The sequence below is a fragment of the Scaptodrosophila lebanonensis genome, unplaced genomic scaffold (assembly GCF_003285725.1).
Source record: "Scaptodrosophila lebanonensis strain 11010-0011.00,11010-0021.00 unplaced genomic scaffold, SlebRS2 tig00000001-arrow-pilon, whole genome shotgun sequence".
Taxonomy (NCBI): domain Eukaryota; kingdom Metazoa; phylum Arthropoda; class Insecta; order Diptera; family Drosophilidae; genus Scaptodrosophila; species Scaptodrosophila lebanonensis.
In genome coordinates this window covers 19796010-19936139 of record NW_022060529.1, presented here as the reverse complement: position 1 = coordinate 19936139, position 140130 = coordinate 19796010, and the positions used below count along the sequence as shown (strand labels likewise).

Genomic DNA, 140130 nt, shown 5'->3' with positions numbered 1-140130 from the left:
AACATGGTTGATTATTAATTATTAGGCAATGTTTTGTTGATGTGACCTGTTTTAAATTTGTTCATAAGTTAAATATATATACATACTATATATCCATATAATAATTTATTCCCTCTTATTTCTAGATTCGAAAATTAATTTTAGAGATGATTCACCGCTTACCAATAACAGAAAATCTGAGACAGCATGTAAAATCAATAATAACAATGATGCTAAAAATATTAAAAACCGATAATGAAGAAAATGTTCTTGTCAGCCTTCGCATTATTATTGAGCTGCATAAACATTTTCGACCATCTTTTAACCCAGAGGTCTGTAAATGAACTTTCCTTCTTCCTATTATTTATTTATTTGTTTTTCTTCCAAAATTTAGATTCAACATTTTCTGGGGTTCGTTAAGGAAATTTATACAAACTTACCAAATCATATCACTTCGATTTTTGAAACATCGAATGATATTTGGATTACAGACTTAAAAGACTTGAATCTAGAAATGCTTTTGTCCGAAGCATATTCTGTTAAAACAATTCACGTGGACAAGCCCATTGAATCGAATCAACAAATTATTGTAAGTATATTCAATGTTAAAGCTTAATATTTTATGTTTAAATCCGAATTTCGATGATTCATGTTCTGTCTTTTTAGTACAACCTTTTACCGAGAGGAATCCTGTCCCTAAAAGTTCTGCAAGAGTTACCTATCATCGTAGTTTTAATGTACCAAATTTACAAAAATGCCGTGCATCAAGAGGTCTCTGAATTTATACCACTAATAATGACAACTATTAATTTACAACCAACGGTTCTACAAAGGTCAGTTTTGCTTGTCAGAGATTTGCTCTGAGAATTCATCTGTAATTAATTTATTGCGACGCAAAAACTCGCAATAGGTGTACTGCAAATATTGTTGTATATACTTTTCCATATTTTAGGAACTCAACACAAAAGGAAGTATTTGTGGACTTTATTGGAGCACAAATAAAAACACTCTCCTTTTTAGCATATATTGTTAAAATATTTCAGGTATGGTATTTTTCTCAGCACAATATATTTTGTTGGCTTCCAAAAATTAATTTTTAATACAGGATGTTGTCATCGCAAATTCCTTATCTGTTACAAATGGAATGTTAAACCTCATGAGTAATTGTCCTAAAGAAGCGGCACATCTACGCAAGGAACTTTTAATAGCTGCCCGTCATATCTTTGCAACAGATCTACGTCAAAGTGTGTAATAAGAATATGCACATAAATAGACACATGTTTTGAACTAATAAACCTGTTTTCTTACAGAATTCATACCATCTATAGAAAAACTATTTGATGAAGATTTGCTTATTGGTAAAGGTGTGACTTTGGACTCAATTCGTCCTCTGGCGTATTCCACGTTGGCGGATCTCGCACACCATGTGCGTCAAAGTTTAAATTTGGATGTCCTGATAAAAGCCGTTAATTTGTTTTCAAAAAATGTTCACGATGAAACCCTTGCAGTTGGAATACAAACAATGTCATGTAAACTTTTATTAAATCTGGTCGATTGCCTGCGACATCACAGTGAATTGGAGCCACAGAGATCCAGAAACCTACTCGCTACATTACTTAAAGTGTTTGTCAAAAAATTTGAGACCATAGCAAAAATTCATTTGCCTTCAATCATCCAAAGATGGTAAGAAAACACGTCATTACATCTTCCACATCTAAAATTGAGAACCCTTTTCTTCACCCTACCATTACAAGTTTATGTAGTGTAAATGCTCCATCACATATGTAGCTACAGAAGAAAAAACAAAACAGTCCATATAAATGAAATATAAACTTTTTGAAGCACTTATAACTTGAATATAATTTGTACTCCATACAGCAAAGGCAACTCACAAACGTCCGGATCAAATAATTTGCCAAACACATGTTCTTTGCCACCCATTGGTGTTGCTGATTTGAAAGAAGTAAGTATTTTAGTGTTTTATATGGATAATGTTTTTTATCTCTCTTTTCTTTTGTGTATTCAAGGATCAGTTCGGCGCCGAACAAACCAAATCATCATCAACTGGCACTCCATGGGTTTGCTCTGTAAACGTAGCTGAGTTTCGAAGCTTAGTTAAAACGCTGGTCGGAGGTGTAAAAACAATTACTTGGGGTTTCTTCAACTCAAAGGTATTATTTAATCAATTCCTTTTTGCAGCTATATTTATTTACCATTTCCTTTTTTTAGATTACGGACTCGCAAACACAGGATAAATTATTTAGTCCGGAAATTTTGTGTACATATATAGACTTGGTCTATTTCGCTATGGAGGCCCTAGATATATATACTATTAATGTAAATCCAAATCAGCAGCGCACATCCGGATTGATATCGAGAAATAAAGAAGAAAAGGAAGTTTTGGAACATTTTAGCGGAATTGTAAGTAAAAATATTACCCCATCAAAGAACAAATTTATTTATAAATAGCTTAGTAGTATCATTTTTTAATGATATTTTTAATTTTTTATTCGTTTCACTATAAACGGCAGCCTCTTTTAAATCTTTTAATTGATGCTGATAATATTGCAATGACTTCGGCAGTGCTCTAAATTGGCGGTACAGCCACCAGAGCGATTTCAATTTTCTGGTTGATATTCAAATTGTCATTAGGCTCGAAAAACGTCATGAACTCCAATAAATAAATAAATTTGAGGAGCCACATCAACTAATTATTTTCTGTAAATAATTCAACTTAATTACGCTTCATTACCGTTTATTATTTAAGCTATAATAATATATGTTTATATTAAATGTACTTTTTAAGGAAATGCTGGCAACCTACAATATTAATTAACATAATGTAATTTTTTGTTTTCAGTTCCTTATGATGCATTCGCAAAACTTTCAGGAAATATTTGCAACCACAATTGATTTTTTGGTTGAAAGAATTCATAAGAATCAATCCTTGCAAGTGGTAGCAAACTCATTTTTGGCTAACCCAACTACTTCGCCACTCTTTGCAACAGTTCTGGTGGAATACTTGCTTGGAAAAATGGAAGAAATGGGTTGCAATGTTGAAAGATCTAATCTGTACCTAAGACTTTTTAAACTTGTCTTCGGAAGTGTCAGTCTCTTTCCGGTGGAGAACGAGCAAATGTTGCGCCCACATCTTCACAAAATAGTGATTCGATCAATGGAGCTGGCATTAATTTCAGACGAGCCATACAACTATTTCTTACTCTTAAGGGCTTTATTCCGATCAATTGGCGGTGGAAGTCACGACCTATTATACCAAGAGTTTTTACCCCTGCTTCCCAATTTGTTGGAAGGATTGAACCGCCTACAAAGTGGTTTTCACAAACAACATATGCGGGACCTGTTTGTGGAGTTATGTCTAACAGTTCCGGTTCGTCTATCGTCGTTGCTGCCCTATTTACCAATGCTAATGGATCCTCTCGTTTCGGCATTAAATGGCTCTCCAACGCTTATAAGCCAGGTAATCAATTAGCCTCTGAAAACAACATTATCGTGATATAAAATACAATTTTCGCGTTTACAGGGACTAAGAACTCTAGAACTTTGCGTTGATAACCTACAACCGGACTTTCTGTACGACCATATTCAGCCAGTTAGAGCGGCTCTAATGCAAGCGCTGTGGAAGACTTTAAGAAACCAAGACAACGCAGCACTCGTAGCTTTTCGCGTTCTTGGAAAATTTGGTGGTGGTAACCGAAAGATGATGGTTGAGCCGCAGATTCTGCATTACGATCAAAACGAGAAACCACAAATTTCTATTGTAACATATTTTCAAGAGTACGATAAACCCATTGAGTTCCCCGTCGGAGAAGCGATCGAGTCTGCATTCAAGGCCCTAAGTTCAAACACAACAGATCAGTTTTATAGACGACAAAGCTGGGAAGTTATTCGTTGTTTTCTGGCTGCATTCATTAGTTTAGATGACGAGAAGCATACTCTACTAAAACTATTTACTCATCCTGACTTCGTCGAGAGCAACGTCGTTAGCTGGCAGATTTTTCAACATAAATTCGAAGAAGCCAGTGTGCGTGGAACTCACCAGACCGCTCTTATTGGAATGCTAGTTGCCTCAGCAACTAAAGATTTACGAGACTCTGTCTGTCCCGTTATGGCTGCTGTCGTTCGACATTACACAATGGTCGCCATAGCCCAACAGGCAGGACCCTTCCCACAAATGAGTTATCATGCATCAAATGGAATAGATCCAATGGTGTTAATTGACGCTTTGGCGGCCTGCATGGGACATGAGGAAAAAGAATTATGTAAGCCCGGAATAGCGTGTATGGGAATCATTCTTGACACTGCCACAAATATTATGGGAAACAAGGAAAGAGCATGCAAACTACCGCTTATGCAGTATCTTGCAGAGAAAATGACAGCATTATGCTATGACCGGCCGTGGTACTCTAAGGTTGGCGGCTGCCAGGCCATACAGTTTCTATGCAAACACATGTCTCTTCGAGCTCTGTATCAGCACCTGTTTAATTTCCTAAAAGCATTTATGTTTGTCTTGATGGACTTGGAGGGAGATGTTTCGAATGGAGCCATCGATATAACCAAAATGTATATGAAAAACATGCTAGAAATTTGCATGAGCCCCATAAACGTAAATTGTAGAAGCGATGAACTTGCCGATTTACAAACTAAGGCCACATATGAAGTTATCCACGAGCTGGTCAGGCATATAACTAGCCCCAACTGTATAGTTCGAGAGGAATCGATGGTTTTATTGAAGCACATTGCGCAAATTCAAAACAGGACTGTTTCGGAGGTTATGGACCCGCACAAGGAAGTTCTGGCAGATATAATACCGCCAAAGAAACATTTACTTAGACACCAGCCTGCGAACGCACAAATTGGATTGATGGATGGAAATACATTCTGTACCACGCTGGAGCCACGACTTTTTACAATAGGTACGTCGCAACATTAAACTTATTTATTTGCCTTACTATAATCAAAATATCTTCTTACAGATTTAACGAATACGTACCATAAACTATTCTTCCATGAACTGCTAACTCTAAGTGAAGCCGAAGACTCAACATTGGCGAAACTGGATTGTTATAAAAATGTTCCAAATTTAGTTCCACTTCGGAAGAGTGCCCTGCGTGCACTGGCCGCCTGCCACTACATAAATGATATTCAATACAAGGAAAAAATTATAAACATAATTTTCAAAGTTATGGAGAATGATAAGTCTGAGCTACAAGAAACCGCTTACCATTGTATGAAGCAGTTCATAACTGGAATAACTATTGATAAAGAGAAGGTAAGATTATAATTAAGAATCGAATATCACATAAAATTTAAATGAAATTATGTACTAACCTATTGGCATAACATGTAATATATTAATTTTGTAGGTTCAAGCTGCTATGCGACCGTTGCTTTTGAAACTTGGAGACCATAGAAATTTGTCAATTCCGGCAATAAAACGGCTGTCATATTTTACGCAACTGTTTCCACAAATGTTTAGCGAGAAGTTAAGTGAACAAATACTGCAGCATTGTGCTAATATAATTGAAATTTTCGTTGGCAACTATAAGTGCACGAATCAGAACATTAATTTCTTTTCAACCTCCAAAGGTGGAGAATATGAACAGAAAATTGTTACGTTGATTGAAATGTTTTACCACATAACAGCAGCGTCACCGAAATATATAGAGAAATTGTGCCAACTAGTCCTACAAACCGAAAGCAACTTGATGATCGAAGCTTCCAGTCCATACCGGGAGGCATTACTGAAGTTTCTTCAACGTTTTCCATCGGAAACAGTTGATCAGTTTATGGCTGATTCGGTTATAATTGATGCCCAATGGAATAGATTCTTCATATTTATTCTAAAACACGAAAATGGCCAATCTTTCAGGGCTGTGATTAAAAATCATAAATACACCAAATTATTAATGTACATTAAATGGAACACCGAGATAAGCAGTCTGCACAAATACGAAGTCCAGCATCAAGCAGTTTTAATAATTTTCACACTTATGGAATTGGATGATCAGTGGATCCCGACACGGCAGGACATTGTGGATGCGTTAAAGGAGCTGTGGCAGAATAGTTTATACTCGACCTGTGTCGAAAATGTTTCCTGCGACTTATGGCATTTAGTTGGAAAAATACTGTTGCTCTATTTCTCAAATAACACCAACGATATTGATCTATTGTTTCAACTTTTAAGAGCACTCTGCTTACACTTCATTCCGGATGTACATTTCCTTCGCGACTTTCTACAAAACACCGTGGCGCAAAGTTTTACGGTCAGCTGGAAGAGAAACGCATTTTTCCATTTTGTTGAAAATTTTAACAATACAGCGCTTACGGAGGAACTAAAGGCTAAAATAATTACAGCCGTATTGATTCCCTGCTTTACAGTAAGCTTTGATAAGGGCGAAGGAAATAAATTGATTGGGGCACCACCCACCCCATATCAAGAGGATGAGAAGAATATTGTTTCCGTGTTCATAAACAAAGTTTTTGATCCCGATAAGCAATATGATGATGCAGTAAGGATCGCTCTTTTGCAGCTCGCATGCCTCCTCGTCGAACGTGCATCCCAACACATACATGACGGTGATGCCAATAATAAAAGGCAAGGCAACAAGCTCCGCCGTTTAATGACTTTTGCTTGGCCCTGTCTTTTAAGCAAAAACTCCGTAGATCCCACGGCCCGTTACCATGGCCATTTGTTACTGGCGCATATAATAGCCAGGCTGGCAATTCACAAGAAAATAGTTCTACAAGTATTCCACTCGCTTCTTAAAGGGCATGCTTTGGAAGCCAGACCCATTGTTAAGCAGGCGTTGGATGTTCTAACACCAGCCATGCCGCTACGCATGGAAGACGGCAATACAATGCTAACCCATTGGACAAAGAAAATTATTGTAGAAGAGGGTCATGCAATGCAACAACTATTCCACATCCTGCAACTAATAATTCGTCATTACAAGGTAAAGAGCATTGAATAATTAATAAATGCTGTTAACACAAACTATCAAACGTTTTAACGATTATAAAAATTGTTAAAGCAAATACCCCTAAGGTAGTCAGGCACGTGCTTAGCACCTTACTCCAACAATTTAACAGTCTAATTCTAAAAAAAAATTAATATAATCTCGAACCCAAACTATTACTTAATCAGGACGACAATTCAGGATATTAATGTTTTTTCTACTGAAAATCAAATGAAGTCATTTAAAAAAGGTAATCATAGAAACATTAATACACAATGAAAGACTTATTTGGTTTTCTTCTAATCAAATGTTCCCGAATACAAGTTCATGATCGTTAAAGCGAGTTGATGAATCTATGTATATAAGTATTTAGTCTAAATACTGAATGTGTATTTTTAAACCGGCCAATTTTTCCTTCATAGGTGTATTTCCCGGTTAGGCATCAACTGGTCCAGCATCTGATCAACTACATGCAACGTCTGGGTTTCCCTCCAAATGCATCTATTGAGCATAAGAAATTGGCTGTTGACTTGGCAGAAGTAATTATCAAATGGGAATTGCATCGCATCAAGGAAGATGAAAGGGAAACAAGAATTGATGGACCAGAGGAAGAGTTAACGAGAGAAACACATCAAAGTACAAGTAAGAAGATCTTAAGTTTCAAATAATATGCATCTTATTTAAAGATTGTTTTTTGAAATGCTTTGCAGGTGGTGGAACCGCGACCAAAACAGATGACCTGCTTCGGTCTATTGAGAAATCACATTGTGATACCGTTCTGAACTTTCTGGTTCGCTTAGCATGTCAAGTGAATGATCCCCAGCCAGGAGTAATATCGCCCGGTGAAGGCTTGTCCCGCAGGTAATACTAATTAAATTACTGAGTGCATTCTTAAAATTTTTGTATATATATTAACCCATTTTTTGAATCCTATTCAGGTGTGTTATGCTTTTGAAAATGGCAATGCGACCAGAAATCTGGCCTCAACCGTTTGACTTAAAACTTAATTGGTTGGACAAAATCCTTACAACTGTTGAAACGCCTCAGCATAATTTAAACAACATATGTACTGGAATAGACTTTCTAACCTTCCTCACTACAATTCTGAGTCCGGAACAATTAGTCGGCATAGTCCGGCCCGTGCAACGTGGACTTTCTTTATGTATAATACATCAAAACACGCGGATCGTTCGATTGATGCACATATTTCTAACTCGACTTATGGCCATATTTCCACCGGACGCCCAACACAAGCATGAAGACCTAGATGTTCTTTATAGTGCCATAAGTAAAATGATAACAGATAACCTCACGTTTTATGAGAAAAGCCCTCAACCAAATGCATCATCACTCTTCGGTACTCTGATGATCTTGAAAGCTTGTACTACAAATAGTCCTTTCTATATTGATCGCATACTGGTGCAATTCATTCGAGTTCTGAATCGGCTTACAAAAGATCATATAAACACAAATACAAATGGTGCCGTAAATTCCCAACAGGCGGATTCAAATTCACTAGCCCTGGAGCTTTTGGTATTATCGCTGGAGTTAATAAAAAACAGAATTGTCGTTATGAGTGTGGAAATCAGAAAACTTTTCATTGGCACTATTCTGATAAGCCTGATTGAGAAAAGCTCAGACGTCAAAATTATAAAATGCATAATAAAAATGCTCGATGATTGGGTAAAAACTAAAGAATCTAACATCATGACCCAAGTACCGTCCATTCGGGAGAAATCTTCGCTGTTGGTGAAATTAATGCAACATGTTGAGAAAAAATTCGCCGATGACTCAGAAATAAACATTCAGTTTTTGGAGATCATAAACTACATATATCGGGATGAAGTACTAAAGCAGACGGAGCTAACTAGCAAGCTGGAGGGTGCTTTCCTCAATGGGCTTCGTTTCCAAAACCCACACATTCGAGCAAAATTCTTCGAGATTTTAGATGCATCGATGCGGCGTAGACTACATGACAGAATTCTGTATATAATTTGCTCGCAAGCGTGGGACACAATTGGCTCCCATTATTGGATAAAACAATGCATTGAGCTTCTTATTTTAACCGCCAATACAATGACTCAAATTCAATGTTCAAATCCAGCCTTCGAAATTCCTAGTATTACTTCAGTAATCCCAACCAACTCCACCGATGCTCAAGAGAATACATTTGTATCATTTTTATCATCACAATCCGAATCGTTCGAGAATGTTCAAAATGTTAACGATAAGGACGATGTTTTTGATATTGACTTAAAGCTTGAGTTTACAGCTGCCCGCAAGGAAGATTGCCAACAAATCTTACCAACTAGACGAGATACCCTAGTAGAACTTATTTACAAACAAGCAGAGTTCCTAGAGGCAAACAGAAATATACGCACTGATCAGATGCTTGTTGCCACGTCCCAACTTTGTCACATGGATACACAATTAGCAGAAAGTGTTTGGTTGGCCATTTTCCCCCGAATATGGAAGATATTCACAGATGACCAGCGATACAATATTACTAAAGAATTGATACCATTTTTATCGTCCGGCACAAATGTCAATCAGAAGGATTGCTACCCCAGTACAATAAATACACTTGTGGAGAGCTTAACTCAATGTTCTCCATCGATTTATATTCCACCCAACCTATTAACCTATTTGGGCAAATCGCACAATCTTTGGCATCGAACAATTTTAGTTTTAGAGGACTTGGAACAAACATATTCTAAGGGAAATGATGTCAATGTTGAAACTTCAGATGCAAACCAGCCTGAGTTTGATTCGCAACACCTAAACAATATTTACGACTCTCTGGCAAAAATGTATTCGGCTATGCATGAGGAAGATCTCTGGGCTGGATTGTGGCTAAAATGTGCTCATTATTCAGAAACGAATATAGCTATTTCTTATGAGCAAATGGGTTTCTTTGAGGAGGCTCAAGGAGCTTACGATCTCGCAATGACGAAATTTAAACAGGACTTAAACAGCGGATTGGTGAGCTCGGATATTAATAATGAGCTTCTACTGTGGGAAAACCATTGGATGCGGTGTGCCAAAGAGCTCAATCAGTGGGATATTCTACTGGACTATGCCCAAACAAATAAAGAAAAGAACATGTTTCTAATACTTGAAAGCTCCTGGCGAGTACCAGACTGGAACCTTATGAAAAACGCATTAGCAAAAACAGAGCAGTCCTATTCGAAACACTATGGTTTCAAACTGAATCTTTATAAGGGATATTTATCTATTCTTCATCAAGAGGAGAAACAAGCCGCAACGGTGGAGCGTTATGTTGAGATATCATCAAGTCTATGTATAAGAGAGTGGAGACGTCTTCCCAATATCGTATCTCACATTCATTTGCCATACCTTCAAGCGGCCCAACAAATAATGGAGCTACACGAAGCCAGTCAGATCCATCAAGGGCTGACACAATCGAGAAATTCATCTCTACACGACATGAAAGCTATTGTTAAAACATGGCGTAATCGATTGCCAGTAATTTCCGACGACCTCTCCCATTGGAGTGATATATTTACATGGAGGCAACATCATTACCAGATTATTACCCAACATCTGGAACAGCAGTCAGATCAAGGAAGTACCATGCTTGGGGTGCATGCTTCGGCGCAAGCTATAATATCCTTCGGAAAAATTGCGCGCAAACACAATTTAACTGGAGTTTGTCAGGAGACATTGTCCAGAATATATACCATACCATCTGTTCCCATTGTAGATTGCTTTCAGGTATTTATATCCTTCAATTTTAACTATTAATCGCTTACCTTATATAACATCAGTTTTCTATTTATTAATGACAAAATCTTCGAAAAATCCGCAGAAAATTCGTCAACAAGTTAAATGCTACCTGCAAATGCCTTCAACATCTGGTAGAAACGAAATTAATGAAGCTCTTGAGGTGATCGAGTCCACTAATTTGAAATACTTCACTGGTGAAATGAATGCTGAGTTTTATGCTTTAAAAGGCCTACTTTTGGGCCAAATTGGTCGCACGGAAGAAGCTGGAAAATCCTTTAGTGCAGCAGTTCAACTTCACGATGGACTGACAAAAGCCTGGGCTATGTGGGGAGATTATATGGAGCAAATCTACCTGAAGGATAAACAAATAGCCATTGGTGCTAATGCATTGATCTGTTTCTTGCATGCTTGTCGAAACCAGAATGAGAGCAAGACAAGAAAGTATATCGCAAAGGTGTTATGGTTCTTGTCGTACGATAACTCCACCAATACACTTATAAACACTCTCGAGAAATATGTGGCCGGTATTCCACCATCTTATTGGTTGCCGTGGATCCCTCAACTCTTATGTTGCCTGGAGCAGTTCGAGGGAGATGTAATACTTAATCTTTTAAGTCAAGTGAGTAAAAACATTCAATAATATATTTTATTTTTGTTGAATTTAATTAAATATTCTTTTTAGATTGGACGGCTTTATCCGCAGGCCGTATACTTTCCTATTAGAACTCTATATTTAACATTAAAAATAGAACAGAGAGAAAAACATAAATCTGCCGAACAAGCCGTGATTGCCGGCAAATTTTCATCTGTAAGTTTGGAAATATTTAACTACAAAAATATGTGGTACCTAAAGGTGTTTCTATTTTCACAGAATTTGGAAAATATGGGCTCAAATTCCGGCAGAACCCAACCCATCCCTGTTCCATCTGTAAATCCAATTAAAGCCACTCCACCAATGTGGCGGTGCTCAAAAGTTATGCAGCTTCAACGAGAAGTACATCCCACGATTCTTAGTTCATTAGAAGGTATTGTCGATCAGATGGTTTGGTTTAGAGAAAGTTGGACCGAAGAAGTACTTCGTCAGCTGCGTCAAGGCCTGATTAAATGTTATGCCATAGCATTTGAGAATCGGGGCACTGTTGTAAACGCCACGATAACTCCCCATACCCTGCACTTTGTTAAAAAGTTGGGTTCAACCTTTGGCATTGGAATAGAAAATGTGCCAGGCTCTGTTACATCATCTGTAACGAATTCGGCCGCATCAGAATCAATAGCCCGTCGAGCACAAGTAACATTCCAAGATCCTGTTTTCCAAAAAATGAAGGAACAATTTACCAGCGACTTCGACTTTTCTAAGCCTGGCGCTATGAAATTACACAACTTGATATCAAAGTTGAAAACATGGATAAAAGTTCTCGAGACGAAAGTGAAAAAGCTTCCAACATCATTTTTAATCGAAGAGAAATGTAGGTTCTTGTCTAACTTTAGCCAAAAAACAGCTGATGTGGAACTTCCCGGAGAGTTATTAATTCCGTCCTCATCGCACTATTATGTGCGCATCGCCCGTTTCATGCCACGTGTTGAAATAGTTCAAAAAAATAACACTGCACCTCGTCGGCTATATATCAGGGGGACTAATGGAAAAATATACCCCTATCTGGTGGTCTTGGATTCAGGCCTTGGCGATGCTCGACGTGAGGAGCGTGTCTTACAACTCAAGCGTATGCTTAATTATTATTTGGAAAAACAAAAAGAGACAAGTCGACGCTTTCTAAATATTACGGTGCCACGAGTGGTGCCGATTTCACCTCAAATGCGATTAGCTGAAGATAATCCTGACAGTATATCGTTGCTAGAAATATTTAAGAAATGTTGCCTGAAAGCAAAGATGGAGTACGATATGCCAATTGTAAAGTATTACGAACGACTTTCTGAAGTTCAGGCACAAGGAACACAAACTTCTCATACCATTTTGAGAGAAATTTTCTCTGAAGTTCAGTGGACTATGGTTCCGAAAACGCTTCTTAAGCAATGGGCCTTAAAAACATTTGCTGCTGCAACCGATTTTTGGCAGTTTAGAAAAATGGTGAGTACATAACCAATCCCGAACGAAAAAACTAATTAATTAAATACTTTTTTCTTCAGTTAACATTGCAATTGGCATTAGCTTACCTGTGTGAACACGCATTTAATTTAACCCGTCTTAACGCTGATATGATGTATCTTCATCAGGACTCTGGTCTTATGAATATTTCATATTTCAAATTCGACATTAATGAAGATAAGGATCAACTTGAACAACACAGACCCGTACCTTTTCGGTTAACCCCAAATATAGCAGAGTTTATAACAAGCATTGGAACTTCCGGACCATTATCTGCAGCAATAGTCGCTACGGCTCGCTGCTTTATCCAACCAAATTATAAACTCAGTTCGATATTACAAACCATTATCAGAGATGAGATAATCACGTTGAAGAAGAAAGGAATCAGAGAGAGCAAATTTATGGAGTCAGCTGAAGAGCACAACAGCGATACTAACTCCATGGAGCACACGGTTAGTGTTGTTAACACAGCTGTGGATGTGATAATGATGCGACTTAATAAGATTTCTTATTTCGATAATATTGAGACAAAAAAGGTATCTATGCTCATACAGTCGGCTACGAATGTTGACAACCTTTGTCGCATGGACCCAGCTTGGCATCCTTGGTTGTAAGAGATTAGTTTAGTTTTATAACATATTTATCAAATTGATATATAAATGTGAATAAACTTAATATATAACTAAAACTCGTTGAGCTTACCTGAAACAGATTTTTCCATAAATATATTTTCCTCAGCCACGCCCTACTTAAGCTTCGGTCAATTTCCACACAAATTCGTCCATTTTTTTTTTTTAAATAAGCCGCTTACGAAACCTATTTATTCATTCGATATCAAAAATTAGGCCAGTAATCAATTTGGGTACACCAAAATTTAATCGTATTTGGAAACAGGAAGCGGCTTGATTAACGATTCCATACAAGAAGAACTACTTCTAGCACTATATCTGTTTTAGATTTACTTTTCATAGCCTACTAAAAAATATTGGCGAATATAAATAAGTAATATAAAATTACTTAGCTCATGTTGCTCAAAATAATTTTCAAATTTGGGGTGAAATTTAGTTTGGATCAGCAGTCTATTAATCTTTATCCAAAATACAATTCCAATCTGTATGTAGTACTTATTGTGGTCTGATGTTTGTAACGTCTAGAAGGACAGTCAGTCGATCTTGTCATCTTTCTGTTTCTAGGTAAACTAATTTTTTAGTTTTGAAAACTGAAATTATTTTTATATACAAGTAATATGGCAGTCATTTGAACTTTCGGCCAATATTTCATCAAATCGGATTGCCATATAGGTGCAATAGAAATAATTCGGTTTAAAACCGTATAATGTTGCGAAGTTAAAAGTCGGATTGCATCATATTTGTTGCAGCTGGAACGCTGTTTTTGTTATTTAACAACGATGAAGATCTTCTTCTTTGGCACTGGATTATAATTTAATACTAATTTTGTGTTATTGTATTTACTAAACAATTTCGGGGATCTCAACATTCCCATAATATAACAAACGGCAGAGTTATCATTGGTAGCGGTCATTCGAATGTTTTCTTTTATTTCTCATTTGTATCCAATTAAGAGAGTCAATAAATTTTGTCTAATGGTATTATCCGAAATAACACAACAAATTAATGTCATATTTTTCTTAATTTATTATGTAATATACTCGTAGTCGCATAAAAGCGACACTACGTTGGAAATGAATAGTTTGATGCTTACACAAACCATTTAATCGATCTGATTTCAAGTTACTTCTAATCAATGCTGTAAAAATCTTAGCTTTTTGAAAATAATAATAAACGCTGAATTGTAAGTGTCTATAGAACTTGCTGAGTAATACATATATGATAATTAAATACTTTATGTGTACCTACTCCTAATAAAATTATTAACAAACCAAAAAATGTATGAAATTTACACCTTATAATTGTTTCCGCACCATTTCTGACAGAATTGCAGACTCGTTGTTAGACATTACGGCTCCAGTTGAATCCTTATTCCTATATGAGGCATTTGGAACGCGCTGAATTGTTCTATCTTCATATCGAGTCCGACCTTGAGACGCCATTGGTCTATTAAGGGTATTGTTTGCATTATTTGGAGAGCTTGGTGGGGTGTTGTGCGCTGTAAAGTTTTTATTTACGAAGTCTTGCTCCTTCCATCCATTTTTCTTGTACACATCACGGAGCTCGTGATGCTGCCACATTGTGTACAAAACCTGACTGGCAAATTTAATTACACAAGTGGTATATTTTTCCTTTCGCTTAGTAATATTCATAAGACGGTCTACACCTCCAGCATCCAAAAGCGACCGAGAGAACTCGGGGTTTTTCTTAATGACTTCGTTTATGGTTGCCAATACGGCCGTGATGGTGTCGTCAGATGTATTTTGATCATGTTGTACGTTGCCCGAAGGTAGTTTTTGGACTAAATCCCGCATGGCATATTTGCCAATCAGCTCCTTATTTCGCTGGTCAATAGCGAGATTACGCAATGCTGTAGCAACAGCGCATACGACGCGATCCACTTCCATCCGCAAAAGCTCTACTAGAATAGGTAGGCCTTTCTCTTTACGTACTGTTGCGCGAATATCAATGCTGGGCTGCCAATAGCAAGCCGACAAATTTTGAATTGCTCCTGCAGCGGCTTCTAGGGTTTCGGGATTGGAGCAACTCTGCAATAAAGACAAATAATACTGAACCACTTCAGGCTGCCATAATTGCTCATATCCCTTGTTTGACTGATGATTTGTTCTTAAACTTTTAGAATACTCAGTAGAAAAAATGTAGTCCTGTTGAACCTCATTTTGAGCTAATTCCTTCTTCTTTTTACTTGTGCCAAAACAACCCAAATTTTCACCTGAAATTAAAAAGCGTAATTACAATTTCTGAAATCAAAATGTAATGCGCAAAATATTCTTCACCTTTTGAAGATGACGGTATAACTCTTTCTTGAGCTATGAAAGGCTGCTTATCGTAATTTGGATCTTCAACTTCTTGGCATCTGTACGATAAATTTCGAAGTACGCAAACGCAGTTCTCTACCGTCTTGTTACCGATATTGTTTTTCTCAATAGCGGTTCTTACTACGTAAAGCAAGCATTCAACTAAATGTTCGCAGTTGCGTAAACATCCTCGCGCGTGTTCTCCAGCTGAGCTGACGTTACGCAATACGCCGGAAGCGTTTCGGAAAACGGTCGAGAAACATGTCTCCCCACAGCAGGCAGGATCCCAACCGGAATGTGGCTTTATAATGTTACAAACTATTGCAGATAGAGCTTCATCGATAATTGAACGTTTTATGTCTTCACAAGAGGACATATTCCACAAAACTCCAGTAACTAACTCCTTCACTTCTGATTCCTGAGACCGACAAAGCAGATTAACTAATGCTGTTATCCCACCTGCATTTTTAATTGCCCGTTTATTTTCGTCATTCTGCCTGCCGTAGGATAAATTACGCAAAGCTCCACACGCATTTCTATGAAAACAAAAAGTTGCTTTAATATAAGTTTATATTAAAGATTGATATAAAAAAAATGTTCATGACGAAATATTTCCAATTTTGTAAAAAACAAATTGGAGGTATTTCCGCATATTCAACTGAAGGTTTAGGTATGTTGATATAATAAATAGAGGTTGCAATTCATTAAGTATATTACGGAAAATCAGACCACAGTATCTGTAACAAATTATTCAATAATTTAAGCAGTAATTCTTGGACTGAAATATTTCATCATCATGTCATGAAGTTTTCAAAACGTACATATTTTTGAAATCACTTACTTATGAATTTCTGGAGCATCATATGATAGCAAACGGATAAGGGGTGGAATTCCTCCTAATGTTCTAGTACGTTGTTTATTTGGATCATCCATATAACACAAATGCTGTAGATATGCCGCAGCATTTGCTTTTATAGCATTGTTTGGATTGCTAAGAAAGCTTATAACTTCCGACAGATTTGGATCTCGCCACCTCATTGTTGAACAAATATCACTGTCAGATCCTCCAATAAATTCGTCTTTTTCACCGATTCTTGAAGGCACAGCGCTTAATGAGTTAATGGGAAATTGGGGCAATTTAAAATCGCCTTGCCCATCGAACGGCATGCAATGAGCATCACCGGCAACCTCCGACCCGTTTAGGTTGTCGTCGAACGGCCTCGCAGCATATGGCTTCATATTTCCACTCACACTTGGCAATCCATAACTAGCTTCTGTTGTATACCCGTACGGAACAATTGATTCATCCGTATAATGAGGCTCTACAGCGCATGACGGCAATCCAGATATACCATAATCTGGTACTTCATCAAATTGGGCAGCTTGTATATATCTCACTGCTGGAGCCATCGTGTGATTTTCAATACCGGGTAAACTTATATCCTGGGAAGTGGTTTCAATTTGAGTTTGAGATCCAATAACCGAACAATGAGGGCCAACACGTTGTATGGCTCCAATGCCTTGTGGCTTTGTGATGTAAATAGGCGCATTCGGATACCCGGTGGTATATTGCTCATAGTTTTGAAATGCAGTATATTGAGTTTGAAGTTGCCCAGCATCCGGCACCAGCGCTGGCTCCATATTTACATTTTGAGAGGGATTCATATTACAATTTGTTTGCGATCTTAAAATATAAGACAATTAACACGACATAATTTTAATGAAGAGGAATTATACATCAATTTTACAACCAACAAAAATCGATGATATAGTGAATTAAGTAAAATATTATTTTGTTATTTAAAATTTAAAAACATAGAATACGAACATTTTTCGCACACACATATTTTTTATGTTCATACGTGAATCAGAATCTTGTTCTTTGAAAAGCAATATTGATTAAGTAAAATAGCTGTTTAAAAAGTTTTTTTTTTATACTACATTTATCTATTAGTTATTATTTTTCAGCTACCACACTTTTTTTTTTTAAATAAGTAACATTGCCAAATAGTTTCTGACGATCAAAAATAAATAGTACAAATTAAATTGTTCTTTTAAACAATACTTGTACAACAACTTCGTCTCGATGAGGGAAATTGCTTTCACATTCGGCCCAGTTCACAGCCTTATGAAGATTTGAATCTTCATGGATATGAGGCAATTTTAAATGAATGTGAGATTGTATTGTCTAAATGTAGTAATTTTTGTCAACATTGGAACGATTAGATTCCATTAGAAATAGTTATAATTGGTTGATTTCAAAACATAGCCTAATATACGGCGAAGTAAACCACCTTCTTCCAATATTTTCCCTTAAAAAAAATATACGTATGTATGTATGTATTTCTAAGGCGGAATAAGACTGTTTCGAATTTCCTACCTTTCGTCCTTTCATAAAAAGTAGTAATAAAAATTCAACAACAAACTGTAACAATCTTTTAGGAAGTTAGCCAAATTTTTAAAAAATCAAATTAATGTGCGTGTACGTACATACATATGTACATTCATACGTAGATACATACACACATTCATACGATGTGTTTAACTCATTGTCAACGCAAATTTTTTAGCATTGATGCATACACGACCATATCTAAATAAGTACATACATACATACCATGTACATACAAATAAAACTGGGCGTCGTAATCCAAATAAAAGAGATTTTGCGCAGTCCAAAAACAACAAAACAAATATCGATTTTTCACACAATGTACATACATACATACATGTAGTACGCTCACAGATGTAATATGTATTACATACAAATTTATAAAGTATACTTAAAACATTTTATATTAATTTAGGCACATAATCGCGATCATTTGATTACTTTTTTATTTTCCTTACTATTTATCGAAATATACAGGCGGATACATTTTTACATACATATGCAATTACGAAGTTGGGTACGGTGCTTTTACAACTTTACGTACCTTTAAATGTAAAATAAAACACACGCATATAATCATTTGGTTTTAGAGATGGGTATAATAAATAAATTACAGCACAGAGACACCGTAAATTCTTTTATATATATAAGAAATTAAAGAGAACAGGTTTTGCATTGTTTTCTTTTTTATACTAATTAGAGTCGTGGTTGTGTCGGTCCAATATGAACTAGTTCGGTACGTTCATGATCTAAGTCATAAATGTGTTTCTGGTCGCCCCCACCCTGTTGTATTAAAGCGATAACAGTGTCTTGCAATTGAAGGGTTATCAACCGAGCCCGACCTTTTATGTGTGTTCTCATAAGTGCATTCTTATGCAGCATAAAGGCAACATTTACTCTAGTCTCCTATATGATTTTTATGTATAAAATATTACAAGGAATGAATAGTTCCTTAAAAATGGCGATAATAATAATATCAAACAAATATCAAAAAAATAAATAAATATCCTATTTATTAGATTTTTAGGCATCTGAACAATCTGTTATAATAACAATACAAACATATTTGTTAAGGAATATGTTTGTCAACTCTTAACTATAATGTTAATTCTTGTCTATGTAGGAATTGTGTGCCACATCAATTCGATAACTTTCCTAACATTTTGTTCACATCGTAACGTGTAGCACCTCCTTGATAATATGAATCGTTCAGGGCTCTGATATACACACATAATGCCGACTGACCGTAGGAACAACTTTTAAATATTAAAGTATGCAAAAGAATTGTACATACATACATATTTTGTGTTTGTGAGAAATAATAAAATAACTGAATATGACTTAAAACAAATAGAACCGAAAAAATTTAAGTTTGTTAAATCATGCCTAGCTCGGTTGAGTGCAATCGAATTGTATTTTAACAGCGATTTCCATGTTGCTCAAGTCAGTCAGAACTTTATGAGTTTCTCTGCAGTTTTACAAAGTATTGCTACAGATGTGGATGGGAATATGATTTGCCGGCTGTGTATAAGTTGAAAATAGTCGTTAAATAACATATCTCTCTATCGAACTGATGGAATTGTGCTTGAAGTCGTGATAAATCAAAGAGGTAATAAATTGTGTATTAGTGTGTATCTTGCGTGTAAATATAGTAAGTGTTTGGTACATAATACATATGTATGTATGTATATACGTACTTATGTATGTACATAAGTAATTTTGTTTGTGGGCTTATGTACCCAAAACACGTATGTATGTACATACATATGTTGGAGGAATATAAAATTGCCTCATTAAAAAGCAACGCTGTTACATATCATCTTATATTGTGTGTACACTAGATATGCATAGACATACATATGTACATAAGAATAATGTAATGCTGGCATTATCAAAAATATATATAAAATAGAACACATGTATGTGCAACATAATTTGTTTATATATGTACATACATAAGCCATGTAAAAAGCCTTCACATAGGTGTTAAGATGCAAATGCATTTACATTTGTATGTATGTACATATGTACGTATATACTTATGTACTTCATTTGTGTGGACTTGTAATATATGAATCTATATACATAAGTACTTAGATACATACATCAGAGTAACTATTTTAATTAATGGCAAATCACAAATAATAATTTGACTACAGGTTTAAAAAAATGATATTTTAATAGCGAGGTGAATGAAGGACAATGCACTTGCTTGTTCATTAATTTCTATCTGAACCAAGTACACAAAAAACCAAAAATAATCGACTCACCCTTCCACTTTAAGCCAAAATATCATTGGCTACTATTCGAATTCTTACGTCCAAATTACATCTCAAATGAATTTGGCATAAAAAGCTAAAATGTACGAATATGTATATCGACTGAAATACAAACATTTTAAACAAATATTTAAAAAACTTAACGAAAAACTGCTCTGATCATGGCGCAGATTTGACGATCACATATACAATGTACATCTTTATTTGACATAAAATGCTGAAGTTTATTTCGGCTAAGGTACGAAATCGGCAACAACAAACAATAACTTAACAAAGAAATAAATCTAACACTACAATTATTTTTGCAGACTAAAAATGGATGATCAAACGCAGTCATTCCTTCGCATGTCAACTTTAAGTGAGTGTCAAAAGTTGTACAAGTCAGATGCATGCCCGAATGAATTTCTTCAATACAATCCACAAGGCAATGTCTTAGATAGAGTACCCGGAAAAAGCTCTAATGACATACTTTCTAATGAAACTTCAAGCTCTACATTGGAAACGAGCACTAATCCAACATTTAATTTGGAGAATTCATCTGAAACCTTAATTGGATTAAATGGACCACCTCCCCAGCACAATAATGATTTGGCAACAAATCCGACACCGCCAACGTATGGGAAGAAGCGCAAAAATTCCTTAATGGACGAAAATCCAACATTAAAAAAAGGTGTTGTACCAAACAATGAGGATAAGAAAAATCTTCATTTGCGTAAAAATATCCGCGATGTAATGAACGAAAAAAATTTGGATACCACAACTATTGCTGCTCAAAGGGAAGAATCTGAACGTTTAGCTCGGGTAGCGGGGCAACAAAAATCATTGCGTGAAATTCAAAAACAAGTCGTTAACAAACAGTTTTTCCGAATCTTGCAATTAGATGATACGGAACCATTGGAAAGTGATTCTTTGCCAAATCATCTAAATGATACGCCGATTGGCATACCAGAGGAAGACTCAACATCAGTAACATGTGATGAAACAAACAGTAGTTTTAGTTGTGGCATTGACAGTGAATTAAACAAAGAAGCTATTAGCGGCGGACCAGCAAGTGAAGTTGTAACTATTGAAGACAGCTCCGATGACGATTGTATATTGTTGTCAGAAGAAGAGGAGGAGGAAGACAACAATGAACCTGAAGATGCTACGAATAGTGGTATGCATGTGAAAGATGCTTATAATATACCAGACGAGTATGGTCGCGTAGTAGTTAATATTGCACACCCCGAAGGTGAAGAAACTTTATATTTGGCTCCACAGATAGCTAAAGTAATAAAACCGCATCAAATCGGTGGCGTAAGATTCTTATATGATAACATAATTGAGTCTTTGAGAAGATTCAAAAAATCAAGCGGCTTTGGATGCATACTTGCCCACTCCATGGGTCTAGGAAAAACGCTACAAGTTGTTTCTTTCTGTGATATATTTTTAAGACACACACCTGCAAAAACAGTACTATGTGTAATGCCCATTAATACGTTGCAAAATTGGTTGAGTGAATTCAACATGTGGATTCCCCGTCAATCCGATGATAAAAACGTTCGTACACGTAACTTCGACATTTATGTTCTAAATGATCAACAGAAAACTCTTACTGCCCGATCTAAAGTCATTCTGAGTTGGGCACAAAATGGAGGAGTACTTCTGATCGGCTACGAGTTGTTTCGTTTATTAGCTTTAAAGTTAGTTACTACCCGTAAAAGAAAGGGAAAATCCATTTATGGCTCCGACGGAATGGACTCCCACAGAGATCTTATGAATGTGGTTTGTGATGCCCTTGTAAAGCCTGGGCCAGATCTGGTTATCTGTGATGAAGGGCATCGTATTAAGAACTCTCATGCGGGCATATCTTTGGCCCTGAAGCAGATACGTACGCGCCGCCGAATTGTGTTAACTGGATATCCTTTACAAAACAACTTACTGGAGTATTGGTGTATGGTAGACTTTGTTCGGCCAAATTATCTGGGCACACGAACGGAATTTTGCAATATGTTTGAAAGACCGATACAAAATGGTCAGTGTGTTGATTCCACTCCCGATGATATAAAATTAATGCGATATAGAGCTCACGTGCTGCATTCTTTGTTGCTCGGATTTGTACAGCGGCGTTCCCATATCGTTTTGCAAAGCACTTTGCCAGAGAAATTGGAGTATGTTATACTTGTACGAATGACGCCATTCCAACGAAAGCTTTATGACACGTTTATGACTGACGTTGTCAGAAAAAAGGCATTTCCAAATCCCTTAAAAGCATTTGCAGTTTGTTGCAAAATTTGGAATCATCCAGATGTATTATACAACTTTCTAAAAAAGTGTGAGACTGATTTAGATTTAGAAATTGATGAAGATCCTCCAAAGACCAGTTCAATCTCAGCAGTGGATACTAATCTGCCCCTAAACAATCCAACTATTTCACCGAAGATAGAAACTAATAATGCAGCTTGTGCCGCTCCTATAAATCCTCCTAAGTTGGATAACCCACCAACAACAGAAGAGAATGGAGAACTGTTGAATGTATGTCCATCTTCAGATTTATCTGAAACCTCCAATAAAAGGTTGGTATAACTTATTATACTTATTATTTTTATAACATTTAATATATGTACAATTGTTTTAACACCTTCTAATTAGGACATCTGCTAATCTCTATGTGGAAAAGGAAGATCAGCTGAATCATTTAAATACTTTCAATTCCTATGCAAAGGGAAACTATTGGCTGGATGCAACTATACCTTCTAAGCCCAGTTGTGTTGAAGTCTTGATAAAGCAGACCGATTCTAATATAGCAAAAGATTTTGAGAACCTTACCGGCTCTTCCGAAATAGTAGACTTGGACACAAACGAAATCAAAACTGTTGAAACAACCATACAGTCGAACCCTACACTCCAACAGAAATATGTTGACGTTAGCAAAAACCAATTTCTAGACGGTAATTCGCCAACTACTAAGGGTTCCAGCGGTATAGGCTCCGAAATTAATAGGCAGGTGCTGAAGACAAGGAGAAATGATGAATTCTCATGTTCCTGGGCCGTGGATTTAATGAAAGATTACATTCCCGGACAAATATCAAATTCTCCGAAAATGGAAATTTGTTTTTGCATTTTGAAAGAAAGCATATATATGGGCGATCGTATACTGTTGTTCAGTCAAAGTCTTTTAACTTTGAATTTGATAGAAGGATTTCTAAAAACAAGCTATGTTCCAGGAACCAACAGCTTTTGGACACGAAACATTTCATATTTCCGTAAGTAAAAACCAGATTTATTCTAAGTGATTATTTTTCATTTGGTAAAAAGTAGTATTATTTTGTACCTTAGATTATATTTTCATAAACTTAAGTTTTGCTTATATTTTAAGGTTTGGATGGTTCCACTTCATCCCAAGAAAGAGAAAGGCTGGTCAACGAATTCAATGCAAATACAAATATTAAATTATTTTTAATATCTACCAGAGCGGGCTCTTTGGGTATTAATTTGACAGGAGCGAATCGAGTAATAATTTTTGATGCAAGCTGGAATCCTTGTCATGATACACAAGCTGTATATAGAATATATAGGTATGTGATAGATATAATTTATTATTATAAATAAATATTAAAATGATATATATTCGCGATTTTTATAATTAAACCTTTACATTTGACAATTTTAGATATGGGCAAAGAAAACAATGTTATGTATACAGAATTGTAATGGATAAGTGCTTAGAGAAGAAAATATATGACAGACAAATTAAAAAACAAGGAATGTCAGACAGAATTGTAGACGAATGTAATCCCGAAGCCCATCTGTCGATTAAAGATATTACAAATTTATGTCACGACTATGACTCGGACGATGAAACGGTGGTCGAGAAAAGCAAAGAAACTGCCATAATTCCAGAGAAACAAAACATCACCTTAAATACCTCATCTCCCATGAATGCAGATGAAGTGGAAGAGGATTCGAAACCGTCAGCAAAAAATCATTCGGATGTTATAATAAATACAATAATTGCTCGACACAAAGAATTCATTACGAAAGATCCATTTTTCCATGAAAGTTTATTGGTCGATCGAAAAGATAGAAAATTATCGCAAGCTGAAAAAAGACAAGCTCATCGGAGCTATGAAATGGAAAAGAAGGCCAGCGTAAATCAAAAATTGGCATACACGCCTGGAAAAATGCATTATAAAGTTGTAAACAATGACGGAACTGTTATAACTCGTCCAGTAGCATCAGTAAGTATTCAAATAAGATACAAAAACTAGTGAATTTATCCAATTTAATCACTGCGCAAGTATTGAATTCATAATTATAAGTTATTTCAAAAGCTGACCTATACTCAAATTTAGCTACAAAATTAAAATAATTTTGATAATCCCTGTGAAATTGCATGATGATTTCATCACTCTGAATTACGTTTTCTATTGAATATTATATTAACCTTATTTTTTATATTTTGCAGATAAGACCAATGCCTACAAAGAAAACAAACAATGCTGCTTCCGGAGGCCGCTCGACCCGATGGATTCCCGCTGAAGTGTGGCAACGACAGGGAATGACCGCTCAAGAGATGACGTTACCCCTTGGTAAGTGCAGCTTTTAGAATCTAATAAATAGATACATGTCGATCTCAGATGAAAAACGCATTTTATCTTTCCTTTGTAGATGTCGTTATACCAACAAATTCATCCGAAAAGGCGAATATAATCCTTAAGGCTGGACAACGAGTGATGGTGCTTAAGTCATCAAAAGGCATATATATGCAATTAGATAGCGGAAAGATTATTGCTATAAGGACTACAACAAAACCTACCGACTGCGACAAAAACAGCAAAGGGGATGTTATAGATATTACATCTGACTGCGATAATGACACACCCAAACAGAAGTCGTCAGAACTAGGTACTATCTTAATTGTAATTGATATTAATACGCATATCATTTAATTACATATTTATGAACATGCCTAACCTTTTTTCACATTTTTCCAGACAATTCAAAAGATAAATGTAACGGGGAAAAAAGGGACAGTAAAACAAATGAAGAAGTTAATCAGGTTATCGCACCGACTCCTGCCTTTACAGAAACTAGGACTCAGGAGCACCATAATGAGATGGAACACCAGCAAAGTCTTAATCAACCACAGACCTCCGAGTGCCGGCCTCAACCGCAACACCAGATGCAACGAGAATTAGACTACTCACAATCACAGCAACCATATAAGCACCAATCACAAATGTCTTCAGCTAGTGAAGGTTTTAATAATTCTATTAATGTACAATCTAGTGTACCAATTACTCAGCCAGGCGTTTCTGAACAAAAAGTTAGTGAGAATACCTACTTTCATAGGGATATTCAACACACATTTCCCCCTCAATATTACGACTATTACGACAATAAGAATAAGCCCACAACAACGAACTATCATCTTAATGAGTATGCTCCATATAGTCCTTTTAATTATGCTCCGTACCATTCAAACATTCATTCATCGGCCGCATACGGCAGTGGGTCTTCAGCGTATGTAAATTCACATCCTTTTCCAAGACCGCATTGGACTCCAGTTGTAAATTCACCCCCAACAAATGAATCTTTTCGACAGCACTCATATCTAGGGAATAGTTACCAAATAAATGAGTGGTCTCCTCCGTAACAAAAGTAAAATTAGTTGGCAATTATTTATTTTAGATCAATATATGCATGGTATTCTTTTTATTATGAACAATAACATTCAAAAACATTATATCTAAGAGTGTCCTACATACAATAAATTAAGTTAAGACTTAGCCTATTTCTATAAAGAATGAGAATGGTATTTAATAAAGAAGATGTCTAAAATTACAATTATTTATATACTGTTTTACATTATGAAGGGTGCCAACATAATGAAATTTATACTAATCCGTGAATAGATGAAAGCTCTCAATAATTCACATACACACAAACGTGCTTTCTACTGAGGAGCGCTGATCTGATTTTATCTGATTAATAAACCTACGAAGTATGAGACAAAATCTAAAATCGAATCCAAAAATATATCAGTTGTAGCTAAAAACTTAATACGGATCTCAAACTGCTTATTCTGGTTTTTTAAATAGCTTTGTTTGATCAAGGCTCAAATTCTTCGATGCATCGCCTGCGTTAATATGCATGTATAACGAAGAAAGGGATTCCAAAAAGAAACACCTAACACTTTAAAAGAAAATCTTGAGATATCTGTTGAAGATTCATTTCTCAATGATAATATCAAAGCTTAATAGACTGGAGGTATAAATTAAATCTCTAATCACGATTCAATCAAATGATACACAGGTAATGGTAGGTAATTGATATGCCGAAAATAGCTCTGCAATTTTTGTTTACAAATTTACTTCACAAATAAATGTAAGCATTAGAAATTAGCTTTATAAGTGGGCGGCCAAATAATCCCACAATACCTAAGGGTATCGTGGTAACTTAACAAAAAAAAAATGTTTCTTTCCATTTTGTTTATTCAGGTCTTGTTAGATGCTAATGCGGTAAGTTAAAAACATTTTCGATGTTTTGCGCTTATCGTATGTTTGCAAATTCATAGTTATGTAAAAGTAATCGATAGATTATTATCGTATAAGTTTCATCTTTAGTAATACATATGTATATCGAAATATTAGTTTTCGGCTTTTACACTAAAAAATGTGAATAATCAAAACAAACACAATTAAAATGGATTATGAAACTTCATTATCTGAGCTCGGTGGTAATTTATAATTTAATGTTGGCATATTCTTAACTGCGCTATAAAATGAGCACAAGTTCACTTATTCATATAATATTTATATGTACACAAAGGGATTTGTATACATATGTACATATAAACGTACATATCTATTGACACTTATGTACAAATAAAAATATTAAATTGCTTAGCTACATGTGTGTTTGTAACTTAAATGTGTGCATTAACAGATATGAGCTTCTTAAAGCAAGTAAATCACTCAATAATATAATAATCACTTACATACATATGTATGTTTGCGTACGCACCTAAATATGTACATACATATAAATGTAGACTATGTAGTATGCACACACATTCATATGTACGTAGTACATTGGTGCATTTCTTTTTTGAACCGACAGCTTTTTAAGCTTATTCTATAATGTTAAAGTTAATGTTTCCTTATTCAAAAAATACTATCCAATGAGTAGCACGGCTTTTTAAAAATTGCAAACTTATTTTAATATAACTACGAAGCTTCAAATATAAAGGAGAAATTAAATTGAAGGGTATAATATATTTAAGTAGAGTAATAAATCTGAAATTAAGATGGGTGTAGCTTTTGTTCTTAAATAGTGGTCCGATTAACCGTATTGATCTCCCAATACTTTAGACCTCGATGTTTTTAACATGATTTAACATGTCAAGACTTGCAATATGTGAGTTTATTTAAATAATAGGTATCCTGTAAGAAAGGAATACTTTTAGCGTAATATTAATATTCCTGACTATTAAAAGTAATAAAAATAATTATATTATAATAAAAAGTAATTACTAAATAATTAATAATACAAAAAATGAGGCGTTATTTAAAACTATCCTAGTCCCTAGGCAACACGAGCTTTTATTTTTTCGAATTCACTACTCTTTGTCAATAGTGGCCATAATTCCAAATATACATAAACCACATATTGCACACGTAAATAATATGTACAATCTAATTTTATTTCCAATTTTATTAACATTGATAAATTTTAAGAAAAGTTATTTTACTCCAGTACTACACCCACAAACCGAACTCTACTTCTGCTATGGGTGCTGTAACTCAACGGCAGGAGTTCATTTGGGGACAGGGTATTTCACTGTCGGGCTTGCAAAGTAGTAGCATGCTCTCTTGTTAAATATGACTTAGCCAGAACTAGAGAATTTCCTGCAGTTAAATGAACATAAGTTACTGTACATTAAATACATTTTTTACTAATCAATTAATCATTTTTTATAAAATATTGCAGATAGTGTCACTGAGAACTGTAATAAGAGGCTGAAACTTCTCGAATGTATTCTAAGCGAATGCTCGTCTTCCTCAGGAAGCGACAAAAAAATAAATACGAAATACAATCTAGGGAACCATACCAAAAGTAGCCTATTTTCCTTAGATGCTTTATTGGATACTTTGATTGTACTATATGATGAATGTAGTAACTCATCTCTACGTCGGGAAAAGAGCGTGTCGGATTTTCTTAAACTATGTAAGTACGAATTATTTACAAAATACAAACCCATTTATGTCTTTATGGTAATCGTGCGCCGTCTTAAACCTATATATAAACAAAAATTATGTTGCATCAGCTTCTTAAAATGGTATCTAGTAGTTCGGGGATGACAAAAAATTGTTATTGCGCTTTTTAGTTAAAGTACATTCATTTGTATGTGAAATGTGAATGTGATGTGAAGTTTTGTTCAAGAGATGCGTCTCTTTTTAGATTTAAAAATATATATATGTACATATATGTAAAAAGGTGAATGGATTTTCAATATTGTATATTAGTGTTATTAATATATTTTATTTTCTTACAATAATACCCTGGCCTGGGGAAGTGTTTGGGAGTTGATCAAGTGATGTTTTCCCCCGGAACTCGACGAATCCTTACACTGATTGTTTAATAAACACACTCTGCCCGGACTGCTTGCGTACAAGCAAATATGCGATTATTATTTTTTCTTGTGCCTTTTTATTTTGTACGAAAACCACAATCTAACTGTAAATATAAAAACTTTAAGAAATTATAAATGTATATATGTATTTATAAAGTAGCCTGTAACTGAAAAATCATTGCGTTTTCTTTTAATTGCTGTCCATACTGTCATATTATGTTGCGTAATATAGCTCTTAGGAAATACTTATGTATGTATATATACATATTTGCAAGGGCCCATGTTACAATTTAGTGTACAATTCGTCCTGAGGCGATACTATATGGTATATGAGCTTTTTTATTATGCATGTTTTTTGTTTTTAAGACACTATCAACCATCTTTCCACATTGCGGTAATATATTGTGCATTTAATACCTATCGCCGCTATTTCTTTATTATTTCAACGAGGTATTTCAAAATGTAAGCATCACATGACTTCTTATGGCCATCTTAAAGACCTTTTTCATTTGGCGAGGAGCATATCATCAATGATAATATTAATATTTTTCCAGTATTTCCACAGTAGCCTTATTGTAATTAATGATGATATATCCGCATTAAGGAAATAAACAGTAACAAACAATCCAATCCTCTTTTTAAAGTGTTATGTTTTTTAAAAATTAATAACAATAATTTCAAAAATATTTCATAGCAGATGTAATTATAGGAAAGATTTTGTATTTTTACGATACAAATTTTTATCTTGAACAAATCACCATAAATAAATTTGATATAAACCGTAAGGTGAACACAAACATCTAAACAAATTTGTTCTTAAACATTGCAGCCAAGCCTGTCGTACACCTTGTGCGAAAGCTACGCCTGACACGCGATGATTTCGACATCTTAAAAATTATTGGACGTGGTGCCTTTGGTGAGGTTTGTGTTGTTCAAATGATATCTTCGGAGAAAATTTATGCCATGAAAATATTGAACAAATGGGAGATGCTAAAACGTGCAGAGACGGCATGTTTCCGGGAAGAAAGAGATGTGTTGGTCTTTGGAGATCGTCAATGGATAACAAACCTACACTACGCTTTTCAAGACAATACTAATCTGGTATGTTTATAATTTCATTTCGATTTTAATTTTTTCAAATTGGTAGTCTTTACGTGATCTAATCATTTTCATGACTTGGTTTTACATTTTACATATGAATTCTAATTTTAAATATCATCATAATGTTATAAATAATATTGATTTCTAAACCATTTCAGTATCTTGTTATGGACTATTACTGCGGTGGAGATTTGTTAACATTACTAAGCAAATTTGAGGATAAACTACCCGAAGATATGGCAAAATTCTATATAACAGAAATGATCTTAGCGATTCACAGCATACACCAAATTAAATATGTCCATAGGGACATAAAGCCGGATAACGTTTTGTTGGATAAAAGGGGACATGTTAGATTAGCGGACTTTGGGTCCTGTCTACGACTCGATAATGATGGGACTGTTCAGTCGAATGTTGCTGTAGGCACACCGGACTACATTTCGCCTGAGATTTTGCGAGCAATGGAAGACGGAAAAGGCCGGTACGGAACCGAATGCGATTGGTGGTCTCTTGGAGTGTGCATGTATGAAATGCTCTATGGAGAAACTCCGTTTTACGCAGAAAGCTTGGTAGAGACATACGGAAAGATAATGAATCATCAGAATTGCTTTAACTTCCCATCTCAAGAAAATCTTAATTACAAAATATCTGATTCATCAAAAGATTTGCTCTGTAAGCTGATTTGTATACCCGAAAACCGCCTCGGACAGAAAGGACTACAAGATTTTAAGGATCACCCTTGGTTCCAAGGAATAGATTGGGAAAATATACGATGTGGGCCCGCTCCATATGTTCCTGAAGTATCAAGTCCAACAGACACATCTAACTTCGATGTCGACGATAATGATGTCAGAATGACCGACACATTGCCGCCTACATCGAATCCGGCATTTTCTGGGTTTCATTTGCCTTTTATCGGATTTACATTTTCACAAAATAGCTACTTATCGGATTTGGGAAAAGCAGACAGGCTTTTAAAAATAGACGACGATAGTTGTGGCACGGCTAGTATGCCTGACGAAAACGTTCATAATACAGAGGAGATGCGAAGCCTTTTAAGTAGTGAGCCGACAAAAGGAATGGAAAGTTCTGTGGATTCGGGTCAAGAGAGTCGTTTAAAAGCTTTATCGGATCAAGTTATTTTGTTAAAGAATGAAAAAATTGAAATATCCAAAAAGTACAATGAAGTTTTGGAACGTTTTCAAATACAAGAATCCGAACTAAAAGATGCTATTTCCCAGCGAAATCTGGCAATGATGGAATATTCCGAAGTAACTGAAAAATTGGCTGAGCTGCGTAATCAAAAACAAAAACTATCTAGACAAGTTAGGGATAAAGAGGAAGAACTGGACGGTGTTATGCAAAAGAACGATGTTCTTAGAAATGAACTGCGAAAGTCCGATAAGCACAGAAGGGAATTGGAACTTCATGTTGAAGACGCTGTCATCGAAGCATCAAAGGAAAAGAAATTGCGCGAACGAGCAGAGGAGTGTTGCAGACAAATGCAACTGGACATTCGAAAATCGACATCGAATTTGGACACATCTCTTCCAATTAGTGTTTCTTCCGACATCTCTACATATGAAATTGAACGCTTGGAGGTACAATATACCGAAAAAATTAATCATCAGCAATCTCGGCACAATTTAGAAGTGGAGTCCTTGCGAGATACACTTAATGAGTACGAGAATTCGAATGCAATACTTTTGAGTGAATTACAGCAAGCTCAAGAGAAATTGAAACAGAATCAATCCGAATCTAACACAGACTCAGCAGAAACAATTGCCGAACTAAAAAAGAAACACGAATTGGAGAAATCAGTATGGTTTGAGGAGAAACTAAAGTTAAGCTCAGAAGTTAACTTCAAGTCAAAGAGTTTGAAGGAACTACAGGCGGAAGATGACGAAATATTCAACGAGTTGCGTGTAAAGCGTGAAGCGATCAACCAATGGGAACGCCAAATGGGAGAAATAATTCAGTGGGTCTCCGATGAAAAGGACGCTCGAAGCTACCTTCAAGCACTCGCTACTAAAATGACTGAGGAATTAGAATATCTAAAGCATGCAGGAACATTTAACAACAGCACAGTAGATCCTAAGAATTGGAGAAACAGGCGGTCGCAGAAACTCGATAAAATGGAGCTCCTTAACTTACAAAGCGCCCTTCAACGTGAAATTCAAGCCAAGGCTACTATTTCAGAGGAGCTGAGTCAGACTAGAGCAGATTTAATATCCACACAAAAGGAGTTACGCGATCACAAAAAACGATGTGACACGATTTTATATGACTTGCAGAAGAAAGAAAGTGAGCTTCGTGACTTTAAAAAGGAAAGTCATGATTATAAAGAATCATTTTTGGATAAGCCGTCATCCCATGGACTAAACAATTCTATGTTCAAAGATATGTCCAAAAACTCAGATAGCGGAAACATACAGGACTCTTATTTCATTGATACAGGAGATAATTTTTTGTGTGCCTCGAAACTTTTTCAAACAGCTGGTTCTGAAATGCTTTTTGATTGTGAATCAAAGTATGGGTTCGGAAATTCCCAGGAGTTATCTAAAGGTATAAAAGATACAGACTCGAACAATACATCAAGATCAGACAGGGACTTTAACTTTGTGGAATCACAACGCGTGGATGAAAACAATACGGCAATTCATCAGTTCCTTGTAAGGACATTCAGCAGTCCCACAAAGTGTAACCATTGTACATCCTTAATGGTTGGACTTACAAGGCAAGGAGTAGTTTGCGAGCTCTGCGGCTTTGCATGCCACACAGTTTGCTGCCAAAAGGTCCCCACTATATGTCCAGTTCCCGTTGATCAAACGAAAAGGCCATTGGGTATAGATCCTACGAGAGGAATCGGAACTGCCTATGAAGGATATGTGAAGGTTCCAAAGTCAGGAGTCATCAAACGGGGATGGATTCGTCAGTTTGTAGTTGTTTGTGACTTTAAGCTATTTCTATATGATATAACACCCGATCGATGCGCCTTGCCAAGTGTGAGTGTATCGCAAGTTTTAGATATGCGGGATCCCGAATTTTCAGTCGGCAGCGTAAGAGAAAGCGATGTCATTCATGCTGCCAAGAAAGATGTGCCATGTATATTCAAGGTATATATATTATTAATTTAGGATACCTAATTAGTTGATACTTAACAACCTTTTTAATGAACTCAGTTCAACTACGCCAAACTATTTTTATGTTGAACATTTGCAATTTGATATAAATACTTATTCAATTCGATCTGAAAGAAACAAATCATTTAACAAGGGATTGATTTTGAAATATTTACAGATAAAAACAGCTCTAATTGAAAATGGACTTTCCTTAAATACGCTAATGTTGGCTGACAATGAATCTGAGAAATCAAAATGGGTCATCGCTTTGGGAGAACTCCATCGTATCCTAAAACGAAACAATTTACCAAATACTGCCATTTATAAAGTTCATGAGATTTTGGATAATACCCTAACGCTTATACGAAATTCATTGTGTGCCGTTATTATTTACCCAAATCAAATCCTATTGGGAACAGAAGATGGATTGTTTTACATCAATTTGGATGAATTAGGTAAGTTCCCTCATTAAAAACCCATTATTTTATATTTTCGCATATGTACGAGTATATATGTATTAGAATGTTAGGTAGTTCGACGATTAATACGGATTAGGGTCCAATAAATAATATTCATAATTTATCAACAATTTCACAACTAGAGGGCGGCCACAATATTTTTCTTTAATTTAATTTATGAGAAATTTCACAATTTATTTTTATTTAATTAAATTTATCAGATATTTCACAATTTAGATTTCGATTTGCTATCACTTAAGTACTTGGTATGAGAATCGCAGAGGAAGGCGGTCGCAATATTTGTATTTAATTTATCAGAAATTTCACAATTTTTTTTATTTAATTTAATTTATCAGGAATTTCACAATTTAATTCTCGATTTGCCATCACTTAAGTACTTGGTATGAGAATCGCAGAGGAGGGCGGCCACAATATTTTTATTTAAAGAACATATGTCGATATTTCATTAAGAAACCTAAAGAAGAACAAAAAAATATTTTTTTTGTGAGTGGAAGTCCTCATTTAAAATCAATCACATGCTTATTTTTGATTAATGACCGGATTTCGATTACATTTAATATTTTGTATGATTAATTGGTTTCTATTAGAGTTGTATGATTAATGGGTCTATCCCTTTTAATTTTCGATTTAGATAAGTGAATCAAGTATGTATTGTATTTCAAAATCATGGGAACTGCTGGAACTGCAGTCTGAAAATATCTACCGTCTGTATATAGGTTTGAAAGTGCATTGATCTTTTGAACCGGATTGCATTGGACTTGATTAGTGTTATTGCATAAATACGATTAAAACAATAGAATTTTTAATGTTTTTTATTTGCAGAAATCGCTCGTATCGGAGAAAGCAAAAAAATACTTCAGCTTTGGTATATTGAGGAGGAACAGATAATGGTGATTCTGTGTGGGAAACAACGCCATTTAAGACTTTTGCCCATTAGGGCATTGGAGGCTAGCGACGTAGAGTGGATTAAGGTTATGGACTCCAAAAACTGTATATCAGCATGTACCGGAATAATAAGACGGTTCCCCAGCATCGTTTATTCATTTATTATTGCCCTGAAGCGCCCAAATAACCACACACAAATTGTTGTTTACGAAATCAACCGAACTCGCACAAGGCATCAGAAGACCTGCGAATTCACAATTGGATATCTAGCACAACATTTGCAGATCCTGTCAGATATGCGTCTGGTAGTGGCCCATCAAAGTGGATTCACTGCCTACTTCCTGCGAGGTGAAGCGACAGCAATGTGTAAGTAACAAACCATATATACCATACTATGTATAACAAATGTTATATTCCTTTATTTCAATAGCTCTAGTACATCCAGAAAATCAGTTGTGTGCGTTCTTAAATTATTCTGGAGTTGATGCTATCAGAGTCATTGAGATACTGTGCCCAGGTGGTGGAAATTTCGGAGAATATTTATTGGTATTTCAAACGCTTGCTATATATGTAGACCTACAAGGACGAAAATCGCGAGACAGGGAAATAATGTACCCTGCATTTCCGACATACATAAGTAGGTTTTTCGAAACATTGGTCATATAAAAATCCCATTATATAACTATTGCTATTTTCAGCATATTGCGATGGTCATTTGCTTGTTTTTTCTGACACCCACTTGGACATTTTTAACACCCAGACGTCTGAATGGGTACAGTCTATTGGCTTGAAGCAATCTCTTCCACTTAATAATCTCGGAAATATTGTATTAACATCGGTGAACGATACACCTCTAGTTATTTATTTAGCCAATATACACACAAGTAAGTATTCGAATAAATTTCGATAGTAGTATATATGCTCATGGTATCCTTTGTATTGCAGAAGGATTATTGCAACCACGTGACGGTGATCGCAAAGGTGTCACCAATATAAAGCGAAGATTCTCAATTAGGGAGATCAACAAAACAATAAAAAGGTAATTACAATGAGAATTCATAAAATAACTTTAAACTGGATAAATCTTGTATATTTTTCTACTGCCGTCCACTAAAATTGAGGCTGTAATAATTATTTGTTATTTCTTTTTAAAATTTTTAGTGATCGGAGGTCAAAGATGATATCAGCTCCAACTAATTTCAATCACATTTCCCATATGGGGCCTGGCGATGGCATACAAAATCAACGACTATTGGACCTACCAACAACTTTAGAAACCGCTGATCAAACAAATAGTAAAATATTAAGTACATTGCACACAACACCAATGGATGTCTCTCACCAGTCCAGAAAAAGCAATATGCATCAACACCGTAAGTTTAACTTTTAATTAAAGTCATTTAAATTAGTCAGATTGATCTGGGAATGTCAATTCAAGTCGATCATGAGGCATCATATACATTTCGAAACCTTATCCAAGTTTGACGGAACATCGGATTTCGTGATTATTTATTATATTAAACAAGATAATTCTATCATAGGGTACACCTACATATTTCTGTTTTACACGGTAGATTGGTTCCAGAAAAAATCGTGTAAAAAAGACATTGATCATATGTTATTTTCAATTGTGCTAAATGGAATAATGTCGTGTAACCATATATAACATTTTTAATTTTCAATCCGTTTAAAATCAAAACCGTGTAAAAACATAATTAGATGTACTCTATAAGACTATCCCAGTTTCTGGATCATTGTAGTAGAACTATTTTTATAGAAGTAATTATCAGATTTGATTGTTTTGATTTTTTAACTTATGTCGTCTGTATTTTTGTTTCTTCCAGGTGACAACAATTCTCAGGATTATTGCAATGAAATTATGACGTCAAGATCACCCAGTCCAATAGATTCGGCAGTGGGCCTCAGTGACAGCCTGAACATTTTAAATTAAATTTCAAAATGTTTGATTTGATATATATATCCGGCTGTTTTGGAATAAATATTATTTGCAATAGGAATAGTTCGTTTTTTTTAAATGTTTGTTTAAGCCGCAACTGGATACCGTCGTCGCGACCAACGTCAACAGGCAGTCAATTCAATATTTTTTTGAAAACCCTTTTCACTTTTTGTATTTCGTTTTTTAACATTTATTGTGTGTATCATTGTGGCGTCTGATGGATGAAGTCTCCTAATCGGTACTCGCAAAGAAATTTTCTTTTAACTATTCAACGACTTGAGTAGTACTACGAGTAGGTTTATATATCTATATTTTCCATTTCCAAAACTCGTACAATGTCCTTGTGAATGTGTGTAATACTCAGAAAGAGGTATGGCTCAGTATGGTTCAGTAGTCGTCAAAGTTCTCCACTTGATACATATTTTCTGATGCATCACCCCAAAGCGAAGCTGGTATTTAATATGGGTGAAGATTATTTTAAACGCATTTATTAATTAAGAATTGTGTATGATAATTTTAGTTTAAAATATTGTAAGCTTTATTTTAAAAAATTTTTCCATATAATTATTTAAGGTTGGTACATCCAATGATCTTTTTAAAATTATAAGTAATTTTTACCTCTTTCTTAAAAAAATTATAAGACCTTTTAAAACCAAATATAGGTAAAAAATAAGAAATTTTAATGAAACTAGGGATTGTTTTTCTGAGACTTCTGAAGTATGTGGTTTTTTAAATGTTCAAACAAAGTAGTACTCAAGAGTGTATATCAAGATTTTTATTTAACAATATAGTGTAAGCATAATGTAACATAATTTTAATACAATTGATTAATTAATGGTTTGAATGTTATTTCTTAGATTTCTTTTTCTTTTTTAATAGTTTACTTTTTCGTTTACTTTTTAGATCTAGGCGCCTTTCAGATCGTGATGATTCGGTTGATGAACATTTTGAATGTTTTTTTAGTTTCTTATTTTTTCTTTTTACTTTTTCTAGTTCATCTTCCGAATTTGATTGATCATCCTCGTGCCTAATTCCCTTTTCAAGTTTTGATATTATGTTATTAGAAACATTGCCATCATCAAATTTTCTGAAAGGATTATCTGGACGACAAGGTCTTGTAGCTACTATTACACGACTTTCTACAGTTTTAGTATTTTTGGAAATATTCTGTTCGCCGTGATCATCAAATTTCTTTTTGTCATTGTTTCTGTTATGTCTTGATTCCGATTGTTCCCTATCGCGTGATTTATATTTTGGTTTCTCGACCAAACTAGGCTCCCGATTTCTTTCTCTTTTGGGCTTAACATCACGTTTATTCCTATCAGATGAACGGCTTCTCCGACGCTCTTTGTTGTCATTCTTTTTGTCTGTGTTTACGAATCGTTCCTTGGAGCTCCTAGACCTTTTTCTGGACCTATAGTCTTCAGGTGTACTCCTGTATTTACCGTCTCTTGTGTTCCTCCGTGGGCTTTCCCCTCGCCTTTCTTTTGAATGATTTGGTGACTGCATTTTGTCTCGAACAACTTTGCTTCCAAGCCTGTCCTTGACTGATTTGTACATGCTGTGTTTTGGAGAAATTGATCGATCCTTTGGGTCGTTGCGAATCGATATAGCACGGTCCTTACTATTACTCCTTGAATCGAGTATTACTTTGAACTCGACGGGCCGTATTGCGTTTATAGCTTTTGCGAAAATTGCATTTTCGGCTTTACGGATAACGTCGGATGTTATTACATCATGTTCCTGTTCCGTATTGCAAACAACTTTTTTCGAAGGATCCACTGTGTTTGTGTTATTGTCTTCTGTTTCCCACTTCGAAACATGGATGGTATCGACATCAATTTTTTTGTTGCTTTTCGAAACATTATTTCCTTCGCCAAAATCAGAGTCATAGCCCTCTATATCTAAAACAGAATCAACCCTTCGTAATCTTTCGATTGGAGATTTCTCACGGGTTTTTCTAGCAGGTGTATTTAATTCCTTTTTTGGTTCAGGATCACTTACATCGCCGCATGAATCATTACCTATAATGGACTTTACTTTACTATTAGACTCGCTGAACATATCTGTTATGTTCGAATTGTCAATTACAGGCGTCGGACCACTTTCTGGGTTTGGTGATCGCCTTTGCTTGGATTTATTTTCCGGCGAGATTGATTTTTTACTCTTATCCCGTTTTTCCTTTTTGTCTTTCTTACTCTTTTTCTTCTCTGACTTAACTTTTTTCTTCTTCTTACGCTCTTTTAGTTGACTGTCCAGCTGTACATCATTTTCTTTGCCGATATGGGTATTTGGCTCAAAATTGTCTGGACTTAACGTTCTAGAGATCAGTTCCTTTCTGTGCTTAGAATTGTCAATTAAATTAGGGTCGATTTCCTTTTTGGGAGTTCTGGGTGGGCTCTGGTATGGTATATGATCTCCTTTAGGGACTTTTGCAGATGAACCTTTTGTTGGCGGAGTGTGACCTCGATAGAAATTTTCATCTGGTTGATTGAACTCGCTCTTACTCGAAGATCTTTGTCTTTTACGTGGCAAGAACTCGTCGTCAAAGTTCTCGTGATTTTCCATTTTCGATTCGCTAACTGGCTCCAGACATGACGATGTTCTCTTTTGTGAATCACTGTCAGTTGAGCCACCAATTTGCAAGGACTCAAATCCTGGAGGAGGCGGCTCGTGCGAGTCAACTTTCGGTCTGTATGTTTTAGTTGAAGATTGTTTTTCCTTACTAGGCTTATATGCAGACTTTGGTGATGGCGACCGATGATGTGACCTGAAATAAAAAATGAAATATTTCTAAATACTAGAACTTGTACTTTTATTTGTTAAAATTAGTTTTATTGTAAGTAAATGCACATTAATTCAGGATTTTTCAACAGCTGAATAATGGTTCTTTTTACAATACTCCACCACTTCATAGAAAAGTAATTTGTAAAAACTTTGGTGCGAGTCGTACTGTCATGCATTACTGGGACTTCAGTGTGTTTTGCTAAATTTCGGAACAGTTCCATCAACAAGACTGTAAAAGTCGACCACTCTGACCCGCACACTGAAACAATAGAAACAAAGATTACCTTTTTCTCGTAGCTTTGCAATTCGTTGGCGTCTTCTGCACAACTTGAAATAAAACAATCAGTTATACCTTATTGTAAGAAATCACTCTGAAACATTCGCAACTTTAAGTCAGATTGTCAAGTGTTTCAGCGTCATCTTTCATGACTACAAATTTAAAAGCAACATATCACCTCTCCTCCCGATTACATGGTTACTAAGTTCTTTACCTTGGAGTCTGCGTTATTGCTTCAACTCAATCCAAGCTTTGGAAAATAGGAAAAGTTACAAAACGGTGGATCCTTACCACTATAAATAGGGGTGCAACATGCGAAGCGCAGAATTTGGGATTTCTCGACAGCGTTAATTTGCCAATCGAGCAGTCCTTCGGAACGGCACTTGCTTAATATTAAATCTTATCAGGCTTACAATTGAGAGCAGCACCACCCTGGAAAACTGAGATCTGCAGGAACACGGCGCCCGCAAATGTTAAATGTGTTGCAAGCATGTTTCTTTTCCTCTGCATTTATGATCAAAAATTAAATTTAAAGCTGTAGCTTAAGAATTTAATGGTTTGAATTATAATTTCAAGATAATTCAGCATTTTTTTATTGCTTTTTTTTTTTTAATTTGAGCAGAATATTCAACATTTAAAATGCGCTTCTTTTAGTTTCAGTAAAAAATGTAGGAAATTTGTTTCCTTTATTTAAATTGAAGTTTAAATATATAGAATTCAAAAGCCAAAATAAAGCTGGAAATCGAAGATACGGCTAAGTTATGCATTACTCAAAGAGTACTAATTCTCCAATTGAAGTCTGATATATCCACACATTATACAAAATAAATCACTTAGCAATAAATCCTTTAGTTTAGGTCAAGTAGTTGAAACGTTGAAATGAATCGCTAACTCAGGCTTTAATATTAAACAGATATTCATTTTGATTCGAAATATCTCAATACTATAAGAGTATTATAGATGAATCTTTTTTTTTTTTTTAATTTGAAATAAATTTGGAAAAACAAGAATGTTACGGTCAATACCCTGTACCTAAAAAAAAACCATTGTTATATGCGTTGTAAAACGGGAGCAGTCACAGCAAACTGAAGAACGAACTCCCTTTTTTCTTAGAACTACCCAGTTTAGATGAAATTTCAAATACCGATAGTTAATGATATGCAGTCCTGTTTATGTAGTTTGTTGACAGTATTGACGCAGCGTTTCGTACCTGGCGAAGGAGGGAAAAAAATCTAAAAAATAAAATAACCTCGTAACTCCAAGATTAGGAGTGTCTACGTACCAAGTTTGGCCAATGTGGGCCCAGCCGCTACTACCAGGGGTTTGTACAGATAGATAGACAGACGGACATATGTAGATCGATCCCAGCTTATAGAAACATAAAGACCCATATAAGCTCATCTAGTTTTAAAGCTATCTCGCTGAATCTATGCACATTCTTCTTATTTTCTAGTAGAACATTCGTCAAAACCAGTCGGAGGGACTACTCATATAGCTGATTAGAACGATCAGAGTTGAAGAATGTCTTTGTATAAGCTGCCTTGTTTTGAATCGGGTACAGGAAAGTTTGTTCGCTAAACTGACTCGTCTAGTCATGTTGATCAAGATTGTACGTATATATTTTAACCTTGTACTTTTCATGTAAAAGGTATAAAAAGTCGTTGCATTAACAAATAGTTGTAATCTGCATCAGAAGAATTTAGCCCTCTCATTTTGTTTATATTGAAATTAACATGGGGGCCTTATCGTTAATTGAAGCTCTTTTTTATAAGGAATTGAAGTTTTTAGATAGATTAATATCTGTTTTGATGCCTTTATACCTTACCTTAGGAAGCATGAATATATGTAAGCACGAAGTGCGGCATATCCCGCATACTAATAATTTAACAAGTAAAAAAGCTAAAGTCGGGTATCCCGACTTTGAAATACTCTGTACATATGTTTACAATAATTATAGAAAAAAAAAATTTTTTGAAACATTTTACCTTTCTCGGTATTCGAACTCACGTAAATGGTATATAATTGCACATTTACTTAGCAATTGCGTCTGTGTGAGTGTATGTATGCCTATGCGCATCTATTCGTGTCTGTGTAAACATGTGTGAGGTCAACCAAAGTACCAGCATCAACAACAGCCGCGGGCAGCGCTTGAGCAGCGCTGCAGCAGCAAATATATTTATGGCTATAACTTCTTGTTAAATCGGTCTATCATGGTAAAACTTGGCGTACGGACACATAATAACTAACTGAAGGTATTTGCAAAATGCGTTCGATATTCCAAGAATTACGGGAGTTAGAGAAAATCGCGATTTGCATGAGAGAGGGGGGAGGGAGGGTAATTCCAAAATATACATTTTCTGCGTATTCACACAAGGCATCTGGGACTAAAATTTGGTGTTCCTAGGTCTTATAGTCTCCGAGATATAGGCGATTATACGAATGGAAAATCGGGAAAACCCCCATAGGGGGGGAAGTGGGGGGAAAATCAAAAAAATAAAACAAACTCGTATAGCGTACACACATAAGGCATCTTTGTGCAAAATTTGGTGTCTCTAACTCTTATAGTCTCTGAGATCTAGGTGATCATACGGACGGACAGACAGACAGACATAGCTAAATCGACTCGTCTTGCCATGCTGATCAAGAATATATATACTTTGTGGGGTCTGCCACGCCTCCTTCTGCCTGTTACATTTTTCAGCTCGCGCAAACCTAATATACTCTTGTACATTTCATGTACAGAGTATAAAAACAAGAGAGAACGCTACAGTCGAGTAAGCCAGTAAAAAACCCTGTAAAAATTAAATTATTTAAAAAAAAATTTAAATAATTAAATTAAATAAAAAATATTTAATACATACATACATAACAACAGCATACATTTACATTATCATGTCTATGCCTGTTTATATGCGGAATAAGTCAAAGCGGCAACAACAACAACAACAGCTGCGGGCAGAGCTTCGGCAGAGAGCATATTTATGGCTATAACTTTCTTCATAATAAGCCTATCGTAATCGTAATCACTGAAGGTATTGGCCAAATCTGAGTACAAAATTCTAAAATTACGGGAGTTTTGGATAAAACACGAATTGCGGGAGAGTGGGGGGTGTATCAGAAAAAAAAACACAAACTCGTCCTTTCTCGGACTTAGGAAAATCTGGATACCAAGTTTGGTTATTCTAGCTATTCAACTTTCTGAGATCCTTGTGTTCATACAGACAGATAGACGGACCGACGGACATGGCTATATCGACTCAAGAATATATTTACTTTCTGGGGTCTGTCACGCCTCCTTCTGTGTGTTACATACATTCGCACAAAATTAGTATACCCTTTCAACCTTTGGGTACAGAGTATAAAAAAGCTAAAAATTACGAAACTTTAATTTAGGCAAACATAGTTTTGAATAACTTTTTTATTCAAATAATTTGGTAAACATATAAATAAATACAAATTTTAATTTATGTATTTAAATACTGTGTTCATTTAATTCTTTCATGAAATATCGACGTTCCGCCAAGCCCCCCAAATATTAATTTATTTAAATTAGCCCAAATGAGAGAATCGGTGGGGTCATATATAGGAAAATTGATTGCATTTTGATAGAACAGCTATCCCCGTTTTTAAAAATTCATTTAAATTATTTTCTTTTTTTTTTTATTGAAAAGCTGTTTTTAAAAATTGATGAAGCAAAATTGAATCGACTAAGCTTCTAGTGCCCTACTTAAAAAGTAAGGGTAATTTGACCCTTTACCCTTTTGGGTAAAACTTTTGTTTATTATTTAGTCGGGACCAGCATAGTGACATACACCTAATTCTGTTTTTACACGATAGATTGGTTCCAGAAAAATTCGCAATCTGCAAAAGCTGCAATCTGATATTTGTATACCCTGTACCCAAAGAGTAAAAGGAAATACTAGTTAAGTAAGTTTTGTGTAGCACACAAAAGGAGGAATGGCAGACCCCACAAAGTATATATATTATTGATCAGCATGTCGAGACGAGTCGGTATTTTCACGGCCGACCGCACAAAGCCGCCGCCGAAAGCACAAGAGCTAAAATCACTCATCGCTATAGGTCACGTGTAAAATTGAAAAACTATTTTTAAAATTGTTGGTTTGTATGAGTTGGTACAGGGTATTTTAGAGTTGGTTCTGCATGCCATTTTTGCTTATTAATGTATTTTAAAAAAAGTATACATACTCTTTAAATAAAATGTGCAAGAGTATATTAGGTTTACGGGATATGAAAAGTGTAACAGGCAGACCATAGTATAATAGATAGAAACACCAAATTTTATTCACAGATGCACTATGTTTGTACGCTATAAGAGATTTTTTTATTTTTATGATACAGCCCCCACTTTCCCGCTAATAGGGGTTTTCCGTAACGCTGTTCTTTTAATCACCTATATCTTAGAGACTTTAAGAGCTAGAGACAAACTTTTATTTCAAGATACCTTATATGGATACGAAGAAAATGCTTTTTCGGAATTTCCCACCCTCTCCCCAACAATTTGTGATTTTCTATAACTTCCATAATGGTTGGAATTTTTGAGTCAAATTTGGCAAATACCTCCAGTCAGTGATTATGTGACCGTATGCCATATTTCATCTTGATAGGTCAATTGGAAAGGAAGTTGTACCCATAAATGTAATCTCTGCCCACAGATGTTGTTGTTGTTGGTGTTTGGCTCAACTCTACACTGCATACATGCTCACACATAGACACACATATATTCACATAAATACAATTGCTATATAACATAAATATGCAGCTATATTCCCTTCGCATGAGTTCGAATACGAAAGGAGGCAGAATCGATTACAATTTTTTGATCAATATTTTCGTCTTATTTACTCTGACCGAATTCACATAGCTCTCGGGAAATTGTACACATTTTTCCAACCCCTTCTTCTCTCTCTTGGTAGTTTTCCGAAATTCTGTCTTAGTGGTATATCACCAAAGTACTCCTCTGGATTAATTACAACCAATAGACTAATATTTTTCCAACTTGCATAGGGAAGTAATGCATAAAATATATTGGTTTATAATTAAAACAAAATTATTAAATGCAGATATTCCTTAAAGTTTTGGGATGAAGAAAGTTGTTGGGAAGTTGTCAAGCCTAAAGGGCTGTCAACATATTTCCTGTAGGTTAAAAAATATTGATTTTAATGGACGCAGCTTCAAAAGCGACTTTACGAATTGTGCGAAACGAATCTATTTTATTTACTTTATTTACAACAAGTGAAAAAGCTGAAGTCGGGTGCCCTGATTTTGACCTATGTATGTGTAGACTAATTCTATAATTTTTAAAAATTAACAAAATTGAAAAATCCAAAAGTTGATCGATTTATACATTCTACCGGATACGAACTCACGTAAATGGTGAACGACTGTATATTTGCTTCGGAATTGTGTACCTATGCGAGCTTGGGTGTGAGTGTGTGTGTAGTACAGAGTTGAGACAAAGCTGTAATAACAACACCCAGCAAATTTATTCCTGAACATCCAGAAAATACGTTTCAAAATGCGTAAAATTATTGTGGGCTTGCAATTTTATGCAATCGATTGGAACAAGGGTTTAAAAACATTTTTTAGATTATTGAGCATATCGGACTCGATATAGCAGGGGTTCCACACTCACTAGATGATATTATGTTAAGGCCTAAAAAATACTTAAAGATTATCAAATTAACACGGAGGAATAAATATTTGTGTGCATAGAAACTGGTAAGATAAATTGCTAAAGTTGTAGGTTAAAGTTTATACATCGAACAAAAAAAAAACCCCACCCTGCTGGCCAAGAGATCCACATTGACCCCAAGAGTATTCCTCTACAATTATTTTAATTTAAGTTGCATATGTTATTTAGTTGATGTTATTTAGTGTTAAGGATGGACAGGGTATTTGAGAGTCGGGTTGTATACATACATAGTAATGAGATAGTTTTGAAGCTCTGATAAACAAATTTCGTGGCAACAATCGCGTTGTTGTTTTTCCAAAACAATCCCCCCATGTCACAAATCGAAAAGTTACTTAAAATAATTCACAAAGCAATACGTAATACCGCTACCGGCGTTCAGGAACAATAGTGAACAATCAGCATTCGACTGGTTTTTCTTTTTATTTAAATTATCTCAAACACATCAGTCACTGTCCAAGCCACAATAGTGGATGTCCAGGCTTCGCAAGCATATTTTTAAGTTAATGTGTAAAGCAATGTAGATGGATAAAAAGACATTGGTCTTATCCAACCCTAGGCCTCAATATCCTTAAGACAAAGCTTTTTCGGAGTTTGTGAGGACAATTCAAGCAATATTTTACTTTGGAAAGGGGCTGTTATGCGGCATTCCATCCAAAAGTAATGGAATGAAACTGCTAAAGCATATATGTGTATATAATATAAAAAGGCTTCTTCAAATAAAACTTTCAACTATTTACCAGGAAGAATATTAAAGTTCTTCCGTATTATGAAATGTTAAATAAAATAGATCTGGATATATGTAAATACACATATGCTATAAAATGTATTGAAGTAGTTAAGACTACTTTCTAAAATGGGTTAAAATATTATCATTTATAATAATGGCTTTGTGGGTTCTGAATAGTGGATATATGTATTATGAAAAAATACAATTATTACAATTCGCTTTGGTATTATTGGTATTAGTTTTACATGCACATATGTATGTATATGCATAGATGCAGTCTTCTAAATGGACAAGGGTGTTTTATGCTTTTAAACAGCTCTAAGCCATTTTATGTTTAAATACATATAAGGTACATAGCTCAAGACTGTTCAGTAATAGTTCCACATTATGGATGGAATCAATTAAAAGCTATCGTTGTTTAACTAAAAAAGCACTTAATCTCAAATAATACGGTACATAAATACTAAGAGTAACCTTTTTCGTTTTTCATTAGGTGAGTCGGGTGCTTTGGTCCATGGACGTGTACTTCGGTGTATTCGTCTTTCATAGCTGGGCTCTCTTTTTCTATCCCGAGACCGGTCAAGCTTGTCCTTTAAATGGGTGTCCTTCGAAGACTCTCGCTCATATAGAGGTGACTTAAAGCGATGTCTTTGCCTGTCTGGGGATCGAGATCTATGCCGATCTGGGCTACGACGACGCTCAATCTTTTTCTTCTCTTTTTCCTTCATGATTCGATTAAATGCCTCTAGAGGATCATCAATGAGCCTGTAAAGGACAAATCGTAAACATACAAAATTAATCAATGAGTATTTACATATACGGATGCGTGTACAAGTTTAATGTGGATAGGATTGTCCGACAACTTCATAAATTCAAATGTGCAAGAAATAATAGTGCTTCTAATAATTAAAGGCCCCATATAATAGAGAAAATAACAGTTTCAAGAAACAAAAAAGGCTTTGCAAAAAATAATTTTTACTTCAATTTTGATTAATACTCAAGAATGTACTCACCCAGTTCCGACTTTAGCTGCAACTCCTTGATAAATAGATGCCAAGTTCTTGGATTGAAAGGCTTGGGACGAATTCATGTTTACATTTGGCGGTGCAATATACGGGGGACGTATTTGATGTACCGGTTGGTTTTGATAAGGTCCATAGCTGTAAAATAATAATTTTATTAATAATCTTATAACAGAAAACAACTTATCAGCATAGAGAGTTTAACTGTTGTATTTAATCGTTAAATCTTTAAAGCAATTCTGCCTATCAATAAAAAAAATTGTTGAAACGGTATATTCTATATATACGAATAACAAAACAGTTCTTTAGTTCTATTTGAATTCTGGACCATAATCTAGCCAGTGGGCGATAGCTTGCGTAGTTAATTCCTAATAGTGAGAGTTTTCTTAACGTGGACTATTTACATTTAAAACCAAAACAAACAAATCGGCTGGCACTGTTCTCCCCGGTGTATAAATATTATTTATTTTACTAATTAACTTACCCAATTGGGGGTCTGTGTGCTACAGTATTATATCCATTGCTGTACTGCGGTATATGGTGTCCCATCATATGGAGCGGAGGACCTCGAGGCATTTGAATGTAAGGAGGTTTATAAACGTTCATTCGATGTGCGTTATTTGCCATTTCTGTGGTCAATAATGGCTTCTCCATTTGGTCATTCAAGTTTTGGCTCTGATAGTTGTGGTGTACACTGATTGGTGTTGGCAACAGACTTCGCTCATTTTGAGGTTTATAGTTGTCAGTTTTGGCTGACATTCTCTGCCTATTATCTGGTTCTGAATCATACTGATAGTCTTTTTGCTTCCGTTGTACAATGGGGTTCACAGATTCCTTTTTCGGTGGAGATTTTGGCACCTGAAATTAATAAAGAGAGAACATGAAAGTTAGACATCAACTTAAAGCTTTATAAAACATAAAAATGTATACATATATATATTTCAAATTTTATTTGCTTGAAAACGTACCTCGACATTATCAGAACCTGGGATGCCAAATGTGTTTTCAACCATTTTTTTGGTAGGCATTTTTATAGTTATATTGTCTTCATATTCTGAATCAGATTTATCCTTATCTTTATCTGTATCTTTCACCACCGTTTCACTGTTGGTGGTTGGCTGTGAATCTGAGTCTTCAGCTTCCTTAGTTTTGATATTTTCCTTTTCCTCCGGCTGCTCCTGCTCTTCAGTTTTATTTCCAGTTTCTGAAGTTTGAGAAGATGGAACTTCCTCCTCCTCTCCCTCCTGCTCCTCCTGAGGCGGTGTTGCCACTTGTTGATCGGCTGAAAAACATAAGTTGTATTAAATTTCGATTTATATAAAAAAAAAAACATATTAAAACTGTTTTAATATCCCTAAATTCTCAGTGTTTGTCTATCCGCAGTCATTATATATATATTTTGTAAAATTACGGTAAGCTACATCATAAGTCTTACCAGTTTTGTAAGTTCCAATTTTATATCCAGTTTCGTTCTTAAAAACGTTTACGGAGTTTCTCAAAAAGCGATTGGGTATTAAAGAGCCAGGAGAACAATTTTTTTCTTTGCAGTCTGGACACTCATTGTCCTCCGAGTCTAAAAGCGCTGTGCGCACACCTGCAATAAATAATTCAATAGGATTAATTGTATTTTCAAATATATATTTTTTCAATTAAAATAGAGTTATTCCAAAGTTTTTTTCAGTACTTACAATCATCGCAGAACGAGCTTCCACAGCAGGGAATCATTACTGCGTCGACAAAAAGATCTCGACATATTCCGCAAACCAAGTCCTCAGGAATTTCTTGCTTTTCTTCTGCTGGTAAAAATTGTGTTGCTTGATTCATCGACCTAAAAATAATAGGAATACATCATTAGAAATAAATATACATTTTTTCTTTTTTATGAAACAAAAACTTATGCATTGGAAAGTATTTTAATGTTAGAGCCCTAAATGTAATTTGCAACCATTTGAGTAAAAGTTAAATAATTGGTTGCTCAAGAACGTAGCATTAAAACTTATTGCAAAATGGGGCTTAAGCGCTTAGACTAGAGTCACTAAAAGACTTCAAGATTTAAGAAGTTAAACCTTGTTGCTCTAATGTAGGATTGTACACATATATATGTGTGATCTTTACTCATTCTGTAAACATAAAGATGAATTTATGATTATACTTACATATCTGGCTTATCTCTAAATGAACGAGGGATTCCAGTATTTCTTTTTGTTTCAAATTGATCCTTTCCAGATACAAATGGACAATTTTTGATCCAATGGCCGCCTTTCTTGCACTTATTGCAACGATATGAAGGCGGTACTTCGCCAACTTGAGATTGGCCTTTAATGCGATGATACCTTAAATACAAATACAAACGAAATTATTATATTTGAATTACTATAATGACTAAAAAGGTAAAAAGGTTTCCAAATTTGTTGAATTGGTTGAAAAACTATTTAGTTTGGAGAATACCTTCACCAGAGCTTTAAACTCAAATGAAAACATTTATCTTTGTTTAAAGATTTCTGTTAATGTTGTTTTATTTACGTTTTTGGATCATAATCCGCTGTGCTCTGCATCATCATCGCTTGAATTTTATCCTCCTCACTGCCCTGCATTTTCGATAGGTCCATACTAAAATTATCTTGCTTGGGTGGTGCCGTTGAGGCAAAAGAAGGATCTGTTGGAGGATCCCACCCCTTTTTGGGTTGATGCGTTATCGGTATCCGTGAGATTATCAATGTAGTGTTTTTTGGTATGAGGAATCCATCTTCTTTATATTCTATAAAAGTAATATTATTTATTTGTAGTATAGTCATATATAATTTGGCTATGAACAAACCTTCTTTTGTCTGGGCGTTTGTTATTTGAAGGTCAAAGTCTATAACTTTTCCCAACCGCTTTTGCTGCACAATTTCCCTTTTTAAATCGCCAACAGATATATGTAGTCCATCAAAAGTAATTGTGTCATAGTTCAGCGTACTTTTAAATTTGTAGTGCACCGACATTATACTTTACTTATGCCTATAAAAAATTAGTACAGATATGATTTATATAACATAAACTTATAACTTCTTAAACTTAACTTTAATAGTGGGGGTAATTTCTGCGATTGAAAAATATTATCGACGACTTTGCTTTTCTTTTACAAACAGTTCACTTTGTTTGTTTCTCAAAATTTAATCCACGACCAATTAATCTATCAACAAAAAGTGGATCGTTCTATATTATATTACCTTATGATAACATATATTTGACTTTTGATTGCTTTAGTAGCAAAGCTTAGGACAAACAACATACATATGCACAAGTACATTTATTAGTAAATGTAAGTTTTCTATTTTCGGGCATGCTATTGTTCATGTAGACTGATAGATCGTCAGATCAACGTAATTATATAGACAACGTGTAGATCAACAATGTTGCGTGATCTTTCATGCACATTAAAAAAAGTAATATATTGCTTTTAATAATCTACGGTAAATTTGCGCTTGCACAATCTTAGATCTTATATAATTTGAAGTATTTGAAAGCTTCCAGCATAATCATACGTAAGCTATTTGATTCAGATGTTGGATGTTCTTTAATGCTTGCAAAAATTTATAAGTTAAGGAATGGTCAATGAATTACATCAAATGATTTCCCAATGGGCCAAGAGAGTGTTACCAAAATTATATCAAAACAATATTACTTTAAAGAAAAATGCAAGAAATTGAAGTCCTATAATTTATGGTCAACGATCGATTCTATCAAACGGTTTGATTGGTTACTTAATATGGGCGTTTCGTTGCAACACTTCAGTACTGGGTAAGACCGCGTATTCTCATTTGAATAAAGTTTTAACAATTGACATGGTCGATCATGTATTGGATATATTATTACAAAAAGTTCCACTTTTTAAAGCGATCATCTATAAATTCAAAAATTGAATGTACTCTGCAACGTGGGATTGAAATCTTTGTAAATTTTCCACATATGCATGTATATAAGTATGTTGCTATACAAAAATACGTACGTGTTCAGTCGCTTATACTATCACTATTATGGGTAGTAGCACGATAGTAGATGTGCACAGTGTATGTTTTTATGTACATACATATGTTTATAAAGTTTAAATATATATGTATTTAATTCGAGTTTTACATATTTGTATTCCATATGCACTTACATACATAAATGTTTGCCTAATTTGCATTATATGTATGAAATTTACATATCTATATGGATGTATGTAAACCTTTATAATAAGAGACTAGTATGTATTACATATACCACATATGTATATTTATTAGTTTATTTGCATAAGACCTAAATACATATTTATGTAAATACATACATATATTATTGTATGGAATGACGTGCTCCCGCTAGCATGTGTATGTGGCATACAAAATAAGCGTACTTATGAAGATACATACATATGTGTGTGCGTAAGTGTATACAACTTACTTAATTATGTGCTTCTTCATATACATATGTACATATAATAATGTATGGTACACATGGATGAATTACATTTACACATCCGTAATCAAACTACCGGTAGCAAAAAAATTTGTCAAAAAAAACTTTCTTTAAATGCACAGAACCACTCTATGTTTTTTGTATTTGTCCAACATTTGTAAGGTAACAGTACAACAACACATATGAAAATATTTTACTGATATTTTTCTTGCTTTAATACTTATGAATATCCGTGCTCGTATGAAATGTTACATGTTTATGTATGCACGTAGATATTATGAACAAGCATACATATATAAAAAATACAGATGGTGTGTTTGGGCAAGTTTTACAGCACAAATGTCGAGTTCGATTTTATTCGTTGTTAACGCAGTATGTGTATTTAGTCCATAACCAAATTAATAAATCACATTTTGCACTTACACTTTGAGTTAAAAAAAATATACAATTTTTGCTGTACCGACGTCGCTGCAAATGTGCGGATTCAACTTATCAATACACAATATCAGAGTTGCTTTTATTCGGTAATCGTTTTTTGCAAGTACCAGTTTGGAAGCATGTCATATGCAATGTGCAATTTCGTGGAACGGTTGAAAAAGAACATAAATGTCATGAGTAAAAGGCTGCTAGCTTTTCCACTACACATTTGATAGTTATGTTACAGTATCGATTACATTTAAAGTGTACTCGAGCATTGATGGCAACTAACAGCTGATCTATAAACTTTAAAATCATCATAGATCCCTCTAAAAAAACAAATATTAATATAAAATAAATTAAAAAAAATTGATTTATGGGTTCTTGTTATTGTGCTATACATTTTAATTAATTATATATATGTTAATTTTCTACACATTGATTATTTTGATTTACTTTACCTTTGATATATACTGTATTTCGAATCAGCGGTTCATTACAATTTTCCGAATATCAGTGCTATGAGGAAAATCACTTTCTAATCGTAAGTTTTTTATGTTTTTTTGGTGTTCAGTTATCATTCCCTAATCTTTATACAAGGTGCGCCATCTTTTATGTCGGTATGTAAACATTGAATATCTTTGAAAATAAACAACCGATTTTCAAGTATGAGATATTTTTATTTAATTTGGTTCTGTACAATTTCTTGAACTGAGGTTTTCAACACTGGTCTACTCAAGTCAATCGGTCCCTGTATATATGAGTATATACATACATACATATGAATAAGGCTACAATTTTACGACATGTGCTGAAGAGAACCGTTTATGTTAAATACCTTAGACAATTTTGCACCACTATTTGTTATACACACTAATGTGTATATTTTATAGGTCTTGCTCCTGTATTCGCACATTGCCAGAATTTATTGAATTTGCCGTTGAGCTCTTTTAATGCATTCTTTAAATTCTCTGCGATTTGCGAAGTCGACGACTATATTATCCATTTGCAGTTGGATTTTCAGGTATTTATTTATTTAGTGAATCAGGTATTTTATTAAATATAGGCCAATAATCTAATACAACAAATAGTAATTATAAACCAGTCAAAATATAAAATCCAGGCAGCCCTGAATCATTCCCCTAGGTTTCGAGAGAACGGGAACTCACAGATAAACGAATTATCCTGTTAATAAATAGTGGTTAGGGGCTTTCGCGGTAGTTAAAGCGGGGCGTTTAACGCGGTTGTTAAGTGTCAATTAATGCGATTCATATATGGTGGCAACGCTGTCGGAAAAGCAAGTACACATTAAACGAGCGATCAGCAATCCGATTTTGATTCGCAAATGAATATTTAACGCGAAATCGAGCGCCGTTAAAATGTTAAAGTGCAAGTCAAAGTCAACTTGCACTTACCGATTATTAAATGTCAAATTATGCGATTCACATATGGTGGCAACGCTGACGGAAAAGCAAGTGCAAATTAGGCGAGCATTCAGCAATTAGATTTTGATTCGCAAATAAATATTTAACGCGAAATTGAGCGCCGTTAAAATGTTACAGTGTAAGTCAAAGTCAACGGGACAGGAGAAAGCGAAGGTTTGCAAAACGGCACTTTGTCCAGCGGGTATGTTTTAATTGAACTTTGAGAAACTGGAATATATATTGCTGCAGGCGGAAAATTATCTGACTGAGCTGATTGATTTTGCGTCGAAACCCTGAATGTACTACTATGTACTACTACTACAATTTTGATTGGTTGTCTTTCTACACTTTTAAATACGTGTTAATATCCAATGTAAAATTAAAATTACAAGTTCCCAAATAAATAAGCAATAAGGAATAACTAGTTCCTTTATTTTTGTTGAACAAAAATATATTCATTAAATGTAATAATAATAATAATTTAAAGAAAAACAGTGTGTATGCTTTGTTTGTATATATCCATACAGATACACATCTTTGCCCATATATTGCATGAAAATGAAATATGAATACCCCTCGTGCACAACTACAAACGAAATGGTGTTGGCATGATTTCGTGGTACTGCGCATGTGTGCACGATAGTAGGGTAACTTCAATAGAGGTTTGTTATGTGCATGCTTTTTGTATAATGCAAATACAACGGCCGACTTTGGCCACTATTATTTTTCTTTCTTGCTGGTTTCTGTGTTTTATTTTTGTTGGCAGTCGCATGTGTGTATAGTCTGTGAACTGACTATTTTTTGTGTATTTATGTGAATATTTGAAACTTATGTATATCCTCCTATTTATGAGTGTATGTCTCGTAATATTGTAACTAGAAGCACTTGTGTACACTTACATTAAATCAGATACATAAGTATGTACGTACATACCTTATAAAAAGTTACAAAGACTTATTCGAGGTCATTCCAGTAGACTTTACTTTTTCATGCGAGTCTATGTTATTAAGTGAAAATGTATATTTAAAGTATTGCTACGTGTTCGTAAGTTATAGAGCTTAATATTTATTCAAAATTACGCGAATTTTGTTTGTTTGACCTGCGATAAATACTTGATTTCACAGACAACTTTTTATGCAACTTGTTTTCAATTTAATTATTAGAAAGTCTGTGTAATTGTGAAACCTGTGTTAACATCTGCAGTGGTGGTGCTATGCTTGGGTCTTACAATCATTGTATTCATATTAAATAAATGCAATAAATGCAAAAAAATGAATTCAAAGTATATTTTATACCATTTACTACTTCTTTTACAAGTTCATGCAGAACATGCTTTGCTGTCTTTATGTGTACTTGTATAAATTCGTTTATATGTATATTCAAAATAACAAGTTACAAAATTATTCAATTTTAATGAATCTAAGTATTTATCTAATTTCAATGAATAGTATGTACATACTTGTATGTATGCCATATTAGTCTAGAATAACAAATATAACCAATTGCTTTTAAAAGTGCCATATTCTTAAGGTCAAACTTCCTTTCATTTTAAAGAACAGTACTCGCTTTGGAAAATAAATTTATTATACATATTTATGTTTCATTATATGCCTCGTCAAATCTAAAATGTGTATACAATCTAGACAGCAGCAATTAATTAAAAAACTATTAACGTTCGCATTCGAAGTGTGTTAGTGCGGCTTCAAGCGACTATTCAATACCCTGAATTCATTTTGAAATTAAGTTGAAAGAGTAACAGAAGATTTGAAATTAGACTTTAAATCACCCCGCACATGGTCTTAAATACCAATTTTTAAATGAAATTATAATAAAATACAAATTATAATCGCTTGATCCATATACTAAATATCTTGTTACCAGTTGTAGACACTTTATTATTAAAATAGAAAATAAATATTTTGCTTATGCATTTTTTAATAATCTAAATATAAATACATTTTAAAAGGCCTATTAGAGATGATTATATATTCAAATTCTAATAAATGGGATCATTACGGACAAGCAAATCAATTTTGTGATAATTTTTATGCAAATCGGGAATACCTGTTTTGTTAAAATATATGGTGTTAATTCTAAAAACAAACAAAGCATTTTATGAGCTGCTTATTTAAAACATACGAGACATACGTACATTTCCGTTTTATTCGCTAATCTAAATATAATGAACAAATCAATATAGGTATTTATTTTTTTCAGCTAATATTTATCTATCATTGCTGAATTTAAAGTGGAACTAACGTAAATATGACTGGATACCTCTTCATTGTTATTTTTATAAACTATGGTAAGTGGCGTTAAGAATTTGCAAATTAAAATACATTTTTTTTATTCTATTCAGTTGAATGACCCACAAAATTATTTAAGCATCTGTGTCTAAGCATTTGTTGAGTTTTGGTGACTAGAAAAATCTCCAGTTCCTATCAAATATCCATGATACTGAGTTATAAATTATTGAAAATGATTTTTCCTGTGAGGGGAGAGACAATTCTTTTTAGTTCTCCAAATTTATCAATCTTCTCATTGTATATTTTTAGCGTTAATTGTGTCTTCCAATGAGAGCGACTTGTTAACACAAACTGTTTATGGCTTTTTGGACTTCACAACAACGATTGGAAACACGGTTATGGTATTTTCTCCACAAAGCTCACCCCAGCTAGGCAAGTATTATGCAAAATTTGAATGTCATAGCTATGATAGTCATAGAAACTCACTATAATCTAAGATTTTTGACCTTTCACTTTAAGTAAAAGAGGGTGTTATTTTTGGCATTTCTCATTGTTTTGGGAAATTCGGATAAAATAAATAATTGGATTATCTTTACTTTACAGATTTAAAAATCAACAAGACAAGCAGTTTGGTAAATGCAATACAAACTAAACCGCTTCTTGCCGAAACTAAAAAAGGAAAAGAGGGAATAAAACCAACTAAATCTTCAGCGCCACCTTCTTCCCAAAGTTTAAAAGCACAATCTGAAATTTTATATAGAAATAATGTAACACTTTCACAAAACACTATAAATCTTAATACTTCCAGTTCTCCGATAGACAATGTAATGAATATTCCTGAATATGATTTGCTTTCTCGACAACCCGAAGAATTCGCAGAGGAAACTTATCGTTTATTTAATTTAAAATCCAAAGGCGACACGGATCGTCAACGAATTTTTCATTCAACAAGAGACAATCATCCAACTGGACTTGTAACAAAAATAAGTGAAACATATACAAAAAATGGGCAGCCTATAGTTAAGGAAACAAATGTATTGGGAACTTATATTTCTGGCAAATATGCCCAAATACTTCAAGCAGGATCTGTTATTAAAAATGACAGAAACACAAAAATTCGTCCAACATCTTCAGCTAGGATTTTGAAAACGGGAAGTCCCTCCATTCAACCAAGTAGAATTACGAAAGAAACACATTCTTCTCAAAATGGATTTACTAAGCACCATCGGAAAAATACACAAGTTAATCGTGAACCTACTGAGAAAAGCAAAGGAACCACGAGTACCAGAAAATCTTCACGCAATAAAGGAAAGAGGTAATATTGTACGGAAGAAAGATGTTTTCATTTTAAGAAATGTAAATTGTGAAGAAAGTACATGGAGATCTTGTGTAAAATATGATCTCTTACTTTAACCATTACTGAAATGTTTATTTATGTTTTCAAATATTATGTGTATTTACATGAAATGGTTATTGTTTTAAATACATTTAAAAGATAATGTACATTTTATAATATTAATTTGGTTATACCAACTGTTTCTTATAAACGATTATTTTCTGTTTACCTTTTAGGAGAAATAAATCATCTTCAACGAGTTCATCCTCCATTTCTCCTACTTCCACTGATCCGAGCTCCCGTCGTTTATACAGAACTAAGGCTACAACTTCAGCTCCGGAATATGAGACAACTCCTGGCCAGTACACATTTAAGCTTAATCGACGCCCAGGCCGATGGCAATACAAGTCATCACCGAAACCAAAAGTTAATATTAGAAAGCAGTCCAGCAGTGCGGTATCCAACTATACATTAAGCAATGATTTTACACCGGACAATACAGAGGAAAATCAAATACAAAAGATTATTGGACAAGGTAGAGATTTGGAAGCATCGGGATCTCAAAATGGGCCGGGCTCTCAAAATAGTCCCGTAGAAAATGATGAAATTAAGCCTAAGAACTTTGTTCAAACTCTAAACGTGGAAATATCAACACCTAATAACTTTGTCGACACCTATTACGAAATTGCTACGATTAAGAGTCCATTTATATTTCAGGTAATTAATTATTTCTATCATCCATCTTGTATCATAGGATGCAGACATATCTAAATCAAAATAATTAATCGATATGTAAATTGATGTGTGTCTTTCTTTCAGGCGGGAGTTGTCAAAAAGACTCGTTTCTTGACTGTAACTTCTACTATAGAAAAAGTTATTAAAGATGAGCATACAGAGGAATACTCGGAGGATGATGGACCATTGACGGAAAATATTTTAGATCTTGCAACAAAGCCTAGCCCTGTTGCACTAGATGGAAGTGTTACAACTCTGAACCCTATATTTATTTCAGACAGCTCTGAAACTCCAATTCTTGAAACCGTAACTGAATCGTATTCCATCACCCAAACAAAACTTAAAACGCAAATCTTGCCTATCATTAATGAAAAGCTTAATGAAACCAAACTGTTTACTCTGATACAGACTTATGATTATACTAGCCTAATAACTGTGACCCAAACGCTTTCGCCTTTAGGCGATAGCTTTAATCCGTCCAAAAATTTCAAAGACTTCGAAGGAAACTTGGATGAAGCTGGATCTGAATTTAACTTGGATCTGGAATTTGGCGATGAGGATAATACTGAACAATTCGAATTTAAGGCCAAGAGCAAACTTGCAGATCCTAAAACTGGAGTAAATGCAACAGATAATTATCAAATTGGCACATTAAGCAATTTAGAAAAGAACCAAGTCCCACTGCCCATAATTAACACATTGAATCCACAAAACAGCGTTATTACGTCGACGCGGCCAGTTATCAAAATGGAAACAATTTGGGAATCATATGTTGTACCCCTAATCAAGGGAACAGATACAATCTTACGTACATTATCAAAGTCCGTCGGAGTAGCGGAGAAAACAGATTATGTTACAGAAATTTCAACAGTTATGTTACCAGCAACGCAGTTCCCCTTCTCCATTAACCCCTACAATCCATACAACCCTCTTCTGCCGATTCCACCTCAGCCACATTTAATAACATCAACGGAAATTTTACAAACCACCTTAACAGAAACCAATAGCAAGGTTCTTAAGCTGACTTTTGGTGCTAGAACGGCCTATACAACCATTTATTCGACTGCTGTTAAGCCAACAGCAGTCACAAGATTAGTAACAACAGCACTTCCCATTCAAAACACAGCATCATTTCCAAACTATTATCCGCACCCGTTTCCTCCCTTTGCATATGTTGGTTAATGCCACCATAAATGAAGATAGTTTCAGAGAAATCAACCTTTTTAAAACATTTTCTTGGAACCTGCCTATTCGCACAATACTAACATTAGTGACCCAGAGTGATACCTAAATAGTAAAAACAAGGTATTTTTTCTAAAAGAAATAAAAATATAATCTAAAAATGGATCACTCAAAAAACGATTTACATCTACACGTCTCATAGCTACATAAACGCAGAAGTATGGACAATTTTTCATCGAAACATCTTAGATAATTTTGAAAAATTGCCTCCCGAGACTTACGCACTCGAAGATAAAGTTGTTGCCTATTTAATGCAGGATTGAAAAATTATTGCAAAAGCACTTCTGTTTGGCGGAAATTGATTATTAGTTCAAATCTATATTTTTAAGGGACAGTTTCAAATACTCATTTATAGGCCTATTATTTTTAAAAACGCGTGAAGCATTTAATAAATTGTTCAACTGCAAATTATAGCCACAAGTATTACCCCTGCGGTGTTGCCAGAACAATAACTTTATCATATGAGAAACCCGAATTTTATTTAGAATATGCCACATACAGGTGAGATGATAAAACGAACTCAAAACTATGTATTAAGAAACGTTAATAACCCTCTTTCGCACTTTTTCTAATAGTTGTGTTTATTTCATTTCGCTCACAAATCTTTAAACATATGTTCTTGTATATATAATTATCAGAAATATGTGTAATTGTGAATAAACTTTTAGGGCCTAATCTGCCCAACTCTATACTTTCATATCTAAAAACATATCAGTTTGTCACAAAGTTTCCGATAATGCATCAATTCTCAAATTATTGTCTGAGACAGTATTTCTTTTCAAAAGTTTGGTAACGATCATCCCGAGTTGTAAATATTGGCTCTTATTTTAAAATGTAAATATGTATAATATTGTTATAGTTTACTGCGAAAAAAAGAAAATAAATAAAAGCTGTAACATTTTTTTTAAAACCCTGACACTTATTTTTCGTGTTTTATTTGGAACCAAAGTGGGACAAGAAATTTAGATAAATATATTTGTATTATTTTGGACATATATTAATAAATCCATTTATAGTTTTTTTGTTTTAATCTTAATTGTCTTTATCATAGAACAATTTTATAGATACAATATTGCTCACGTTTCTTACATTTTTTCTGAAACAGAAAGAAACTAATTTAAATTATAGATTGTGGTTGGCTTAAGTTAAATAGCCAAAGATATATATCACCCGGCACCGATATTTTGCATCCGATCCACTTATTAAAACGACAAAGATGGGCTAAAACAAAATTGAACATGGTTAGTGGGGACAGGAAGGTGGGTAAAAAGAGAAACTTTTAAAGAAAGAGGAAAGCCGAGTACGTTTGAGATGATGTAAATATTTCTCGGCTACACTAATAAGCTTCTTCGATTTTCTTCTACAATTTTTTCGCTAATATTTTTGTTTTATGATTTATATTACTTCACTAGTTTTGCCAATTAAAATTTAGTATTTGGAGTGTTTTTCCGGGCACATCTACTGTTTAACTAGTATAATTAACAACGGCATTCCCCTTTCTGCAAGAATCTATTGAATGCAGTAGAAGAGTTAAACAAAATTAAACTTAAATTGAAATTTACAATATCATTTTTTTCTATGTTTATTGTTATTTTTACAAGTTATTACTATGCAAGCCATAAACAAGCTTAGAAACTATAAACAATCGATCTCATGTATTATTAGGCTACCTATGCATATAAATTATGATAATAATATATAAGCAAACCTTAAGCGATAGACCAGCAAATATTTAAAATAGACTAATAGTTTTGCATAATAGCGGTTTTTTTTGTCGAAATTGGATAAGGTTCACGAGTGTTACGATTATATTTTTGGTGAAAAGTTTCTTTTAACTAAGCCATTGTTAACGTTCCAGCACCAATGCCATAGCCAACGCCTTTTGGACCAAAATATTTTCCATAACACGAACGACAGTAAATGGTGCCATCAGGGCCATCGTTTAGGTTAGTAGAATCCAGATATTTTCTGCACTCCGAACAGTAGAAGCACAGCTTATGCCAAACATTATTCTTGCTCTTCATTTGCTCGGCTGCATAAACAGCGAAACCACAACGAGGACATCCATCCGTAGAGCGCAACCCGCATGGTGCCTTCGAGATCCAGCTGCAGTAAAAATATACATGATACATATATCCTTAATACTATGAGGGCCTTGCTCACTTGATAATGGAGGAGTCATAGTTCGTAGAAACCAATGTTGGTGTGTGCCCATATCCAAATCCTTTAGGCCCATAGAGCTTTGCGTAGCAAAGTTTGCAGTAAATATTATCATCAGGACCATCACAAGCAAGAACTGAATCTAACGGCCGGTGGCACCGGGCACAGTTAAAGCACACCCTGTGCCACATCTTTCCTTTGGACAGCTGTAACTCCGCAGCAAATACGGCTCCACCGCAGCGTGGACATCCCTCCCCTGATGGAGCCTTAATGGATGTTGTATCAGGGCAGACAAACGGTCTTTGGGCTGCGATATCGTCTTCACTAAAAAGATATATCAGATGTAAAACAGATTTTTTAAAATAAGGGAGCTAATGAAAAAAACATTAATCCCAAAAAAAAAAGGTTTGATTCGAATGGAATGAAGACCTGGCTGACGATCAATGGAAAGAGCTGGTAATCATTACAGTATTTTTTATACCACACTCTTCATCGATAACGTGAAAATTCAACCGTTAGCTTTGCAGCTATTTCCACAGCAACTCTCTAAACAAATGGAAAGAAAATGAGCGTAAGCAAACCGATCGCTCTCTTTATTTTAAGTATACGTACGTACGCTGTACGTGTGTTTGTAGTTGCCACCAAACGGAATATCGAGAAATGATCAGATTCGAACATTTAATACTATTTTAAAAATTGCTCACTTTAGACCGTCGGTTTGTAAAAAGCTTGATCCACACGCAAATCCATAGCCATGTGGTCCCCATTTTTTCCCATAGCAGGTCTTGCAATATACTTCATTATCCGGCCCATCGCATGCAATTATTGAATCCAATGTTTTGGTACAATCACGGCACTTAAAACATTTTCTATGCCATTCACGTCCCTTTGACAAAACTTGCTCAGCTGCAAAAACCACGCCCCCACATCGGGGGCAACCTTCACCTATTGGTGCCTTGATTTGGTCCACATTTATGGCAGCTGTTTTTGGAGCCATATCACTAGAATTATAAATAAGTATGTAGTATGGGGAAATTAGTGCTCCTATGACTTATGTATATACATATGTAAATGGTTATTTCCATAATCGAAACCAACAGAAGGCAGTATTAGTATTATTTTAGGCGCAATATACTATAGTATTATTGGTTTGTTAACAGTATTAAGAAGGCCTTTTAGTAGACACTTTAATGATTTCATACCTCTGCCGCTCAGAATCTTTAATGTCGGACATTAAGCCTAAAGATGATATACCGATATGACCGTATCCCCTAGCACCAAATTTCTGGGCATAACAACCTGAAAGAAATGTGTGTGTTAAAATAAAATGCTATCCAAAAAAGAAAAAAAAAAAACATTTTTGGGATAATGGCAATGGGAAGCTAACAAATAGACAAATAAAACATGTCAACAATTGGTAAAAAAGGGGGGTAATTATATATGTGTGTATATTCTATGAAGCTAGTACCATGGCATAGTCAAAGCAATACAACAAATTCAATGGGAAAAAGAGACTGCAATAAATAACGTAAAGAACAATAATAGCCAACTACATACATTGTATGTATGAATTATCACTTACCTCGACAATAAATGTCCTTGTCAGGTCCATCACAATGAAGAGTAGAATCTAAAGTTTTGTTACACTGAGTGCACTTAAAACACCTTCGATGATAGCCCTTGAATATATATAGTATATAGTTTTGTAAAGTTACAAAATCGATTCTTTGTTGATTGTAGTAGTTTCTTAACAGTGCCTTTGAGAGGACATACAAGGTGCGTTCGAAAGTAAACAGGACTTTTTTAATCTAGCGCCCCCTGGTGGCGCTATCTATATGTTGACTGGTGCGTTAGAATCTGCTATCTTTATCCAGTGAGAATTTCATGACATTTCATCGATTGGAAGTGAAGTTATTGCGTTTTGGTAAAATTTTTACCGAAACGTGTCAATTGATGGAACAAGTTTATGGCGATGATTGCCTATCCCGTAGCAGAGTGCACGAGTGGTTTCAACGTTTTCAAAATGGTCGTAAGGACATAAATGACGATCAACATGTGGGCCAATCAAAATTCGTGATCCCCGAAAATTCCATCGAAACTGTGCGTGAATTCATAAAAAATCAGATGAAATCATCATTGAAATTGATGGAAATGGAATTGAACATCTCCAAAACATCGATTTATCGCATTTTGACCGAACATTTGGGATTACGAAAGGTGTGTGCACGGTTTGTTCTGCACAAATTGACTGACGACCAAAAATTGCTCGACGCTTGACCAAAAGTCACATTTTAACCATTAACCACTCGTCGTATTCACCTGATATGGCACCGTGCGACTTCTACCTTTTCGGAAAAATGCATTCGCCCATGAAAGGAAAGCGTTATGCAGACGTAGAGGTCATTCAAAAGGCTTGCACCGGCATACTGGCGGCCATACCGGCCAACGAGCTAAGACACTCGTTCGACATGCTTTTGGATCGTGCAAAAAGCTGTATTGAAGCAGAAGGAGACTATTTTGAATAAAATAAATTGATTTTGTCGAAAAAACCATTTGCTCTGTTTTTTTTTTAAGTCCTGTTTACTTTGGAACACACCTTGTATGAGCCCAGACTTTAACGGACTCCATCACACACATAGTGAACCAACCCTCTAATAGCCCGTTTGGCATTATGTAAATAAAATTAAATAAAATACTGAAAAATGAATGCTTAGTATTTTTGGGCGCCTCGCACAAAGCGGACCTGGGAACTCCCCCTTTTTCCACCCCCTCTTCACAGGCCTGTTTCTCAAAGGCACATTTATTTATATTCATCTGAGCACATTGGGACCCTATGACCCATAACATTTAAGGCCTTTATATTTTTTTAGCTGTTTCTTATATCAAAGCGATATTTTGGCATATTCATATATTTATTTAAATTTATACATCATATGTATGTATGTATGCATGTTTGTATATTTTATTTATTAACTTGTACCTTGGATTTGTACTTACCTTCCCTCGCGCCAGCATTTGTTCTGCTGCATATACATAAATACCACACCTTGGGCAACCTTTCCCATCAGGTGCTTTCGGGGGAACTTTTGGTGTAACAAATCTGAAAATTGTTTAAGTCGTCGCATGTATTTATAAATATTTTATACACATATGATTATTCACGCATATACTACGTACATATAGAGACATACATATGTATACATCGAAAATCATAAAAACTACTTTGGTAAAACACAATTTAGGGCGACATTCAACAGTAATCTAATAATGAATTTAAGGAACATGAAACTAAAGTTTGACTCCAACTCCAATATCGCCTGAGATACAAATTTCACAGGTAATTATCAAAACATTCCTTTGTACGAAATATCCAATAGTTTACATGTATGTACGTGCGCAAAAATGTTGATCTAGATATCCCAAAATGTCCGTTACTCTTTGACAACTTCGATCATGCGGAATGTTTGTGAGCGATAACGATAACCAACCCAATAAGATCCATCAATCATGTTTATTATGGCAACAATCTCACGAAACTCTCTGCACTGTGCGTGTAGAAGTGTTATAATTTTATAATAAATTGGTCGTAACCATTCACAAAATGACTGTGAATTTGATGTACATATGTGTTTCCTACATTTCCTTATTAAGACTAAAACATAGAATGTATAAATAAACATCTCAACAGTAAGCGTTGAAAATTGAAAAAATAAAATTGTGTAAGCATTACTTACGAACGTTTAGGTTGTATTTTATTTTTTAATTACCTAGTTCTATTGTACACTTCATTTTATTAATTTATACTCCGTAACGTAAATGAATACAAAAATTATTTTTACCATAAATTACATACATATTCGGACATCAATAACATAAAGAACCAAATTATAACAGTTATTGTTAAAACCGCAGTACAATGTGCATTAGACTTTAGTTCATTTTCAGGTACCTTAATTGCTGAAAATGTGAAAGATGTTACATTAGACAACATATACATACATATTTAAACAAAAAGGGGTAAACACTCATATTTGGAAACAAAACGATACAACATATAACCTCAATTTAAATTTACGAAATCGTTTAAATCAAGGTACATAGTTTTCACAAATGACTGATAAATGTTTTGTTACTCCAGAGTTCGAGTGCTTTGAAATTTGTAAAATATGCTTACTCTCTGTTCAAATGAGCGCCAGTGTCCGTGGACAGACAGCCAGCACCACCGCCGAAACCGTAACCTTTGGGACCGTATTTCCGTCCGTGGCAGTTTTTACAAAACAGTTCCTTTTCGTGTTCTGTGCAGTTTGTAGAGTCCAACGCCTTGTTGCACATGCCTTTAGTGATACATATGTACATATGTTATTGGTTATACACATTCTTCAATCGCACACATTCTCAAATTCTTCAAGAACCGATGACTAAATACTCACTGCATTTGAAACAGGTTTTGTGGAATTTGTAGCCACCGGCTACACGTTCTTCAGCAGCATACACGGATTTGCCGCATGCGGGGCATTTTGGAGTTTCAACGGGAACGAATGGCATGGTGCAACGTCTAGGATTTGGGAACAATATATGTATATAACATTAATTTCACATATGCAAGTGTCTATCTATATATATAGTATATTATATGCGCTTTATCTATGTATATGTATGTATAGGCACATATATCCACAATATGTATATCTCACACACCTACGAAGGTACTTTTGTGAAGTAGTTCCTGTTCGTTAGAAATGCCGCCGACTAAACTGGAAAGATTCTGTACACAGGTAGTCTATATTTGTGAATGCACACGGCACAACTAAGAAAATTCAGTTTGAGCAATAGAGATAGCTGTATATCGTGTGTATCAATATTTCTCGTACAATAGATTATATTGCATTGACTATGGCGTAAATAAATTGAATATTATTCTCAATTTTGGTTCCCAAATTATTATTCTGTCGCCCAAAACTGATTGTTTTTGGCTAAAACAAAACATTCTTGCCTGCATATCGATCTAAAAACTAAAGCCTTATTAAGTTTTAATTGAAAATACTCCTTCGTTTGTAGGCATACTTCTTCCATGAATCTGTGCCTAAATTTATACATTTCTTCATACATACATTCTATGTATGTGCATACATAAATACGTATGAATAAAGGGGCAGAAATATAAATGTATATTTAAAATTATTTTATTGGCTCCCACACATACATATGTATGTATGTATGTTTGTTTGTTCAGACCGAGCCCATAATATTGGAAATAGTTTTACATATGTAACATAGATATGTATGTATTTTCACAGATCTAAATGGAACAATTTGGTCGTTGAACCCCGCATACCCTCTCTATACTTCTTTAATATGTACACAACACATTTCTCGTTCTATCTAAATTTAATTGAGCAATTACAAATTTAAATTAAACCAAGTCTGCCATAACTTACTTGCTTTATTGAGAGTAATTAAGTTCATATATACAATTTGAAACATTTATATTATTGCTTTTACATACAAGTATGTATACGTTTTCATTTGTACATACAATGTTTTTTATAACGCCTGTAATAGTTTTGTAGCTCATCGATTTTTACATTGACTGTAAGATGGAGTGTCTTCGATATAAGATAAGTTTCTTTTGCACTCTCATATGTGTAACTGCTTTTGTTTCATTAAAACAAATTAAAACTAGTATAGTATACCCTTTTACCCTTTGGGTACAGGGTATAATTAAAATATGTATAACGAATGGCTTCTGTATGCAAACATATACCATATGTATGCTGAATTTTTTAATATAGAATTTGAATTTCATATCGGCTATAATTCATTTTTCTAAAAATGAACTTACATTCATACTTATGTGTGTACACATTAATACGCATGAATGTGCACATGCATATAAGTACATACATATGTATGTATGTACATATATGTATATTTAGATGTATGCCTTAGAGAGAGCTCTATAAATAGATGCCTCGCTTCCAAGTCGTTCATACACATAAAAATTAAATACATACATACGTACATATAAATGTGAAAAAAACGATTTATAAGCACCGTATTCATAAAACTGGAATAATGCAAGTACTTATAATCCACAAATTTCATATTTTCCCCTAAAAAAAGATATACAGATAACCTGCAACATTGTACAAACAAAACAAAGTCTCAAAATATTCGAGAATCTAATTTTAATTATATTGTTAATAAATGAAAACAAGTGGATTATTAAAATCTAGCAACTAATTTAATTTCAACATTTAAAATTAAAATTTGTGGGAAAGTTTATTTCTATGATAAAAAAAATGCTCAGCAGAACAGAAATCATAAATTTGTTAAATCTAGCTCTTGTAATTTTTCAGGTCTACATTCTAAAAATTTAAATATAAGGTAAATCAATAGAAAATATGTTAAATGTCCTTATGCTTTAAAAATTTACTTTATTTCTATTTTAAAAAATATCAAAGTCCCCTTTACTTAATACATTTTTTCAGTTCCTCAACGTTTAACACGTAATTGTATCCCATCGGTAACAATTTGCCTCCGGCATAGTCTTACACGGTACTTTGCTGTGGTCAAACATTTTTGTCCCATATACTACGCTTTCTTAGGATATTGTAACTTTCTGTGCCTGGGGTCGCCATTTATTCTCCCCCGGGCATAGGTATTTCAAAAATAAAGGTCCCACTTTGTTTTCAAAATGACTTTGAATTTGTGTGATATATTTGGAAATTAACATTTCAAAGCAATCCTCTACATTAACCGCACGTTCCATTAACTCAACCCAGCTCAGTTTTATGACGTTATTATAATGTATTGACTTCAAGGGTTGTTCAAGAAGTAATGACTTACTTCATATACATTTAAATGGTCTTAAGGGTGTATGTATGTACTTGAGAATAAAGCAGAACCGTCTCCATAGCTACAGATTCTTAGCAACAATATTTATTTTTTTAGCGTGACCTTAGCAACCATTATATTCGTGCTTGGAATTGTAGAGCAGTTCTTAGTGTTGTCTCAATTCAAATCACATAAGCATGTTCGGAGCACTTGGATAAAATGATACATTTAAAATTCTTATTTTTAAAGTTAATGTTGTTATTCCATACTATAAGCAATTTTGGTGATATTTATGTGGGTAGTGTGGATGCGCCGTCGATAACTATTCCGGGTAGTGGAGTACTAACTGGAAAATATTTAAAAATGTATCGTACGAAAAATATTAAAGCATATCTCGGTATTCAGTATGCATATGCCACGAGATTTTCACCCCCCGACATCGAAATACCGCCGTGGAAAGGAATTTTTAACGCAACCTCTTTCGGTCCCAACTGTTGGCAACAAGAAACGGCGCCAAAGGGGAAACAAACTGACAAAGTTCTAGAAATAATATCGGGAGAAAAAAATGAAGCTGAAACAACTAAAAATTACGAAGAAAATTGTTTATACCTGAACGTTTTTGTACCTGATGGTGAGTAACAAGCTTATTTATTTACCCAACACCCAAACTAACTTAAAGAGTACTGATTTACATACGGCATCACAAAACCTCTATAACTTCTAAGGAATAGCATTGATGATAAGAATATTTTCTAGCCATCTCATTTAACATTAAAATACGAGATCAAAAATTAATTTTTTCGTTCATTTAATTTATTTTCATGTTTTAATTTGCGTAAATTTGTTAATTTTAGGACCACCTGGAATTAATGGATATGCAGTCGTAGTATGGATCCATTCTGGGGATTTTTCTGTAGGCAGCCCTCATGACGTCGAACCTTTTCAATTAGTTTTTAAACAAAAATTAATTGTAGTTACCTTTTCATATCGGCTTAACATTTTCGGTTTCTTTTCTACCGACGATGGCGAAGCTCAAGGAAATTATGGATTAATGGACCAATCAGCAGCTTTATACTGGATAAAAAGAAATATAAATTTTTTTGGAGGAGATGATACTCGTATTACTTTAATGGGCCATGGAGCGGGAGCTATAAGTGTAGGCTTACACATGACCTCTGGCGAGTGGTCAAAGGGAGCTTTTCATAAGGCCATTTTAATGTCGGGGAATCCAATAATGGACAAATCTGTGAAGTTACCAAAAGAGTACGACAATGCATTAGACATGATCGCTAATACATTTGGTTGCGTCCGAAAACCTACGTCTATGTTAATTCAATGCCTTAAGAGAGTTGATGCAAAAATAATATCAGAAAATCTTCCTTCCATTGAATGGGGACCAGTAGTTGATTTTGGATTAAGTAATATATCATATCCATTTATAGAAAATCTTCCAGTAATATTGTTTCAAAGCGGTAATTACCACAAAGTGCCTGTAATTGTAGGAGTAACTGATATGGAAGAGGCTCTTATATTGTTTAACGAAAATTTTGAAACCGAAAGATCTTCCAATGACCTAGAAGCATTTTTAAATGATATAGCAATGAGCGATATTCATCAATCTGTTGAGAATGAGGAATGGTGCTCCAATTTCGCATTAGTTTCCGATGCTCTTAATTTCATTTACTCAGGGGGAAACAAGGATACTCAAGCTATAAACCAAAAGCTAGTTGAAGCACACACTGAAAAATTATATATTGCACCATTGCAAATGTTTATGGAAATCCTAAGCAAGCATCAACAGGTTTATGGTTATCTATTTAAATTTCATTCTCAATCATTGCTCAATGGACTTCCGAATTGGATAAGCGTACCTAAATATTTTGATCAAGTTTATGTTTGGGGAATCCCATATATGAATAATAATATGGAGTGGAACTCAACTGATAAAAAAATTGCAGACATCATTATGACCTTATGGGCTAATTTCGCAAAATCATCAAATCCTACAAAATCCAATATCTATGTTAAATGGAACGAAATAACCCCGGTCAACAATTCTGTGTTAATAATCGATGAAAACTTTAATACAGATAGCTTAGCCGATAATCATAGAATACAGTTTTGGAATAACTTTTACCCAAAGGTCCTGAAATTCTCCTCCGAATGTTGTAATTCAACAAACGTAGCATCTGGATATTTAAAAGTGTACAAAAAAACGTACTATCAATTTTTCAAACTATTATTTTACGCATTATGTGCTTTTACATTCCAATATTTGCAAATAAGAGAATAATATAATACGAATATATATTTAAACAAATACATTTTTGTGCTCCCAGGAATACATTTTTAAAACATATTTATAAATAAACATTTTATTGAAATACATGGTATTTGCGTTTTAATATAATCATGCCAAAATACGGTATGAGTAATTTGAATATATTTTATTTAAAACCAAAACGCTCAAGCTGAAAATATTAACCGCCGCGTTGGTGATAATAATTTTAATATTTAATTGCAGATAAGAAAGCCGATAGCTTACATAAGCTAAGCTTGATATTTCTATTGGTATTCAAAAGTCCTCAGTTTATGTTCTAGGATTACCGCCTAAGAAAGTGGTACGTACCATCAAAATAAAAAACAACTTCAAATTATTCAGTTAAGACGTACTGTACTATCTTGGCAACAATAGGCCCTTTCCTGTTTCCGGACGTTCATAAATAAACTGAGGTAGTTTCAAAATATACTTTGTAAATGGTGGTCTACCAGGCTCAAGCCCATGTCTTTGGCAGGATTGCAGAAGCAATAAAAGACCATATAGATCCGCACTGCTAAGGGACCAAAATGACGTCATTCGATAGTCAGGACAGCTCATATACAAATAACGAATGTACGGCGCACCGTTGATCTGTTAAGTCTTGCATCATTGCAGTACGAATTTTTTTATAGGAATACATTCATAATATTTATTTTTGTATTTTTAACAAGAAAATCTATTTTAGAAGGATTGTTATACGAATAGCAGTAGGATTGATGCGAATTGGTAAAACGACATTGCCGCAGTTAACTTCGATAGCGAGTTAAAGACAATGTTATCGTTTGTGCACGAATCTTAAAATACTCACTTAAAACGATTATAAAACTTATCGGTAACAACACACGTTTTCGATAATATATTAAGAAATATTTACGAACTGCAGCAATGTGACAGAACCGATAAATCCGCAATAGAATCAATGCAGAGACTTGGAATATTATTATAGATAATCCAAAAGCATTGTAAGTTTACAAATTTATTTATAAATTGCGAAAGCTTTTAAAATAAAATGTCCAAAATTATTATCTTCCGCACATATTAATTCTGAATTATTTTCTTGCTAAATAAGTGCTACAATTATATGTAGTAATCATAATTTTTTTATACTACAAATTGTATTTTAATATAAGCTAGTGTAAAGTGGCATTAGTGCATATAGTTTTTTACGGTATCAAGCCAATGGATTTTTTGCTTTATAGAGTTTTAGCTCTGTCATGGCACACATTACATTGATATAACTGATGTGTGTGCTAATGCATTTTCACTGGTGCAGACGGTGGAAAAGCGATATCACAAATAAAAAAGGCGTTGAGAATGGTATTCTCTATGTTTTGTGTATATGCTGGCAGTGCTGCTGTAGTTCTTAATGCTCGTTCTATTGTATAAATATTTATTAAATCATATTAGTTTTTGTGTTAAATTCGTGCTTTAATATACTTCAAGCCATATTTAGCTCCCTATAATGGAGTGATAAATCGCATATAAACACTAATGCTGTTTTGTCCAAATTCCGTTTTTGTTGAACACTCGCATACGTCTCTTGTATTTAAGGCATTGTCGATTAACGATGTCTTTAAGTAATACCAGCAGCAACATAAGCGAAAAAGAAATCGACGATGAGGACATGTTGTCATCAACAAAACTTCCAAATAATTTGGTTGTTCGAGTAAACCAAGATTCCGACGACAATTTGCAAGCATTATTTGATAGTGTGTTGAAACCAGGAGATGCGAAACGCCCATTACAACTTCCTTTTCGAATGCGCAAACTTCCAAATTCCTTTTTTAACCCTCCGGCGCCTTCTCACTCGCGTGCAAACAGTGCAGATTCCACTTACGACGGAGGTTCTCAAAGCAATATCAGCAAACCTGCCCAGTCAGGTCAAACCGAAGTACAGCTACCAATCTCACAAAACCACCCATCAGTAAGCAATCTGACAATACACCACTTTCGGGCTCGTAGTAGTCCAGCTTCTCTTCAACAAAACTATAACGTTCGTACAAGAAACGAAAGCAGTGCTACCAACAACCCAGCACAGGGGCCTTCCTATCCGGATAATGGTGTAGATTTTCCAACTACTACTGCCGCCAATGTCGAGATAGATGGAATGAATACGTGCATCGGACAGGAGGTTCCAATTTCCGCTCCATCAATACATAAAAAGCAACGATCGTACGACGTAGTGAGTCCAATCCAATTACAAAGTCAACTAGGAGCACTGCCCCCTGGTTGGGAACAAGCTAAAACAAATGATGGCCAGATTTATTACTTGAAGTGAGTATCTAACAATGCGCCCATACATAAATGTGTATGTTAATAATAGTTAATATAAAATGATAATTTCGGTTGCAAAATGTTATTTATACAACTTTTATACAGTCAGTGCAATTATGTAGTCCAATTGAATAGTGATTCTGACAATTTTTTTGGTGTAACTAAATACATAGGACGTGTAGTTCAACAATCAGATATTGACTACTTTTATTTAACACTGAAATGGACGAATATTAAAATATAGTATTTATTAAAATTAGTAAAGATTTGTTTAGCCAATCAATTAGGTTTTAGTTTTTAATTTTAATTTATTATTTTTGTTTATTAAAGCCATACTACAAAAACTACGCAGTGGGAAGATCCCAGGATTCAATATCGTCAACAACAACAACGTGTAATTGCAGAACGGATAAAGCAAAACGGTGAGTTCGAGCCCCAAGTCATAAGAATCAGAGGCAAAATCGCTGCAACATCTTTTATTTTCCTTAATTTTTTCAATTGATAAACTTTTATAAATAGTATTTTATTTTTAGTTTTATAGTTATTAAAAAAGCTTCGGGTACATAAAGCTTAATTTTACTGTCATTCAATAAATTTGGGAAGACTTACCTTTTAGAAATACTAAGTGGTTAGGACATTCTTTGGAGAGGAGTATGATATTAAAATTGTTTGAATGAGCTTAATATTTAAACGAAATACCCCATTTGCTGATATTTTCAGACTTAGGTTGAAGATAATGTGTATTAGAACTTGCGCACAGAATATTCGCCTTAGATATTTTCCATGATACAAGAATACTACTTTTAATTTTTATTTTTTGCAGATCTTTTACAAAGTACGAAACAATCTACTTCTGCTAGTATTTCTGAAAATATTGGTCCACTGCCGGATGGTTGGGAACAAGCAGTTACTGAATCTGGAGACATTTATTTTATAAATCATATTGATCGAACGACTTCATGGAACGACCCAAGAATACGTAAGGACGCTAGATTTGTCTTACAGTTCCTTCCACACTCCCATTTTTTCGATTTACATACATTAATTGTAAAATACAACTTCCGAAAAGTCCGTATCCTTATTTTTCTCTATATTCAAGAACATTTTTGACTATACAGAAGAGGTAGAATCTTTAAGATTTACTGATAGACCTTCCAGTTTATTAAACGAGTGTGTTCAAACATAACATATTTAATAAATTCGCATGACATTGCAATTAAAATCTATAAATTCTCAACATGATTAAATAAATATGTATCCAAGTCAGTACAGAAACATCCTGCCTAACCCAAGCCTTTTTTGCAAGTCGGCCTTTGATTTATTTTTTTTAGCAAAGAAGCACTACAGAAGCGGACGTAATTTTTCTCCTTTAAACTTTCTCATAGTATAAGTTACTCTTGAAATACTTTTCATTTTAAATTATTCCTGGGCTTATAAATAGAATACTTTCCTTCTAATAGGTGCTAAGCTTTCTTGAAAATAGTCGATTTTTTACCGCATGCAAATTATTTTGAATATATTTAATTTTATAGGTAAAGAGAGGGTACCTAGATATTAATTCATATATAATATAATTGCAAAATACCTATAGATTACATTTACATTGATAAACTTTATTCATAATTGACTGCCCATCGTTATTTTTGTTGTAATTTTAAGTATCATATCATTTTGATGTTCTGGTGTTTTTCGTTCAATTAATTTTAGTTTATTTTTTGTTTTTAACGTTTCATTTTTATTATATTTTTATTTTAGAATCTGGACTCAGCGGGCTAGACTGCCCAGACAATTTAGTATCAACTCTGCAGGTAAATACACAAATATAATTCAATTAAAAGTTATGCCTGTTGACTCGATTCGACAACTGACTACATTTTTGAAATGCTGCAGGCTGCAACACCCTTTTAATACTCTAACGATAACAAGGGTTTGTGTTTTTAAAAAGTACTACATAGGCTGAACATAGTGCCTTAAGTGTTGGCCGGGAGTATGTCTTTAAACTCGTATGGGTTCCAGGGTCACAACATATTTGTAAAACTAAAAATATTGGTCTGATAAGCTTGAAGCTGGCAGGCATCTCTCCAAACTAAGACTCTAGTTGTCTTCACTCGATTTTGGAATAATGGAGGGATACCTAGCTAGTGGGCGGAAAGTCTACAAAATGAAGAAATAAAGGAAACGGTTTACAATTTCCTTTAAAACTATACATGATCCTGGCTACTCTAGAAGACTAGAGTTTAAGTTTAATCGAGATCATTTCATATGAGACTTAATAAGTTCAGCTCCTAATGATATAAGTACTTAATATTTAGATAAAAAACAAATAATTTTGAGAATACTTCCAAACATTTTGTAGAAGTTTTTAAAGATTTTCGTAAGTGATTCGGTTACGCAAATTTGAAGACATCGTGGACATGTGTCCTTTTTTTAATAGTATGTAATTACAAACTATTTCTTGCTAATTGAATCACGGTCTGAAATAATTCGTCAGTTTTAAATAATAATTTTTAAAATGTAAAACAGATTACTTTATGGTACTACATAATTGTATATTATATGCAATGAAGGAAAACACACATTTATTTTACCGTGTATATTGTATATTTATTTACTTTGTATTTAATTATACTGAAAATATTTTGTTTTTTTTTCAGATCGAAGATAATATTTGCAGCAATATGTTTAATGATGCCCAAAACATAATTAACACACCGTCTTCCCACAAGCCTGATGATTTGGAGTGGTATAAAATTAATTGAATAAAATTATATCATATTAGACTTTACATTTTTACATTATGTATTAATTAAATATTATTTTCACAAATGTTGTTTAGTATTTTTGTCATTAAAAATTAAATGAATGCGCCGCGGTAACAATTAAAGTGTTATGACAACTTAATATTATCTTTTTCAGACCGTTTCTTTGTTTTAAAAGGATAGCAAAAAAATAATTGAGCTTTATACACTAATATCTATATCGATGAGAAAGTGGTTCAAAAACATTAAGGAAATTAAATTATGCTGGTATTCGGTTGGAATTTAAATGCAGAATACATTTTTTAATGATATGATGGTTAAAATTTAAAAACATTTGTTAAGCCATTGTTGTTCTAGAAACGTTCCACGAACAATCAAATTTTATAAAAGTACTTTTGTCTTACCTGTATTTGAGACTTTCTATGCCTAATGAGTAGAACGTTAAAGTCCCGAGAACCCGATCCTTCTACACCCTGCTATACCATACCTGCTATATGATTGATCGTTCCTATGACAGATAATAAAGTGCAGCAAAATATGCGTTATCATTAAATAAGTGCGTATGGATAAGCCAAGTCTGTAGATCAAGTCAAGTGTGCCAAGCAGTTGTGGCTCAAATGTTGTCATACGGACGGACGGAAATGGCTCCATCGATTCAACTAGTCATGCCGATCTTCCCTTCGGACAAATGGTACAAAAATCTCTCTAAAAGAACCAATTTGCACATTTTAGAACTAAGATCTATAAAAAACTCCAAGGATCTTTTTCAGTTTTGTCAGTAATGATCAAATATAAAACCAGGTCTAGAAATTCCAAATTAGTTTAGATTTCTTTTGAAACGTTGAAAGCCTAGCCTATCCTGCTACCTGTTGGTGAAAAATGCTAGCTAACCTGAAAACTGCTAAAATATGGCACCAATTACAGAAAACAAATCTGTACACACAGTTTTCCAGAGCAAGTGCTTTGTTTAATACAGTAAGTAAACAAGCAGTGGCGCTGTTTCATACGAGTCGTGCAGTGTGACCATACCATCGTCGGAAAATACGGCCATGCAGTTCTTAAATTGAAACAAATTCAAGGGATGATTTCTTTGCAAAAAATGATTTGGCCACCTCTTTTGATTAATTGTATTTAACAAACTATTTTGTATAAGCTCAACCCATTTCAATATACATACATACATATATTAATTTATTTAGACAAATCTACAGCACTATCTCTACTGATTTGTTGGTACTGGCGAATGTTAAAACTAATGAACAGAAGTACTTATAATGTTTTATAAATGATACATTGTTTGCGAAAGGTTTGGGACGAGAACATGGATCAAACGAACGTTGCCGGGATGCTGTCTTAGCCTTTGTCACATAATATCATATCACACCCGATTTTATAGCCTATATGTCTTAGTAAATAGGTTGCTCCGCCTATACATACTATATATGTACATATTTATATAGACATTTGTTCATGAAAATTGTTGTAATGCTGTGACGATTCTCGAGGAACAATAATTTATGGAAAATCACGAAGGGAACGAAATGACTATTCCCTATTTCGAGGCGTGTGAATCAAAAGCAACTTAACCCGTCATCGCTCGCTTCTCATCAACATCAACTTGTTGGACTCGTATGGACTTATTTGTATGCAAAACGAACTTATTAAAAGGACTTCCGACTTGTCAAGGATCAGATAAAATGAGGCTGTTAAGACAACAAATGAATATACGCCGGCATAAAATAATTTCATAATATGTGTTTTCTTACTTTATCCATTAAATATTAGTGATTTTATTTTTAACTATGTATAATAATCTTAAAATTGTACAATTTCTATAAAAGCGTACAACAACAATATTTCTTTTTTTGCCGCTTTTCTTGTGTTAAATTCATCTCTCTAACAATGGTGGCAAATACTTCATTCACGTTTATTCGATCTTTCGCTGATGCTTCAATAAACGGGCATTCCCAAAGCTGTGCTAAGGCATTACCTATAATAAGAAGAGTAAAACAATATAATACAAGGGTTGGTAGCAATTTAAAAAAGAAGTATAGTTAAAAGGAAAATATTTAGACAAATACTCAGAATTTAATCAAATAAAAGAGCATTTAATACAAAGATACATATATACATACATATGTATGTTTTTAAATGTTTCGAAGTTTTCGATTTGGGAAAGATACAAATCGACTAGCACTAATAACAGTAAAAGCTTACCTTCAGCAGTAGCCACTTCTCTTTGGCAATCTAAATCAAATTTATTCGCGACTAGTAATATAGGTGCTGGTTGACTTCCTTTAACGCGAGTAATTACATTTTTCATACTCGAAATATCCTGTGGAGAGAAACAGAGATTCTATTAGTAATTTTTCGCTTCGACTTGCCGAATACGATATGCTTTAAAACACTCACAACCTTTAGCACAACGTAATTGCTTACAGAGTGGAAATTTGAACGTGCTATCAATAACAAAATGGCTATTTCCATTAAAAACGACTTGAAAATTATTCAACTTGTTCTGATTTAACTGCTTTTGAGTTACACGTTTAAGCATTTTGCAATAATAATAAACGTCTGGAAATCATCAAAACTTCGTCGGAATAAAAATACCTTCTGCTGTATTCAAAACTAGACTTCACTATTAAGTTCGATCTGGGTTTTCTGGTCCTCATAAGGCGATAAATTGTAAAGACTTATGTATAGCACCACCATTCATTAATTCATTAAACTTTGATGAGTACGATAGGGCTTATTTTTCCATATTCCTATGTATGTGTCCAATTTTTTCATGTTTTGTTTTTAAATACGTATTTTGTATATATGATTTTAAATAGATTATTAAGCATACCTCAATGAGACAATAACAATGAATATATTTACCTGAAATGTTTGATGGTTCGTCAGTGAATACATAACAATAAAACCATGTCCATTCTTTATGTAGAGATCTCTCATTGAGGCAAATTGCTCTGTTCCAGCAGTATCTAAAATTTCTAAGACACAAGGGGAGCTGTCGACCTGTAATTAAAAAAATTTAATGTTATTTATATGACCAGTCTTAGTACGGGAATAATAAGGATTTAAAGTGAACGGATTTCTAAAGTGAAAACGCAAGTTGAACGACTATGTTGTTGATGTTTTAGTTTAAGACAAATGATTAGTATTTTCTAGAAATGATAAATTGCCAATTTATGTGGTTTCTTAGAAAGATAATTGGGCGATGCAGATGAGCCCGTACAGACAACAAGTTGAACTGCAAGGGGGTGGGTTCTATGACAACTTCTACTATAGCGATGGGTTAACAACTGTTGACATAATTTTAGCAAACATCGACACGACTACCATCAAATCGTATCCGACAAGACGCGGCATTATTGCTAAGTGCCAAGGCGCATTAACTTCAATTAATCCAAACAGATCAAGACACTAATTCGTCCCTACATCTTTAATATTTTCCGCAGATTGTTTTTATTGTTCTTTAATGACCACGCCTTTTAAAATTGTATTTTTAGGTATAGTTAAATAAATAAAAGTGAGTCTGCTTGGTTTTAGCGAACAATAATTATGACTAATTCCTGTTTAGTTATGATGATGGTTTTATGATGACATTGTTCTATAAAACCGTTTGCCAATTGTTTGTGCCGAACATTAAATACAAACCTAAAATATTTTTTGTATTGACGAATATAAGGCATAAAAGGGACACAAAAGTAATTTCAAACAACCTACAACAGTACATACATATGTACATACATGAGTTTATGTACATATGTACATATGCTATGTATAAGTCGCACTGATCGCAATTGTGTGGGTGTGTAACTCTGTTTTTTTTTTGTTCGTGCAAGGTGCCTTATGATTTTGTAAGTATTTATATACATACATACATATGTATATATTGAGGTATGTATGAATTTAGATTTTGCATATACAAATGTTTTATTTACATTTATGTATGCACATTAATATGTTTAAAGGCTACACATATGTTATTATAAGCATCAGTTTATGTTTGCGTATAAATATCTACAAATGTAGGTATGTTTGTGCATATGTATGTATGTATTTGTCTGGCCTCCTTGTTAGTGCTCAGACAGCTTCTAAATGCTCAAGCCACATATGTACATATTTACATGCATATATACTGCATACATACATACATATGTGCATACAACCATGTATACACGATTGTGTATACAAACATACTTGTATATGTATGGAATAAAATGTATATATGTGTGTTAAAATCAAAGTAAGAACATACCTCTATTTCCTTGCGATAAAAGTCTTCAATTGTTGGATCGTATTTTTCAATGAAGCATCCAGATACAAATTGAACAGTCAGCGCCGATTTGCCCACTCCGCCGGAGCCAAGCACAACAACTTTGAATTCACGCATATTTCCAGCACTAACTTATATACATTCATGCAATGCAAGAAGGCTCAATATAATAAATGCTACCTTGTGCACAGTCGCAAAGCAAAATATTTTTATATTTCACAATATACTTAAACGAGCATATATGTATAAATATATGTATATAAAACTGATTTATATAGATATATGTGTGTACATAAGTACATATATGTATAAAAAATAGTTGTATCAATTTAACCAATGCCGTGCACTGTGTCTTAAGTCATGTAATACTGCGATTAACTGATAAACCACAACACAATCTGCATATTTATAGATTAGGTTAACCAATCATTTAAAAACATCTTTAATGAAAAGAAGTGATGTGATAATTAACTGCAAGATGGTGACACTCGATGAGAACGAAACGATTAATCTAGTGCAAACAATGGGAAACATTGGAAAGAAACACAATGTTTAGGGCGTCACTGCACTACTTCGATAACATTGGATGATTCCCTTGCTAAGCAAGTTAACTGAAGATTTCAGACAAATTGATCATCCATCCATTCAATATTTGCATAATAAGTACATTCTATATAATTTTATAATAATTCATTATAAATAATGCCAAACCATTATCAGAAATGAAATAAAGTACCATGTGTTGTGCAAATCAGCTGATAATAATTATATCTATGTGAAACAGACCTGCCAACTCGTAGGCTTAGTTACGGAACGGGTATACCGTAAATGACGTAGCAATATCTGGAGGGCTTTAAAATACTACTGCAATAGTTAGATGGCGGTGGACCAGTCCTCCTTTGTTGAATTTGTACACCTTCCGGTGATATTGATTATAAATCAAAATAAGTCATTGTTGCACGTTAATATGATCAGAGATGGAAACTGTGGTTTCATGGTCTTGGTGGAGTTTCCTTGTATTGTTTTGAATGCCAGCTCTCCCCTAAATGTCAAATTAAAGAGGAGGATAAATTTGTTTACTCTTGCGTTCCTTTTTATTTTTAAAAAGTTTCAGTCACCTAATCACCGCGTGAGGGGACAGATTACCAAGGCGATTGATAGAGTAACCTTTGTTTTTAAAAAATAAATCAATCATTTATCGATTTTTAAGAAACATATGTAAGTTTGCATTGCAATTTTAGTATGAGGCTAAAGTCATTTTTTGAGTTTAGGCTATTTATTAATTGCAGTACCTAAGACAAAATTCAGAAAATACGAATACATCTTATTCTGTTTTTACACGGCTTTGATTTAGCACGGTTTGATAATTAATAATTTTATGTATGGTTGCTCGGCTTTATTCCATTTAGCACGATTCAAAATAACATACATATAATCATTTTTCCGGAACCAATATACCGTGTAAAAAAACAGAATTAGTGCACATTAATAATATAAATTTTAATTTTAATTCATATAACTGTAATATTTTGCAAAGTTTTGTACCAACGAACTGTTTGGTTTTATTGTAGAATGAATATAAAATCAAATTGATTAATATTTATGAAGAAATTGCAATATATTCTCACATATACTCAAGGGGGGCTGTTGCCCCCACTACAAAAAATTACGCAATATAAAGTCGACCACACGTTCATTATTATGAAGGAAGTTTTTTCATTGATCATATGCATAAGTTATTTTTTTTAATACATCGTGCATTATTTAATCAAAATTTTAATTTTTTGGCCCGCCTTTGGTAAAAGCTGCCTACGCCCTTGCATATACTCATGGATCCAAAAGAAGCAAAACAACATAAATATGTATAAACGTTTCCAGCTGTTAGCAATTTCCATATGAAGACATAATTTAAGTTAAATTGTAGGCTTTCATGTTCTAAGACATGCAGATTATTATGCATAAGCAACCACCTTTTTTCGATATTTACGATAGGCCAACATTCGGAATACAAGTAACTTGGAATATCTCTGGATATTTCTGGCGCCTTACGTTAAAATCACACAATACAGAGTAACATCTCTAATGAGTAATCCATGTGTAGAACTCTGCGTTAACCTTTTTGACACCAAGAAGAGTCCTAAAGGATTCAGGGATATACCCCTGGCTAACGTGATAACCTAACCTAACCTGAGTTATTCTAATAATAAGAGTAAAATAAATCATAAAGAAAATAAATGTTATGGCCCTAGGGTATATTACAATAATTTTTAGTTATTGAGAAGCTAAAGTCCCCAGTTTAAAATACTCTGTACATATGGGTAGAAATACCAATTTTTTAAAATATAGAAAAATTGATCATCGATTTTACCTCCTTTGGTATTCGAAATCATGTAAAGGGTGTAGAACTGCACATTTGCAACGGAATTGGATCTATGCGTGGCTGTGTGTGAGCATGTATGCAGTACAGAGTTGGGCCTAAGCAGCCAACACCAACAGCTGCGGGAAACACTTCGGCAAAGAATACATTTATGGCTATAACTTCCTTTCCTTTGATCTATCAAGATAAAACTTATCAAAATTCCCCAATTGGGGGAGAGTTGGAGTTAGGACGAAAAATAATTTTGTTTTTTTTATACAATGTACCAAATAAAAATCGTTTCTTACCAGTCGTTTCTTTTCGATAGCTTCGACCTAGTGAAGAATGCGTACTTGCCGGAAACCGGCTGTCAGCTGTCAAAAATCAGCCGGGTTCTTTTTCCGTTTAGCATTTTGAGCGACGGTAAGTACTCTATAGTGCGATTTTAAAATCATTTTATTAATGGGTAATCTTTATATTTTAGCGGCTTCTTCAACCAATAATCCAATATGCCTCCTAAATTTGACCCGACAGAAGTAAAATTGGGTATGTGTTATCAAATCATGGTATTTTTTTCATGTTTTTAATACAGATTTATTCCCTTTTAGTTTATCTGCGTTGCGTAGGTGGAGAGGTCGGTGCGACTTCATCCCTGGCTCCGAAAATCGGTCCCCTTGGCTTGGTTTGTTAATTCTCATATAGCCAGTATATAGTTGTTTTAATTTTATGCATCTTTTTAGTCTCCCAAAAAAGTTGGTGATGATATTGCTAAGGCTACTTCCGACTGGAAAGGCTTAAAGATTACTGTATGCCTTACCATTCAAAATAGGCAAGCAACCATTTCTGTGGTTCCATCTGCTGCGTCCCTAATTGTAAAGGCACTGAAAGAACCGCCACGCGACCGCAAGAAGCAGAAGAACAGTAAGTAAACAAAGTCTGCGGTGTACAAATATTGAAATATTTGGCAATAAAGATGGAATCTATCATTGCAATTGTTTGTGAAGATGCCAGATACAGATATAATTTCGTGGTAAAAAGAGAAAGTGATATAAAGCATAAATTTTTAATTTGAAATCTGGATTTTGTTGCAATTGGCATCAAATTTTCGATCTTTCCTGAGAGCATAAATGTAATATTAATCTGAAAAGCATTAAGCGTCAAATATTGCAATGATGGAATCATTGTTTCACGTTCAAAAGTAACCACCGGCAAATGTTAACAATGATTCATTTCAGTTAAACATAGCGGAAATATCACATTCGATGATATCCTGGCAATCGCCCGAACAATGAGGCCCAGGTCAATGGCCCGCGAGCTAAAAGGAACTTGCAAGGAAGTCTTAGGCACCGCTCAAAGTGTTGGCTGCACTGTCGATGGAAAACCTGCCCATGATGTTATTGATGATATCAATGATGGCTCCATGGAGGTTCCCGCAGAATAGATATAACACATTTTTGCAACAAAATAAATCGTACGTTTGACCACACGTACCTTTTCGTTCTTTATATATTAATTAATTCATAATTATATATGGGAGTTCTACTTAAAACTTATTTATGAATGGACTAAGAGAGTTTTCTTTCCACTTGTAAATAACTGGAAATTAATGTATGTACATATGTAGTTGCTTAAGAGGGGTTGAGCGGATTTCGTTTTTAACAGGTTTCGAAATATTTTTTAGCAGGGATTTGTTCGCATTGGCAAATGAAATATAATTTTAGTTTTTTGAATGCTAATCCTATTACTAGTATCTTACTTTTCTATCATTCTCTGCTTTAGTTGAAATAGTGCTGATAGAACACAAATAGAGTTAAAGGTGTTCAAAATCGGACACTGATGTCCACGTGGTTTTAAAAAATTAATTTAATTCCGTAAGTTGTATATTACAACAAAAGTGCCAGTTGCAAAACAAGAACTTACAGTTTTGTGGATCGGAATATAGGAATAGTACGAAAATACTATAAATTTGTCCGTTTTGAACAAACGTATTTAATAAGTACATAGTTGATGGTTTTAATTTTCTAGCAGCTTAGTAAAAAAAATAGGCAGAGAACTTTTATTAATTAGCTTCTTTATAAAAAAAAGACGGTTTAATAAACGGTTCCATTTCATTTTTAGAAAATCTAAAAATTGTGTCATTTACTTTCCGATCCCAATCATAAGACCTCTCCCATGCTTTACTAATTTTTATACCCTGTACCCAAAGGGTGAAAGGGTATACTAGTTTTGTGCGAATGTATGTAACAGGCAGAAAGAGGCGTGGCAGACCCCACAAAGTATATATATTTTTGATCAGGATGACAAGACGAGTCGATATAGCCATGTCCGTCTGTCTGTATGATCGCAAGGATCTCAGTAAGTACAAGAGCTAGGATAACCAAAATTGGTATCAAGGTTCCTATAAGCCCTAGGCAGATCGAGTTTGTTTATTTTTTCTGATACACCCCCCCACTCCCCCGCAATTCGTGTTTTTTCTTATAACTTCCGTAATTCTCGGAATTTTGAAATCAAGGTACATCCAGTTAGTACTAATGTGTCCGTGTGCCAAATTTCATCATGATAGGTCAATTCTGAAGAAAGTTATAGCCATAAGTAAAATCGCTGCTCATGCGCTGCCTGCAACTCTGTCGGCAGCGCTGCCCGCAGCTTTTGTTGTTGTTGCTGCTTTGGTTCAACTTTGTGCTGCATACATACTAGGGATGTAAAAAAACATCGATGTATCGAGCATCGACGATGTTTTTACCACGATGCATCGATGTTTTTTTGCTAACGATGCATCGTCGATCCATCGATGTTTGTCCAAACATCGAACATTATTCATGTTTTGTTTGACGGTCACATTTCTTTGGGTGGTTTACCGAAAATGGTATGTATATTTATATCATAAATTATTTGATGTTTTCGTTAAAATGTGTATTTTATAATATAAATTTTAGATTGTTAAGTATTTGATATTCTTTTTTTCGTATGTAATGTCACATTTAATATGCCTAAGAGGTGTAGCTGCAACGCGTCGTTGTTTTAAAAACAGTTATAAGTTTTTTTAAGTAAGCCATACAAGTTCATCAAAAGTCAATATTACGAGTACTATTTTGATTAACAACATTAAGTAAAATGCTATGACAGTCTCTTTTGATATATAAACACTTTTTATTTCAAGCTTCTCTGCTGATTAGCTCCCTAATAATAGCTTTTTTTCTATGGAAAGTTAATTTTTTAGAACATCGATGCATCGATGTTTTTTTGCGATGCATCGACCATGCATCGATTTTTTATAACGAGACATCGATGTACACCAACATCGATGTTTTCCCTTCGATTTACATCCCTAATACATACACGCATATGTACGTGATGTAAATGTATGCTGTTAAAACTGAACATAAACATGTATTCTAATTTAATTTAATTAATTCATTCATTTTTTTTAATAATTTAATTTTTTTTTTATTTTTCTTTTTTGTGGAGAGTACAGGGTATTTTACTGTCGGGCTTGCTCGACTGTAGCGTTCTCTCTTGTTTTGGATTGAGTACTTGTTCACGAATGTTTCCCAGTCAAGATTCAAGCTTAGTAAAATTAAACGATTTTTAGTGTGAATTTTCCTATAGAGTGACCTCCTGTTTATGTTACCAAAGTGTTTGGCTTTATTTAACCAGTAATGTTTGTCGGGAGAATTTAAAGTGCAGTACAGATCAAAGCAGCCACTAATTAAAAAGGTGTAGAGTTATAAAATATAAAAACTGAATTATTGGGGGAGAAGTTAGGTGCATCGGAAAGAAAATAAGGTCCTTTCTCGGCCTTAGGAGAACCATGATACCAGGTTATTACGCTCATATAGTATAGACGGCCATGTACAAATCGACGAGAATATATACATACATATACTTCATGGGATCTTGCACAGGTACTTCTGTAAGTTTAATGCATTTGCACTAACATAGTAGATGATGCAAAAACTACATTGAAATCCGGGATCTAGACTTCCTGCACACCCAAGTATTTATTTTCAGAAAAGGCATGGAATTTTGTCACTATTAATAAAATTTTCCACAATAATTATTTTAAAAAATTAAGTTTCCTTTAAAAAGCGGTAGATTTCAAATACAGAATCGACACAATCCATGTTTAATTAAAATGCACAGTAATTATATCCAGTATTTTTAGAATATATTTTATGTTATATTCTATACATTCTTTAAGCATTCAAAAACATATTCGCGCTTTCCATGGGCTTACAACTTCAACTTAGTGCGCCTCCAGTGACGGCGTTTTGCGTTATACCTAAAATAAATATAAGACACAATATTTAATATAATCATAGACTGCAGTACATTAAAAACATGATATTAGGGTAGAAAGATCGTGTTTGTGTGTATTCATAGTCTGCTAAACAAACAAAACATATTGCACAATATTCGCATTATTAACGAATCATTTGTCGTAATAATTCGATCTTATTATTGACTGTGCAAGCTTTAGCGCTATCTAGATGTTAAACTCGAAAAAAAAAACACTTAGCAACTTGCCTGATGGTATTTCCAGTGCGAAGGCGAACCCATTGTGGAACCGACCGGTTCTGCTTAAGTTTTTTAGCTAATTTTTGCTTAATTCTGAACGATTTGTGTGCCGCCTGGTGGAGATAGAAGTTAAAAATGTATTAGTCATTTACTATTTGCGTAAAATACTTTGATTATATTTGTAATATCAGATTATTTACCATTGCGTATAAGCTACTTCAAGCACCACACCGGAAAGAGGTTAGGCTCAGGGATGTGCCAACGTTGATCAAATTTCGAGATGGTGGAAGTGGAACGATTGTAGTGCAACATATCGTTTCTCCCTTGTACTTATTTTTATTATACTAGCGCTCAAGCGACTACAATTAAAGCTATCGAAACATAAACATTTCCTTTTATTCATTATTGACTTCAATTTCTTTACACAAAATCTTGGTCTAACTAAATTTTTTTTAACAATAACTTTGAATTAAAATGTGAAATTATGAACGAAGTCTTCCACTATAAAATGGGATATATATGTTCCACGTATTTATTACTTCAAGTGAGTACAAGGCTTCAATATTCAGTTAGTGGGTCTATCGAATATAAGATAGACTTCAATCGATAAATAGTAATCATTTAAAGTTTGTTGTTTTATTTTTTATTAAGATCAAGATTGTTGGTCGGGCTATATTATCCACCCTTGTAAATAGTCGTATAAATATTATATAATCATTTTTTAATAAAATGATTTCAACAGTCGTAAATGTCTGTTGGATTCCGCTCGCGGGTTTCATATCATTTTTAATCTTCTTGTCGGCAATCAACAAATCTGTCGGCGTTCGGAAGGCATATGTAAACTTGCTTTTAAGGATATTCGAGGTAAGTGGGAATTTAGTTGGGGTTCCTAAGTGGATAACGTGCTACAGAACATTGCATATCTCCTAAGATATAATATTTAGTGCTTTTATTACCAATATTAAAATGGTTCAAATTCCAAAGTCCATAAATATAGTCAGCTCCATAACCATGCAGTGGGTTGGCTTATAGTTTACTACCTAGTGGAATTTGTATATCGCAATAGCTTTTATTATGAGCTTACAGTCGTTGCCTGGTTACCTGCTTAAACATATACATATGTACGTGCACATACATATATAGAGATATGTACAAACTATTAATTTATTATATATATGTACATATTTACATTTGTGCGTACATACATATTTAAACATATATGCTTTGATTTGTAATAAACGTACACAAATATATGCTTATCTGGGTGTAATTATGTATTTTTAATTAAAAGTAAATTTACTTTTTCCATTTTTAGTATGGTAGAGTTAGTATTGAAACGGCATCACAGGAGCAAAGACAGTTGGAGGATAGGTCTACAAAAACAGCGGATGCGCCTAAACTTGATGATACATCAACAAATGGAGCCACTGTGATAACAAGAGATGCAATCCTTCTTCCACAGCCACAAGACGCACCTGTAGAGAACGTCTCATCCACAAAAAAGGACAAGGTATCAATTAAATACATTTATAATCATGCCTAACTAAAAATTTGAATTCCCCAGACAAATATTGTTCTATGGGATCGATATTAGTGTGTTTTTGTCTAACATAATGGAAAACAGATTTTTTTAAATGTGTCGTTTTCTTCCTTTATTGCAGGAGGATATAAACTTTGATTTCGAAAAATGTCTAGACTATTTGAAATCGGGTGTAGAGGCTATCATCGAGGATGACGTAACATCACGTTTTGAGGCTGAGGAGCTTAAAAGTTGGAATATGCTGACACGCACTAATCGACATTACGAATTTATATCATGGAAAATCACACTCATATGGATGGTTGGCTTCGTCGTGCGGTATTTCATTTTAATGCCACTTCGAGTCTTAGTCTGCTTTCTTGGTGTAAGTACACAAATGGCATTTATTCATATTTATGTATAAATTCCGTCCAACATTATATTCAATAAGCACACTACACAATTTTTCGACTTCACAAAATAGCATTGATGGTCAAGTGAATTAAAATCAAAGTTCGAAGTATGTATTTGTTCAGCACCTTCAAGTTATGGAAAACCGGTTGTAGAGAATTAAAAACAGTAGTAAATCAAATTACCAATGTAATACAGCTTTGTTTATTTACGTGAATTTTATCACTGTGATTGGCAAATCGCAAGCAATTTGGATTCAGTATGTAAATCATTGTATCGGAGGGCCCCTAAAGGTTAACAAATAATGTTGATTGTCGAGAAAATTATTAGTTGAAATATAACAGAAATTTGTAATCAAATTAATTAAGCAGAATTTATTAAATAACTTCCTTAAATAAAACCAGATTAGCCATGTTACTCTGTACAGGAAAAGTTTATATACATTGTTGAGCCCTAAGTAGGAGTTAAAGAAACGTTAAATGCAAATGTTCAGCAAATAAATGGTATGAAAAGGAGATAATCTGAAGTAGAATTATCCCTCATCGATCTACCCTCTATAACATTACTATTTATTTGAAATTATTAGAATTTATGTTTGTATAATCGGTTATTTCAACTTAAACCAACTAAATACCAGTAAATACATAATTACATAAAGAATATAACATTGAATAATCCATAAAAGCAAGATAATTATGTTAATTAAAATATAATTACAAACTACATGGGAATTCCTGACGTTGAGAGCCGACATTTAATTTTAATTGTAAAACTCCTCGACTCGTTTCCTAAGATTTTAATACATTGTTGACAAATAATTAAATTGTATTTGCTTGATGATGAGCATCATTTAAACATATTCTTGGAACTCAATTATAGCTAACTTTTGACAACTATCGGTCTCGTCTAACCGTTAAACTTTACAGTGATATTTTCGGTAAATGGTCATCATTTTCTTATTATTTCCATACCTGTGCTTGTACCTACATATATGTTTATTTTTTGATAATTTAATGCATATATTACTTTGATTCTTAGGTTTTATTTGCAGTTATTACAAACAGTTTTGTGGCTTTAATACCTTACCGGTTTTTGCGGCACCCTTTAGCGGATTTATCGTTTAAAATAACATTCCGCCTTATATCAAGTTCTCTATCAGCCCTTATAAAATTTCATAATAAACAGTATAAGCCTTCAACTTCTGGGTTCTGTGTAGCAAATCATACTTCCCCATTGGATGTGGCAATATTATCAACAGACTGTACATTTTCTTTGGTGAGAAAACGATTTCTTTAATATACAAAAATTGTATTTACATATAAAATTGAAACAGACCGAACAGTTTTCAGACTGCCGTGATCGCAAAGAAATTTAAAAGATCACACAATCTTTTATAATTCTAAAGCTATTCTATTCAATAACTTTTCTTTGTAAATTGAAAATAATTTAAATCGAGTGGCAAAAAACAAATTCATTTGTTAATGATATACACTTTTGTAAATAATTTTTTTATTTTTTAAAATGTTGTTTTTCAATTTAATATGTATTACATATTTGTATTTATATTTACTGCTTCATGTGTTTGTCTTTGCATTGCTGTACATGTTTTGAATTACATTCAAAATGTCGTCCCACATTATTTGATTTCGTATATTAGTCAACATTAGACTCATTCGATCCCTTATTATAACCATTACCTTCAATCTTCATATTTGTAAATTGTAAAAAGTAACCAGGTAAGATATAAAATTTTAATAACAGTTGCTCCATTCAATTTAGTTTGGTGAAATTCAATTTTCGTTCCGGTTTTGTATTAACAAAATGGTATTTAGAAATCTGAGCTCAAGGAAAGAGCATTCCAGGTTACAAAGTGAATTAAAGAACCCACGAAATTCCATATATTTCACCTAAAAAAACTCCACAGTAGAAGGTTTTCAAAAAATATGTGTCAAAAGTAAAAGGGCGTGCGATTTTGGCGTTTCTTGCATGTTTTTTGTCACTGCAGGTTTTTCTCAATTTTGTTCTGCCAAATCTAATCTAATAACTAATCTTTTCAACACATCCATTTTCACTTCACAATATAAAAATTCTTTGGAAAACATACATATACAACTATATCACAGAACCAGTTGAACTTCCAATCTGTCATCAATTCAATTGTAATCCCTTAATTCGCAATTACTTTTACGGAGAGCGATGTAAACAGACCTCTTAGAATCCTTCCGCAGCTTTGGCTATGATCAAAAGCTTAATCAATTGTCGATAAAACGAAACAACGCCGAAGGTTATTTCTTAAGCTCCTGAAAATAAACTGAAATCCCTTGTTATAGATTTTATTTTTCTACTTAAATACGAAAAGCGACCATTTCTTTGGAATTCACATCAGTCCTGAATATATACATACATTCTTATGGATGTGTCTGCAGTGATACTATCGTCAACACATCGTGAAGATTTTCCGGAAGCACTTTATAGGTATGTGAAATTAAAAAATTTGCATATTTCTACCAATGAGAGTAAAAAACAGACAAATTTTCTTTGTCATCTGCGGATATTTTAACGAAAGGAAAGCTTAAAGATTAAAGAAAGATTAAAATTCATAGTTAAATAGTTAAAGTATTAACGAAGAATGTGTTGGATCCGCTTTAAGAAATAATATTTCTTATATAATGACAGAAGTTTTAAATTTAAGCGAAGGCTGGTTATAAAATTATAATTCATTAATATTATAATGGTATCGCCTTAAGCCAGTTGGGTCGCTGAGTGTGAAATTATTCTATAAATTGTATTTCTATGTTATAACGAAAAGTCTTTTTCCTATTCCGAATATTTGTTGCCAATCACAGTAATAGAATGCACTCAAATTTAGTCATATTACGATATTAGCGAACACTTAGCGACTAAAGTCTGATAAGTTATAAATAAAGCTATAAACATGTAGATATAAATATTTATTATTTTTTGATAATGTATCAAAGATTCGATTATAAATAAGTACGCATTGAGTCGTTTGATAGTATTATCGGACACGATAAGTTGTCAATACAATAATTCGAAATTACAATAAAGAAAATATGATAGACCCTATTTACATGGATATATCTATCGAACGACCTACTTTATGATTTAAAATTTAGTATCGACATTAAGGTTGAGACGCGTGTTGTTTTAGTCGCGAATTTTGGCATTGATTGTATTAATTATTTTAAGATTACTCTCCACTATGGCTATTAATGTCTTAAATCTCAGGTAGTGTGGTTAACAGTATGTACAGCCGCTGTGGGATATCTAAAGGACGGACAGAAAAAGCGAGATATTGTAAATAGAGTTCTCAGGCAGTGCTTTGGTGTCCTGTCCAGTGCTATTTCGGCTGTCATAACTTACCATAATGAAGAAAATCGCCCATCATCTGGTATTTGTGTGGCAAATCATACAAGCCCCATCGATGTACTCGTCCTAATGTGCGACACCACATATTCTCTGGTAAGATTGAGATGATTTCTGTTTACATATGTATATTTGAAACTCTGTTTTCCGATTTAGGATCTCCTTCTGTTACGTATTTATTTCTTTTAATCAACTGACCTACCTTTTTATTTATTTATATACTATTTTAATCCAATACCTTCTGAGCTTTTCCTGAGTAGCACACATTTTAATCTGGAACATACCGCTTTGCCCTCCCCACCACCTAATACGCATTAGCTTTTCATTATTAATATTCGTGTAGTTTCCACTGAGTATTATTTGTTTTATGTGTATACCTTAAGTGCTGTAATTAACAATTATGTGTCTTTTGTTTTTGCTTTGTCATTTGGTATAATAAAATTTGAATGCTTTTTTATAGATTGGCCAAAGGCATGGTGGATTTCTTGGTGTACTCCAAAGGGCTCTTGCAAGAGCTTCCCCACACATTTGGTTTGAAAGAGGAGAAGCCAAAGATCGTCATACTGTCGCCGAGCGATTAAGGCAGCATGTATCCGATCCTAATAACCCGCCAATTTTAATTTTCCCAGAGGGAACTTGCATAAATAACACATCAGTTATGCAATTTAAAAAAGGTAGCTTTGAAGTTGGTGGAGTTATCTATCCAGTGGCAATAAAGTAAGTATATTTCCCTATAAATATAAATAAATACTTATAGTATATATACGTTTTAAATAATGTCTTGTCTGTCAAATGCTATAATTCCTTTGTATCTACTCGAATTTGTGGGGTCTGCTACACCAATTTTCAAGAGTTACACATATTCCATTTAACATTTCTTTACCCTGTACCCACAGAAGGAGGAGTGGCAGACCCCACAAAGTACATTGATCAGTATGAGAATACGAGTAGATATAGCCATGTCCGTCTGTCTGTCTGTATAATCGCAAGGATCTCAGCAAGTACAAGAGGTAGAATAACCAAACTTGGTATTCACGTTCTCCTGAGCCCTAAGCAGATCAAGTTTGTTTATTTTTTCTGATACACCCATTTTTTTTCCATAACTCCCGTAATTTTTGGAATTTTGTACTCGGATTTGGCAAATATCTCCAGTTGTAAATGTATGATATTTCATTAAATAACTAGAGAGAAATCCATCTAGACATGTCCGTCCGTCTGTCCGTCTGGATGAACGCGAGGATCTCAGAAACTTTAAAAGCTGGAATAACCAAAGTTGGTATCCAGATTCTCCTAGGTCCGAGAAAGGACGAGTTTATTTTATTTTTTTTTAATTTTCCCCCCCTTTCCCCGCTACAGAATTTCGTCAATAGTGTCCACATTTCAAATGCTACCTAAACCCAACTTTGCACACAAAATTTATATATAATTGTCTACTGTTGTTCAAAATTTTCAATTCGGTCAATTCTAAGAAAAGTTATTAGCAAAACAAATTCTCGCCAGTACAACCCCCCCAAACTGCAGCAACAAGTTCGCTCTTCTTCTTCCTCTTTTTGCTGCTGCTATGGGCGCATATAACTCAGTGACGGAAGTTTACCTGGGTACAGGGTATTACACTGTCGGGCTTGCTCGACTGTACCGTTCTCTCTTGTTTTTTTTTTTTCATTTGGTAAAGAAACTAAATAGTCTAATGACTGCAAAAATCTTTAATTTAAATCAGAGTTATCTAAAGTTTTAAGATTTCCAGCATTCCTTTTTTTAAAATTGAATTAATAATATATGATGTTTTCTATTTTAAGGTATGATCCAAGATTTGGCGACGCTTTTTGGAATAGCGCAAAGTATTCAATGATGCAATACTTGTACATGATGATGACCTCATGGGCCATAGTTTGTGATGTTTGGTATCTTCCACCGATGTATCGGCAAGATGGAGAATCTGCTATAGATTTTGCAAATCGTGTTAAGAGCGTTATTGCAAAACAAGGTGGACTCATTGATTTGGTGTGGGATGGACAACTGAAGAGGATGAAGCCAAAGAAAGAGTGGAAAGAAATACAGCAAGTTGAATTTGCGAATCGGTTAAAATCCGATTGACACTGATTTCATAAACGGCATTATTCGATGTGTAGTTGTCATATAATAAAATCCACTGATATAAATATAATAATCAAATCCAATCCTTTGTAAAAATGTTTGTATTCTTAAAATCCTACACAAATTGGCATATGCATTAGTATTAATTGACCGTAAAAAATTCATTATAATCTGTCAGTACAATTCCTTATTCGACCGCAATGTTTAAAAAGCTGACATTGTGAAAATTGTTATGGGAACCGTTTAGTTTATTCCATCAAAACCAATTTGTCTCTGGACTTAAAAAAAACATATGGCAGCAATAAGACTATTAACATTTTTTTTATTTACAAAATATAATTACATTGGTTAAATGTATTGCTATCTTTTGTTAAGTAAGTGCTTATGTTCAGATGCTTTATTTACGTATGTACGAATTTTGGTAGGAAAGAATAACGCTCAGATGCTTTATTTACATTTAGGTAGGAAAAAAGAATAGAGACTGCGATGTTGTATGGTATTATTAGATCCAACTGTGAACGGCGTTCGTACTCGGAGCTAAATGGTTTCCCCCTAAAATTCAAATTTTTAAATAGAATTCCAAAGCAACTTCACGTCCCGCCAGTAATGCACAAACCTATTCGCAATTTTGTGTGTAATAGAAAGGAATATGAACTAAAGGACACATACATATACATAGATATAAACATTTATTTACAATATACGATTTCCTTAAATTTAGAAATTTCAAATGTGGCTTGTCCTTTTAATAGAAGATGAAAAATATGTTTTTGTGAGTACGACTATATATGTCATCATATAGGAAACCGTATTAAACGTATGTATGTATGTTTGTAGACTCTAATCACGATAGAAATGAAATGATATAAGGATGACATTGGATGTATGTATGCATGGATGTGGGGACGCAATTGGTAAAGTAGTTTAAGTAAACAATAAAAATAAGTTATTATTTGTAAAAGGTAGCAATTTACAATTTAAATGTAGTGTATGTATGTATAATTTGCTAAAAATGATGCATTCATGAAACATGTTAATAATCTATTGGGCACGAGATGAATGATTCGGAGCACTCAAGCTTCTATTGCATTAACTAGGGGATTTATAATGTAATAAACATATAGCGATCTTCAAGTAGTCGCTGTGGCTTGATTCATGGCCTGCGGCTGCGGCGTTCGCGGGCGGATCATCATTGTTGCCTTCTTTAATGTGTAGTCCCAACCACGCCAGCGGAACCAAACAATTCCCTGACGAGCGGTTAAGTCCTGGGGATCATGAAGATACAGTCCGTTTAGACCACGTCCGCATGACTTCCACCACCAGCCCCCCTATGAAATCAGAATAAAATAAATATAATACTCGTATGTAAACAGGTATTTTGAATATATACAAGTAATTAGCATTACCTTTAGCATGCTTGCGCAATTAAGCGAACTGCGATCATTGTCTCGATTGTACGTTGAAAAGGGGCTATTGTTTGAGCCATACCACGGATCGTTTAGGGAGTCTCCGGCATTTCCTTCATACCCATCTATTTCGAGTTTGTAGTAGTCTGCTTCCGAATGGATTTTAAAATGCGAGTACTGAGCATAGCTGAGAAAACGATATGCACTCATTATTATAGTTAAGTTGAGTTGGGTTTTTGTAGTTACCGTTTATTTCCCTCGAAATCCTCAAGTTCCACTCGTAGAGCATAATCCTCATTATTTGTCAGCATATAAATGTTTTCGTTACCCAACCAAAACTCCTTTGCGGGATCGCCAAATCCATTCTTATAGTCCGCCCAGTCCCTGTTGAAGTTCTCTCGTGGATCGCCAAAATCGTCGCGTCGTTGAATTACCTACAAATATTTATGTATATCTACACATAATTATGGAATTAAAATTAATATCTTACTGTCCAGCCACCATCCGAAATTTCCTGTTCGCAAAACACCTTCAAAAACCAATAGGTTGTGCCACGAATTTGAAGGTAAAATACTCCAGACTGTCTCATTCCAGCATTTAGCAAATCAACACATGAGAAGCCCTACAAGAAAATAAATTAATATTGTTAATGAAAGTATTAAATACATATAATACATATGTATATAGTATTAGGAATGATTAAATATTAATAAAGATTTAGATCAAAACCGGAATAAATTAAAAACCATTAATGGATGTACCTAAAAGAGTTTATTTGGTCTGCAGGAAGTGAAAAATGTAATGTAGACAGGACAATCGTAATTTACAATTTTTCGCGTTCCCCCTATTTCCCCGCTATAAACGATTTTCCATAGCTCCCGTATATCTTATAATTTTTAAAATCAATTTGAAAGAAAGTTATAGCCATAAAAAAATTCTCTGCCCAAACTCTGCCCGCAGCTGTTGTTATTTTTGCTTCTTGGCTCTACTCTACACAGTGGACAGAGTACCCGACTTTAACTTTTCCACTTGTTTAAGGAGGAGGCAGTAATTTTGAAGAATGGAATCGAACGCATAAGGTAGGCAAATAGTATTCTCAATCAGGTTTATTTGTTATTTAAAATAGCTATTGAATTTATATAATCTACATAAATTGTTATAAATAACCGAAATGGTTGTTTATAAGTTTTTTAAATATACACAGACTGTAAAGCGGTACTATTTGCCTGACCTCGTATGTAGTTTCTTTTTTAAATGAGGTATTTTTCAATTGCGGTAATTTGGTCACTCTAAAGGGCTTAAACCATTTGTTAGTGGCGTAAATATTGGCAATTTAATTACAAGCCGCCTAACAAAGAGTTGGGCGATAAAAACATTCATAATTTCTGGCAATGGTATTACGTACGTCTATTTGGTGAGTGGAAAAAAATGTTCACTATTATAATAAAGATTATTTGTTCCGGTATTTACACATCAAATTATTTGCGACTTGTTAACACTCTTAACACTCTTTTTTTCTGATCGTAGTTCACTTAATGCAGCAATTTTTATTTTAATATTGCATTTGTCAAATTGTCAAATACAAGTTGATGTGGAGAAAACAGTTGTCTGGGGCCCGGGACTCAAGCCGGATGAGGTCGTGCTGCCAGCCCGATATTTTTTCATACATGCTGTCGACAAAGCGGGAAACAAGTAAGTTATAAACTAAAGTATTTCGTAATAGTTCTTAATCATTTCAATTGGTTTTCTTACAACAGATTTGATTCTGTGCCACCGGCAAAATTCGATGTGCAGATCAATGGGAACTCACCGCATGGCAAGTGCCGGTCTAATATCAATCTGATTGAACGCAATGATGGCTCCATCATCGTGCGTTACTCAATATCTGCCGATTGGTGCGAGCAGGTAGAGATTGTGGTGCGTTATAATAATTCTCACGTTGCACAGTCCCCGTATGTGGTGCGAAATAAGGTGTATTCGGAACGCTGCTACTGCCCCCAGGACCTGAGCCTGTGGCTCATACACAACAATTGCCCAGCAGTCGATGATGACAAGCAGATGACTTGGGACCTGCATTCTTTTAAACGTGTTAACTTCAGTGCCATAAGAGAAAATCTTGTTAAACGATATAATTCGCCTGAGAGCGTTTCATTGTGCCATTATGTGGTCAAGAACCAGCAAATCTGGAGAAAATGTTATGGCAAATACACTGGCTTTAGCATGTTTATGGATCGGACATTATCGGCACTCGGACGGGTGGCGTATTTGCCCGATATGGAGTTTTATATAAATCTGGGCGACTGGCCCCTTTCGAAAAAAGGAGGGCAACAGCGCACATCAGGTCCATATCCTATATTTTCCTGGTGCGGTAGTGATGATAGCTACGACATAACGTTGCCAACTTATGATATTACGGAGTCTACTCTAGAGAATATGGGGCGCGTGATGTTGGATATATTGTCGGTGCAAAAGAGTGAGTATCCTTGGGATACCAAAGAAGAAAAGGCGTTCTTTCGTGGCAGGGACTCGCGTAGGGAACGACTGCAATTGATTGATTTGGCCAGGAAGCATCCAGATATGATAAACGCGTCCATAACAAATTTCTTCTTCTTCCGGAACGAAGAAGAAAAGTACGGCCCAAAGGTGCCGCACATATCGTTTATGGAATTTTTCAGGGTGAGTCCTTACCTTAAATTTTCCAAAATGTATTCTATTGTAAATTTTATGGTATATTTCAGTATAAATATCAGCTAAACATCGATGGAGCTGTTGCAGCATATCGATTACCATATTTACTTGCTGGCGGCTCGTTAGTCCTTAAACAGGAATCAAACTATTACGAACATTTTTATAGCAAGTTGGTACCGTACAAGCATTATGTGCCCATCAAACGCGATCTCAGCGATGTTATAGAGAAAATAGAGTGGGCTAGAAATAATGATATGCGTGCAAGAGAAATAGTATCGGCTGCACGCGAATTTGTGGATAACAATCTTTTGCCACAACACATTTATTGTTATCACTTAACCATGTTTAAGGAATGGGCCACGAGGCTGATATCGCCAGTTGTCGTGCTACCCGACATGGAAAAACTTCATTTAAGTTATACATGCTCATGTAAAGAGCACCCCATAAAAGATGAACTTTAGACAGAGAATGTATCCAAAAGAATCCTCATACAGTAATAAGTTTTTAAAGTGTTTTAGTTTTTTATAAGTGAAATCATGCTGCACAACCACCTCTACCAGTTTCTCTTTAGTACTTATTTACATTAAAGCTCATTGAAATTAATTTTGAACCGTTCTTGTAAGACAAAAAATGCTTAGCAGTTATAAAAACAGACAATGGTCTGGACTAAACATATCTTTTTCTAATCTAACTGTAAAAGTAGTTTTCAAAACCTACCTACGTAGGTAGGGTACTAAGCCAAAGCTGTGTAAAGTTTGATTCATTTGTGGAATTACAGGTTGTACTAAAATTCAGAAACGGCCAGTCTTGAGCAGAAATCAAATATGGCATATGGTATTCGAAATTTTAAAGTATTATATCATTTAGAATGTTCTCATTAGTGAGACATATTTTTAAGCTCTTGTAATTGTTTACAAAGGGGGTTTTATCCACAACGGGACGACACTCCCGCGTCCTATTACATTCCAGTGATGTTTTAAATTAAGAGCTTGGCCAAGAAATGAAAATTTAGAAAATTTTAACAGCTGTGATTTAGGAAATTTGATGGTGGCTTGAAATTAATGGCCGTAAAGAACAAGTATTAAAGCCCTACCTTTTTTGTATATCTTCATGCACAGCGTAGTAAAAATACCCGAATTACGAAATATATATTGTCTTTACTGAGCTAAAATACGAACCGAGCAACGTCCTTCTAAATACTCGTACTACCGATGAAATAACATTTTTTTGTTGAAATTTATACAGTTAGAGTATGAATATTTATGATGTGCGTGGTCAGAATAATTATTTATTTATGAATAAACCTATTTATACAATGTTTTGTGGAAATAAAATAGCCCTCTTTATGGCATCGAAAAGACAGTGTATTTTTAAAAAGTCTGCTTCACATTTTCTATATTTTAAAGGGAGATATTTATTTGTAATATGTGGAGTCAAAACAATTACATAAGTTCATTTAATGAAATATTGTTCTTTTTATTATTATTTGAAAATGTTTTTGGTTTTCAATGGAAAAGGAAGGAATGGACATACGTGGCCTTATTCGGATGGAAAGTAATTTAAAATACTTTTCCATTCTTTTCATAAAATTTGTTTTAGCCTATCAATAAAGTATGTCAAAAATCGGTAACTTGTTTTAAATAGGAATATCGTTATTCAGTATGGGATTTTAAATTCTTGCAAGGCCTGTAACAAGTTGCAGTTGCTGACTAATTTCTAGAAGCTCTTTAAATATGTACTTCCTGGAGTATAAAATTTCAATATAAAAGTCTATCGCAATGGGCTTTTCAAATATGTAAGTAATTTTTCTTGTCGTTTTTAAAATAATATACCTCTTATACTTGTATATAGGCTGTTGAATCGAATACGGGCTATTACGTCATATAGTTTAGTATTTTTAGAGGCAAGTTTTGGGAAGATGTCTAAAGTGAAGTAACGTACCTTGACATCCTTAAGGGTCAAAAAGTCGGTGGTGAAGCTGTTATTCACAACAGATGGCTTATTTTTGACACTGGGAAAGATGATTCCTCCTTTTCGTATAACCGATTTTGCCGGCGTTGCATTAGATGTGGTTGCAGTATTTGATGAACTAGTTGTGGAATTATAGTTCAATCCCACAGTAGTGCTCGTAATTGTGCCCGATGGTGAAGTTTGATTGTTGTTCACACCTGCGACCGGAGAGGTATAGGCTGGGGTGGTCGAAGACAGAACATTGCTAGCAGAGTTCCCGGGAGGGGATAGTGGAGTTGTGGGCACACTCGGCTCCGTAAAGCCATCGTCAACAACCGAGTACCTGCAGTGAAATAAGAAGAAAACAATGAGCAAGGTGTAAGAAAGCAGACAGAAAGATTGCTAACCTGTTCGGATCGTATTCGACTAAACGATCTATTGTTGGATCCATAAGCAGCTCAGTGGGAACAGGTCGCTGTGCGAGTATTTGCACGTCATCCTCTTGTTTTTTTAAACGCTTCTCGACCATATCTAAATTGTTAATTATTAGGTTCGTTTTCATTTTTAAATCTTCGTGGATTTCTCCAATGGCGCGCTCTTGTCGCTGAGTTTGTGTCAGCAATTCATCCGATTTGGGTAGAAGATGGTCCACCGATGATTTTGTGCCCACCACCACGTCCCACACTTCATCCATCTTTTCTGAAACCGAGACCATGGGGCGTATTTGTTTCACGAGTGCATCAATTTTGCTGGACTTAATCGGAGGTGGTGCTGTCGTAGTGACATTGAATCCGTTAATCTGTTCCTGGTGCTCCACCACAGCATCGTGTATATCGCCCATCATGCGTAGCATACGGCCGACATTTTCGGACACAATGTTTATATGAAACTGCAACTTTTTATCAATGTTTTCCGTTGTATCGTGCAGTTCATTAAGTTCAGCTGAGACATGACTAATCACCTCGGCGTTCATGGCTTTCGTTATTTCAATAACATTCATAGTTATTGGTTTCTTCTCGCTTGCCTCAGCGTTGAAGTCGTCCATTTGTAGGAAGTTGTTATCTATTTGAGTCTTTAGCACCTCTAATTTGGAGTCAATATCACTGACCTTTTGGTCCAGTTGCACAAGCCGGCTATCTAGTTGGGAGGCGGACGAGGTGCGCGGTGCTCGAATTCCATCACCAGAGGTTGTACTAATATCAGGCATTAGATATACATCGCTTGTTAGCTTGCTGTCAAGTGATCGCAGTTTCGATATAACTGAATCCGTTTTTAATAGATTATCAGACACACGGCTGTCCAGAGCTTCCATGCGTCGCATCATGTGTTCCACTGATTGATCAAGATTGTCGATTCGTTTAAGTTTCTCCTCGAGTGTTGTGATAATTATCTCAAATATGTTCAGTAATTGTTGTTCTCTGAGAAAAAATTGGAGAAATTGGAGAACATTTAAAATGTATGAAGTATTTTTTTAACGTTAAGAAGTTGATTCTAGAAGATGATTGTATCAACGCATGTTAACATCCAGTTTTAAGACATCGGTAATCTGTTTTTTCTTGTTGTTGTTTAATTATTATCTTGTTTTGTTAATAGTACAAGTATTTGCTTATAACACAAACCACACTTCATTCATTGATATTTTTGTATTAATACCAAAGGGCATTTCCCTGTTTACATTTAATTTTGGCATTATTAAACGTTTCAAACATGGCTCTCATTACCCAACAAAAAGAATTAATTTTTTTTGGTGATATTCTCTCAGTAAATCTATTATCCATTCTCGAACGGTATGAGTGTTAGAATAAAAAAAACTTGGTTAAGAGGATCTCGCTATCTCTAGGGGGTCTAATATATGTTATGTTCGTTGCATATTTATATTATTTATAACCATTGTATAGTGGACTATTTTTGTTTTTCACCATTCCTGCATGACTTTTATTTGCTCTTGAACTATTTTATCTGAAAATAAAAAGTTCCTGTTTTAAGCTGTTCGCCAAGTATTGTTATATAAAACGAAAGACCTATGTATTTGTATAGTGGTTTCTTTTTAAAAATGAATGAAAAGCAACAAAAATCAATTTTTTTCGGTATACAAGAATTATTGGTTTATTTGGAAGGGACTACGTGTACTTTATTTCAGCTTAATAAGATTGGAGTGCATTGCGCTAGGTTAGGTGAAGACTGTTTCCATAACAAATTATAGTTGATCCAATATTGAATTCCCAAGTGTGGTTTGCTTTTAAATTGCATTTGGTTTTACACATTTATGAAAAGCAACAAAAGTCAATTGTTTTCGGTATATTATACGTTTTTTATAGTTGTTCCAATATTGATTTATAATTTCCAAGTGGGGTTTCCTTATAAATTTCATTTGGTTTTAAAAATGAATGAAAAGCAACAAAAATCAATTGTTTTCGATATGTTATTGGTTTATTTGAAAGACAAATATGTGGGACTATGTGTACTCCTTTTCAGCTTAACAAGATTGGACTACACTGTGCTAGGTTAGGTTGAGACAAAGTATAGTTGTTCCTACATTGATTTAAAATTCCCAAGTGGGGTTTCCTTTTAAGGCTTCATTTGTAATTGTGATGTAGGTTGTGCGGCAGTTAAATTAGTAGTTATTGTTATTATATGTTTGAATAAATAATATAAATTTGTATATACTTGTATGTACTAATGTTGAAATGGGTTTGATAAATTACAGAATTGAATCTCTTATGGCGTAATGCAGTTCTGTTAAGTACAGAGGTAATGCAAATAATGAAGTTGTTTAATAAAATTTCATGAATCTAATGAATGAATCAATCAGCAAAACAAAAAGTCAGACAAAAGTCTGTTTTGAAAAATGTAAGCAATGACACAGTACTAAATTCTAAGGTCATAGTTTTGTTGGCACAATAAATTACGCAATGTTAACTGATGTTTATTTTTGACTCTTATAGGCACTGTGTGTTTCTTGTTGTGTGCATTGGGCTATACTTGTAGTGATGGGTTTCTTTAAAGTAATGCGGAATATACATATACTTATGTACAAGTATATACAATTTTCATATGTTTATTTCTGTAGGAATATTCATGCGTACTGGCCTGGTACTGTAGCCCTTAAGTGTGCATTCAGCGCTGGTATGGCACTGCTGTCCAAAATAATGATAAAACATCAAAACGGGCTACAGATAGCAGCCGCTCTCGAGTCCATTGTCGCCGAGTGCACTTCATGTCAGCATTAATACAAAGTCTTTGCTCTTGAATTCAAATATTGAAATGAAAAGTAAAAATAAACTCTGGCTCTGGCTCTGCCAGAGCTCGGCAGTGAGTGGCCAACGTAGGCGTATGAAATATCTTAGCATTAGTTTCCAACTTGCTGCACCTTTGGAGTAGTGGCTACAAATATGTTTAGCAATACTACTATACATACATACTTGTATATACATACATACTCGTACATTTTGTATCCGCAAGTGAAAGGAAGTCACTGCTGCTACTGCCAGCGTTCATTGCCAAATTATTATATACTCGTAGTATGATAATCAAAATTCTGCCGACTTGTTTTGATAGATTTCGTTAAGGTTTTATTTTTGTTTGGTGCGAGTATGTGGCATTCAATTGTATAACATACAATATATGTACTTGTAGTATATTAAACAGAGGACTGCTGCTGTGCTGTCTATTCACTTTTGAAGAGATTAACCTTTAGCCCCACACAGAGACGAGTCGATATAACCCTGTCTGTAGGACAAGTTTTGACACTCGTATTTGAATTTTATAATCAGCTGGAAAGCTAGTTTTTTGGTGAAAGCGCCAGGCTTTCGTTTACAGGAAAATGCACAAAATAGTTGTTATGTGCATCTGTGTGTGCACATATTAGGAATTTGTAAAATTGCAGGTGCCAAGCAGCTGACAACAAATTACACAAAACACCCAAAACAAAACAAAAAAAAAGTTGATAATAATATAAAAACAAGTAGCGGATAAAAAACAGCTGCTTACGCACGTAATGTTATAAAATCAAGCGACAAAACTTGGTTGGTGTTGTTGTTATTGTTGTTGTCTTCTTTGAATAGAAAATGTATAGATTGGCGATGTATAATTTACTTTTGAATTATGTATAAGAGATTTGGGAACCATTAGATGTAATTATTTTCTTTATTTCTATTTAAATTATTTATTGCCAACAGCAGGTTACGTGTTTATCCTCAGAGTTGGGTCTTAAAGGAGCTTGAAAAGGATAACTGAATTAAATTAGATTTTAGCAAATAATGATGCTCAAATATTGAAGCTTGTATTCACGGCACGATTAGCTCAAATAATAACGTTTACTTACAATGCAAGCTTAAGTTTGTGAGAATCTGTTTATGTCAAATGTTACATCTCCCAAAATTTCCCAATTTTCTACCTTTCTGGAAGTGGGAATATAACTTGCTAACTAGAATATTATTTTCGTTCGGCTTACATTTATTTGGGATTGGGTGAGAATGTGCCAGAGAAATTGGAAACGATCATAAGCACTATATCTTTAAGAAAGGCGGAAAGGAGTTACTAAAGAAAACAATATAAATTATAACAAGAATACTAAGGGAACAAGAAGCTTATAGAAGTAATAAATTTAAATCTTTTAGAATTTGTATGACCTAGTACTTTTTAGATGTCCCTCTTTTCATGTTAGGTTTAAATGTGAGGATCATGCAATTGGACCAGGAATGTAAAGAGAAGTTGAAGTTACAAAATGTTCAATGGATTTTTTAGGCCACTGGCATGGTCCTCATATTTTAACCAAACAATAGTTCTGAACCCATTTACCATTGTTAGGTTTATTTGTAATGAGTCTGCAAATTAAAATCGTTTAATAAACACTTTCTTTTCTCCTATTATTTCTAGTCCATTTGCATGATCTTCACCCAACACTTCCAAATCCCTTGCTGACATTTTTTTACAACAATATACTCGTATATAACTATAAAACGATTATGAGTATACTTATACTCATATCATCATTATTATAGCCTGTACCCAAAGGGTGAAAGGCTATACTAGTTTTGTGCGCATGTATGTAACACACAGAAGGAGGCGTGGCAGACCCCACAAAGTATATATATTCTTGATCAGGATGAGAAGACGAGTCGATATAGCCATGTCCGTCTGTCCGTCTGTCCGTCTGACCGTCTGTCCGTCTGTCCGTCTGTCTGTATGAGCGCAAGGATCTCAGTAAGTACAAGAGCTAGGATAACCAAAATTGGTATCAAGGTTCCTATAAGCCCTAGGCAGAACGAGTTTGTTTATTTTTTCTGATACACCCCCCCACTCCCCCGCAATTCGTATTTTTTCTTATAACTTCCGTAATTCTCGGAATTTTGAAATCAATTTTGGTAGGTACATCCAGTTAGTACTAATGTGTCCGTGTGCCAAATTTCATCATGATAGGTCAATTCTGAAGAAAGTTATAGCCATAAGTAAAATCGCTGCTCATGCGCTGCCTCTGTCGGCAGCGCTGCCCGCAGCTGTTGTTGTTGTTGCTGCTTTGGTTTAACTTTGTGCTGCATACATACACGCATATAAACACGCATATAAACACGCATAGGTACGTGATGTAAATGTATGCTGTTTAAACTGAACATAAACATGTATTCTAATTTAATTTAATTAATTATTTTAATTAATTAATTCATTCATTTTTTTAAATAATTTAATTTAAAAAAAATTTTTTTTTTTTTAATTTTTTCCTTTTTGTGGAGAGTACAGGCTATTTTACTGTCGGGCTTGCTCGACTGTAGCGTTCTATCTTGTTTTAAATGTAAATTATTGCGTCTTATGAAAGTGGTTAGCGAACAAAACTTCCTCCCTTTCTGCTACTCTGAACATTCTGATTTGTTCACGCTTGGTTATGTATTTGGGTAAAAACAAAAGCCCATTTTTAATGCATTTTAATTGATTTTCACAAACACTTTTGTAGCTGCATACATTCTTCCCCATATCGCACATCAATTTTTGTGGGCAAATCGGTGAATGTGTATTTTGTATGCTCTGTTGAATTTGGTTTTTGTTTTTGTTCGATCAATGCAGGAGGGAAAGTGAAAAAGTTCGGATAATCGTCGAAAATTTGGGTGTTTTCACAAATAATTATGTAATTTGGAGAAATATCAATTACAGGTCAATTAAACCAAAAACTCACTTCAAAGAAACTATAAAATTGAAATAAAGAAAATGGGAAAATATCTTAAGGAATGCAAATATTTGGATTAGATGAAATCTTCCCTGTGATCTATAACTTAAGAATTAGTTAGTTCTTTTACATATCTATCAAATATGTATGTATGTATATACTGTTGGGCTCATGTTTCCAAATGAAATCCTTTTAAATTACAAAAATATGTGAAAAAAAAGATTTCTTCCCTATTCGTTTTTTTAGTTACAACAAAATATGTATTTTTAAAGTTCATTATCTATTACGTTCATTTTTTTCATATTTTTAATGTAACTCTAAGAAATGTGTAGTTCTTAAATCAAAAGCGCTTTTAAAAATGCTTCAAATCTTAGACTTGGGCGGATTTGCAGCCCCAACTTAGGCTCACGGAAAAACTGAAGATGCACACATTTATATATATATGTACTTGTATTATTCATAAATATATATATCTATCTATATGTGTGTTTTTGTGCAATCGCATGTGTGTAGCCATTATTTACAATGCGGTGAAAGTGCGGAAGCGGCCTTTGTCTTGCCGATTTAAAATGCCGTCACTTCAACGCCAACACCAGCGCGCCGTCGCAACAATTGATCGGTTATTGATGAAGCGACCATTACTGCCACTGACATTCCAAACAATGCCATTTTATCACACAAATCAATTCGATTTGTCTCAGTAATTAGGCTTTCGTCAAATGCGCAGAGAAATCAATAATAGTTGCCCCAATTTTTGTAATCATGTTCATCACTTGTTGTGCAAATTGTGAAGAGGGTTGGGGAAGGTCACAAGAAAGATAACACATTTCTTTTACTTTGAACAATTTCCACATTACCTTTAACTTTTTTTTTGGGGCAGAAGAAGCATGTTATACGTATTGACCAAATACTTGGTATCACGCCATTAATGTTGTTGATGTTGGTTTCTAGATAGACAAAATCTTTTACAACTCGTAGTTACCAAGTACTTTCCAGAAGAATTTGCAATAATTGGAAAAAACTATCATCTAAGTTGTTTATCAATCTTATGACACTGTCCTGTGGAAAATGTGTATTCGTACCTACCAAGTATTTTCCAGAAGAATTTGCAATAATTAGAAAAAATCTATGATCCAAGTTGTTTATCAATCTTATGACACTGTCCTGTGGAATATTTGTGCTAAGTTCAAGTTTAATTTTTAGGTTTTATTTAAGATTTGACTCCCAAACCAGAAAGTACATGGATGATGATTCAATATTAACGTGCTCCAATAATTTGGACTCTGAAACATTCCACTTGGCACCTCTATAGCTGTCTAATATCAATTGAATATCTTTGTTTTTTTATTTACATTTTGACAGAGTGATTAAGTGCTTAATGCATACTTGTTTAGTACAGGTATTAGCATTGTTTCAATACAATGCATTTGCCATAAGCGTTCGATAATTTATATCGCCAATTAAAACAACAAATTCTTTCCTTAAACAATGTGACTTCAGGTAGAGATATTTTAATACTTGAAAAAAAAAAGCAAATATTTCACATTATATTTTGTTGAAAATGTTGTAAATGGAAACGGAATAAAAGGTGACGCATAAAATGTAAAGTAAAGTTAAAATATTGCTGTACGCCGTTAATTAATGTTAAAAAATTTAAACAAATTTCATTGGCAACTCCTCCAAGCCTTGGGCGGCATGGAAACTAGTAGGGCTTTATTAAATCAGTCTGTGGGTAAAAAAAAATAAGTACTATAAATTGAGTAAAGCACAAATGCGGGACGTCGGATAATGTCGTGTTCAAAGTAATTTTTTAAAACAAAAACAATAAATAAATAAATAAAAACGCTGGTACGCAGCGGAGAAAAGTTCAATGGCAGATGGCGGCGCTGTCCGCACTTCGAGCCCACGAGCAACTGTAAAAATGCAATTCAAACGGTATCTGTCATGGGTGCACTTCACCGTTACACTCTACAACTCCAACCGTTAAGTGGCACTTGAACACCTTCGGGTACTGCTACTGTGGGCTTATTTATCAGCTGTTGACAGCTGTGGTTGCTCCATGGACTCGCTCTTAGTTTTATTTTGATTGCAGCATTTTATTTCCACTATTAAAACTAGCCTAAATGGTCGAGAGTAAGAAGTGTGTTTATGTTTAAATTAAAATTAGTTAATCAAGTCAGCTTCAAGCTGAAATGCGCATTATTTAAATTCGTTTCGAGAATACTTAAGCTTCTCATCAGCATACTATAAACTTTTTATTGGATTTTTTGTTTTGCATTAAGTGTTATAGCGCCTGAATCGTAGCATCTAAGTTAACAATTGTGTGCAATTTACATGTATTATCGAATATTTGATTGTGAAAGTGCTTTCCTTAAAATAAAAATCTCACATTTGTTTCCGCCCTTTTAGCGGTTTTGCCAATTTGATGACTTTTAGCTTTTGTTATGACATTATTTATGTACATTAAATAATGTTGTTTAGTCTAGTTTTCGTTTTGGATTAGCAACTCCTCAAATATTTTCAGAAATGCAAATGTAATTAAATGAAATTAAATGAATATGGGCTACAATTAAGCTTGATGGCAAATTATTTATCGAATCTACAGAAATTCGATATTGCACAAATTAGTCTGTTTATACATACATACTTGTATATGAAAAGTTTTACCTAACAACATAGAATTGTATCCGAAGAATATGTGATTTATTAATACTTTATCATTGAACAAATAAAATGGTTATGCATATATGAATTTCGTTTCATATATTAAATTTTTAAAAAACTTGTACTATTTCAAGCATATTTTTAGCATGCATTCTTTGAACATTAGAGGTTTTCAGTAATTCAATAATAGTCAATAACAGTTAGTTAAAGGTGCCGACAAATTTAAATGAAGTCTGGGATTACAATTTTTGATACGATTTAGATATTGCAAGGCTATCATCTGAAGTGGAGAAGCTAGATTTTGAAAAGTGTTTACACACATTTTTAATTTTATTTATTTTTGTTGTTGTCAACAATATGGTTATTGCAGTATGGGATTTAAATTTTTGATACGACTTGGATGTTTCAAGGCATTCAGAAGCTAGATTTTGTAAAAGAGTGTACACACCCTTTTAGTTTTATTTATTTTTTTGCTGTAGTGCTCATAGTTCGATATTTCATACCACACAGCATTGCTGAACCCTATTTAAGTTTTTTAATCCATCGGCCATCGCCGATGACGGATGATCCCCGCCATATTACCAAATGTGACAATACACAACGTAACCTTGTAATGATTACAACAAATTTTGATCCAATATATGCTCGTATTCAGCAAAAAAAGCTCATTTAAAGCATGTCGCTTAATTTTGCCGCTTTGTCGTAGATTATTGGTCTGATTTGATCGGCTTGGAAAGATTACAAAAGAGCAGCAATTAGAGGCCTTAGCTTTATGGGTTCGGAAACAAGCAGAGATGTAGGAAAACGTGGCTTCCTACTGTGAGTTCACTTTTAGTGAAGGTTAAAATTAAATCCGAAATTATAAAATTGAAAATTTGAAGCCTACAATAGCCGGCATAATGATAAGTATGTATAAGTAATTGCTTAATATTTTTGCACTTCTTCGTAATTCCGAACGGCACCTCCATTTATGTACATATGGCTCCTCATTTAAAGAATTAATTCAAAATATGTAGGCTCTGCAGACACACACACACTTACACATAATTCAATAGTATAACTATGGATCAATAGTGCTCAAAACGATTAACTATCTATCGGCTATTTGTTGTTGTTGTTTTTTTTTTTCTTGTTAAAAAGTATGAGCGTCACGTTGACACAGAAAATAAACAATTATTATGGCGTGCGCTTTTGCACAAAATATTAAAATTAATTTTTTTTTGTGCACAAGTCTTCAAGGTTAAAAAAGCGGAACGGCATCGGCATTGGCGGAGTGGAGACTGTGTTGTGCACTAATAAATCTCTGATGTTTCTGTAGACGCCATTTTGGGGCCATTACTTTCTCAGTCGGCTTTCGTAATGAGAGCTAACAATTATTTCTTGCCCAATATACCCGTTGGAGTGAAGCGTGGCTTCGATTTCGTTTCAAATATTTCGTAAGAATCAACTAATTTTAAAAAAAAGTCTATGCAAAAGGCATGCATTAAAAGTTTTCTGGCCTTACTTACTTACGACTACATCTGTGACTGTATTGCAATTAGAGCTGTGCGCGTGACAAATAAACTGCCGTCACGATCACGCACTTTTGTGAAACCAATTTTTCGTTGTCACGTTCAGGAAATTACAATATTTCTTGGGTTTTTTCGTTAGTGTAGACGAAGGAGCATTAGAAATACGTTGTCTTAATTATTGTTGTAAGTAGTTAAAGCATTAATAGTTATTGATAATTAAAAATTTAATATCATATACAAAAAAAAAAAAAAAACATCTTTGTCCTTTGAATATATTTTGTAATATTTATATTTTTAAAATTTCTATCGACCAACAAACATTGCTATGATTTTGATATATGCTTTGGTTGCCTCAATATTTTTTTAAGTTTATTTTTAATATACATTTATTTATTTTATACTATATTAAGTATAGTCCTTATTAAGTCCGTATTAAGTATCTTCTCTTCGTTGGAATCACGATCATTTTTAAAATCTTTTTTTAAGTGCTATCCTTGTAGAATAGACACTGGGCTGGCAAGTCATATCTTCGATTAAGCTATCTTGATTAGGCGAGTCGGTTTCGATGAGCGTTTAGTTTGTCGGAATACTGGAACATGCATTTCCTCGTAGCTGTTAGTCATAGAGTCCAGCTTGGATTTGTTAATAGTGGTGTTATACGATTGGACATTATATTCCAACTTTAAAGATCAGCGTGAGTCAATGTGTGAGTCGTCTATTCGTTTTACGCAGCATTGGCGGAGAATAAAAATTAATAATATTTTATTTCCAATATACACTATTTTTCGTATATGTCTTTACATATATAGTATGTATATATAATGTGTAACTAATGAATGGAAGATTACAATTATTCACTGCTGTCTGATTTTGACATGCCTATAGACAAATAACTTTTCGTAATTTGGTACCTCTAATCAAAAGATAATACTATTAATGCTTTGTTATGGCTTGTTTATGAAGAAAACGCTCTAATTTTTTGCGTTCGTCAGATAAATCACTTTAATAGTTATGGCAAATTTTAAGAATCAGTCTAGTCTTCCAACAGATCTTCAGGATGATATATAGACAGTGCTCAGTTTTAATTAGATGACCAGCTCATCGTTTTCTGCGATGTATGTATGTACATACTTATATACTACATATGTATGTATGCTATAAGCTTCATAGCTTGTCACAAATTTATTATTTTTTTTAATAAGAAGTCTCAAACACGGCAATGACTTGTTATGGGAGTTATGTAAAGATGTATGCATGTATGCGTCTTTATGCTTATTTCGTGGCTTATTTCGCATAATTTACAATTCACATTTATACATTGTTTGCTTTGTTCAAGCCACTAACTATGTTTCCGCGGAAACTCTCACGGAAAATTAAAGAAGACAGCAAAATTGCGATTTTGTTTTGCTGTAGACTCTTGAGCCTGTGTTGTAGGTAGCCAAGAAGAGTGTCAAGGACTTTTGGGAATCCTGCTCAATGACTCGACTGTGGGAAATAAATTAATGATAATATCTTACTCAAGTACTATATAACTGAACTTATCATTGGCAATTCGCGTGACTAACCAGATGTGTTCCAGTTATCAATGCCATTCGTTGTCTAGCTCGACACTTTGATAGTGGAAGCCATTTCGAGAGCTGATCGCTATCGATTATAATGTGTCGTGATGCCTAACGAACAGGAAACGATCTTGACTTCAGACTACACACATTAATTAAATAGTGTTGGGAGCTGAAGTGGAACGGTGAACAAATTATGACTACCTTCCTAGGTCACAATTAAAATATATTCTCTAAGTTGAATCTGAGCCGCTGCTAAGAAGAACTGAAGACAATATTTTACAGAGAACTGGAAACTGCTTTTCCTCACTCACTGCTGGAATTGGGTCGCATATCTATAAAGTTCCGTTAAGATCAACGTTAAAAGTTTTACATTTTAGAGTTTGGCAGCGAACTGACTTCCACATTTGTTTGTTTCGTCTGATTTCATAATTATGCAATAGCTGATTTAAATAAATTATGCGATAATTTAAACTCTTTCATTACCATATTCATTTGTTTTGTTTAAACATTTTAACTGTCGCCAAGGCGGATATAAGAATTGCTATTATAAAAAACAGAAAAGAAATTTGAGCTGTAGTTGAACATTTTATTTAAATAGAATTGGGTGGTCGGATGTGTTCCGCTTTTCTATATTAAGAATACAAACTCTGGCCCCTGCTGCCACCTAACATGCCAGTCTTGAATAATTTCCACGATTTTGCTGCGATTTTCAAAATTGACAACCATGTTGTGGGGAATTTAAAACATATAATTAGCTAAAGTTGAGTAATATTTAAAATGGATTTCTTTCATTCAATATTATTTTAAAGAGTCATTTAAAAATATTCTAAAATATTTAGTTTATTTTTATTTTAATTTAACACACATAATTTCATAATTACTGAAGGCCCTAGCAGCCATTGCTAACATAATCTCTTCTGTTAGTTTTAGGATTTCCATTTGAAGCGAGCTTTATATAAATAAATAAATAAAAAACTTCATAAATAAATGACAAAATGTGTAACGAAAACTTCCGCAATTGAAGCTGCTTCTTTGAAATACTTATACGTTTTTTCATTGCCAACTGCAAGATCACAAAAAAAAAAATCAGTTCGCCCTTCAACTTCAGGGAAGGGAATGCAAACTTACAACACCTGTGAGTAGACAGGTTATTTCTTTGCAATCAAGAAACTAGACATCATAACAGAAGGCAGCTGCCGGTAATGCAAGGAACTAAAAGCGATAAAAACACTGGAACGCCTAATAATTGTAACACTTTCCCGAATTGTTGTAATTTTTTAAAGCGTAATATGATGCTGAAGGATTATCAAATACTGCTCTTCAAGCCGATCTGCTATATATGGCGACACGAAGGACTAATATGTGTCTATGTCTATGTATATCTTTCTTAAGTTATTATTTGTGATGCTTGTGATTTGTGGTCACAAAATGTCGCTCTTCTGTGAAAATGATGATTGATTTATTAAGCTACATAAACTAAATCTTATCTAATCTGGCAAAGCAGCGATGCCATCTTTCGATTGCCAAACGCACATTTGCACGATTATGTATATAGTAGTGGTATGTTTCGCAAGAAAAAAGTGTCTATTTAAATTGAAAGTATGTTGTTTAATTATTAAATGAGCCGACTTGGCAATATTTACGAATACTTTTAATACACAGCTACATACAGACATACTACGAATGTGGCAAGTCCGTCCGATGCGTGTCCGTTGCAGTAGTATCTATAAAATTTGACCGTCTTTCACTTTATCGCAATTCAACAGGTTTTCCTCTATTTCTCATTTTGTTTCATTGCGCTGCTTTGATTTACTTGGGAGGCATGAATTTCAAGTTTTTGTGTTTTGCGTTCAGTTGTAAGTCTTGTTGTTGTTGTTGTTGCTGCTGTTGTTGTTGCTGCTGCTGCTGCTGTTTTGTACTTTTTCGTCAAAACAGCCAAATATACGAACAACAGCTACAGTAATGGGCCCAACAGCAAACGTAATATCAACAGAAAATTTCTGCATTGTAATTGTACATTTTCAGAGGCCACCAAATGAGGCTGCTTAAGATGGAGAGGTCTGCAGCCAGCAAACCAACTAAGCCAGCAAGCCACAAAGCCACCAATAGTTCATTTAGCTGCTTTTAAATTTATAATCTCAGACAAGGCGTTAAGATTTACAACGAACCGTCAAAACGTATTGTTTTCGGTTTGCTTTTGGCTTTTTGCTGCATCAGCTACGTCTGAGTCTTCAAACAAACACCAACACAGACACGCACACACACACACATACACATCTATAAATGTTTGTTTGGTGATTCCATTCAAAAAAGATGAAATTTATTATCAGCGTAGCAGACGATAATACGAGATAAGGACTTGCGGAGATTGTTTATTTATCCTACATTCAAAACATATTTTGAAAACATTATAATTGCGCATTATTGTTTAAAATCATATCTAGCTATACTTATATATATATATATATATATTTTTTTTTTTAAAATATGTAATTAGAAATATGATCAAAATTGTTGCTTTAAATGTCGGCTTATCTCCTTTAATTCACAAACATCTATTTGTAAACTCAACTAGCATTTAAGAGTCTAATCTTTAACACCCACTGTGACATTGAAATGCACAATACTCGTACACATATGAATAAGTTTAAATTTTAAAGCATTGTATTATGAAGTTGTAATTTCAAAAAATGAAATGAAAATGGAAGGCCAAAAACACACTTCACTTCATGAAATTATGTATGTATGTCCATATGCCCTTTATGCATGACAAACACCTCAACTATGAATGTTACTCGTATTGTGGCATTAATGATAAATGATCCCATTGCGTCTAACTTAATGAACATACCTACTCGTAGTATGTATGTATATTGGATTGGACGAATTGTGGGTTATTCAATTAATTTTCCGGCATTGTTTTTGGTCAATCTTTACATACATATATCTTCACATACAAAAACACGTCTCTTAAATATGCATCTTCAAGTTTGTTGCAACAAATACGCTTTGTGATAAGACGGGCGAATAAATTAAATATTTATGTATATACTTTATTTAATTAATTTCGACCTAAAAGTTTGTGATTATCAACAAATTAACTCGATTTTTTTTTTTGAGAAAATTTAGCACAAATAGCCAAATGCTTTGTGAAATTGTTAGTATTTATTGCTACAAAAAATAATTAGCACTAGTCTAACAAACATAACTGCCAACAATAGTAAATAATAAGACCCATAAGCCATACCAGCGCTAGAAATTAGAGAATCCACGTTTCTAGGTTTCTTTTCGCTATTGCTTTTATAGTCCATAATTAAAAATAAGTCTTTAAGAAACTTAAATAATAAGGTCTCTTTAGGATTACTTTCTGATTTTATTAAAAAGCTTCCAAACTAAGGGAAGGCCCGTCAAAGTTACAATTAGTTTCAGTTAGGCCTCCCAATTTAGATCATATAACACAATTATGTATAAACATATGTTTCTTTTCTTATTATAACTATAAAAGTCAGTTTCATTAAAGTGTTGCCAATTGAAAGAATTGTGTTTTGTGTTTCAACCTGATTTCATTTTATGAATTTGCTTATAATACTGTTGGCTACCAAAGTTTTTTGGCAGCTGTTTTGAATCCAAAGCAAAAACCTTGATCCCAAAGACAAAATGAAACTACTTAGAGCAAGAATAGTATAATATTTATTTAATCACTTGAAAACTATTTACCGTGCGTGGAGCTAGGAGTTCAATAAATGATTAAATTAATTTATTCATTGTCATTGTTGGTCCTGCAAGTTATAATTGGTTTGTGATGAACTACTAACCTAACAAATACCTATCTCTATTCTGTTCTAAAAGTATTATACGCGTACAGTAAATTTTTACGATTCACATTTGGATTGATTGTGCTAATTGTTGATTAATTTATTTTGACTTCTTTCGGAAGAGATGCTTTAATAAATAATTAATTTTGAATTTATTTATTGAAACACTTCCCAAGTCTAGCTTGTCTTAAATTCAAATTCAATAACAGTTATATCTTTTTATTATCAACATAATAAAATTGGTACTAAAGTGATATTCACGATTTTATTGAAATTGGTATATGATAAGATTTAAAAAATATTGTCTTAAAAAATAGCAAAATCATACATTTTTTCAAAAATGTAGCGTCAATTTTTGTTCAAAAATATTTAAAGTTGATGCAAGAGTTAAGGGAAAATGAATAGGAAAGTTTTTAAATTGTTTGCTAAATGGCATAATTTTGATGGTTGTATGATATATTTAGCAGATTTAATTATGACGTCCAATTGATCAATTTAAGATACCATTAGCGTTAAAAAATGGTCCGCATGCATAGAGGTTCACTCTTTTGCTTTCGCTTGCGATCTGAAATATTTCGCTATTAATAGATAGAGGTTGCCTTTCAATTTGTACACTTGCTCACCCTTTGAATACAATGGTTAATTATACAGTTTGTACTCGCATTTTGTTGGACATGAATGTCAAAAGATAATGAACAACACGTGCATGAATCAAACCAAAGCAAAGCATCGGGCTATTTCGCAAGTTGTGCTACGCTATTAAATTATACCCGCGGCCTTAACTCGATTTGCATACCTCAATGAATATCAAATATAAACAACATAGCAATATGTTAATATCTATATATTTCACTTTCCCTTTCGTTATGATGCTGGCTAGCATGGCTTTTTTTTTTGGCTTTTGTTTTGATATCGAGCTTCGTTGTCCCACCTCTGGGTCGTTGTAATTTTTAAATTAAGAATCTATTGGGTTAGCTGAAAATTAAATGCTATACAAGTATAATTAAGAATTCTATTTCTTATCTGTTGACTGCAAGTAAATATTTATGAATCAATTTTTGGGCGGCAGTGGCTATGAAGCAAGCTGATTTTTTTTTTTACATTGCTGTGTGTGGTTATTGTTTTTCCATAGAAAGTTAACCGATGGCGTTGTCGCAATCATTCAAACCTCTTACGTAACTATCTTGGCCGCGTGTCGCGACTTCAGTGCATAACTTGGACCACCATTGTTACTGCTTGAGACTCGTTAAGTAAATGCAGGCGGGAAGATTGTAGTATCTCATGGATTTGTGTGAATTTAAAATTTTGTCGTCACGTCAGTAATTTCCAGCCACATATTTATAACTCATTAGCAATCGGTTCCTGATTATTATGGATGTAAATACTCGTAGAGGATGTGGGAGGTTGAATCTTTGAAAATGCAATTCCTATATTGCTGCAAGTCTTCATTGTTCAAAATAATGTTTGAAATAGGAATCACCTTTGTTATCCGCCAAACTCATTTGAAATAGTTAACATTTGTTCAGCTTTGAACATCCGAAAGCCATCACAATCATTCAACAAAGTTGCACAAATATTTGGGTCCACCATTGACTTTGCTCGACCTCAGTGTATTGTTTCTGAATCTTCAACCAGCCAACCGACCAAGCGACCGAGCGACCGATCGAGTATTGTTAGTATAGAGATTGAGATTGGCTATTATGCTTTGCATTTGCATCTGTTTATATCTATTTGTAGTTTAAAGCCAAACTATTTGTCAATGATCGTTGGAGTGTCGAAGGTGATTTCAGAGGTCGTCAGAGGAACCAAAACCCCCACTTCTTTTTTATTTAATGCTTAAATATTGTTACATATAACTAAGCTGTTAGCGGAAGAATGCTTTTCCCGTAAAGCAAATTTATGGATATGAATATCAATATTCCCACAAAAATGACACCAAAAAGCATTTAACATGTTGCCTTGTTAAATAACAATATGTTTTCGAACTCAACAAAGCGAAGGTGGCATTAGAGGTCGATGGAAGAACAAAACCATGCGTTCTTCTCATGCTTACTTTTAACTCTTACGTTTTAGTCAGAAAACAGATTTGTGGATATGAACTGAGCTAAGATGGCAGGTAGATTATGATCTTAATATGCATATTCGATCGGTTAGTATATATAGTAGGTCCTTCACTTGATTTCTACAAATTTTTGAATGTTTGAAACGTACATTGTTATCCTTCTCTTTACCAGTTGATTTTAAGCTTAATCGACGATGTTTTGAAGTAATCTTAGTTACTTAAATTCGCGAAATTAGTTACTTCGGGTAACTAGTAGATAGTTACTTCACCAGTTACGAATATTCCCACGAATACACCATTTAACTTTTTTTGTTAGCAGCATTTCAATTTGTTCGAATTAATAAAAATAGAACTGCAGCTTGGCACGAGTATACATAACTATAATTATAAATATTTATGAGCCAAGCTAAGCTAATTACTAATTAGTTTGCCAACACTTTTGAGTTGAATAATGAAAACATTCACCAAATCCATTCAACACTATTCCATGAATGCTATCGAAATCAACATACAAGTATGATTGTTTTTAACTAAACATAGGCAATAGTTCCGCTATCGAAATCATACGATTGTCTTAACTAAACATACATAAGCAATAGCTCGTTTCTCAGTTAGTTAATATGCGTACAAACGCAATAGGCAGTAGATCTAAAAAGTTGAAAAACAGAAAAAAAAGCGCCAGCAATCCAAAGCTATGCAACGAGTGTGAAACGGGTGTGTCTGAGTGTGTTTGTACGTTCGTGTTTCTACGTTAATTTTCCAAAATCGAGCACATTCGCTTTTGGCAGGGAGACAGTCGAGCGGACATCTAGACAGGCCGATAGACGTGCAGACGTTTTGTTTGGCTTTTCCCGGCAAATAGCAAATAGCAAACGGCAAACGGCAAAATCAGCAAAAAGTTTTGGCAAGAAAATGATCAATAATTTAGCTACAAAGTTTTCGCTGGATTTGTTGCCTTTGCTGGTCGAAACCAGTTTGTTGCCTAAGTCTTTTGATCTGGACCATTCAACTGTGCGCAGTCTAGGCGCGCCCATTACCTTCCACCATAGTCCGATGGTGCTAAATGCGTCAGATTTTTAAGGGCGTTATGTATTTATTAGCTACGGCATCCCTTACCGCAACGCAAGTAATTAAGTTACCCGAGCACCCGAGGTAGTTCCCGCCCATAGATATACCTGAGGTTCGGGGCTAGACGTGGCGCTTGCCCGCTAAAAATAAATACATACTTTCAAAACGTTCCGACGGCGACGGCGACGGTGACAGCGACAGCGGCACGCCCGTACACTAACTATTATTGCGGGCATTTGGCGGTCGGCCGGGTGCTCAGCCCCCTGGCGTCCACCCCTCTACCAGGTATGTATGTACGGGTATACATAAGTATTCAGCTATTTGCACCACGTTCACTTTCGGACATAAACAGCGTGCGCTTTTCTGCTCGATTTGTTTATACTCGTATGTACATACAAAGCTGTTGATCATTTCCCACACTCTCGTTCGCTGCATTATAGACCGGTTGCCAGCCTCCGTTTCAGTTTCGGTTTCTTTCGCAGTCGTAGTCACAGTCCCCGTCCCAGTCCCAGTCCCAGCTATAGCCTCAGCTATTGTCGTCATACGATCGCGTTCGTCTATGCCTTCAAATAGTGTGTGTAGTTTTGCGTTTTGTTTCGGCTTTTGCATTCTGTTGTTATTAAAACGGACTGGCAGGCGCAACCGTCCAAAATTGTCGACATCGACCCAATTCAGTTAATAAGAGGCGGTTGGCTGGTCAGCGGTCGTTGGTCGTCAATCGTCGGTCGTTGGTCGTTGGTCAGCGGTAGGCACTGTCTGTGGTTTTCGAGCGTTTAATTTGCATGATTGTTTTAAAGCACTCTACCAAAACATTAATTATCTACCAGAAATCTTGGGGTAAATTGGAAAGAAAGCAATTTTCGCGCCACTGACTTTAATATACACTTAAAACGATTAATTCAAATTAGATTATATTTTTTTTTTTCTTCTCAAATTTGATTTCGCAAACTTGTCTTAAATTATTGTATCATTAAATGCGCCATTTACTTCAAGGACTGTATACGTTTTATAGATAAGTTATACTACATTTTTGATATACGAGGGCACGATGAAATGTTACTGGCGGGGCCATAAAAACGACCTTCTCCATTAACCAACCCTTCCTCAAAACGATATTATAGTTATCGTTCGACGATCGATAACTGCAGTTTCGAATCGAAAACATCGATGCCGATGTCCATCGATGGTTAAAAAAAATCGATGCATCGCAACAACACATCGATGCATCGATGTTTTAAAACATTACCTTTTCCTAGAAAAAATGACTTAAATTTGGGGGGAAACCCACAGAGAGGTTTTAAATGAACAATTTTTATTTATCAAAAAAAGCATAATGTGGTTAACCAATAAAGAACTCATAATCCTGACTTTTGATAAACTTCTATGGCTTACTCACAAACCAACTTATTATTTGCAGTTTCGAAAACAATTCAATCAAGCAATGTGATAGGTAACATTATATACAAATCGAAATGAAGATCAAATACTAAACGCTAAAGTATATCTAACAATAAAATTAAAATACAAATACATATACCTCCCGTAATCGCACAAAAAATATGAGCGCCCAACAAAATATGAAAAATATTCGATGGATCGACGATACTAACATCGGAAAACACCGATGCATCGTGGTAAAAACATCGTCGATGTTCGATACATCGATGTTTTTTTACATCCCTATAACCTTTGACGAACAAATCGGTAAAATTCATAGTTCTGAACGTCCGTCGAATTAAATTAATAGAGTGATAGCCGAGATCGCTGAGATGTTTAAAGAGCGCAAATTTGTCAAATTTTGAGTAACGAATTGGACCTGACAAAGCTCTCGGCAGGTTGGGTGTCGCGTCTGCGCACTATCGATCAAAAGCGAATGTTCGAATGAATTGTTGCAAGTCGTGACAAAAATCCATGAATTGCGCTTTGAACTGCTTCAGCATCCATCTAACTCTCCAAGCCTAGCTCCAATTGCCTTCTGTTTATTCCATAAGCTCGATGCTGCGCTTGGGGGGCAGGAATTTCAAATTCTGTTCAACTCTTGTACTTTTGTCAGGATAGAAACATTTCGGACTGCCCTCGTACATAGTCGTAAGTGAAGTTTGAAAGCTTAATTCAAACAGCGCTTATTTCTCCCCTCGAAATTATGTAATACATGTAACCAATTTTTCTATAAATACGTATTGATGTGTCACATTTAAATGAAAGCACAGCTTTCTGTAGGATAATCTTTAACGAGTACTGGCTTACATAGTCTAACAAATAAATTGTTTCGATGATATATAGATGGCTATAGATAGTCTGAAAGTTATGCTCCAGTAGTTATTTGTCATTTAACGCATTCAGATAAAGCATTGGACTCTTATGTAGTTTGCCATTTAAGTTCAGTTAAGCTGGGGTTAAAATATGTACGTCCCTTTCCATCTTTGTTAACCATATTGTCCTTTTTATTGCTATACTATAATAAATGCTTGAAAACATAGTGTATATACATATTCAAATCTTAATTTGCGAATAATATTTCTATTCTCTCTCTATTAATCAAAATCATTTTCACACTTTAATCGCTCCCAGGTGGTCGTTTTTTGTCTTTACCGCAAAATTCGAATTTTAAATTAAATAATAATCAATACATAATTTACTAATAATTATAGTTTATGTTTTAGATTAAAACTTATATGTTTTTCACAGCTACGATTTCCCAAAAAGCCTAAACAGGTTTATTTATTTTATTTATTTATTTCAACAAACATTGACTGTCGACATAGGAAAATATATAAAAAGCATCTTATAAGCTAGAAAAGCCTAAGAAGGAGAAATTTAATCAAATTACAATAATATCTAATTACAAGTATTCCTAAAAACGCCATGTCTACTTTATCTGAAATCTTAATTTGCGAATAATATTTCTATCCTCTCTTCTAATCAAAATAATTTTCACGCTTTAATCGCTCCTAGGTGGTCGTTTTTTGTCTTTACCGCAAAATTCGATTTTAAATTAAATAATAATCAATAATTTACTAATTATTATAATTTATGCTTTAGATTAATACTTATATGTTTTGCACAGCTAGTAGGAGGCTACGATTTGGGAAAAAAGCCTAAACAGGTTTAAATAAATAGTTTAATGGTAAGAAAACAGGAAAAATGACAGAAAAATTACGAAAATGTAAAATTTTTAGTGATGAAAATAAAATATTGAATGTAACATTTTTTTAAGAACTTGTTAGGAAAGATATTTTTGAAATATGCTAGTTTTGTTTATACCCAATGGGCCCGAAGTGTTCGCCTCTTCTTCCTTTCTACGGAGCTACATAATATCGCCCATAAAGCTAGATCAAAATTTCGTAGAAATCCAAGATTTCCATAAATAAATTACTCAAACTGTTTTTAAAGCTAACATTTCCAAAGAGTGTGTTTCTTAAAAAGATCTTTTAATGTCTATTTCATTATTTCTCAATGTTTTACATGATGTGACACTAGCCTTATTGCCTAGCAATTGCCTTATATAGTAGTAATCAGTCGATTAGTTTATAGTCGTCATCTTGATAATTCCCTTTATTCAATTCGGAAAAACTATAATTTAGTTTTGCAAGCTTTGTGGCCCAACAAGTTCACTTATGCATGGGGTTTATGGTGGAGAAGCATTTGAATAACAATACATAGTGCCTGCAGTGCTTTCAAACTTGCCAGTAGATTACAAATTAATTAATTGGTATGTGTTGGATATTTTTCGGCCTGCGACATTTATGACAACCTAGACCTTCCCCAATACGTAACGAAGCGTTTTCGAAATTTTCATAAATTAGTTGCGTTTTCAAAACCACTTTCAATAAATAAATGCCTATGCGTGTATACGAGCAGACACTAGTATGTGTATTACCTTGGTGGTTGCTTGCGTATGTGTGTGTGTGTGTGTGTCGAGTGGGTGGCTGGGTGCTCAACACTGCCACTTTTTACTTTGATTGTCGCTATTGTGGAGCCTATGAGACACACACACACACACATGGCAGCTCGCACCTATTTGATGTATATGTGGTGTGAGGTCTGTGTGTGTGTGTGTGTGTGAGTGTAGTACGATATACAGTTAGTCGTAGTGCGAAAAACCAGTTTGTTACCTCAGTCTTTTGTTTTGAAGCGCGCATTTCACACAGAAGGGCAAGCCGCAGCTTAACACACACACATAAACCCCTCTATATAGTCGAACAACAACCTGTACATGCTCAATAATGATAATAATAACAACAACAACAACAACAACAGCAACATGATACAAGTACATATGCACATACTATATACATATGTACACATACATACATATGTATATGTTATGGAAAATCGCCAAATCTCACCTTGTGCGCAGGTTTCCATTGCGTGTTGTCTTGGCTGCGAGCTTTAGGTTGCCGGCGGCGCTGCTGCCGCCACCACTATTCAGTTGGCTGGCGCTGGTGCGGGGCAGACGGGGATTGCTGTTGCCAGCCACAGGGCGCACAGCTCCACCTGATGAATTGCTGGTCGCTGCCGTGCCCGGTAGCGCCTTGCCCGCGTCTACAATGCTGGCGATCAGCAGCAGGAGTAGAACGAGCATTAAGGCCAATCGCAGCATTGCGTCTCTATAGGACCGAAAGGGCCACATTCTTTGTGAATATTTTTGCAATTTGTGTGTATATTTTTTTGTATGTACGAGTATGTACTAATTCGTTATGGAACGCGCTTAATTCACAATCGAAACGCAATTGAAATTATGCTGACACTTCGCGTTCAAATCGATCTGTTTGGCGCGGCTGCACAAAAACACAAAAAAATTTTAACTCTCATTTGACGCATTTGGCGCATTTGACTTCATCGATGCATTTTTATGCGATTTGTCTTGATCAGCTCAGCTCAGATCAGCTCGGCTCAGGTGCGTGGAATCGAAATCAGAGCAAATTTTATTCATGTGCACGCGCGCATGCACAAGTGTGTGTGTGTGTGTGTGTGAGTGTCGGTGGCTTTATGTGTGCGTGTGTGTTCGTGTGTGCCAGATCGACATGGACCTTTCATTAGAAGAAATATGTTTGTTTATTTCATTTTTTTGTTTTCAATAAAAAATCTGGTTTTGTATGTATTTTTGCAATGTTTTTTTTTTGTATATACTATACATACATATATATTTTTTTGTTTTGTATTTTTATGACCGGCTGCTGCCTTGTTCTATTTGTATTGGCTTTGCAGCAGCAACAACAACAACAACAGCAGCAGCGAGCTTAATATTTCTAATTGCAAGATCAAAATAATGCTTATATCAATTGTTGTTTAGCTAGCTAGCTATTGTTTTGTTTTTTCTTTTGTTTTTGTTCTACAACAAAGTCGTTGCTGCTGCGCCCGTGGCAACATGGCCAATTATTTGTCATTCATTTGCATTCAATGCAAGAAAATTCACGACGCCAATTTACGTAATTGCTGGTCGAGTCCGGGAGAGGGGTACTGCGGAAAGAAAGGAAACGGGGAAAGGGGTGGTGCTGTTGCATTGAATTAAGCGCATGGGCATTAGAATTCATTTAAAATAATGAACAACTATATACCAAGTTTAATCTAGTACTAATCTCCAATCGCTCTGACACAACTGCCTAAATGAGTTGTTGGTGTAGATGGGGGGCGGAGCCTGTTAATAAATTTCTCAAACATCTCACACTCCAAATACAATCAAAATATTACTGCTGCATATTTGAATTGGTAATTTGCACTCTTTTTTCGCACACTCTGTTTTATTCGCTCGATGGATGGACAGCCACAGACCGAGCGACTCCACTTTTAATTTACGACTATGGCCGGACTGTAACTGCACAAATAATGCATTGAGCGAGTAGTTGTGGCTATATATATGTATGAACATATAGTAAGTAGTTATATTTTGTAACCACAGTGCGCGCTGCATAAAAAGGTTTACAACAACAGTAAGAACAACAACAACGCACACTCAAACAATCGCAGAGGCACAGGCGCAGGCGCAGACGCGGACGACGAATGCAGAAATTAACGCAGAAACGAACATTTTTCAAAAACTCAGCTCCGTTAACCAACCGCACAAAACCGTGGCCGAAACTCATCTGAGCTGTAGGCTCTGATCAGTCTCAGCTGGGAGCTACAGAGCAGCTCAGTGTCGCGCTGCTGCGCCGCGCCAGTGCTGCCAATTAGGCTATTTTCCAGCCACTTCTGGAGCATTTCAAATGCTGACGGCGGGACTTGAAGGGTTTTTAAAATTTCAGACTGCTTTTTTTTAAAGTAAATTTACAATATAAAGATTGTATATCTAAACAGACCATTGACATCATGTCATTTGTATTGCTTTTAATTTCGAAGAATTTAGAAGTAGTCAGGGGAGCGTGGTAGAGCCTGCAAAAACTCCTCAATACCGACCAAATCAGACTGCTATATTAAGTAGAAGTCATTGGAAGCATTTATCTTAATTTCTGCAGGAAAATAAGTTCTTAAAAGTATTGCTTAAATGAGTAACGCTTAGTAGGAAGTAATGTATCCAAAATATTACAAACAAACAAATATGGACTTATTATTCAAAATTCCAAAGTTAAAAAATTAATAAATTTTAAAAGAAATAATTATTTTCTGAATTTTGTTGGCGACTACTGAGAACCTGAGGCTATTAAAGTGTATGTTTTCATTAAGCCTGAACACCTTTTCTCCCTATAATATTCAGAAGCTATAAAAAAATTGTTTTCAATTAGGTTAATTTTTTCCTTTGGTACTAATGCGTCTAAACGTTAACAAGATATCAACTTTATTTCAGAATATTGTAATATTTTGAATAATGGAAGAAATTTGAATTACATACTTAATAGCTGATACTTTTAAAGTTTAAGGGCATAGTTTTCCTATGGAAATGATAGCGATAAAAAAATCACAGCCTTATGATTTTATAGTTATTTTTATCACTTCTAGCTTGTTTCAATTGCTGATCTAGCCTTTTTTCATTTCAGCAGTTGGGCAACACTGCTTGCAGTCTGTCTGATAAGTCTCTCAGCTGAAGTTTGGCGCTTGGTTACAACACGCTTGTGATTTCTCTCTTGAGAGCAAGAGTGGAACTTGTTTGTGTTTTTTGTTATTCAACGAAAGCGAGAGTGGTCGACTTTACAGTTTCTGTCTCTTCGTTTGTGTGCATGTGGTGTGCCTGTGTGTGTGTGTGTGTGTGTGTGTGTGTGTTGGGGGGGTTTCGCGAAAATCTGTGGATGTAATGTTGTTGGAGTCCACCACACCGTTTCGACGTTGGCCACCGAGTTTTGAATCAATCGATGATTTTTCTGCATTCATTTCTTTTGGCTCTTTGGTATGTGTTTTGTTTTAGTTTTGCTATTTTTTGTCTCTGTTATTTTTTATATCTATTTGATGTTGTTTGTTTTTTTTTGTTTTTTGTTTTTGCAAGGCGAAACTAGTTTTGCATTTGTTGCTCAAATCTCGTTTTAGTTTAGGTCCAAAGAAACTCGCAACGAATGCGGCGGCACTCGTTGAGTTTGAGTCTTTTGTTTGAAAAATGCATAATATGTATTTAGGTTTATTGCGTGCGATTGAATTGGCTTGTTGGCAAGATGAAAGTAAGTACATACATACATACATACATATACTCGTTTACAAATGACCGGTAGCGGCGTCATATTTTTTGAAGGATTGCATTTAGCCGTTAACAATGATAACATCGCATTAAGTTAGAGCACTTCATTGTAGAATCTTGACATGATATCGTTGAGCCAAGTCCGCACGATTTGGATGCGTGTATAAACTCCGGGCTTATTGGGCAATGCACAGCCTACACCCCATGAAACAATCCCGTATAGCTCCTCCCGTACCACCAATGGCCCGCCAGAGTCCATTTGGCAGGCGTCGATGCTACCGCGCATATATCCCGCGCACACCATTCGATCGGTTATGATGTTGCCCATCAGACGATTGCACAGCTCCTGATCAACAATCGGTACTCGGGCGTAACGCAACAGCTCAGTGCCAGGTCCAAAAATAGTCGTATAGCCCCAGCCGGCAATTGTGGCAAAGGTTCCGGCCGGTACAGAGCTACCTGCCAAGGGAATGGCTCTCACTTTGTCGCTAAAGGCCATGGGAGAGTCCAACCTGACAATACCAATATCCCAGTCCATTGTCTGTCTGGTCCACTTTTCATTGTAATGGAACGCGGCCACCGTGAATAGTTGGCCATAGTCTGCAGCACGGTTAGTGCCGCCCACCTTAATTTTCAGCATGCGGGGCGTGGTCTTCTCCAGGCAATGCGCAGCCGTGACAATCGTCCGCTCGTTAACAACAGCCCCGCCACAGAAGTGCTGGCCATATTGCTGCAATGACGCCATATAGGGTATGGAGCCCTCAATGGCTGGAAAGCCGCCGACAATTCGCGGCTTGGGATGTTGGCCTTGGCCTAGAATGCAGCTTTTCTCGGCATACACCAAGATGGTAAAATATAATAAAATCGTCTTCAACATTCTAAGCTTTCCAACTTTTTCTGGCAACCAATCTTCAAAGACTGGAAAGCGTTCGATTTACGGGGTACCTCGGAACGGTGACTCAAAGCACAGCATTTTGATAAGTAAAATGGCAAGAAGAAGCAAAGAACATTATTTTGTAATTAGCAACGAGCAGTTTTATCTTCGGCGATACTCGGAAAGTTTTAGTGCAACGTGTGTAATGGAGATAGCGAATATTTTATGGGCATAATATTTATGACCGTGATAAGTCAGAGAACATGCTTTTGGACTAAAAAGGATGCACAACAAATCAAATCTATAATTTCAATAAGATTTCAAGTTAGGGAAATCAAGCATTATTGGAATATAATTGTTTTGAAACGAATTTAATTTGAAATACGCAAATATTATCGGACTCTAAAGCAGAACCGCGAGAAAGAGAATTAATCACAAACACAATGCAAAATAAAAATGGATGTAAAACAATATTTAAGTTCATTAGCTATATATAAAAAATATATAAATACATATAAGTAAATAATATTAAAATCAATCAATATTTATAGGTATTTCAATATCTCATGGGTAAATTTTTCCCCCGCTTTTTTTTTGCATATTAGAAACTTTCCGTTCACTCATAAACTGTAAAAGCATACATCATATATGTTTACGTTGATAAGGTTTTATAATCTGTACTCTTTATTATTAACTAATTATAGATACACACCAATTTATGATGCCAATTTTTGTGAATAAATGCAATGAAATGAAAATATTTCAATATTATTGTGTGGGAAAATCTTTAAGTTAAGAAGAATTAAGAAATATGCCACTTTTTCAGTACGTCCACCGAATAATAAAATGTAACGATAGCTGCAACTAAGAATGGATTAAAATATTAACATTCATTCTATAATTTCAAATAAAGTGCAATTGCAGATTAATTTTATTTGAAAACGAATATTAGCGTTTGTAACAGTCGTGCAGGCTCAATGCTGCCAGCTATGAAACTGCATAGTGTTGTAAACTGCAAAATTACTAAGCTGCCCAAGAAGGGGTACAATTTTGACAAGTTGGCACACCAGCAGATCGCGCAAATATTTAAAACATACAAGTAGTTTTAATAAGCGCATACATTCGTGTTGTAGATTATTTTTTATTAGTAATCAGTAAAACGCAGATCACTTGAATTTGGCGTGCATTATCAGAATATTGATTGGTTTTCATTAGTAACAAGCCAAAGTCGAGTGTGTGTATACCTGTGTGGCAATATATACAAATGCTATTTTTACTGCGTGACGGTGGTGGTGTGTGTTACTGTTGTTATTGTTGTTGTTGCCTGCTGGAGTAGAACATCTGCCGCAGAGAGCGTGCCACCGAAGCGACGCGCACGCATGCTCAGTGGAGAGTAAATCGGCAGCGACTAAAGAGCTGAGCTCGCAAACTCGCTTTTGTTTACGCAGCTGCCACAAATTTAAAAATAGCGTCGGCATATCGCAAGGACCAAAAGAATTGTGTGCATCATATTTGTTTAAATTAAAATTGAATTTCGCCTAAACTGTGAAATAAGTGAAAAATGTCGCCGCATATATTTTTGATACTGTTCGGTCTCACTATCGTGCGGCTTTGCTGCTCCTTTCCCCTCGAAGATGAGCAGCCGGCAACGCAACCGAAGCATCATCAGAACTGGAGGCGGCAGGAAATGATGGATAACAATGGCCTTTATTGGCTCGAGTGGTGGGTCACGGCAAAGAAAATTCATTTTCGCATCACGGTCAACACGCAAGGCTTTGTGGGTCTGGGATTTTCGCGAAAAACCGGCCACATGGCTGGAGCGGATATGGTACTCCTCTGGGTAGACGATCGGACTGGAGAACCCAATGCGTTGGTAAGTGAAGGCTTTGTTTATTTGCGTGCCATGGCGTTACTTGATATGGCTTACATATCGGGAAAGGGCGGGCCACAAAAACAAAAAGGAAGCACGAAATGTGTGTGTAGCATCCTTTCAAATACTTGCCGATCCAGTTGAGCAACTTTTGTTGTTATTGTTTTTGTGCAAGACATACTATACTATACTATACGAGTACATGCATGCATCGTCATACAAAAATCCTTGAACATGAAGTTTGGGGTTGTATTTGCAATTTTTTGTTTTGCAATTTTGTTAATTTTACGATGTAACTGCGAGTCAGAACTCAATTAAGCGGCCTGTGGAGTAGCTGCGCGGGCAGGTAAGCGGTCGCTCGCTTACCTGGCCCGCCGCTAGAGCTGTGCACGTGATTAGGAATGCCGTCACAATCACGCACATTTACAAAGTCATTTAGTTTTGTTAAATTTACCGCAAGTCACGCATTTTCTCTATATTTCATTAACACGCAACTTTAGGCGATATTTTTTAAAATAAATAATTTTATTTATTTATTTATAACCTGTGCCCAAAGGGTAAAAGGGGCTGGCCGTTCGTCGGTATGAACGAAATGATCTCAGAAAGTATAAAGGCTAGCATAATTAAACTTTGTATGCAGAAATTTTGACATTTTCTTAATTTTATTATTCTACACATATGAAGGGAGTATTTAAAAGTTGGGACACTCGACTTTAGCTTCTCCACTTATTTCTTTTTATTTTGATACAAAAGTTGCTCGAAGTTTAAGAAGTAGTATCTGTTTCTCGTTTGTATAGCCTATACCCAAAGGGTAAAAGGCTATACTAGTCTTGTGCGAATGTATGTACAACACAGAAGGAGGCGTGGCAGACCCAGTGTATATATTATTGATCAGGGTGACAAGCCGAGTCGATATAGCCATGTCCGTCTGTATGAGCGCAAGGATCTCAGAAGGTACAAGAAAGCCCTATGCGGGTCAAGTTGTTTTTTTTTATTCTGATACACCACCCCCCCCCCCCCCCCCCCCCCACTCCACCGACATGCATGCATGTAAACACGCAAAGACACGATGCTGATGTAAATGTATGCTATTGAAACTGTACATGAACATGTCTTTAATTTAATTAATATAATTTTTTTTTTTTCCATTTTTTCCTTTTTGCTGGGAATACAGAGTATTTAAGACTCGCTCGACTTTAGCATTTCTTTCTTGTTTTAGTTTCTTTTATTATTGTATACATATGAACAGAGTATTTCAAAGTCGGGATAACCGACTTTAGCTTCTCCCCTTCTTTCTTTTTAGTTGTTCGAAGTTTAAGAAATAGTATCTGTTTTTTCGTTTTTTGAACGTAACGTATAGATTTTTCTGTTTCCGGAATAGATTTTTCGGAGTAGTTCCCATAACGTACTTTAGGTTATCAGTTCTAACAAAAACGTTATCTCTTTTTAATAACAATTGCTCAGTCGTAGCCTAATTTTCCCACAAATTTGTTCAATTTTTGTTTGGTTTAATTTCATGATATAGAGATACCGGTTTTTTCTGAAATATTCACAAAATTCACGGCACTTTATAGCTTTTTACGATCACATTTTAACAAAAATATTTATACAAGTATATATATAGTGTAACCGAGCTGCCTCTTTATTCCAGGACTGTTACGGCTCATTTAGTCATCCGCACTTGGCTCCGATGCGGGATGATACTCAGAACTACCAGGTCATCAGTGGTTCCCAGAATGGTACGCACACAGAGGTGGAGATCTCGCGACAGATTGAAACGTGCGATCCCTATGATATGCCCATTAATGTAAGTTCTCAAAACGGGTTGAAGGAAAACCTAAATGTAGGAACAAACATAACGACTTAATTTCAGGGCGACACCATTAAGGTGTTGTGGTCCTTTGGAGATACGGATCCCATCCATGGAAACTTGAAGGGTCACGGGCGAAACCGTGGGGTCAAGCCCTTGCATCTGTTGAGTCCATTGTTCGAAAAAAGTGCCGCCATTTTACAGCCAACAACCGGCAAGCGTGAGACACACAAATGGGATATATCCATGCAGAATGTGACCATCGAATCGTCAATGGATACCCTCTATTGGTGCAAAATTGTGCGGGCGCCCGTGCTTAACAGCAAACAGCACATCGTGGGCTATGAGGCGTTACTCACGCGTTTCGGGTGAGTTGATTACAAAATTATCCATTGTTTTAAATCGATAATGGAATGTTTTCTCATTTGCAGCAAATCCCATCAGCCGCTCGTGCATCACATGACCCTGTTCGAATGCTCCACAAAATCCTATCCAGGTGCGGACTCGAGCTCCTGGGATGTCTGGTCGAAGAGCACAGGTACGGAGTGCAACAGTAATCTGTTAACCCCTCGGGATTGGGACTCGTGTGCCACGCCCGTGGCTGTCTGGTCCATTGGTTCCACAGGCCAGTTCCTGCCGCCGCACGTGGGCATCCCAATGGGGGGCCAATCGGGTGCCAAATACTACATGCTCGAGGTTCACTACGACAATCCAAATGGCTTGCATGGTAGGTGTTCCTTTTAGATTAAACAAATTTCCGCTAATTGCTGTTCCCTATGCAGCCGTCGATCACTCGGGCTTTCGGATACACTACACGCATCACCTACGGCCCAATGATGCGGGCATAATGATTAGCGGCGTCTCTGTCTCCGACACTCAACTAATACCACCTGGACAGAAACTGTACCGCAACGTTGGCATTTGTGGACCCTCCTGTTCGAATGTGGTGAGTAGTTTGGGACACCGCCCTTTGTGATATTTTGTGAATCTTTCAACTCTTCTCCATCACCAGATGTTTCCCAGCGATGGCATCAAAATTATATCCGGTACCTTACACTCACATCGGGCTGGCCGCAAAATGAGTTTGCGCCATGTTCGAGCTGGTAAGGAGCTGGAACGGATTATTGAGGACGAGAACTTCGATTACAACTACCAACAGGTGCGTCAATTGGCCAACGAGACTGTCGTCTTGCCTGGAGACTACATCATTACGGATTGCGCCTATGAGACGACGAATCGCAAGCGTCCCACCTTTGGCGGCTATTCTACCAAACAAGAGATGTGTCTCTCGTTCATCACATACTATCCAAAGATCGATCTAGCCGGCTGTTATAGTATGACTCCGGTGCGAGAGTTCGTCGAGACCTTTGGCGTTATGCAGTTCTACTCCCTGAGTATGACAGATGTGGAGAACCTATTTCTCTATAATGGCAATCTATTGGACTACATACCCAACACCATCTATGCCAAGACGAAGAAGAGCCGTGCCAATATGACCGCCGAAGATATACTCTACGAAGAGTCCTTATTAAGTATGCACCATTTCTCTTGCTTTACGTATCTAGTGTTATAGCTCTTTATACCTACAGATCAGCTTCTCATCTCGGACCCCGTTGAGTTTCACGATCGCACATTTCTCTCACATCTAAATCAGTTGCCGTGGTCGGAACCGCTCTTCACAAAGCGCGTGGAACACGCCATGATTAATGGCAAGCACATGACTTTTTGTCGCATCTCAAATGAGTCAATTACGATTGTAAGTGTTTCGTCTTGCACCTCCGCTAATGGAACATATCGCCTAATTGTTTTATTTTCTTTCAGCCCTCCGAAATAATACGTTACCCGAACTTTACGACTTTTGTAAAGCCGCCTAGTACGTGTCCCTATCATCTTTTCATAGACAACGCTCCACTTATATCCAGCGCACCTCAACTTGTGGATGACTTAACGCTTTGGGTGTATCTGCAAGTGATTGTTGTGTGTCTATTAGGAGCGCCATAGATTAATTATTTACCATTATTTAGAACTTAATTATGTTAAGATGATTTTAAAGCCCAACTTTAGGGCATCCGGTTACAATCTATCAAGCAATAATTTATCATTTTTTATAGAAGCTGTTTTCAAATTCTATTCACTCCATCCATTTATATATTTACTCGTTTAAATTTTTTTCTTTGGCAGATAATTTTTTGCTTAAATAACTTCAATGCACTTTTATACCTCATATATTCTTACCAGTTTTTCAAATAGTATCATTTTTTAAATTTTGCATTTAAATTTTTTAATTGATTAGCCTTACCTACATACTATGTACAAAGCAGATAGCATACAACGCTAAAAATGTGTTTAGTCATACGAGTTAAGCAGTCTATATATCAAGGCTTACTTTGATATTCGCACACACCTATATTTAACAAATTAAATAATCCAAAGATATATTTAAGACTTTAAAATAGTTAAAGAATTGTAATGTATTTCTAAAATTGGCCTACTTAAATATACAAAAATATCTAAGAAAATACTTGCACTTAAAAATTTAATATTTAGGAAAAACGTAAGTACACCTCATTCTGTTTTTACACGGTAGATTGGTTCCAGAAACAACCGTGTAGAAAAAGACATTAATCATATGCGAAAATAGGTGATGGGTTCCTTATCTCTAAAAAAAAGATATGCGATTTTTAAATTTCAAACTGTGTTATATCAAAATCGTGTAAAAAAGACCGGGTAAAAACAAAATTAGGTGTATATTCATCCATTATTCAAAATATTGCCCTTTTTCCAAAATTGTGTGATGTGGTTGGCTTTATTTAATTACCTTCTCCAAAGTTTTAATAATCGTCTTTGGAATAATTACGAATTGTATAAGATATGAAAATGATGTTTATTTGTCTTAAAAAGTCGTAAAAAGTCACTTTTGACTGATTCCAAGGCTGCGAAATAGAATTTCAAAAGTTGTTTTGTTCATTTATTTTAACGGCTATGAGGAAAAAACTGTGTTGGCTAACGTACTACTTTGATATTTTGGTATTTATTTTACCATACATTCTGTCATTTTTCTTTTGTATACATTTAATCACACTATACTTTTGCGTTCGTCGACAAAATATCGATAAATCGTTATCGTCGGTAAAACCAAGCAAATTGGTTGCAGTAGACGCAATTTTCTTTTGTGAAGTTGGACAATTAAGAAATATATGAAATGTGTGAAATAAAGGCGAAGTAAAGGCATTTTGTGAATTGAATGAGGAAACGATAAGAAAACGCACGAAAATGGATGTGGACGACAATTTTTATGGTAAGTCTGCGTCACGCTGTCCTCGTTTTTCTGGGCCATAATGATACATATGTATGTATGTATGTACATACACCGTCATATTTTCTGACCCTTCACTTTTTGCTGTGGGTGCATCACTCACTATGTATATGTACATACATATATATAAATGTTAATAAATGTATATACATTTTGAACTATTAGTCGTATTAGTAGGTGCTTGTGATTTCATTTTTTGATTGTATACAATTTCTATTGTTCCATAAAGGAAAATATAATTTGATTGAGTTTCCATATGCCAGCTTTTACACGGCAGCTACCACGTTTTTTTTTAACGATGACTTTCTTTTCGATGTGCCGCATGCGGGCAAGTTTCCTTTATAAAAACAGGTTTTTCTATTATTCAATTGGGAGATACCAGTGGAGGCAGCATTATGTTAAGTTGTGGAATGAATGAATAACGCAGCTACTTTGTATATCTTTCCTACATCTAAAGTGTGGTATTCAATGTTGTTCATCCTTATCAGCAGTGAAGTGCTTTTAGTGATTTTTTCCTTCATATGTATTTGTGGTCCAACGCTGCCCAGCGGGACTGATAAGATTAGAATACTACAGCAGATATGATTTCGAAATAGTTTAGACGCTCAGCATGCGGCAACAATTCATTTAATCAGAAGTAATACAAATAGCTAAAATGCAATACCTACATCTACTTGCAGACGAATTGTCGTCTTTTATGCCGTCGCCAGACGAGTATGGCCTCAATAATAGTGATCTGGACGACATCATCGGATCGACAGTGTCCCAGCTGGATTCATCTATTGATTTAAATACCTTCATACCGCCACCACCACCTGAGCAGCTGCCACCGCAGCTGAACACATTGATGTACTCGGATTTACCGCAACCAATTGGACAGAGCCAACTAGATTTTGATTTAGGTTTTGGTTCATTATCGGCATTCTCTTCGCCTGCATCGTCCTCGGAACGCACCCCATCTACATCCTCTACGGAAGGACCCGACTACTTTGACGACTTGATGAACTTCCTTAACAAATCTGATGTATTGACCCGTGACAATCTATTAGAGCACATGCAGGCCCGCAACACACCCTCACCAACAGGCAGTTGTAGCAGCTCCAGCGGCAGTTCGACCAGTGGAGTTCACAGCGACATTTCGGACACGTGCAGCAGAGCGAGCAGCGTATCTCAGAGCAAGTTGCACGATCAGATCGACATCGAATCGGCCGCGTTTGGTTCCCAGCAGACACAACAAGCAACATACACGCCCAGCTTTGAGGATGCAAGCCTCGCTTCTATGCTTAGAGAGGGCAGTGAAGATATGTTGATGCAGCCACAACCTCACCTGATGTCGGTAATTACAATGCCCGTATTGCAGCAGCAGCCGTCAACGCAGCCATTTACCGTCAAGGTTGAGCCAGGAATGCCCGTCCCAATAATGCCGCCACCCGTTAAAGTCGTGCCTGCACCGCTTCAGGTGAAAATAGAAAACCCTTCACCCGCTCCTGAGCCGGCCACTGCTACTAAAGTGGTCACATCGGCAACCACAAGCACCGGCAAACCGAAAACAATATTCCTCTCCTCCAATGACTTCAAGGCCCTCATGCAGAAAATGAATTCTACCAATGCCAAGGGCGTGAAGATTAACGGCAGCGTCAATGCACAAATGCCCAAGATCATCATGAAGACCAACAATGGCAAGATAATAGCTGCCAATAAAATGGTGCAGCCGATGAACGTCACGCATGTCAACGCTCCCAAGTTGGTGAACCAGCAGACTTCCCATCCAACGAAACTCGCAACGAGCAGCCGTGCCGCTATCAGTGGCACCTCCCGCCCACTGGCTGCAACAACAACACATACTGCATCGTCTGCAGAACCATCTGGTGTTATCTACAGGGGAATGATTGATGAGAAAATGTATAAGAAGCAGCAGCGCATGATTAAGAATAGGGAGTCGGCATCGCTTTCCCGCAAAAAGAAGAAGGAGTATGTCGTCTCGCTTGAGAGTCGCATCAACAAACTCGAGCAGGAGAACTACACATTGAAGGGGGTAAGAACGAACTACTGTTGCTGTTGCACAATGTGGCACTTAGATAGATGTCTTGTTTATTTCGGTGAAGTCAAACAATGTTGCATAAGCAGTGTCAGCATATATCTTATCAATGGTCGGTGGCCTCGTTGCTAAACTGCACACCCAGACCGAGATCGCTCAGCGAGTCCGTACTGATAAGCAGAATGTCAGAAATAATTACAAATACTAGGCGACAGCGACGCGTGCAAGTTTCCAAACAGGTTTCTCGGTCCACACATTTGTTAAAACGCAAATGCAACTTCACAATTAATTCAATTTCATTGTTCAATCTTTCAAGAGCCATGCTTTCAAAACAAATGACACAGACGGTTCTGATTACGTTTGCAAATCTAGGCTGTGGATTAAATGATTCTCTGCTAGCAGTTTCCATTTCAATCGCAGTTTCTTTTCACTAACCAATACATTCTCCAAACACTAAAGTGGCTTTTTTATTCATTACAGGAAAATGTTACATTGCGTAATCAATTGGTCGCCTTTGCCAGGACCTGCAAGTGCCGCGACGGCAACGTTAGTGAATTTGTGCTTAATTCGCTGAACGCATCGGTTAAGGGCGAACAGCAACACGTGAAGATTGCGCCGAAACCCGCTCTGAAAAGTCTCAAGCAACGAATGACAGCAGCCACTGTCAAGAAGAATGTAGCTGTGCTGTTTGCCATGGCGTTTATGGTGACCCTGAATGCGGGCAACTTCCAGTCATATCTGAAGAAGACGAATCTAGATGGGGATGGCGCCGTTCTTGAGTCCATGGTGGAGGAGCCCATGTCCACTGGTCGTCGTCTGCTTTGGGTCGAGACCGAGGAGGAGTACAATGAGAAGCTGAACCGCAGCAAGCGCCAAGCAGCAGCAGAATTGGATGTGCCACCACTGCACTTCCTGCGCCCCGCAAATCGTAGTGCCAACGGCACCAGCACGGCAGCTAGTGAGACCAGCTTTGATCCGCCACCGCTGGCAAGTGTTGTGCCACCCAAATGCAATGGATCTTGTGCCGCAACTGCAGCGAGTGGCAATCAGTCTGAATTCTCGCGCCTGGCACATAATCTGCACAAATGGATTGACGGCAACGACTATCTGAATCTGAGCATGCACACGAAATTTGGCAACGAACTGGACAACCCACATGGCTTCAAGTTAACAACGGACTATCTGGAATTGAAAACTGACATGGAACGGCAATCGCCTCATCCGGGCAAACGCAAGATATACATCGACTACAATGAAAAGGTGACTGGCCACAAGCAACGTAAAATGGACACTACGGATACGAAATTACATGAAAAGGACGACTTAATGCCGCTAACACATAAGGACAACGGAGAAAAATCACTAAAACTATATAAGCCGAACATTGACGAGGAATACTTGCGACTATTTAAGGGCATTAAGCGACAGGACGACACTTTTTACGTCCTCTCATTCAACATGGAGCATATTCTGCTGCCGGCCTCTTCCTATAACAAGAGTACCAGACCGAAGATGTCATTGCTATTGCCAACCGGCGATCCAACAAGAAACGGCGACATCGTCCTAATGCAGATCGATTGCGAAGTATTCAATACCACACAGCTCGAGCTGAAGTCCCACATGATACCGGCCAAGCTGCGCCCAAATGTGACCAAATGGCATCCAACCACACCCAAGCCGACCGATGTGGCTAACAATGAGACGCAAGGAACAGCCGCGAAGTCGCGCGATAAATTGCCACTCAAGTTTGAGCCACCGAAGGAGAAGCCGCGCGTGCGTACATATTTTATGATGGGCCCAAAGAATCAAGCCGCGGCAGCAGCATCTTCGGAGCAGCCCCGTTTGGTCAAATTTAATAGCACCGAACCAACTATAGCCAATCAGCCAGCCAGAAATGGCACACTATATGCGCGAATGCGCGAAACAGTGCGCGGCGAGTTTGGTCCTTAAGGGATCACACCAACCAAGCCTTTAGCTAGATCAGTGTTTGTACATTTATTTCGGTTTCACCCGTCACGTTTTGTATTTAAATTTTGAACTCTAAGGTTCTCTCATTCTACTTGAGGTTTCTCGTTTCAAAGCTGCATTGCATTTTAAATATAAATCGGAAACTAAACTGCTCATCCATATTGAAGATTTTAATTAATTGTATTGAAAGTTTGCTCAACAAAGAGTCAAAGCGTTCACGGCGTGAAAGTATTGTATTAGACAAAGCATTATATTTTGTTTTTGACGGACAGATGTAACTTAGATCTACTTTTTATATGTACTATATATGTTAGGCAATTATATGATTTCTTGAAGATGCAATTTTTATATTATAAGTGTAATATTATTATCAATCATTTTTTCCTGGCACGAAAATGTTCTTTCACATATATAATAACCGGATATGCAATAAACAGATATACACTTTTGTTATATAATAACTTAGTAAGTACTTTCAATGTGGCAATAGCAAATAGTTTTTAATATTTAGTTAAAAATACTATATATAAATTACATACAGGCTGATCAAATCAAATGTTCAGTTGAAAATGTATTAGTGCTTTGTTTATTTCACATATGTTTTCTTATGTCCCAAAGTTATTAAATCAACGTAGAATTAAGAAAACTAAAACGGACTTTTTTCTTCTATACGAGTGATTAAAAACATTCCAATACTATATATCTATACAATAAGTATAAAATCATCATGAAGATTGACTCGAAATTCTGTATTGTATGTCTTTGAATCTAAATCTACAGTCTATTGGTATATTTTGGCAGAATGATAGCTACGTTATATTTTTATTGGTACCATTGTTGGATGCTTAGCTGGAATAATGATGCTATGTTTAAAGTAATTATATAATAATCTGTCATTAAATGAGTGCCAAAAAACTTATTGTTTTAATCCACACACCTGATCCAATTACGCGTAGGCTGTTACTGTCTTCAGACAATTTCAAGAAATTAAATCTATATAACTATGTCATGTTTGCGAAACCCAAATAAAGCTGGCAAAGTTGTTCACCTTTGCTGCCAGACCCTACGTCGTTAGGCGCGAATTACTTGCAGGTAATTTTCACATTATTACTGCCATTATGTAGTTTGTTTAGTGGCTCTTATTGACTCATACAAATATGTACATAATTATTATAATTTGTTCCTACCACTCTGTTCTGGTTCAAACAATCATGGTAAGTTCAAGTGAGGTTAGGTCGTTTGGTCGGGCAACTTTGGGCGCCTGGCTTTTCTGTCTTTGCAAACGAGTCTTATACAACTTTTTGGATAATTGCGCTCGAGGCATTTATTTAAACTTGAACTTGTGTTTTTTGACATTAAGGTCTCTTATGAAGGGGACAAGTTATCAGACTGCAATATAATTTTAATACCGATATGCTGCAATAAACCCCTTTGTTAGACTTCAGATACTTACTGATATGATTAAAGGCCATGTTTGACAATTCTAGCAATTATAGCTTTCGAGATCCCTCCGCTCATTTAGACAGATGGACGACTGGATGAACTCTTACATATCGTTCCTTGCATCTTTTTGGGCTTTGAATTTACATGAGACAGAAGAGCTTATATCCATTATTCGAAGGACGCAGCGCTAGAAAAGAAGTTTCTCCTTTTCTAATAATTTATATTTCAAGTAAGAAAATTATTCAATATGTTTTAATTGAAAACAATACCTTTAAATTTGTATTGAAAACAAGCGAATCCAATTAGTAAATGCTTTGTTTTAAATCGTTCTATCCGGCCGATTTTTGAATTTCGGGACCCCAATGATTATCCTTCAATTTTTACTAATAATTCCCCATTCGGGTTTTTTATTTTGATTTTTATGCGCTGTGTGGCTTGTAGTACTAAACCTTA

At 35.0% G+C, this 140130-nt stretch overlaps 19 protein-coding genes across 23 annotated transcripts in view; 11 read left to right on the top strand and 8 right to left on the bottom strand.

Annotated features, from left to right (window-relative positions):
• The window catches only part of LOC115634253 (transcription-associated protein 1), a 14455-nt gene extending 960 nt beyond the window's left edge, over positions 1-13495 (top strand). Inside the window, exons 2-21 of the mRNA XM_030531847.1 lie at positions 126-311; positions 374-568; positions 646-812; positions 932-1022; positions 1085-1223; positions 1290-1662; positions 1858-1942; positions 2007-2150; positions 2209-2400; positions 2840-3457; positions 3521-4913; positions 4974-5269; positions 5364-6953; positions 7379-7598; positions 7667-7817; positions 7895-10691; positions 10786-11322; positions 11386-11511; positions 11575-12789; positions 12849-13495. Of these exons, the coding sequence (XP_030387707.1) occupies positions 126-311; positions 374-568; positions 646-812; positions 932-1022; positions 1085-1223; positions 1290-1662; positions 1858-1942; positions 2007-2150; positions 2209-2400; positions 2840-3457; positions 3521-4913; positions 4974-5269; positions 5364-6953; positions 7379-7598; positions 7667-7817; positions 7895-10691; positions 10786-11322; positions 11386-11511; positions 11575-12789; positions 12849-13421 (11088 nt within the window). The 3' untranslated portion in view covers positions 13422-13495. The remainder of the gene's footprint in view (positions 1-125; positions 312-373; positions 569-645; positions 813-931; positions 1023-1084; positions 1224-1289; positions 1663-1857; positions 1943-2006; positions 2151-2208; positions 2401-2839; positions 3458-3520; positions 4914-4973; positions 5270-5363; positions 6954-7378; positions 7599-7666; positions 7818-7894; positions 10692-10785; positions 11323-11385; positions 11512-11574; positions 12790-12848) is intronic.
• LOC115634254 (G protein-coupled receptor kinase 1) overlaps positions 1-13648 on the bottom strand; it is a 20656-nt gene extending 7008 nt beyond the window's left edge. The window contains exon 1 of the mRNA XM_030531849.1: positions 13510-13648. The gene's annotated coding sequence lies outside the window, so the exon portion shown is untranslated. The remainder of the gene's footprint in view (positions 1-13509) is intronic.
• Positions 13649-14438: 790 nt separating this feature from the next.
• On the bottom strand, positions 14439-18806 carry LOC115622491 (catenin delta-2). Of its 2 annotated transcripts, none has more exons than XM_030516438.1 (4): positions 18691-18806; positions 16596-17438; positions 15734-16290; positions 14439-15669 (listed from the first exon to the last, which is right to left on the bottom strand). In XM_030516438.1, exons 2-4 carry the CDS (start codon positions 17417-17419, stop codon positions 14732-14734), a joined length of 2319 nt encoding a protein of 772 aa, XP_030372298.1. In that variant the 5' UTR covers positions 17420-17438; positions 18691-18806; the 3' UTR covers positions 14439-14731. The 2 variants fall into 2 exon arrangements, with proteins under 2 accessions (XP_030372298.1, XP_030372306.1); XM_030516446.1 differs by lacking the exon at positions 18691-18806 and adding an exon at positions 18372-18450.
• Positions 18807-19520: 714 nt separating this feature from the next.
• On the top strand, positions 19521-26254 carry LOC115633632 (helicase ARIP4). The gene is made up of 8 exons (XM_030531070.1): positions 19521-19755; positions 20734-22980; positions 23057-23670; positions 23784-23982; positions 24078-24645; positions 24873-24996; positions 25076-25312; positions 25402-26254. The coding sequence occupies exons 2-8, from the start codon at positions 20741-20743 to the stop codon at positions 26061-26063; spliced, it is 4644 nt and encodes a 1547-aa protein (XP_030386930.1). The 5' UTR covers positions 19521-19755; positions 20734-20740; the 3' UTR covers positions 26064-26254.
• Positions 26255-27045: 791 nt separating this feature from the next.
• On the top strand, positions 27046-36647 carry LOC115629810 (serine/threonine-protein kinase Genghis Khan). Its single transcript, XM_030526381.1, has 11 exons — positions 27046-27146; positions 28400-28636; positions 29872-30143; positions 30302-33259; positions 33444-33720; positions 34567-34995; positions 35060-35266; positions 35328-35513; positions 35575-35668; positions 35791-36002; positions 36474-36647. The coding sequence occupies exons 1-11, from the start codon at positions 27113-27115 to the stop codon at positions 36578-36580; spliced, it is 5013 nt and encodes a 1670-aa protein (XP_030382241.1). The 5' UTR covers positions 27046-27112; the 3' UTR covers positions 36581-36647.
• Positions 36648-37339: 692 nt separating this feature from the next.
• On the bottom strand, positions 37340-52036 carry LOC115631536 (E3 ubiquitin ligase PARAQUAT TOLERANCE 3). Its single transcript, XM_030528313.1, has 11 exons — positions 51976-52036; positions 49931-50112; positions 49636-49870; positions 49269-49445; positions 48801-48940; positions 48548-48706; positions 48081-48394; positions 47597-47970; positions 47104-47250; positions 46565-46855; positions 37340-39356 (listed from the first exon to the last, which is right to left on the bottom strand). The coding sequence occupies exons 2-11, from the start codon at positions 50094-50096 to the stop codon at positions 37433-37435; spliced, it is 3927 nt and encodes a 1308-aa protein (XP_030384173.1). The 5' UTR covers positions 50097-50112; positions 51976-52036; the 3' UTR covers positions 37340-37432.
• Positions 52037-55630: 3594 nt separating this feature from the next.
• LOC115633985 (cell wall protein DAN4) lies at positions 55631-59099 on the top strand. Its single transcript, XM_030531508.1, has 5 exons — positions 55631-55698; positions 55949-56071; positions 56243-56954; positions 57212-57692; positions 57795-59099. Exons 1-5 carry the CDS (start codon positions 55659-55661, stop codon positions 58890-58892), a joined length of 2454 nt encoding a protein of 817 aa, XP_030387368.1. The 5' UTR covers positions 55631-55658; the 3' UTR covers positions 58893-59099.
• Positions 59100-60498: 1399 nt separating this feature from the next.
• On the bottom strand, positions 60499-65904 carry LOC115620021 (muscle LIM protein Mlp84B). Its single transcript, XM_030513125.1, has 9 exons — positions 65811-65904; positions 65543-65667; positions 65287-65446; positions 64110-64212; positions 62695-62791; positions 62315-62411; positions 61817-62113; positions 61116-61436; positions 60499-61058 (listed from the first exon to the last, which is right to left on the bottom strand). The coding sequence occupies exons 2-9, from the start codon at positions 65655-65657 to the stop codon at positions 60788-60790; spliced, it is 1461 nt and encodes a 486-aa protein (XP_030368985.1). The 5' UTR covers positions 65658-65667; positions 65811-65904; the 3' UTR covers positions 60499-60787.
• A 2297-nt stretch (positions 65905-68201) lies between these two features.
• LOC115631110 (carboxylesterase 5A) lies at positions 68202-71036 on the top strand. The gene is made up of 3 exons (XM_030527809.1): positions 68202-68580; positions 68804-70131; positions 71016-71036. The coding sequence occupies exons 1-3, from the start codon at positions 68202-68204 to the stop codon at positions 71034-71036; spliced, it is 1728 nt and encodes a 575-aa protein (XP_030383669.1).
• A 606-nt stretch (positions 71037-71642) lies between these two features.
• On the top strand, positions 71643-75370 carry LOC115626768 (transcriptional coactivator yorkie). Of its 2 annotated transcripts, XM_030522229.1 has the most exons (5): positions 71643-72543; positions 72874-72965; positions 73367-73522; positions 74299-74351; positions 75198-75370. In XM_030522229.1, exons 1-5 carry the CDS (start codon positions 71837-71839, stop codon positions 75300-75302), a joined length of 1113 nt encoding a protein of 370 aa, XP_030378089.1. In that variant the 5' UTR covers positions 71643-71836; the 3' UTR covers positions 75303-75370. The 2 variants fall into 2 exon arrangements, with proteins under 2 accessions (XP_030378089.1, XP_030378098.1); XM_030522238.1 differs by lacking the exon at positions 73367-73522.
• A 1687-nt stretch (positions 75371-77057) lies between these two features.
• Positions 77058-80044, bottom strand: LOC115632141 (ras-related protein Rap-2c). The gene is made up of 4 exons (XM_030529161.1): positions 79567-80044; positions 78183-78320; positions 77520-77637; positions 77058-77292 (listed from the first exon to the last, which is right to left on the bottom strand). The coding sequence occupies exons 1-4, from the start codon at positions 79699-79701 to the stop codon at positions 77135-77137; spliced, it is 549 nt and encodes a 182-aa protein (XP_030385021.1). The 5' UTR covers positions 79702-80044; the 3' UTR covers positions 77058-77134.
• Positions 80045-82297: 2253 nt separating this feature from the next.
• Positions 82298-83453, top strand: LOC115626224 (60S ribosomal protein L12). Its single transcript, XM_030521526.1, has 5 exons — positions 82298-82363; positions 82425-82486; positions 82549-82622; positions 82681-82861; positions 83176-83453. Exons 2-5 carry the CDS (start codon positions 82450-82452, stop codon positions 83379-83381), a joined length of 498 nt encoding a protein of 165 aa, XP_030377386.1. The 5' UTR covers positions 82298-82363; positions 82425-82449; the 3' UTR covers positions 83382-83453.
• A 2633-nt stretch (positions 83454-86086) lies between these two features.
• On the bottom strand, positions 86087-86712 carry LOC115633624 (60S ribosomal protein L39). Its single transcript, XM_030531056.1, has 3 exons — positions 86659-86712; positions 86468-86571; positions 86087-86222 (listed from the first exon to the last, which is right to left on the bottom strand). The coding sequence occupies exons 1-3, from the start codon at positions 86659-86661 to the stop codon at positions 86174-86176; spliced, it is 156 nt and encodes a 51-aa protein (XP_030386916.1). The 5' UTR covers positions 86662-86712; the 3' UTR covers positions 86087-86173.
• A 455-nt stretch (positions 86713-87167) lies between these two features.
• On the top strand, positions 87168-93952 carry LOC115620148 (glycerol-3-phosphate acyltransferase 3-like). Of its 3 annotated transcripts, XM_030513293.1 has the most exons (7): positions 87168-87322; positions 87774-87968; positions 88120-88362; positions 89427-89663; positions 91638-91871; positions 92236-92492; positions 93572-93952. In XM_030513293.1, the coding sequence occupies exons 1-7, from the start codon at positions 87188-87190 to the stop codon at positions 93867-93869; spliced, it is 1599 nt and encodes a 532-aa protein (XP_030369153.1). In that variant the 5' UTR covers positions 87168-87187; the 3' UTR covers positions 93870-93952. The 3 variants fall into 3 exon arrangements, with proteins under 3 accessions (XP_030369153.1, XP_030369147.1, XP_030369141.1); XM_030513287.1 differs by lacking the exon at positions 89427-89663; XM_030513281.1 differs by lacking the exon at positions 91638-91871.
• Positions 93953-94096: 144 nt separating this feature from the next.
• LOC115620116 lies at positions 94097-123504 on the bottom strand. The gene is made up of 7 exons (XM_030513274.1): positions 123105-123504; positions 100321-101331; positions 99905-100256; positions 95766-95897; positions 95522-95709; positions 95276-95462; positions 94097-95197 (listed from the first exon to the last, which is right to left on the bottom strand). The coding sequence occupies exons 1-7, from the start codon at positions 123386-123388 to the stop codon at positions 95000-95002; spliced, it is 2352 nt and encodes a 783-aa protein (XP_030369134.1). The 5' UTR covers positions 123389-123504; the 3' UTR covers positions 94097-94999.
• Positions 96590-98566, top strand: LOC115620132 (protein O-glucosyltransferase 2-like). Its single transcript, XM_030513276.1, has 4 exons — positions 96590-96689; positions 96803-96967; positions 97033-97951; positions 98014-98566. The coding sequence occupies exons 1-4, from the start codon at positions 96667-96669 to the stop codon at positions 98422-98424; spliced, it is 1518 nt and encodes a 505-aa protein (XP_030369136.1). The 5' UTR covers positions 96590-96666; the 3' UTR covers positions 98425-98566.
• A 2777-nt stretch (positions 123505-126281) lies between the features above and the next one.
• LOC115631555 (trypsin 3A1) lies at positions 126282-127257 on the bottom strand. The gene has a single exon (XM_030528346.1). The coding sequence runs from the start codon at positions 127233-127235 to the stop codon at positions 126453-126455; it is 783 nt and encodes a 260-aa protein (XP_030384206.1). The 5' UTR covers positions 127236-127257; the 3' UTR covers positions 126282-126452.
• A 1536-nt stretch (positions 127258-128793) lies between these two features.
• On the top strand, positions 128794-132913 carry LOC115631027 (MOXD1 homolog 1). The gene is made up of 8 exons (XM_030527687.1): positions 128794-129105; positions 130754-130909; positions 130976-131280; positions 131344-131639; positions 131695-131858; positions 131925-132444; positions 132502-132668; positions 132734-132913. The coding sequence occupies exons 1-8, from the start codon at positions 128794-128796 to the stop codon at positions 132911-132913; spliced, it is 2100 nt and encodes a 699-aa protein (XP_030383547.1).
• Positions 132914-134044: 1131 nt separating this feature from the next.
• Positions 134045-138886, top strand: LOC115632299 (cyclic AMP-dependent transcription factor ATF-6 alpha). The gene is made up of 3 exons (XM_030529402.1): positions 134045-134210; positions 134909-136263; positions 136747-138886. The coding sequence occupies exons 1-3, from the start codon at positions 134186-134188 to the stop codon at positions 138214-138216; spliced, it is 2850 nt and encodes a 949-aa protein (XP_030385262.1). The 5' UTR covers positions 134045-134185; the 3' UTR covers positions 138217-138886.
• Positions 138887-140130: the final 1244 nt, after the last annotated feature.

What these genes read in the sequence shown, in the direction of transcription:
- LOC115633624 (XM_030531056.1), bottom strand. An exon ending in CGCACTGGAAATACCATCAG is followed by an intron (nt 86,223 to 86,467) that starts GCAAGTTGCTAA and finishes TATTTATTTTAG; the next exon opens with GTATAACGCAAAACGCCGTC.
- LOC115633632 (XM_030531070.1), top strand. Translation starts at nt 20,741, where the DNA reads ATGGATGATCAAACGCAGTCATTCCTTCGCATGTCAACTTTAAGTGAG. An exon ending in ACGAAACATTTCATATTTCC is followed by an intron (nt 23,671 to 23,783) that starts GTAAGTAAAAAC and finishes TTATATTTTAAG; the next exon opens with GTTTGGATGGTTCCACTTCA. An exon ending in GCTGTATATAGAATATATAG is followed by an intron (nt 23,983 to 24,077) that starts GTATGTGATAGA and finishes TGACAATTTTAG; the next exon opens with ATATGGGCAAAGAAAACAAT.
- LOC115620021 (XM_030513125.1), bottom strand. Translation starts at nt 65,657, where the DNA reads ATGCCATTCGTTCCCGTTGAAACTCCAAAATGCCCCGCATGCGGCAAA. An exon ending in CAAAACCTGTTTCAAATGCA is followed by an intron (nt 65,447 to 65,542) that starts GTGAGTATTTAG and finishes GTATCACTAAAG; the next exon opens with GCATGTGCAACAAGGCGTTG. An exon ending in CAAGGACATTTATTGTCGAG is followed by an intron (nt 62,412 to 62,694) that starts GTAAGTGATAAT and finishes CATTTCTTTCAG; the next exon opens with GTTGTTATGCCCAGAAATTT.
- LOC115632141 (XM_030529161.1), bottom strand. Translation starts at nt 79,701, where the DNA reads ATGCGTGAATTCAAAGTTGTTGTGCTTGGCTCCGGCGGAGTGGGCAAA. An exon ending in CGAACCATCAAACATTTCAG is followed by an intron (nt 77,638 to 78,182) that starts GTAAATATATTC and finishes TTCTCTCCACAG; the next exon opens with GATATTTCGAGTATGAAAAA. An exon ending in AGAAGTGGCTACTGCTGAAG is followed by an intron (nt 77,293 to 77,519) that starts GTAAGCTTTTAC and finishes TTCTTATTATAG; the next exon opens with GTAATGCCTTAGCACAGCTT.
- LOC115626224 (XM_030521526.1), top strand. Translation starts at nt 82,450, where the DNA reads ATGCCTCCTAAATTTGACCCGACAGAAGTAAAATTGG. An exon ending in CCCGACAGAAGTAAAATTGG is followed by an intron (nt 82,487 to 82,548) that starts GTATGTGTTATC and finishes ATTCCCTTTTAG; the next exon opens with TTTATCTGCGTTGCGTAGGT. An exon ending in AAATCGGTCCCCTTGGCTTG is followed by an intron (nt 82,623 to 82,680) that starts GTTTGTTAATTC and finishes GCATCTTTTTAG; the next exon opens with TCTCCCAAAAAAGTTGGTGA.
- LOC115620148 (XM_030513293.1), top strand. Translation starts at nt 87,188, where the DNA reads ATGATTTCAACAGTCGTAAATGTCTGTTGGATTCCGCTCGCGGGTTTC. An exon ending in CATCCACAAAAAAGGACAAG is followed by an intron (nt 87,969 to 88,119) that starts GTATCAATTAAA and finishes CCTTTATTGCAG; the next exon opens with GAGGATATAAACTTTGATTT. An exon ending in ATCTATCCAGTGGCAATAAA is followed by an intron (nt 92,493 to 93,571) that starts GTAAGTATATTT and finishes TTCTATTTTAAG; the next exon opens with GTATGATCCAAGATTTGGCG.
- LOC115622491 (XM_030516438.1), bottom strand. Translation starts at nt 17,419, where the DNA reads ATGAATCCCTCTCAAAATGTAAATATGGAGCCAGCGCTGGTGCCGGAT. An exon ending in GATGCTCCAGAAATTCATAA is followed by an intron (nt 16,291 to 16,595) that starts GTAAGTGATTTC and finishes TTGTTTTCATAG; the next exon opens with AAATGCGTGTGGAGCTTTGC. An exon ending in TATACCGTCATCTTCAAAAG is followed by an intron (nt 15,670 to 15,733) that starts GTGAAGAATATT and finishes TTTTAATTTCAG; the next exon opens with GTGAAAATTTGGGTTGTTTT.
- LOC115631555 (XM_030528346.1), bottom strand. Translation starts at nt 127,235, where the DNA reads ATGTTGAAGACGATTTTATTATATTTTACCATCTTGGTGTATGCCGAG.
- LOC115633985 (XM_030531508.1), top strand. Translation starts at nt 55,659, where the DNA reads ATGACTGGATACCTCTTCATTGTTATTTTTATAAACTATG. An exon ending in ACAAAGCTCACCCCAGCTAG is followed by an intron (nt 56,072 to 56,242) that starts GCAAGTATTATG and finishes TTTACTTTACAG; the next exon opens with ATTTAAAAATCAACAAGACA. An exon ending in TCACGCAATAAAGGAAAGAG is followed by an intron (nt 56,955 to 57,211) that starts GTAATATTGTAC and finishes TTTACCTTTTAG; the next exon opens with GAGAAATAAATCATCTTCAA.
- LOC115632299 (XM_030529402.1), top strand. Translation starts at nt 134,186, where the DNA reads ATGGATGTGGACGACAATTTTTATG. An exon ending in TGTGGACGACAATTTTTATG is followed by an intron (nt 134,211 to 134,908) that starts GTAAGTCTGCGT and finishes ATCTACTTGCAG; the next exon opens with ACGAATTGTCGTCTTTTATG. An exon ending in AGAACTACACATTGAAGGGG is followed by an intron (nt 136,264 to 136,746) that starts GTAAGAACGAAC and finishes TATTCATTACAG; the next exon opens with GAAAATGTTACATTGCGTAA.
- LOC115631110 (XM_030527809.1), top strand. Translation starts at nt 68,202, where the DNA reads ATGTTGTTATTCCATACTATAAGCAATTTTGGTGATATTTATGTGGGT. An exon ending in GAACGTTTTTGTACCTGATG is followed by an intron (nt 68,581 to 68,803) that starts GTGAGTAACAAG and finishes TGTTAATTTTAG; the next exon opens with GACCACCTGGAATTAATGGA. An exon ending in AATGTTGTAATTCAACAAAC is followed by an intron (nt 70,132 to 71,015) that starts GTAGCATCTGGA and finishes ACATTGCCGCAG; the next exon opens with TTAACTTCGATAGCGAGTTA.
- LOC115620132 (XM_030513276.1), top strand. Translation starts at nt 96,667, where the DNA reads ATGGTATTACGTACGTCTATTTG. An exon ending in GTATTACGTACGTCTATTTG is followed by an intron (nt 96,690 to 96,802) that starts GTGAGTGGAAAA and finishes TTCTGATCGTAG; the next exon opens with TTCACTTAATGCAGCAATTT. An exon ending in GTCGACAAAGCGGGAAACAA is followed by an intron (nt 96,968 to 97,032) that starts GTAAGTTATAAA and finishes TTCTTACAACAG; the next exon opens with ATTTGATTCTGTGCCACCGG.
- LOC115631027 (XM_030527687.1), top strand. Translation starts at nt 128,794, where the DNA reads ATGTCGCCGCATATATTTTTGATACTGTTCGGTCTCACTATCGTGCGG. An exon ending in CTACGAAGAGTCCTTATTAA is followed by an intron (nt 132,445 to 132,501) that starts GTATGCACCATT and finishes TTATACCTACAG; the next exon opens with ATCAGCTTCTCATCTCGGAC. An exon ending in CAAATGAGTCAATTACGATT is followed by an intron (nt 132,669 to 132,733) that starts GTAAGTGTTTCG and finishes ATTTTCTTTCAG; the next exon opens with CCCTCCGAAATAATACGTTA.
- LOC115631536 (XM_030528313.1), bottom strand. Translation starts at nt 50,096, where the DNA reads ATGTCGGTGCACTACAAATTTAAAAGTACGCTGAACTATGACACAATT. An exon ending in AAACGCCCAGACAAAAGAAG is followed by an intron (nt 49,871 to 49,930) that starts GTTTGTTCATAG and finishes TTACTTTTATAG; the next exon opens with AATATAAAGAAGATGGATTC. An exon ending in CAGGTTCTGATAATGTCGAG is followed by an intron (nt 47,971 to 48,080) that starts GTACGTTTTCAA and finishes TATTAATTTCAG; the next exon opens with GTGCCAAAATCTCCACCGAA.
- LOC115629810 (XM_030526381.1), top strand. Translation starts at nt 27,113, where the DNA reads ATGGATTATGAAACTTCATTATCTGAGCTCGGTG. An exon ending in CATCAATTTGGATGAATTAG is followed by an intron (nt 33,721 to 34,566) that starts GTAAGTTCCCTC and finishes TTTTATTTGCAG; the next exon opens with AAATCGCTCGTATCGGAGAA. An exon ending in ATCAACAAAACAATAAAAAG is followed by an intron (nt 35,669 to 35,790) that starts GTAATTACAATG and finishes TAAAATTTTTAG; the next exon opens with TGATCGGAGGTCAAAGATGA.
- LOC115626768 (XM_030522229.1), top strand. Translation starts at nt 71,837, where the DNA reads ATGTCTTTAAGTAATACCAGCAGCAACATAAGCGAAAAAGAAATCGAC. An exon ending in AGAACGGATAAAGCAAAACG is followed by an intron (nt 72,966 to 73,366) that starts GTGAGTTCGAGC and finishes TATTTTTTGCAG; the next exon opens with ATCTTTTACAAAGTACGAAA. An exon ending in ATGGAACGACCCAAGAATAC is followed by an intron (nt 73,523 to 74,298) that starts GTAAGGACGCTA and finishes TTTTTATTTTAG; the next exon opens with AATCTGGACTCAGCGGGCTA.
- LOC115620116 (XM_030513274.1), bottom strand. Translation starts at nt 123,388, where the DNA reads ATGTGGCCCTTTCGGTCCTATAGAGACGCAATGCTGCGATTGGCCTTA. An exon ending in AATGGAAACCTGCGCACAAG is followed by an intron (nt 101,332 to 123,104) that starts GTGAGATTTGGC and finishes ATTTTTTCTCAG; the next exon opens with AGAACAACAATTACTGAACA. An exon ending in ATTGCGCAAGCATGCTAAAG is followed by an intron (nt 95,198 to 95,275) that starts GTAATGCTAATT and finishes CTGATTTCATAG; the next exon opens with GGGGGCTGGTGGTGGAAGTC.